This window comes from Ostrinia furnacalis, unplaced genomic scaffold (genome assembly GCF_004193835.3).
Source record: "Ostrinia furnacalis isolate ACB-3 unplaced genomic scaffold, ASM419383v2 OfSCF0465, whole genome shotgun sequence".
In the NCBI taxonomy this organism is placed as follows: Eukaryota; Metazoa; Arthropoda; class Insecta; order Lepidoptera; family Crambidae; genus Ostrinia; species Ostrinia furnacalis.
Genome location: NW_021130704.1, coordinates 599,956 through 744,134, shown reverse-complemented (window position 1 = coordinate 744,134; position 144,179 = coordinate 599,956). Strand labels below are relative to the sequence as shown.

At 37.1% G+C, this 144,179-nt stretch overlaps 1 protein-coding gene across 1 annotated transcript; it reads right to left on the bottom strand.

Moving 5' to 3' along the window:
* Window positions 1-49,842: 49,842 nt before the first annotated feature.
* Window positions 49,843-132,729, bottom strand: LOC114365985 (craniofacial development protein 2-like). Its single transcript, XM_028322746.1, has 2 exons — window positions 131,881-132,729; window positions 49,843-49,941 (listed from the first exon to the last, which is right to left on the bottom strand). The coding sequence occupies exons 1-2, from the start codon at window positions 132,727-132,729 to the stop codon at window positions 49,843-49,845; spliced, it is 948 nt and encodes a 315-aa protein (XP_028178547.1).
* Between the last annotated feature and the right edge of the window lie 11,450 nt (window positions 132,730-144,179).

Here is a 144,179-nt window from a genome sequence, read left to right as displayed (position 1 = left end):
TGAATAATAAGGTGGATTAATTACCTACAAAAATCACAACCGTTACACTGAGTGTGAAAATAATGATAATTTGGCTTAAACAAATACCTACTAGATAAATTATTCGGCACTTAATTGCGAACTTATTAACACATGTCTTCGAGACTACAAAAACTTAATACAATCACACATGCATATTAATCCAAAGGCTTTTTGGAGTTATGTTAAGAGCAAAAGGGGTGGCCTCTCAACAATACCTACAAATATGGAGTTAAATGGTGCAATTGCACAATCTGGTGCCGATGTAGCCAACTTTTTTGCTCAGCACTTCTGTTCTGTTTATTCAGAACCGGTGCCTTCACCAACTGTCGATCCCTCTGCCCTCGGTTATGAATTGCCCTTGAACGATAAACATATCGCTTCACTAAGCTTTACTGAGAGACAAGTACTCAATGCGATTAAAAGGTTGGACGCATTCAAAGGGGCTGGCCCAGACGCTATACCTCCCCTATTCATCAAGCGCTGTGGCCCTGCTCTAGCATTGCCACTGTCAATTATCTTTAACTGCTCGCTTCGAACAGGTGTTTTCCCCAGTACATGGAAGGAGGCCCGAGTCATACCAGTCTTCAAAAAAGGTCGGCAAATCTCAATACTCTCATGTTTCCCAAAGATATTCGAGACTGTGCTGTGTCCAATCGTGTCAGCCTTTGTCGATGACATGCTATCGGATCATCAGCATGGTTTCCGGGCTGGTCGTTCTACACTGACGAATCTCATGCCTTTTATATCCGATCTATGTGAGGAAGTAGATAGAGGCTCCCAAGTAGATGCAGTATACACTGATTTTAGCAGCGCATTTGATAAGGTCGATCATAGGCTTCTCTTGGAAAAACTGAGTGTACTTGGTGTGAGTGGTTCTCTGCTGAACTGGTTTAGGTCATACTTGACACACAGGCACCAACGTGTTGCAGTTAATGGCTATGATTCGGACACATATCTGTCTAAGTCTGGAGTTCCCCAGGGTTCACACCTGGGCCCGGTCCTCTTTTTAATTTTTATCAACGACCTAACAGCTCAAATCAAACATTGCAAAATATCCATGTTTGCCGATGATCTTAAGGTTTACAGAACTGTTGGGTCCCTTGCTGACTCCAACCTTATACAAATAGATCTAAACAAAATAAAAGATTGGTGTGACGCCAACAATATGACCCTGAATCCTACTAAATGCTTTCACATTAAGTATGCCAGAAAAAGAAAGGCGCTTGCTACCACCTATAGGATCGATAACGTAGTACTTGGTGAAGTTGGGGAAATTCGGGATCTGGGCGTTGTCATCGACAGCAAGTTAACTTTTATCTCTCATGTTGATAAGGCGGTCACTAAGGCTGCCCGTATGCTTGGCCTTCTAAAACGAAATAGTAAAGGTTTTAAGCAGAGCACTAAAATCATCCTCTATAATGCACTGGTGCGCAGTAACCTAGAGTATGCTTCCACATCGTGGNTATGACCCTGAATCCTACTAAATGCTTTCACATTAAGTATGCCAGAAAAAGAAAGGCGCTTGCTACCACCTATAGGATTGATAACGTTGTACTTGGTGAAATTAGGGAAATTCGAGATCTGGGCGTTGTCATCGACAGCAAGTTAACTTTTATCTCTCATGTTGATAAGGCGGTCACTAAAGCTGCCCGTATGCTTGGCTTTCTAAAACGAAATAGTAAAGGTTTTAAGCAGAGCACTAAAATCATCCTCTATAATGCACTGGTGCGCAGTAACTTAGAGTATGCTTCCACATCGTGGAATCCATACTACGCCATACACTCTCAGAGGGTGGAAAGTGTTCAGCGAGCTTTCACTAGACATCTCGCCTTCTGCTCCAGCGAATTTTCCCATAGAGCTCCCTATACACAGCGCCTCGACAAGCTCAAAATGTCTTCTCTCAGCGACCGTAGACTTCTTTTAGGCATGTGTTTTTTGCACAAGCTTTTGAATGGTCAGGTGAGGTGCAGCAGTCTCCTTCAGCGTATCTGCCTCTCCATACCATACAGATATCCTAGACAAATAATCACCAAGATTTTCAAGATACCGGCTACGAAAACCAATTTGGGTCGTCAATCTCCTATGTACAGACTCCTTAATGAGTACAACACACTGCAGAGCAAGGTTCGGGATTTAGATGTATTTTACGATAAGCACCCTAAATTTAAAGATAAATTGCATAAGCGTTTAAGTTCTGCGATGTAGGGCACACTTTTTTTTGTTATTATTGTTTTTTTAGTTTAGCGAGTCGCTTTTGTATTCGTTTTAAATCTCTTAAATAATATGTAATTTAAAAGAAAACCGTCTGAATGTTGTGCTTACCCCTAAGTGACATATATATCAGAAATGTTATCTTCATAAATGTTAATCATAAGAGTATAATATATATGTTGTTGGTATGCCATATAAATAAATAAAAAAAAAAAAAGTACACGAAAAATTACTTATGGAGGAAAATGTCCGGTATTTGTTTGTTTATTCAGCACTCCGACACCGCGTTACTTCGGATTGGGTTCGCCACTTTATCGGGCACCTTCGCCGTTTTCGAGGAGGTCGAAGGATGATCACAACCCTCTGTACCTACTCGCCAATCTAGGGAGTTGAAGATGGAAAGGCTCTTATAATGTTTGCGCCAATAGATTTAGTCAAACTCACCAACTAATAAACCAGACTAAACTTTGCAGTGATTTCAGATACAAATCTATGAAAGTTAGAAGAAGGTAAGTGATATTGAGAGTACAAAATTTTCTTTATTATTGTACTTGATTGATGATCATCTCTTACAAATAAAATTGTCACAGTCAATTGGCACGGACTGTTTTATAGCTGACTTCCCTCAATCTCCTTGCGTCCTTGACACACTACACGTGTTCGCGATGTGAACCTGTTTGGATGTTCGTAGATTAACAATCTCACATTATTGGTTAGGTACTTAATAGGTTTTCTAGACAGTGCAAGACGTAGGTACATAAATCAAGAGCTGAATTTGTAGAGGTATTAAGAAAATTATTTCATTTAATTAACTACATTTCTCTGTTTACTTTTACGGTAATGAACTGTATAGGAACGCTCGGTTTTCCATTTCATTAAAGCACTTCAGTGATTTTGCGAATATACCGTCGGCACATTTATACAAATAAATAATTTATCATAATAAAGAACATGATGATGGCGCCTCATGAATCATGCAATTAGCCTCCATCCGTAAGTTAAAGTTTATTATTCCATATGTTGAAATACCGAATATATTCGTACATTTGATTAACCGATGTGCTTCATATTCAGTGTTTGCGAGTTTCCCGAGAATTCTCTTGGTAGCNCGAATGACTCTACGTTTGTTACATTCGGAGTTGTTCCAAGTAGCGCGATTTAGTACTGTAAATAAAAATTTGCATATATACGAGTAAACGGCCGTGGGATTTTATTCGCTTGTTATTTTATATGTTTTTTATTGGCCCAAATGATCGTTTCAAGTTAAACGGCCGTTAAGACAAATAATAAAGCTAAGCAAGAGGAAAAATGCATGGATGGTATTAAGTTTCAATTTAAAAGCACCCTTCACTCGAGACAGTCTTTGTTCTGATTATGTACGAGATTATAAAGGCGGGTTGCATTGTTTTATGGTAGATGCTGTCATGTTTTAGGTTAAAATTAACAGATAAAAGGATTATAAGTAGGTACTAAACATTGGAGTAACAAAATTAAATTAGTGTGTTGGTTAAAAAGGATAACCTAATATGATGATTTCATTTTAGTAAAGTGTTGGTTGTAAACTACTTACTCGTACCATTACTACCTAAAATCATTTGTTGAAAATCAATTAATCATCAAACCTGATATAGATGGTAATTGGTGACCCCGACGACGAACCCGACGATGAAGACGATCCCGACGAAGTTGACACAAATTGCCGACCCCAACGAAGTCGAAGAAGCAGACGAAGCCGACGAACGACGACGAAGATAAACGTACCAAGCCAACGTGATGTGAGACGTAACCTCCATCACCCACCACCATCTTCAGCATCAGCCTCCGCCAGCTTTCATCTGACATGGAATCAAATTGGCTACCCCGATTGAGCAGAGCAAATCCGTGACGTCACTTCAACATCAATCATCGTCAACATGTCAACTCCGTGCAAGTCGTACATCACAACACCACCAGAAGTCGCTGCCAGTACCGCTGTCACATCCGTATTCCCGAATTCTGGAAGGACAAACCTCGTCTGTGCAGCTGGAATCAATTTTGGCACCTCAAAAGATTCAAATCGCTAATATTAGAGAATGCGAAAATAATGAAGTCTCAGCAGTCAACTACAACATCAGCAAAATTCAAGACCAAACAATGGAAAATGTGCTAACTCAGCTATAACATGTGCAATTGAAATAATAATTGTGCCATGACCGTGAAAATTTGCGACGCAGCAGTTACAGGCCAAGGTCGCCTAGTGAAGTAAGAAGATTTTGTTATAATAATTATGTATCAACGTATGCAGAAAAATGTGAAAAACCATGTGATTGGAAACAAACGAACCAAGAAAACTAAAAATCGCACAGCCAGCACGGCTTCTGTGCTATCTACCCGTCTAACCGCCTTATTGTTACCGACTGAAAAAGTGGTATGAGGTTTTTAATCGTTACGGGAGCAACATATCAGTAATAAGCAACAATGACATACGAAAACGCTGACTCTTAACTCGGGATTACAAACATTTAGAAAAATGTGAGTCCCTCCAGAGCGAATAATTTCTTAGGTTATCCGATAACGAGCCAAGGGATCGCCCAACAGAGCAGAAATCAAAACAATCGATGAAAAAATTACGCAGCCGCGTATCGAAGTTGAATACTTTGAATATTTCAAGAATGATAATTCGCCTATCCTTTGGTCTTCAGAAGCCGATAACGCTTATGAAATGTGCAAGGACTCAAGGCATGAACGCTGTGACTACAGCGCACCCATCGCGTAACGCCGAGCTTGCGCGAGGGCAACCCACGACTGTGAAAACGCCAGATAACGAAGAAGCCAGTGGTTATGTTTTGTTATAATCTCATCTTTATAAACATTTCACCATTTTTCATCACATGATTTGTATAACGTAGATAGTTATTGTAATTTGTATTATGTAATTAGCACATTATTTTTATTTCTTGTATGTAAGTATGTAGAGATTGAACATTGAACCTGTATTAACGTAGATCTATAATTTATGTATGTTATTGTAATTAGCGCATTATTTTATTTTTTTCTTATTTAAAGGGGGGGAGTACTGTGCCGGTATGCACAATACTTAATCTCTTCATATCTTATCTTGATCACGTTCACAGTGTCAGCACATTTATCACGTATAATGCTGATGCTGTGACGTCATTTACCTTTGATCTATATCGTATAAATAGTCGCGCAGTTCACATTAATAAACATACTTAAAGCAGAGACTAACAACAACTCTGGTATCATTCATACGGTCTCCCAACATGGCACAAATTGGAGAATGATTACCATTAACCGATCATACATGTGTGGGTCTGTGTTAGTTCCCGAATCCGCTCCAATATATTCGAGGTGCATTTAGGAACTTTCCTCGTTGGAAGCGATCTTAAGCCAAGTCGATCGAACTCGAATTGAACGCATATTGAATCACTTCTCTGTGCCTGTACCAATTAACAACCTTTAAGATATATTTTGAACTTGCGGCCTGCCCCGGCTTCGCACGATTGCAATAGAATTTCCCGGCTTTTCTCTTCTATAATAATGCATGTTTTGTACCTACAAACCTTCCTCTTCAGTCACTCTATCTATTAAAAAAACCGCATCAAAATCCGTTGCGTAGTTCTAAAGATCTAAGCATACATGACAGACAGCGGAAAGTGACTTTGTTTTATGCTATGTATGTAGGTAGTGATGAGAAGTTACGCGTTCATTTATAGAATAGTATTGAAAAGCAGTATAACATGGCAAGCGGAATAGTTTTACGCATTCATTCGATTTTTGATCGTTGTCAACCAATTAAAGTAGATTTAATTCCAGCGACTATAGATATTTTTATTTGAGGAAAGTTCAACTTTTCCCAGTTTGTGTAAAGTCGAATGCTACGACACGAATGCTATCACAATAATCGCCTTTAAATGTAGCATCTAGATTTATCAGGTTTCAAGTAAGTTGGAATTAACTATAATTAATTATAATACCTTTATCAGGTCGTCGGTCCACCTTGTGGGTGGACGTCCCACGCTGCGTTTTCCGGTACGTGGCCTCCATTCCAGAACCTTGCTGCCCCATCGGCCGTCAGTTCTGCGTACTATGTGCCCTGCCCACTGCCACTTCAGCTTGCTGATCCGTCGGGCTATGTCAGCGACTTTAGTTCGGGAAGGCGCTGGATGCAGGCCGCTACCAACCGTGCGATGTGGAAGTCATTGGGGGAGGCCTATGTTCAGCAGTGGACGTCCTGTGGCTGAAATGATGATGATGATGAATTATAATACGAGTAAACATTCAAAGCTTTCCCACTAATTAGTAATTAAAGGTCTGAGGATATTAAATGGCTTGTCAAATTCAATAGCTAAATAGTAAATTGCCTTTAATGCATGTACGAGCGTGCGCAACAATTATCACGTCATCACAAGATTACTACCCATTAATTTAGTTGTTAAAATGGTAAAAGTTGATTTAGTTTAATTGGGTTTCGTACCTACTACCCATTAATTTAGTTGTTAAGGTTAAAAGCANAAATAAATATAAGTACCAGCGGAAGATAATGTGAGGCATAAAATGATCTTAAGTATATTTTTGGATGCATGAAAACTCGATTACATTCATATGGTAGTCTACTAGCATAGCTACTAGTCCCGATTAATTTATTAAGTATGTAACGTGTAGTTGTGTACCAATGTGTCTTTTGTTGCCAAATAAAATTATATTCTGTCATATTTTCTTTTTAATTATAGCAAGCGTGAGGGTCAATTGAAGATTAAAATATTAAAGATGGGTAACTACGCTTTCAGTTACAAAATAAAAGAATCCAAATATCAATATCTCATAAAATACAACACTTAGCAACAAAAATCATTATCTCAGAAAAAAAATCCACTTTTAAAGCAACCAAATCAAATATTTAAGACTTACTCCATTTCGAGCCGTTCGCGTTCCCCGAACTGCAAAGACGTCGAATTTGTCTGTCATAAAAAAGACGTATTTATTTTAGTATCCAAAAGTTTCCTGGAAGTTCGCTCCCGGAAGATATTCCCTTTAAAAATAATGGACAAGGAATAGAATAAACAGACTGTGAATTATACGGGGACGGTTTGTTTTGCGACACGGGAAATGGGAAAGATAAGTACAACTTGTAAAGGATGAGGTTCGGAATAAATATTTGGAGAATAATGTACAATAATATTCCTTTATCCTATTCGAAGAGGAAATTTGTATCTATTTACTCGAGCTGTCTTATTTAAATTCAAAGAAAAGCTTGTAAATACTCGAATTTTATTAAATCCTGCCTCAAATGTTCACACAAACATTTTTTAATCATTTACCAGTTGAATGACTGAAAGTGTAGACTTTGCCATAAAAATTAGAGCTGTTATTGAAAATAGTAAATAAATGATAATTTATTTTGCCCCAAGGATAGTTTGTCCAATAGCAAACTGAATAACGGTAAACGAATACCTACATAAGTACAGTCCCTAGCACAGATTATAACGTCCGTATTCACAAACAATGCTTGCTTAAGTGGCGCAGCATATCGAACGCACAGCGTTGAATAGAGCTCTGTGATTGGTTCGCGTGTCACCCTATGCGTCCACGCGCACTGTGAGACCTCACAGTAATGTTTGTGAATACGGGCGTAAGTCAAAGATTCCTTGTCACACAATGGGACCCAAAAAAGTTGTACAGTTTTTTCCTTATTCAGGCCAGCATCAGCATTTCCCGATAGTACTTCCGTGTGATTTCACCTGGCCGTCCCGTTTATTGCCGTTCCGGCGGTAGCGGAGATTTATCCCGCAAGTTCGGAGCGAATGTATAGTATTACAGCCTTTGTAGCCTGATGTTGGATGAACGTTATTTATGCCTCTTTGTTACGCGCTTTTGTAGTTTTAGAAAAGAGTGGAGGAAACTTGACTCATTTAGGTTATTAGATGCTCCAGCCAGGGCTTTCGGAAAAAATAAAAAGTTTTGGATTTAGATCTGTTTTGCGCTTCCCGTGATAAATATACAAGTATTTTTGATAATAGTTTTTCCTTATAAACGAATCTATCTCTATCATACCAATTTCAACCCTTCAAGTTTTTGTAACTTTGCCTGCCTAGCTCTATCCAAATATCGAACACCTACTTTCCTTCAGTAATCCATCAATAGTAAATCAAAGAAATAATATCATAATTTATGATTGTCACTAATACAATGGCCAATACTATACTGTTACAACCAACAACATAAATTAATTGCAAGTTAACTACTGTGTTTGCTCTACTATTTTGAAAATCATAGTTAAAGCTCTTTTTCTGGCAACATCGCCGCCTATATTTGATTCACAAACATCTATTCTCGGCTAAGTACAAACGAGATAAAAGTGAGCTGTTACTTTTCCTTTACGATTTATTGAAGTGCGCGTGCGCTTGAGGCCTATTTATTTTGCTTCGAGCAGTTCAAAGAAACCCGTAGAACAATAGAGATCTATAAAATGGCGCTGTCCTTTATGGCCGCTAAAAGGTAAGATTCATATTGTGTTTAAAGGTTTCTTAACCCTTTTAAAATTATATACAGTAGTAAGATTAAGGGTTTGTTCCCACGGAGATCGGACATCCCACGTTATAGGAAGATCTCGTTTGTAGTGTCCCGAATAAAACCGATCTGTGTTTACCATGAGTTTACGTTAGATGTGCTCGCTAGCGAGTGCGTCAAAAAATATATGAAGAAAGTAGAGATGGGCCGACTAGTCGCCGACTAGTCGGGAAAGCCGACTATTCGGCATCATTTGTAGTCGGCCGACTAGTGACGACTATTCGGCAAAATATGCCGATTATAATCGGCGTATTTTGCCGAATGAAATAAACTGATAATCACCAAGATAATTATTATGAGGTAGAACAAGGGCGTTTATTTAAACCACTTTTAACTGCAAAAAAACATTAAAAAGTGGTTTCACCTGATTTAAAATTTTAGTAATTAGTCTAAATTCATACAAAGTTAAGATTAGTTAAAATAACCAGAAAATCATCAAAAACGTGTAAAGTTTATGTAATTTGTCCAATGTCCATATAAAATTATTATGACACTTTTATTTTGGGGAAAAAATGCATGGAATTGCATACCTATCCCGTGGGAAAGTAGTAGATTATGTGGGGCTCCTCTCATCGGAAGGATGAGGAATAGTGTGAAGAACTATGGGAATCCGGACAAAGCCATCAACTATCACAGTCCGTCCCGCCAATTGCCCACCTGTATGGCGAGTCCTGCCTATCCGACGGTGGTGGTAGTCCGTGCTATTCAGGTGGGGTACCCCCACGCCCCCAGCTCGCTGATCATCACCGTGGAGGGTGGAGAGAAATCAGTGGGCCATTTTTCCCATACATTTTGATACCGATAGGTAAGTAAGAATAATATCACGGCGCGCATCCTAGCCCAGCAGGAGGCGATCATATTGTCACCTCCGCCGTCGAAAATTATGACATCTACCTTAGGTAGGTACTGTTAGGTGATTGTAATGTTGCTTTTTATTTTTTCTCATATTAAAGAAATCTCATTTCTCAAGAAGTTATATTTATCTCTTTAGAAATCTGGATATTCATATTTCTTTGAGAAAATCAAGATATTATTCTTCGGACAAGTAGGTATTAGAATGATCGGCATTGCCGATTAGTCGGCCGACTAATCGGCAATTTGAAAACCGATTAGTCGGCTAGTCGGTTAGTCGGCAAAGACCATAGTCGGCCCATCACTAGAAGAAAGTACTAGTAAAGTACTACTTCTTGAAAGTAGCCGCTAGGGGCGTTGTACGTACCTACAATCTGCCATACATATAATGTCAATTTTTTACGCAGTCGCTAGCGAGTATACCTAACGTAAACTCATGGTAAGCCCACTGTTCGAATTTGTTATTTGAATTTCATAATAAAATGTGTGTTCACATTCACATGACAGTCCAGTTTTGGGGGATCCTGCATTACTGGATACCGTAAACTGGATTGCCGTTCCCTCCCACGAATCCATTTGTTGACCATTTCAGTACACCCAGTTTCATAAACTAATCAATAAACAAAACAATTACAAGCTCTAAACAACACTCGGATCAGATTCCGTCAATTGTGTCGCATCAACGGGTCTTAATTACAGCTATCGGGCACGTGTCCGCTAATTACCCGTCACAACACACTCTGTACAGTCGGAAATAAAATACTCACAACACGCTCTGTACAGTTGGAAACAAAATACTGTAGGAAGAAGCTACGACTACTTCCGCTTTTCCCAAATTGAGCTTTGGGAAAAGCGGGAGCTTTGAAAGGAAAATGCCAGAAGTTCACTGGCCTAAAAATAACAAAAAAATATTATCTTTGATTTTTTGTTTACTTATTTGAAAGGAAAGTTTTATTTAAATATTCTTGAGGGTCTACTAAAGAGTCCGTTCCGTCGCAAATAGCTTCTGGTCTAATACATCTAATCTTACATGTATTGTAGTTGTTATATTCTCGTTTTGTTTCAGTTTTTCCTAATTATTTCCTCAATTTTGTGAAGAAATATTCTTATACAAAACCCCAAGTTTTCTGACTGCCTGTCCGCAATAGTAATTGTGAGTTTGTGAATGATTAAATACAAGAAAAAAGATTTGGGTCATATAAATAGTGGAGAACCATCGTATGATTTTGAGATATTGTTGGCCGTGACTGTACTAGTACTTATGTTAAACAGTTGCAAGTTAGTCACATAAATAGAGATTAATGTCTAGCGGCCATAATGCGATTATTATAGCCCAACACGCGCCACGAGATAAAAGCTGCGGTTACGAACTCTCTCGGCGCTGCACTGGGCAAAGATAATAATTGTTGAGTTATAATTAATTGTATTCTACTATCAACTATTTGCGTTCCTATAATTTTCTGCCATTCTTTCTGAAATTAACTCTACAATTTGAGTTAACAACACGTAAATTTTTATAATTATGTTTTTCACGAGTGAAAGTTTCATGATCAATGTAAAAAAAAAATTAAATACTCGTAGACAAATAATACCATTACTACCTATTTTAGACATAGGTACATTTTGACCGCATGTAAATAAGTTAAAATCAACTCTGTTAAACATTGTTTTTCGGTTGTATTTGCTACTTAATTTTACATAGGTAGGTGGACAGACAACAACATTATAGTGGTGATAAATAATTCGGACTGAGACCAAAATTGAATAAAAATAACATCTTTTCATAATTTATCAAAAATTTGAATAGTTATTGCCATGTAATTGTTCTTGCCGGTTGCATCATCTCTCCCACTTAGTAAACATAGCCACATGTGCTGTGTACATAGTAGGTATACACACTAGCTACATGTATACAAACACTGCGTTGTGTGCTCCACGTGGCGCGTTTATCTGCGCGCCAAGGCCGCGCATTATGCAACGCACCACTTGTTATTATGTTTGATATTCATTTATATGTTAATCCCATTTATTACAATGCACTAAATTACAGATTGACGTGGACCGTGGACTTTAGCTAAGTAGGTACGAGCATGTATACTGAATTTTTAAATTAAAAAAAATATAAAAGTTATTTTAAATTGTAAAATTGTTCGTCTCTAACCCGTCAGGTCAGCGTGGGATATGTAGGCAAAATTCTCCATTTGCCTCTGGTAAATTAGAGGGTCTTGCTCTTACAGTGGAAAATGATTATGATTGTTATAATGTTTGTCTTTAACATTACTTTTAAATAGCATCCAAGGATAGATGAGAACAAATAGGGACAAATATTATTATACTATATTGAGTTCATCTCTCCGACTCTACACGATCGGGCTCTCAAAATGTATGAATTCTGGTAGGTATAATTGTAGCTAGTACACATTGGGATGTATGAATGCCCTGCTGGTAGGTATAAATATTATACATAGGTATGTCGGCGGCATGTGCTATCAGTGGATGGGCGAGCTGGTAATTGATTGGACTAACATCGGCGTAAATCAGGCGCGACGCCGGCGCATGCCGATGTGGGTGCGTACAGTCAGGCCCGAAAAATATTGTTTACAGCTTTGTGATAGCTACTGCATCTAAGAACTGAACAGAGTGAATGTTGGTGACAGTTTTATCAGTTTACCAACGCTCGGAGCTGTGAAAAAATTAACGTGGAAATTGTAAATTACATTCCCGAAAAAAAAAACATGAGTAGCTTATGCTCATATAATTTTCATAATTGGATCTAACAGTTCCAAATACATTTCTTAAACATGAAATGAAAAATCCATTCAATCTGATTTTTTCTATGATGTGTGTGCTATGAAATTGATAAGATGGTGGAAGATCCATAGCAACTGACGTCTGCCGTAACCTTAAAGCTAACGCTACTGGGTTACGGCAGACGTCAATTGCTCTACATTTGTATAGTTTATAGGTAAATAAATCTTTACATTGGTGTCGTGCATGTTTAAGCATACACATTTAACAGCGAAGTGTAAAGTTTGTCAAGTCAAAGAAGTATTTTTTAATTTGCGTTATTTTAATAATTATGCAAAATAATATTTATGCGGTAAACTATACCCGGCGGGCACACGAGCCGCGCGGGCGTCCTCAGCCGATTGCATGCATCGGATCGCGCGGTAATCTCAACTATTTCTATGGCATGCCTTTCAATTTTACGATATGTTTGGCTGTACCATGTTATTTTGTTTGTTTTCCTACGGTATTTTTAAGGAATACTTGTGATTGCTAGAATGTGCAATAACTAAATAGTTGCAATACTTACAATTCATCTTTTTGATAAAGTCAATGTATTCTAGGCATGTACCTATCAGTTTTATGCAAATCTCAAAACAAAAAAACAGTTTAGTGAGTTTGGCTTTATCAAGTCTTTCAAGGAAGCTTTTGTTAGGTAATTTGTAAAAAAATATCTACACAGGAATAAATACTGTGTCCAGTTAGAACTACTTAGTTCTTGTTTTTATATTACTAACTAAAGATGCATTGTCAGTAGACAGAAGTCTTCTAAGCTTGCATCACATGGAAACTCATTAAATACTCAACATGTATAATTATTTTTCCTGAAACTCCAAGTGGCGAGGTAGCACACTTATAAAAGCCATTTGCGAGTTTATTCGTCACTCGATAAACGCTATTTCTTATCGAAAAATAAATTGTTGGCACATGACCACATGTGGGGTTCGGGGCAGGGGGCAGAGGCTATCGCGCGTAACTTATCAGCAGACGAAAGATGTAGCCCAAATTGAAAAGCCAGTTCAGTTGTTGCTAAATCTACACCTGACATTACTTAATTACCTTGACCTTAATGCTGCCGCATAAAACTGAAGAATACAGTACGAATTCTTTCAGTGCTCGCTAGGTTTTCTACCCCAAACACTGTCGATCTGGCTTTTTTCAAAGCAAGATTGAAAAGACCACTAGACAGGTTTATGTAGGAGGTATTTGTCGAGGCCAGACTTTAGATCTGAGATTGACTGATCTAAGAAGACCTTAGCCCTTCATGGTTTGGACACTATAATCTAAATCACAGGCGACTGACTGAAAACTCAAAGGTGACTGACTGAAATAGTGATGTATCAACGCACAGCGCAAACCACTGGACGGATCGGGCTGAAATTTGGCATTCAGGTAAATGTTATGACGTAGGCATCCGCTAAGAAAAGATTTTACGAAACTCCACCCCTAAGGGGGTAAAACGGGATCCACGCGTACGAAGTCGCGGGCGGTCGCTAGTCATTCATAGATGTTTATACGCTTACCATTAAGTTAAATTAGAGACTCAAAACATGTCAGATTATTATTCTGATTTAGGATCTCACTTGCTGTTGTATTTCAACTATGTCTTTACAGGAGCTTATCACATTCAGACAAGAAGTGAATTATTTTAACGACGCGAGGTGCGGGGCTCATGTCGCTCGATTACGTCGATTTTGCTTGATGTACGATTTGTCAACACTATCTGGTATACCTATTTGTATTTCGGAAATACGCAGTTTAATATCACACATAAAGAAACGTCATCATACGATGATTGCGTTTTAAATATTATTTACTTTGTGATAAACAATTTTGACCTTTGCAATAAGAGGCTTGGGTTGCATTATGTGGGCTATAGCTGAATGGACCCTTAAATTTTTAAACGAGTTTATATTTTGTTTATACATACATATACCTATATTTGATAAATGTTGTACGGATTTAAACGCAAAAGGTCAAAAGAGCAAAATGTACTGTATAAATAAACAGTCTGATGTGAAAGTTTTCGATAAATAGTGAAGTTTTTACTTGTTGAGAGACCCAGAAAAAAATTTACAAAGATGAAAAATATAATGTGAATTATTTTCTTCCTTAAATATAGAATAAATATGATAACATGAAATATTTAACAGAATATTTTTTTAAGTTTCTCACAGTCGTTACACATGACAGGATATTATAAATCCTTCAATTTTGCTGCCTGTTTACCACAAAAGTGCATCTTAATAATAACAAAATAACAAATACAGATGCTTATATGTAGAGTCGACGTTCTCTCTTACAGCGGGCGTTGTAGCGGTACTTACCGCGGCATGTAGAGACAAATGTAATTAAAAATACCTGTACCTGACTATTCCCATCACTGCAATTCTTGTGGAGTCAGGTCTATAGCTTGGTCACCAAAAACTAATGAAGGTTAAGCGAGCTCCGGGGTCTAAGATAAACTGTGAAAAACTTATAACGAAATTAATCTTCGAAGCTCAGGAAAAAGTTGTGTTAAGTTACACGTTTGGGTGAAACGAAAAGGCACGAATTTACAATTTACTTTAATCTTGTATATCAAAAAACTCGATATTTTTCTTTTATGGGCTACTTATTTGATTCATAAAAATATTGTTAACGATCTGAGAGCATCACATTTGAAGATTAAAAACAGGCCTTTAGTTAACTTCACTGAATTGTTTGTGTTTCATTTTGCAAGCTTTAAGGCAAAAGTTTTTCAGCCAAACCAAGGCTCGTACAAAGAGCTCCCAGCGGTTGAAATATTTGTTATTTTATGAAAACATAATTTATCGGCCGCCATGCAGGGATGTTTACCTCGCGTTATTTATTGTTCTTGCGTAATGTAAACACATGGGCTTGTGCTCGGTTGTGTGATAAAGCTTTTGTACTACGTATGTTAGGTAAAAATATACTATTTTTACGAGTGCTTAAAAATCGTATTGTTGACTGAATGATCGAACAACAAAGCCAAAACTACTGAGTCTAGAACGCTGAATGCTACAACTTTAAGGTATATTATTGTGTACAGTACAGTAAAGCATTCTCTAATCAATAAAAATGTATGATAGTCGCGGTAATTCGGAAAAAGTTTTTTTTTATTTATTCTATAATAATATATTTTCAGTTTTACCTATCCAGCAAAAATATTAGTTGTTGCTACATGAACTTTCATTTCTCTCTACAGAAAAAGTTTACTTGACCTCTTCGTGCATATTCAAAACCAGCATTAGTTATTTGGCAGGCCCGTTAAGTGGTTCTCTTGTAAGCTGCTGCAAGTGTCAACGTGGCCCTTCAGAACTTATCTCATTACCATCTATCACGGAGGATTACTTTCAAAAACTTCTAAACTTTCGTGTTATTCTTCAACTCCCTAAGTACAAGAGGACGTTCCTCCGGTCCACTAGTCTGCAAATTCGTTAATTAATTCAAAAGATCATCTGGTGAGTGGGAAGTTTGATCAACAAACTTGGGAGGACATTGAAGGGTGAGGGCGGAGGTATAGAGGGAGCGAGGCGATAGGTGATGTAATGCGATAGAACCCAATTGCTTAGATGGACCCATATAATATTGTTATTAAAAGGGATAGACTAAGAGCTACTGAACGCCAGACCTACGTTATTTTATAAAGGCTGAAAGTTTGTCAGCGCATGCTCCCAACATAGCTAAGAACCATGGCCAAACATGAAGTTTGGGTCATGGTGGCTTTGGCAGACAGACGGTACTAAAGGTGTGTAAAATACCTACTTAATTACGTCAAAGTATAAAGGCTGATTTTTTGATATTTTCTTCAAAATGTTATTAGAAATGACGTCATTAATTGACAGACACCTACCATGGTGGCAGTCCTTAGCCAGACACCTTAAAGTTCATGAAAATGTAGTCATACTTACGTCATACTATAAAGGCTGATATTTACATAAAATATTTGAACTATCATTTGATGAAGTTTCCTTATCAGCCAGACACTTCTGATGGTTCCTTCGCCTTACCAGACAGCTTTTAGGGTGGCTGAAAATGCGAACGCGAAGCACTATAAATATTGTTTTTTGTACTTTTTCTAATAACATTTTGAAGGAAATATAAAAAAATCAGCCTTTATACTTTGACGTAATTAAGTAGGTATTTTACACACCTTTAGTACCGTCTGTCTGCCAAAGCCACCATGACCCAAACTTCATGTTTGGCCATGGTTCTTAGCTATGTTGGGAGCATGCGCTGACAAACTTTCAGCCTTTATAAAATAACGTAGGTCTGGCGTTCACTAGCTCTTAGTCTAGGAGATTATAATGAGAGAAAGAAATAGACTAGCTTTTGTCTAAAATCATTAGAAGGGGTGCAATAAGGGATCAAAGTTGTGGTATAATACCTACATTTAGTATAACTTAGATTTTAAGACCGCGTCTTCCAATAGTGACACGTAGTCACATCAAGTAGTCAGTTAAACAATTTAAATGCTTGATATTATACTTAGTAGAGACAAGTCATCAATTTTTTTATTTATGTCTACTTATTATTCTAACAACATTTAAATATCTCTCTCTGTGCGCAATCCGAATCTCATCTAAGAGTTGAGAGCAGGCCCTCGGCTCGGCGATTAGGCCCTCTCATGAATGTGAAATGCCTCCGGGAGGAGCTCGGCCGCGATGAGCTTGCAATTTCGTTTGACTTCTGGCAGGTGCAACATTTTTCATCTTAGCCAAATTTTGAGCGGCCAATTTGTGTAAGCTAATGAAGTGTACTTAGCGAGCGACAGGATCTGACGTAAGTGGTTTTGTTTATTTTGTTTGGTACTTTTGGAAGTTTCTTCTTTTCATAGTTTTTATACTGTACGTGCTTATGATTGTTTCAGCTTGGTTTTTTTACTATAAATATTCATAATGTGTTTCTGAGTTTTATGACTTTCATTAACATAAAACATAAGCCCACTAAAAATATGTATTTTAATTGTTATTAATTACCAACAATCTTTCGATTTTAAAATCTTAATTTAGCTGAATAGGTAATAGTTATAAATAAATCCACTCGCTCGATAGCATAATCAATTGACCCAATTAGAGCGAATGTGCCTACGGTAACTAATTTGAAAAGGTTACGTAAATTATAACAACAACAACTGTTGATAAGGAATATTATTTTAGAACTCATTTTAAATTATTAAAAGTGGCAGAAATTCAATCGCAATTAAGAATTAATAATGTTTAGTCTGCGATTAAATTAAATTCATGATGATGAAAATCTTGGAACTTTATGCATCATGCATTGTGAGCTTCGTGCGACACAAAAAATATGACCAGATCCGCCAGAGAAGACGGTAGGTACCTTGACTTGTTTCAGATTCAGACAGTGTTCTCAAAATAGAAAGAGAGATTTAGAGAGAGAGAGAGAGAGAGAGAGAGAGAGAGAGAGAGAGAGAGAGAAAGTTGACAGGATTCAGATAGTAAAAAATAATGTTTGTTAGTACCTATAAACCATATCCTATAATTCCCAAGCAAAATACAAAACAAAGAAGATTTACCACGTGTGTAGGTATTGTGTACCTACGAATACGCTTGTAAACAATGTGTGGTATGATGGTGTGTAATTATAAAAATTAATGGAACCATATCCCAACAGAACCTTTTTATCTAGTTAAAACACATGTTAAAGTAATTGGTGTACAAACCAGGAAGTGCGACCTTGTTATTTTCGCTAATGTTGTTTACATACATTCATCAATCGACATTAAGCTTTTTTTTACCCACTCCAAGAAGTAAAATTGAATAATTTGCTAAAAAGTTCTGAGAGGCACGTGTATTTGGACACAAATTTTACAGAGTGACTTGTCAAGCGATTTTTAATTCTACATCAGTTGATATAAGAAACACACTTATGCTAGAGAATTGTAGTTTCATTTGGTTTTATAACCTCGTCCAACTCTAGTCCTTAGGTAGAAGATATTAAGTGTTAAACTTGTGTGTGGAGAATCCTTTGTTTTTATATTTTTAACCGGGTGCCAAGGCCGTGGTTATTATCACTGGTTTATGACACGAGTTATCATTGTTTTGCCAGGGCATCCTATATCCGAATTAATTAGTGGATTTGAGGTAATCAAGTTAATTACGCATTTGCTAATATTTGCAACAAAAGGTAAATAAACATAACCTACATTTTAATCGGGAAACGGAAACATCATTGAAATGCTATTTTCATACTCGTATTTGTATACATAATTAGTAATTGTTGAGTGAAATAATTTCTATAAAATAAGTAAGTACCTATTGCTTACTTTTCATGTGAGTTAAATAAATTTCGAACTAGGTACACCTTTGCTGTTTGATATCGCCTCAACATCACAGGGAGGGAACCAATTGAATTAATTTACTATTGAATTAATTAACACTGTATTTCTTAACTCACCATGAGTTCCTTACACAAACTAAAGTTTGTTTAATTTTGGGACGTTTTTTCTCAAGGCTTATCCAAATTTATTGAAATTTACTCAGTGGTTTAGTCATTGTGACTAAAAACAAACTAACGTTTACGTATCTAGTTAGATATATCAAAGGTATATACATAGATAGTTATTTTTGAACTCATTTGGTGTACCACTGGGGAATAGAGCAGGACATAGGCATAAAGTCCTAACTGATGGACAACTTTAGAATACTTATTACTCCTTAGGCCACCCATCCATTTCATACGGAACCAAAAATTCAAGCAGCAGCGATCCGATAACAATTTACGAGCTATAAACTAAAAACGCACAGACAGAAGAGCGTAAAATATGTACAGACGACGACAGAGCAGCTGAATGGCACTTATGTTTTTGTAAAAGGTTCGGTTTCATAGTAAATTGTTCAGTTTGATATGCTGGCGACTGTACAAACGTACCGGAATACAGAACGAGGTGAAACTCTACTATTGTTCTACGATTTCGGGTCACGGTTATAAAGTTTGGATATGTACTTAAGATCCAATCAAAGGTATAAAAGTACAGTCAACTATAGGCAACAAACCTCAGATTGTGAATTGAATTAATAAGCTTCGAAACGAAACAACAAAAAAGGAACAGAAATGTTCAAGGAACCGTAAATTTTTACCCCAAAAATCACCGTTTTGCCAGCAGCGAACAAAAATCCAATTAATAAAAACCTTCACAATACAAACTCAATTTCGTTTACATGCAGACAAGGGTCGATGATTCACCGTAAACGTAATATTTTTGCTTTATTATGCAAAAAAGCAAACGCCATGAACGCACGCGCCGGCACGGGAGTATCGCATTACACAGTCCGGGGAGCATTTGGGAGAGCATAATGAAAAATAGCCGGAGGGAAAATTTACTTTTGGTTGTAGATTTCCGTTTTTTGTTTGGATTTAAGTATTACTGACGTCATTTTGTTTTTCGTTTGTTTGTTTAGTAAATTCTTACACACTGCAAATTATAGGTACATTGAAAATCCGCACAGTAACACAAGTTCTAGAAACTATTCATGTTTTTGATCTCTACTTCCTAAATCCTTGACACTTTTTAAACAACAGTACAAAACAAAACTATCTTTAAGCGTTTTAAATGTTTTCTTTGGCATTAGGTAAAGTATTGTCTCTAGATTTTTATCTAAAACTTATCTATTAATTAAATAGCAACTCGGAATTCGTCGAAAAAGCTGTTGTAAGACGTTATGATAAAGAAAAGAAGTTATCACAAGATAATTGCATATTTTCAAAAATAATCGATTTATTTATTTGACCGCCTCTATCAATGGCGGTTAAAAAAGCACCCAGTCACATCATCATTTTGCAAACTCCGGGACCATAGCCTAACTGTGTGTGTTTTCATCCCATTAAACTTTTCAGACCAAAAAATTCTGCCAACAGACCAACGCTTAAAGATAACGTGGCCTGCTGGCGGCGGTCGGAGGAGGAGATTGCGTCCGCCATTTTGTGAAATGCGTGGAAGCCAAGTTCTCGTATCACGCCCTGGTTAATGGACCGAGTGAACTTGCTGGGGCTGGCGCGAGTGATACGCGGGGGAGAAAGCAGTAGCGGTAAGAAAAAACACAAAAATATAAAGACATAGAATAGCAAAATAAAATATAGGTACATACGACTCCTAAGATAATAACTGAGGAAAGCTCAACGTAGTCGCGTAACAAACGAAAAAGCGAAGCACAATAACAGATTGTTTTAGAGATTGACCGAAAAATTTAAGACTGAAACTTAAGAATGAGATCAGAAACTTTATCAGGCCCTAGTGAAACTGTCCCTGAATTCCCTAGTAGAATTGTCCTTGAATGTTCCCGTTGAATATGCACCTAAACAGACAAATTATAATTTTCAATGGGACTTGAATTAGACAATACTATCGTCTGTATTAGACGGCAGCTTAAACTTATTCGTAACTGCTACCACTACCATAGCGCCGGTATCTCGTAATAACTACAATATACGGTTAAACTTCAACCTGTGGTTTTAACCTTAGACCACGCGTGTAACGGCGAAACTTTCCAAATCATCATAATTCGGAATAAATGTGCGGAAATTTTGAAACACACACTGCGCCCCTACTTGTTGTTTCGCAGTTCGGAATTAAATATTGCGTTATTAAATTCATGCCCTGGTAACTTTGAACGGGAACGTAGATATCCAAGTTCGGGACTTTCAGAAGCGATGTCTCATCTTAGGGACGTGCGATTCATTTGAAATGTTTATTCTGAGAGACGAAGGTGAGGTTATGGATGTATGGAGGCACAATTTATGTATGGTGCGCGAAAATAGGGAAGTGAATAAATGGTGTGTGTTTATGATTTATGTGATTTATGCATTTATTAGCCTATAGCTGCGTAGTTAAAGGAGAATTTACAAGTTGCCTAGGCGCAGACCACCGATTTTTGTCGGCCGATAGTTTAGTCGGGCAGTTAGTTAATCAGTATAGGCATTGGGCATGTGTGGAAGTGCGCACATTACACCGATTGATTCTTCATATAAATTGGAATCGGGCTCAACTAACGACCGACTAAAGTCGGTGGTCTGCGCCTAGGCTTATTTAAGACCTATGTGAAAGAAAGAAAGAAAGAAAGAAAAATTATTTATTTGACAACAAAACAACAAAGAAACAAAGGGCAATATAAAAATACAATTATAAAAAAAAAAAGTACAAAGACAATTAAGAGAAAAGAGAAAAAAGAAAAAAGAAATGTTGCCAAAAAGGTTACCCACTCAGTATCATCTTGACAGTTGACATTTTACTGCCAAGTGCCAAGACACTGGTTTTCAGTGGGTACCTTGTACGCAGGGGCAAAAAGAATGTAATAAATTAAAAAATATATATATAAACTCAAATCAATTAAAAATCAATTAAAAATTCACATTAAAATAAAATTACAATAACAATTACAATAAAATTAACGAAAAACAATGCAATTACTAATTTCAAATAAACATGTCAAGAAGAAGAAAAAAAAAATTAAAAAATTAAAATTCACAATAAAATAAAAATTATAATAAGAATAAAAATTAACGATAAAAAAAAACAATTAATTTCAAGTAAACATGTCAAAAATAATTTAAAAATTCACATTAAAAAAAAAAATAATTAAATATGAACGCGGCCAAAGAGTCAGGTGACGGACCGTGAAAGAAGAGAAAAAAAAAAGTAACAAGAAAAAGTCACCTGACCTGACGTTCACGTTTTGTAATTGTTCACGTTTGCCACGTAAATCAGCCACGCACGCACAGACAGAATATTATCACTTTCACAATGTACCTATAATAAATATGTGTTTATGTCTACTGTGTTAAAAAATAAATAAATACAGACAGACGTATGGATGAACTCCAACACCCAGAAGCCGTGAACTAATGGTAAGTGACTTGTTGGTTAAGTGTCGACAATCCCGCAAGCACAGTGGTAACAAATATTTTACCTATTTGCCTATTTGCAGGGCACTCATCAGGGAAAAAGACGAAAAATCTCAATGTCATGGCAGTTCCTCGCAGCCACAAAAATCGTTCGAGCATCCCAGAGCCGAATCCAAAAGGGGAACCACGATGAGCAGCGTTCTCAATGCCGGAACGGCACCTCAATACCCGCATATACGACGTGCATACTCTGATGGTACGTCTATCAATAAGTTTCATTTTGCCTAGACAGTAAGTATTTCTTTACATGTATTTTGAAAGAGTGTTTTACTTTCAGAGCACGCAGCGGCGGGGGCAGGTCGTTCCAACATCGAGACGCCGCAAATCTAAACGAGCCTCGAAATGCCGCCGTGCGATGCCTCGGCGTTAGGAAGACGTGAGTAATCACTCTTCTCTCATGCTCATTTCGGCTTGGGGCCTGGACTAGCTTGTCAAAGAGATACCTCGGCCGTCCTGTGTTAACAACGCCAAACAACAGTGTCGCTAAGTGCAACCTTCTACGGGCCTCCATCTTCAACAGATTGCCAGTAATTAGAAATGGTGTTACATGAGCTCGAGGTGGGATGTGGAAGCAGAAACGGGCACATGCATTCTGCACTCGTTGCAACAATTTTGCTGAACTTGCCAATAGACACGGCCCATAAACGGTGTCGCAATAGTTCAGCTTAGACAAGACAAGTGCCTCACAAAGGTTTATCCTTAGTTTTTCACACAAATATGGTCTTATTCTGTACAGGAGCTTCAACCTATAGAAACAATTCCTTGCACACTCAGTTATATGTTTTTCGAATTTGAGATGACTGTCAAGCACCATACCCAAGTTCCTAGCATTCTCAACCCTCTCTATTGACTCCCCGTTTAAGGTGACACATAAACCGTTGATCTTAGCTATGTTTTTAGGTGTCCCTATTAGCATGAGCTTAGACTTTTTTGGATTTAAGGTAAGGCAGTTGTCAGAGCACCAGGTAGATACGCTAAGTAAGTCCTTGTTTATCAAAGCCATAGCTCCGCCCTGATCACAAGGCATAAATGAAAGGTACAACTGTAAGTCATCAGCATACAAGTGATAACGACATTGTGCAATATGTCCTATGATATCAGCACTGTACAAAATGTAGAGGATCGGCCCCAAGATCGAGCCTTGTGGGACCCCACGATTCACTGGTAGAGATTGTGAACGAAGTTTTTTACCGTTGCTCAGCCTCAGCTCCACATACTGACTCCGTCCATGCAGATAACTGTGGAACCATTTGATAGCGCTTTGTTCAAGACCATAGAATCTGAGTTTCGACAGCAGCAGCGACGTGTTAATTGAGTCGAATGCTCGTGAGAAGTCAAGGAGAAGCAACGCAGACACCATTCCACGGTCCTGAGCTGCAAGAAGGTTGTCCACAACATCGGCCAGAGCAGCCGCAGTGCTATGCCCCCTACGAAAACCTGACTGTAACTCTGGAAGTATATTATGCCTCTCCAAGTAAGTGGTTAACTGCTTGCATACAATTTTTTCCAATACCTTGGAGAGGCATGGAAGGATACTGACAGGACGAAGGTCTTGGAGTGAAGCCGGCCGGTTGGTCTTGGGCAAAGGTGTCACCGCTGCTACCTTCCAGTCATCAGGAAACACTCCCTGCTGCAGTGAGCAATTGATAATAGTGGTCAAGGTCTCGAGCGACTGTGGCAGAGTGAGCAGTAAGACATCCAGTGCCAGGCCATCACATCCCTGCGCATTAGATTTCAATCCTCTAATAACCTCCAGTACCTCTTTGCTAGTTACCGCATGAAGTGCAAAAGTAGCTGAAGCATCGTGCCTGTTATGCTCATAAAAAGATAAGGCTGAAATTGACACTTTGTTTGAGCCTGGTATGTTCAGAAAATGCTGGTTTATAGCATTAGGGTCATTAAACTCAGGTGGCAGCTCACTAGTCTTCCCATTGTTAGGGAGTACAGTATTCTTAAGATTCCTCCATAATCTCTTAGAATTGCCTATATTACTATTTATATGCTTTTCAAAATAACATTTTTTCTCCTGTTCCAAGGCCTCCAGTACCATCCCTCTCATTTGTCTGTAACAGTCCTTTAGAGTAGATGTTTTGAGTTTTTTGTATTTATTGTGGTAGTTGTCCCTAATACGCATCATGGCTCTGACAGTGTCCGTTACCCACGGATGGGGAGGGTTTTTAAACTTTTTTGTCACTATTGGGGCATGTAAATCCATCAACCCTATAATACACGTTGTAAAAGCTCTTACTAGTTCGTTAACTTCGTTGATTTCATTAAAATTTCCCCACCGTATGGCACATAGATCTGCGTTCAGCCGGTCCATGAGAATGTTCTTGAGCGGTCTATATGTTACCCATCTAGGACTAGGTTTATCCACTTTAATTTTGACCTCTGCTAGTATCATAGCATGCCCTCCTCGATCCGGCGAATGCCTCACCGTCAGCTTGGGAACCCTAACATCAGTACACAACACATCTATTAAAGTGGCACTATGGTCAGTAAAGTGAGTGGGGTCCTCAACCATTTGAGTTAAATTTAAACTCTCGATGAATTGCATGAAGGCCCCATAGCCGCGACTGCTTTTATCAAGGAGATTGATATTAAAGTCTCCCATCACTATTATGCCGTCAGAGTGCGAGAAAGAGGTGACTGAGTCTGTGATAGCCTCTAGGAACATATTTATGTCTTGCCAGGGTGGTCTGTATGCAGTTCCAACGATTATATTTTGACCGTGTGCGTGAACTTTTAGCCACATCTGCTCGACAGGTGGGATAGATGTAGGAAATTCCAATTGTTTGGCATTTAAACCCTTACGTATGTAAAAACCTACCCCCCCTCCCCGACCCCCCCGAACTTGAATATGTCTCGGAATATGTCTCAAACGATAACCTGAAAGTTTAGGCGCCCTATCCTCCTCTCCCAATCGCAACCAGGTCTCATTTATGGCCATAATGTCAGGAGCGATTTCCACCATCGCAGCGGTAAATTCGTCATGTCCTGTACAGAGAGACCCTGCATTATATAGACCTAACAATAGATTTTTTAGCCTAAGGCCTGTGAATCGGGTAATGTAAATAAACGACAATAGCGGGATGTCAAAGTGTGATTCATAATTATTGATAATAATATCATGTAAATATTGTAATAAATAATATAGATAATTAGATTAGAACATAAATTAACGATTATATAATTAGAGATATTATTATAAATTAAATAAGTTACAGAAATAAAATTAGTTTGAAATAAGTAATACAATAGAATACAATTGTCAAATAGTTCAAACATTCCATGCAACATAGTGAGTTTAGGTAGCAAACGGCATACTATTTCATACCCTTGTACATAGTTAAAACCATCAGTGTAATCAATGTATTTCAATGGAAACATATAATAATATAATGAATTGCAATGATGTTTGTCAATAATTCGGACAGTTAACAAATACATTTGGCGTCTGTACATAATTTCAACAATAAATACTATATCTATTACACAGGAGATTGGATTTATAATTTTCAATACCAAGATATAAGATTCAAATACAGGTATAAAATTTAACATTAATAAATTATTTAACCTTATCATGCTGACACTGTTTTGACCTTTTTTGTTGTAATTGCAGGTCTCATATGTTTGTGCACTGAGTTGAATAAATATTATATTTATCAAAAATATAAATAATCGTAATCTTGATGAACTTCTGGTAACATGTTGGATTTTATGAAATAATCACATTGTGCTGTTTGCACGTTCAACTATTGCTTTTTAATTACTATATGTATAATCAAGCCGCTACTAAAGCATGAAATACACTCATTCACCCAATATCAATGGAAAGATGATTAAATTCGCAGCATGTGAGCAAACATGCAAGAAAACTCATTAATAATACATTTTCTAAGTATTTATCTCATAAACAACTTTGTGTTTCGTAGTGTTTGTACGAATGCTCGGGAGGTGCCAGTTAGTAAGCTGAAGCTTACTCAATTACAGATTTCAGTCAGTAGTGTTGTCTGTCATATTAAAAGGATACGTCGATGAAATTATTTTTAGCCAGAGCGAGGAACGACAATGAGCAAGTGGAGAAAAGCAGTCAAAGATTGGTTTATGGTTTAGGTTAGCATGAGTTATTTTTGTCAATGAAACATCATTTTCTGGCTAAGCACTACCTTGATGTTGATATGAACACGCCCCTGACGTTAACGTCCAGTTTATTACATACATTCACGTAGATGGTAAGAAAATTAAAAAAAAAGCCTAATATTTTGGTTGATAGCGTAAAATTTTATAAACTACGATTTTTTAATTTCGAAATTAACAACTCGATGAACATCCCTCGGAGGGCCGGGAGGGCAAACGATGTCGGGGCGAAAATAAAATAAATTGCTCTCCAATTAATATGGCTTTATTTGAGAAAGGCCGTGAAATAATTGATATCGCTCGAAGATTGTTTCGCCTGAGAAATCTTTGAACAAAATGAAATATGAGCAAGGTGTTCTCGGAAAGTTATTTTGAACATTCATCATTATAACATTATATTTTCACTTTAGCCCTCACATTATGAAGATTTAAGAGTATGAAATTTAAATACTGTGCTGGGAATTTTGCATTTTATATTCTTCAAAATAGAACTTTTGTTTTTTTTAATCTTGGATAACTAGTCGCCTTTGCTTATCAGACGACTGCTTTTACCACTGCAAATTTTTTACTCTATCTACAACATTTTTTCTGTTTTACTGTAAACAATAAGGTAGACCGTTGTATTCTACTACACTACCTACAACCCTTTTTAGTAGCAATTATACCAACCCCGTAACGTAACTATCAGTCCCTTACTTTATCTTAATGAGGTGTCACAACACAAGCGTCGTTTGTTACCCTGACCACCGCAACACGGACAAAGCCGCGTGTAAACTTTGCTATTAACGTATCTCTGAACTTACTCAGGCCAAATATATTTTTCCGGCTCTGCGACCACGCCACACACAGAATAGATCAACCAGCTAAGTTAGGTACCCACCGAGTCATTAATTTTCTCACTGTGAAGGAAATGGTTTGTCATATCATTCACATTTTATATCTCTAAGGTGCTATTGACATTAGCAGAAGATGCACATGCGTTTTCAGTGCGAATTCTAGAGTGACACAAATGATCAAACTTTGATAATTATATGAGTGGGATTATTTGTTTTGCACGTAAATAATATTCTCATTAATTCCTTGTGCTAAGCTAAATAATGCTTGCGTCTCGCGTTCCTCGGATCTTAAGTCGGCCAGTCCGACACCTTCACCGGGCTATTGTCGCTTTTAATTCCGAGTCTGACGTATTAGCTCTACGCAGGCTAGTGACGCAGCTCAAGACCGAACGCGATGGAGGACTGTTGTGGACGCCCTCTGCCCCATCTAGGGGACATAGGACCACAAGTCAAGTAAGTCAGGCTAGTGAAATCATCTGTGCTGGCTGATTTATCCGCGGCGTGGCAGGTGGTCCGGGCGAGCAAGTTAATTTCTACCCTCCCTAATGGAATCCGCCGTACTTCATAACTTCGCGGGATTAATTAAAAGTTCAGAGTAAAAACATCCCTGTGAAGAATTGGATTTTCTCTGAATTACAGCGAAGAGAGGGACTTTGAGTGTTGTTGGTTTAAAAGTAAAGGCTCCAGTTAGTTTAATTAGACCTTGATTAAAGTAGTGGGCTTTGAAAGGTTACTTTTTAGCATTTGTTTTTTTAGACTGGTCTACGGTACTTAACCGATTGAGTCCCAGACGGCATTAATTAATGTCATAACAATTGATTATCTATTGTGTCTAGATTCGCGGAGCTTGAAGGATTAATCCATATCTCGGAAGACCGGGAGACTTATTTTTGAAACATTCGAATTCTATATTGAACCATTGGAAGATGTGTTGCTATATTTTTTTTATAAACCGTACCATATTTTACGCAGAAAAATAAAAATCAAAGAAGCAAAAGTACTTATAGATTTTTCCCCCATTTCCTGTTGCTAGGTAAATGATGCCGGAAAGACGGAAATGTGACGAAACATGTATGAATACTTAATGATAATAACACTACATATTATGTGTGTCAAATTAATATACCTTTCCGTCACGAACTTAAAATACATTTGAAGCGTATTTAGGTACGCGAATTGTTCGAATGCTTCAAAAACACGTCTTTAGGAATAAAACAAGGTTTTAAACATCCGTTTAGATCAATTTAATGTTCAAAATTAGCTTATCGATTCGAATCTTGTTAAAAATTCGAAAAATATTTATCATTAAAATGCTTAAATAATTTTCCAACAATAAACAGTTAAATAATGAATACCGTTGGCGAAACCGATCGCCAAGGTTGTAGTTATTTAAATTTGCACATCATGTATTCAAACACATGGTTTTGTGGCACTTGGTCAAACAAGAACGTCCTTGTTATGAATTAAACCTATTGGAACCGAAAATATGTATAAATAATAATACGACAAAAGATATTTCTTGAACGTGCTTATCAAGTCTGCAAATAGGAGGAAAAGCAAAGAAGTACCCTGTTGTGTTATTCCAATTTATATTTCTTTGCCCAAATGGTGGGTGGACCTTAGGACAATCTTGAGAGATGAAGATACATGTGCTAGGATATACTTAATATGTCCTGAGTCCATGCAAATAATTTATGGTAACTGGCTTTGCGTTTGACATGTGTAATGTCAACTTAGATTAAGGGTCAGACGAATATCAATTGGTTATCGGTACTGAATTAAAATAAAAATTGACTCTAGATATCCTTCCTTAGTTGTTACTAAAACTGTAGATAAATGTCACACAATACCTTTTGCAGACATCACTAATTCCGCTTCTATGCAATTTCCGTTCCCTGCCAAGCTGACAAAAATATGTTTTCACGATTTTCATAACATTTCTTGTTGCTATGTTACGATCAGGGCGTGCTAATATAATGATTGTTATATTTAGAGCGACTGTTACTAATGAGCGCTTATTATTGGTTGTTATGACCGGAAACAACTAGCACTGTTTCCTCGATGATAAATAATATTATAATAATTATGGCTACTATCATTTTTGGAAAGCAACCTTGATAAAGTTATTTGTAAGTTCGCTATTTATGGACGTAGAAGTCCCCAGACCTAGCTTTTATGACAATGGAACATTTTGTTATCGAAAACGTAGAATATGAAGGTAGGTACTAGCCGACATTGTTTCGTTGTCTTATAAGTTTATTCTTGTAATTTGATAGCCATTTGTTATCGATTTGTTTTATTTGATTTGGTAAAGGTTATACCGATATCGACTAAGTAGGATTACAAAAAGGGATGAACACTCAATTTAGATTAGAGTTTAACCTTTTGTAATAAGGGAGGAAGAGCTTTTTTGAATCATGGAAGTGACTATTCCCAATTATTTCGTATAGTTAGCACTTAATTTTCAGTTTCATGTAAAGGGTCTACAAGCATTCTTAATCTACTATGATTGTGCGTTTGTAAGGTCTAGAGGCTGTCGCAATCCACACAGCATAAAAACGTGCGCGCTCCATTACCCAACCAGAACTCTCTTAATCTGCGATTAGACGGGAATTAATGCAAATCCAAACATTCCCTCGCAAATTAAGGGCGATCTTTATTCCGGGGGTGATCCAACGCGGAATTAACCCCACACGAACTCATCGGCAGGATTTCCTTCATAGAGACATAACCGTTCTCGTAAAATTCTATTCCGTAATTTGTATAATTCGAGAGCCTGTTCGGTTCCCGAGAATGCATGATGTAAGATATTTATGCCTTTGTTTTGAGGTGTTCATGCATGGGATATGTTTGGATATGGAGGTGTGTGAAAATAGACTGCTCTGTTTTATTAAAAAATACGGGGTGTGTACGAAATTGTGTGACTTGAGGTTTTAAGCTCCCGATTCGCAGATGCTACTGGGACAAACATTGGCATCGTGAAATGGTGTATTTACATTGGGTCTTATACGGCTCACCAACTCAATTTGTTCCCTAATAATTCAACATACTTCTTTGGGGACAGATTGATGACAGTATTGTCTTGATAACTTTTACTAACATAAAAACGTCAAATACCAAATGTGGTCACTATTACAATTCCTACGCTTTATAATAGGCATAATACATTAGATTACATTAAAATCCTCAAAAACCATGTAAACAAGGTCATTTAGAGCAACATGTAGGCAGCAAGGTATTGGTCAAATGAGAATAGGCATATACAGTGTGTCCGGGCATGTAGTGATCAAACTTTAAGGGCGTAATCTATGGACAATTTTATCGATGAAAATACTTCAAATTTGGGGCTTGACCCATTTCTCGAAAAATTATATCGATTTAAGTTTTTAATTTTTAGTTTACACCTCTTCTTTAAAAAACAAGTGAAAGCGTGGGTAGCTTAACATTAATAGGCAAATATTTTATATCATGCGATAGCCAATAAAATTATCTATTTGTATAAGAAGAAAGCAGACACAAGTTTCATACATTTTATGGGAGTAAGAATGGATTTAATTAGAAAAATACATTACTTTTTTCACTTCTTTTTCAGTTATTTTCCAACACAAGAAAAACCAGGTCGTTAAGGTATGTTTTATTTGCATTGTATTTTTAGTATTTGAGCTATTCTACAAAACGAATGTAAATTTATTAGTCTACGTCTATTAGTTTCGACGTAATTGTTGAACAAAGATACCCCTTCCCAGCGGTTTCCATAGTAATCGGAATAGGTTGTGTGATTCTTTCAGGCAGTGCATTTTCGCATGTCGCGTGCGCTATGGAAACCGCTGGGAAGGGGTATCTTTGTTCAACAATTACGTCGAAACTAATAGACGTAGACTAATAAATTTACATTCGTTTTGTAGAATAGCTCAAATACTAATAATACAATGCAAATAAAACACACCTTAACGACCTGGTTTTTCTTGTGTTGGAAAAGAACTGAAAAAGAATTGAAAAAAGTAATGTATTTTTCTAATTAAATCCATTCTTACTCCCATAAAATGTAAGAAACTTGTGTCTGCTTTCTTCTTCTACTAATAGATAATTTTATTGGCTATCGCATGATATAAAATATTTGCCTATTGATGTTAAGCTACCCACGCTTTCACTTGTTTTTTTAAAGAAGAGGTGTAAACTAAAAATTAAAAACTTAAATCGATGTAATTTTTCGAGAAATGGGTCAGGCCCCAAATTTGAAGTATTTTCATCGATAAAATTGTCCATAGATTACGCCCTTAAAGTTTGATCACTACATGCCCGGACACACTGTATAATTGTGGGCCACAAAAGGAACGATATGTCATAAAAAACTTGATGTAAACACAAAAAATAAATATTGAATATGTTTTTTAAGGAACGGCTTTTAGGTAAGGCTGGTTTATTACTTGCGATACCACGACCCATAACGTTTTTAGCTTCTCGAAAAAACCCCAGAAGTTGTCTTGTGTGTCTTGCTAATGTGGTTAAGCAAAATAAACTATTGAGTATTGAGTATTGTCTGCAACTGGACTAGGCTACTTTGTAAAGCGATTCAAGTTTAGTGACTCTACCCATCGCCAATTGCAACTTCTACAAAGGAAAAAAATACAGATTGAGCCTGAATTCTCCCTTAAAGTAGTTGTACTTCATTACAATAATGCATCACTGGTATATGGAATCGACGGTGTAGTGAAGGTCGCGAAAAGCACCTGGAATCGTAGGACCGGTCGTTGTAGAAATCCTTATGCTCGTTTTCACCATCAATCCCTAATTTTTAAGTGATCCCTTTGGAAACAAAATTCCTGTTATGTGTTACCACACGGGTCACTGAAAAATTAGGGATAGATGGTGAAAACGGGCATTAATCCAGCATTTGACGTCCTCTTGAAACATACGACGATGTGCGTATAATCGCATGTGTTCAGCCAGCCTAAAACAGCACTCGCTTGGCGCCAAACAGCTCTGCTCGATTACCATACAAATGAGTCATAAAAACATCGCGAAGGTCATAAGGGTATTTCTCATCGCCACGGTTCTCATCGTCACCTTCGTGGCAAATTTTATTTTTAACTTATTTCAACTTTTTGTAAACAAAAATTGTAGCGCTTGATGTGAAGAGTGTATTCTCAGTAAATCAGTCAAATAGTGAGTCTGGTTTGGAAGCTTTAACGTTTTGAATTTTTTGATGCCACGAAAGTGATTCTGTACTTCACAGCAATAATTATTTCAAACTTTACTACTGTAAATGACTCTTAAGTATTTATAAAACATATATTTTGTCTTATTTTCATAGATAAATGGCAATAACATAATATAAATAGGTAGGTAGTTAAATACAAGATAAAATTTTACCGATAACGTCACCTACTAAGTAACAAGATTCTACGCAATTGGTTTTAAGGGTGATACTGGTGGCATTCTGAAATCCTAAAGAAGCAAAAAAAAGGATTATCAGTACCTCAATAAAAAAGAACTCTTAACTTATCAGTCCCTCAACAAAAAATATGTTTATTTATTGAGGTCAGATGGCCTTGTATTTTTGTTGTACAACTTTTAACTCAAACTTCAGATTAAATTTATCTTACAAACAGATACACAGTCACATATACAGACATACATACAGTCATACAGACAGACAGACAAAAAAAAACGAGGCCCTTATTTTTTTATTGATGTACTGAACTCTACTTAACACGTATAATTAATTCGTTATTAAAATATTGTGAAAACTTAAACACCAGTCATTATATTTTAAAATAAACCAAAGCAAGAAATCACTTTCGTGGCCTAAAATCACATTCGTGTATAAAACACCACGAAGGTGATGCCACGAAGGTGACGAAAATTTTAGTTTTTTATTCATTATCCCTAAATTTGGGTTTAACGGTTCAAGTCAAATACTACACAAATAAGTCTAACATGTTAAGTTTTCAATGGCCTAAGTTTCAATTAAATTGTTTAAATTTTAGAGGTAGAAAATATTGATCAAGCAAGCGACGGAATGTCTATGGATAATCACAAAAAGTTACGTATTTTTTTCCCGGAGCGACGATCGACTTATCTCACCTCTGCAATGGCAGGAGCGCGACTGACGTTAACCGAATAGAACACAGTGATTGGTTGATGGTGTTCGGTTTAACGGCAATCTTGTATAATTACTCAAAATTCTAGGTACCTAAAATCGTGTGACCAACGTATTTTCCTTCCTCAATTCGAAATAATTATAAGAAGATATTTTTTTGACTATTGTGTGGAAAGTATATTTAATTACGATGATTTTAGTACATGTTACACACAAATTGAATGAAAATTGTAAATGCAGTAACCAAATGTTTCATTGCAACCGAAGGTGTGACACGATGAGAACGCGAAAAATGACCCCGTTTTGTATCGTTTCATGTGATGTTTTCGTATTATTTTTGCTTCTATTACGATAAAATTTGTTTTGTATGTAGCTAAATAGTTATGTTATCACCTGAATTCAAAGTTATTGTTCTAACTTATACCGTTTATGAACTATTATTGTGTGACCATCAAATTTGAGTGTAAATGAGAAGTACCCATAAGATCCCGCCTCCGGCCATATTTCGGACGTTATTAGAAAACTTTGGATGCTAAGTGTTATTTATTGACAGTGCAACATGAAACAATTACAAACTTCGCAAGAATGTGGACTTCGAAGATTGGGGAAGTAAATCTCTTTTGTTATTTTTGGGAACGATACACACTGATACCTATTGAAAAATTAAGGTCCATCATAACGTATTGCATTCTACATTAAAGAGTACATTTTATGCTACAAAGAGATAAAAAAGATCTCTTTGTAGTAGTACGTGCTGTTCTTTCTTTCATTTTATAATAGGACCATCTGAAGCTAAATGCATTATTTTTGTATTCATAATAGTAGCAACAAGTTTACGCAACACTCATAAGTCGAGCCTTGTTTAGAACAACTAAGTTAGAATTATTATTAATACGACGTATGACGTTAAGGGGCGTTTCCGTTGTAGCGAACTACGTAGTGAAAACCCATTTGAGTTGTTTGGACAGCTTAAGATTCCAAACAGGACACAGGTATTATTTTAGAAAATAATGTGGGCTTGGTCAAAACACGATGGCAAAAAATATTTATCTAGCCAAATGCCAAAGTGCAAAACAGATGACGAAACCTTAAAAATCAGATTGAAACAAACTTCCTTATGTAGGTATTAAAAAATATGTTTCCAATATTGAAATACCTATATGGTTGAAATTAGTTACCGAAAGAGCTAGCACTAAGTTCGTACTTTAGGTTTTTACTGCGTCTTCCGATTTGGTTACTACATTTAAAAGGGTCAACGAAGCTGCCTTCTCAAATTAAAGTAGGCACGATGCTCACCAATTAATGTCCTTAATGTGTATGTATTAAAAGAGCCTACATTTAAAGAATTTGAATTAAAATATTCGCCTCTACCGAACTGCCCTGTAAAGAGAAATCCTGCTCATTTGTATTCATCGCGGATCCGCACTCTGTTTCTATACATGTGCCTACATAAGTACACTATTTAATTTAGTATTCTGCCCGTGATCACTTTTGTTTATCTGTACTGTACGTACTATGGTGAGTACTCGTTCGATGGTGAACATACACACCGTAGCTTTATAATTTTACTATGTTGAGAATATTATAGGCAGAATTAGTATCATAAACTTTATGTATTATTGCTTTTAAATGTCATGGTCTTGGTTTATGTTAGGCGGAGAGTATTTGGACATAAATATGAAGCGGATTTCGTAAGTTATTACATTATTAATCTATCTATAATATAAAAATGAATCGCAAAATGTGTTGGTAAGCGCATAACTCAACAACGCTTGGACCAATTTTACCAATTCTTTTTTAAAATGTTCGTTGAAGTCCAAGGATGGTTTTTACGGCGAGAAAAAATCGAATAATCTCCGGGGAAACCCTAAAAACAGCCCTTTTTTCACGCGGGCACAGCCGCGAGCGGTAAGCATAAGTATTAAATAAAAAAGCGTGGACAGTTTGATTGCAAATTATTTGACACTGCATTAGAAGCAAATGTAAAAAACATAACCAACTTTTATTTCTAAAATAACTGGTAGGTATCTGATTTTTCTATCAATAAACTGATTTCTCAAGTCTTAAATAGAAAAATCTAATTATGGTTCAGTTTAATCTGACCTTCGCTAAATTTTAACATTCATGTTTGCGACAAAATAAGTGGCAATTTGTATGTGTCTATTTTAGACCAAACAACCTCAGTTCCACTCAGGGGCGAGCAGTACATAGGCAATCAAGGAAGTGCCTACTTAGCAGACTGTGTTTTCTTAATGAGAAACAGCGGTGCCTATCTGTCAATGTGGAATGGGTAGAGTTTTCGAACGTTTACAACTAAGTAACATGTTGTAAAGTACGAGTACGTGCCTACACTTTGGAGGTGTAATGATTAATGCCAAGATAAGTACGAGTATACCACTTCACTTCCTTGATGTAAAAGACACACTAAGGCCGGGTTGCACCATCTTACTTTAACTTTGACAAACGTCAAAAATGTGTCAAAATCCATACAAAAAGCATCGGTTATTGTCAAAGTTACGGCCAAAGTTGGGTGGTGCAACCCAGCCTAAGTGATTAACGCCCGTATTCACAAACAATGCTTGCTTAAGTGAAGCAGCAAATCTCAACGCACAGCGTTGAATAGAATCTATTCAACGCTGTGCGTTCGATTTGCTGCTGATTTAAGCCAGCCACGGATATCACCCTGTGCGTCCACGCGCACTGTGAGACCTCATAGTAATGTTTGTGAATTGGCGTAAGAAGTCAGATTTTGGTTCTAGTTTCGCAAATGATTGAAATTCGCTACCAAAATAGTTGTGCAGTCTTAAAGTGGGCTCGTGCATGGTTATGACCTTCGACGGCGGCCATGCATATGCATAATTATGAATTTACCTATTCCTCCGACTCGCCATTGGGACCATTTGTATTCAGCGCAAAGCACTATCTAGTGGTTGATGGTAGGCCAGGAGACACGGTGCTGTCAATAAGTAGTGGTTAAAAAACTAGTAATCTGCAATCAATAAGAATTGGTGAATTATTTAGTTTCATCTAAGAGTTTCGCTAAGTTTAGAGGAGCATCGATAGCCTAAGAGAAAATTGATAACTAAATACGAACAGGTAGAACAAATGAAAAGAAAACTGCCTACTTAAAAAAATGTTAAAATTTCCTGAAAAAAGGGCGTTATTTTCGAAGGTTCTTTCTAAAAGATAGTATGAAACTGTGCAAAATTTCTAAAAGCGCTTAGAGTAAAGCTAAAGAAGAACTCTCATACATTGGGTAGGCAGTTAAATACTGCTGTCGATAGTGGTATTAATTATATATCCCTCAGACTACTCGAGTAATATTCGCAAGCCGTCGCTTAACTGCGTTGACTGCGCACAGTGTAAACAATACGCTATTGGCATTCTGCGGCGTTGCGCCTAGACCAGCAGACTATTGTAGTCAAATTAGGCAAGCAGGCGGGTCTTATCGGCAATTTTCAGGAAGGAGCAAGTGCCGTAATAGTGGTAAATGACTAAGGCCTGTAAGCGCAAAGTGCATGCAAGTTACTGAAAATGTGGCTATGATGATTCATATAAAATGCGATTATCTTTTGTACTGCAGGTGGATAATTGAGTTTCGTTCAGAATATCCACGTTATCATTACCTATGAGCACTACGCGATTATTCGATTGTGGTTACAATGCTGGGACATAATCAATGTCAAGTATTCGACATACTCGTATTTGTTGGTAATAACTGTTATCAACCTACTGATTTGATTTGCTGTCAACTACAGATTTGTTTTCTTTACAGGACTATTGAAAATTAGGTTATCTCTTGCATCAGCCCAAATAAAATCATTATTTTGTTTTTAGACGAGGTCAACTAGCTTGTATTTTCAAACGATGACAAACATTCGCTGCGCGATGTAATGCACATGCTCGCACCTGGTAGCACCCCGATTAGCATGCAGGCCGCGTCACTGCGACTGCGCAAGCGCCGTCATAGGTCGCGTACACTGTTGCTATGCTTTGATATGTATCTAACATAGTGTGGCAACTACTAACTGAAACAGAAGATAGAGAGAGAAGTCTAGATAGAGCGACAAAGGAAATGAGCGTAACAACTTTTAAAAGTTAGAGATTTATAAGCTAAAAACATAATGAAATAGGCCTAGTTCAACAGTGGACGTTCTATGGTTGAAATGATGATGATGATGATGATGAAATGGTTAAAACCTAGAGAGTGTTTGTAAAGGACTATACTATGTAAATATAGTGCTAATTACCACCACTATTGATGGTGCTATATTTTGGGTTTGTAGAGAAAACTTTTATTTAAGTTTTTTTTTAAGTTTTATTGTGATATGGACCCCATAAAGACAATCGCTTGACATTGTTATTTCATATTAATGTTGAGGTTTATGTATAAGTAAACATTAAGCTAATGCTGAGAAAAATACGCAGCAACTAACTGAGCAAGACAATAGTACATAAGATATCCATTTAGCTAGTTAGACCATAATGAATGTCAAACAAAACATCGTTGTCTATTATGAACAATTTATTTATTTTCATAAGAAATAAAGAAAATATTATTTATTTCGAGTCACGTTACCCAATATGAATCACCCATGATCTATTCGTCAAGTAAATATTAATTCTGGCAATATATTTTCTTTGATGGTGGCATTTTTTATATGGACTCGTACAATCGACCTTAAAGTAACTGTATACCTAATACTGTATATTCCTTATGTGTAGGACAATAAGGGTTAAAAAATGCTTGCAGGTATGGTTGTTTTTGTGACCTAGTTTTCTGATTGCCAATGTTTGGTCAAACATTAGCAGTGGTCTGTCAATAACAAGCAAACGCTCAGAGTCAAGCAGACCTGTTTTGGGCGGTTATATCACGTAAGAGCCAATATTATCTATTCCAATACTATAATTCTGATTGAAGTGTGTCGATGTTTTTTTTTACCCGACTGCGCCAGAAGGAGGGTTATTAAATACATAGATTACGTTTTTTTATATTTTTTATTTTTGACTTTGAACACAATAATAAAACAAAAATCACTCTACCAGCAGCATTCAGATTTTTTCGGAGCCTACACATTAAATTATTAACTATCATAAAAATCGAAGCTCCAAAAGCTTAATATCTATGTATTTGTTTGTAGAGGCAGTAAAAGTTTTAGGATCTTTCATATAAGTCAAAGTTTTTCTTCTATGAATAAAATTCACGTCATCATCATCATCATTCCAGCCATAGGACGTCCACTGCTGATGTTCGGCCTCTCCCTATGACTTCCATATTGGCCGGTTGGTAGCGGCATGCACCCTTTTTTTTGTTTTTTTTTTTGAAGGGATGCGCGCTGGTAGCTTGAGGAGCTTTTCCAGCTTCACCGGGCAGAGTGGCGAGTACAGAAGGTACTCTAGCTCTAGGATCGTCGGTGCGCGTGCCGACGAGGCCGAGTGTGGGCTTCGCGTCGCAGGCCGACGTTCGCTATCGGGCCGTATCGAAAGCATAAGGCGCCCGATCAGTGGCGAACCCAACTAGAGGGTTGCCCACCGCGGTGTTGGACCAAAGTCCAGCCTACGGTGGGCTCACGGCCTGCATCCAGAGCGCCTTCCTGCTACTTATATGAATCGTCGTAAAATTCATGTAATCGGATCTTTTTCTGACATTAATAAATTATTGTGTTTAAAGGAAACTGATTTAAGTTACTTGTTTTTCCATATTACACTGCGGAACAAAAAAAATAAAAAAATCTGCGGCATCTATTTTGTTAATGGTTTTTGTAAACACGTGTATTAGACATAAATGGTGTGCATTTACTTTCTTTGGATTGACTCTGGTTCTTGAGATAAACAAGACGCAAGAAATCAATGAAAAAAATTAAACGACCCACCCTAAACTTATATTAATTTGATTATACCCCACTAAGTTTATTTTCTACTCATGTATTAGTGTAGTTGTAGTTACAACAATTTAGTAATCAGCTACTAGACCTTGAAATTATCAGTTTGTGTCTTTTAAATTAATTTTTAAAGAGCTTTTTGTCTCAAAAAATATGAGTTCATTATGAAAGCTTTGCGTTTACAACCCCAACAGTTTTTGTTAATATTTGGCTTGTAAACTTACAAAAGCAAAGAAATTAGATCACGGAGGTAGTGATAAAAGCTCCAAGCAAGCATACTTTGGTATAAAACTTCCTTAAAAGAATAAATATTGGGGGTCCAATATCGTCTGCAAGTCTTGTGTAGACTCTTTGCCATACTGGAGCCAAGCTGGACGTAAAGGACTTCAATTTGGAAGGCCAAACATATGAACTGAGCTTTCTAATCACTAAAATGATCAAAAGTCAGCCAAATTAAAGTCCTTTACCTCCTGAAACGTCCGTTTGAATACGGAAAAAATAAATTTGATTGACCGCAAATCCGTACTCTTATAAAAAACACTGTATTTGTAAACCACATAACACAAATTGAATCTGAAGCATGGCTAAGCTTTGTTTTAGTAGTCAAAGAATATTTGGGGAGTCATAGAGCACCAGAATTGGTTGCTAAATTGTTTTAAAAATTTTACACATAAGGAGCTAATTTGAGTATTAATTTTTTTTTTTACAATAACCATTTGGACAGGTTCTCCCATAATCTGGGTGATTACAGTGAGGAATAAGCAGAACGGTTCTACCAGAACATCAGGATAGTGTAAGAATGATATTCACGGTCAATGGGACCGCCAGATGATGGCTGATTACTATTGCCATAATTATTATTATGGAATTTTCCTGACCAAAACCATAACATAAAAGCTTACAGAAAAAGCTTTTTGTAGTTTTTTTTTCTATTATTTGATGAAAAGCAAATATATTTTTAATTTTTAAATCGTTCTTAAATAGGATCTTAGTGTAAATATTTTTTTTTATACAAATTGGTATTTTTATTGATGTTTTTTCATATAAATAGTCAATAGTATTTATCTCAAGATCTAGAGTCAATTTGACAAATCTAATATTTTTCTAGTATTCAGCACACTAGTCGCATACAGAATTGACTCTAAACTACCATGCCGCAAAATGACTGTTCCCCAGTGTTATCTATGGTGAGTCACCCTGTTGTCTTCGTGCTAAAATTACAATAACAAATAGATAATTTATTCTTATTGTTTTGTTTTCCAGCTGAACGCTTTACTATAAGGTATAGGCATTCCACCTAGGTGATTTCATTTTTATTATTAGACAGTATTATGCGATTATTTTGTTTACTACTGCTACACCGTTTATGTAAATAGTTGATGTATTATGAACGGAAAAACAACCATTCTGTTGATTGAAATGAATACTAATTAATTTTCCATGGAAAATATTTAAAGAAAAGTAAATTTTCTTGTTAAAATCGAAGTTATTGAAATATTATTACTGAGTCATATCGTTGTTTCCTATAATCCATTACGCTTTGAACTTTGAACTTCAGTTGAAATTGATGTGAAAATTTTAACACGAAATAAGTAAAATTTGATTTCGAAGATTTGTGTACATATTATTATAATTAGTTACAGGTGCAGCCAATAAAAGCGTGTCAAGAAATGCTTGCAAGATGGAGAGCTTCCTTGGCACGCGCGACCACTTTCCACAACAACCGCGCTTCGGTTATGTTTATTTCCGTGTTAACGAAACGGCTTCATTTACACCGTCATGTAACAATTTTGTTAAGCTGATGATACAAAAATCTTAGTAAAACGTGAACATGGGCATCTGCTCTTCGTATATGAACGGTTAAAAAGCTTTGATAACTGCAATGATACAATCAAAGCTCTAAATGTGTCTAATTTTGAAATTAGCATAATTTTGAAAGGGCAAGGTCTATTTGCTCTTGAAGTTACAAAATAATCCACGGACAAAGTAACTAATATTAATTGAACATGTCAAACAATAGAACAACGTTTAGGTGAGGCCCACGTCCAGCAGTTACTTTTAATTTTGTACAGATTCATGATTACGATAACAACAAACTCGTGCCGAATATGTCTCTGCATTTTATTCATATTATCTGAGAATATAGGACACAGGGCCACTGTTTGTTGCCTGTTTATTATTATGTGAACTAATCCTATGTTGAATTAAATTAGTTCCTAAGTTTATGCAACATGTGGATGCGGTGTGACTGCGCCCATCTATATTTCTGTTGCTAGATCGTTAATTATGTGATTTATGCTCGCTAGGGCTCCGCCGCTTTTACAGAACCCCGCGGCGATCTGCTCCCGTGTCGGCATAATTAGATATCCGACAACATTGTGTAATTAGTTGTTTCATCTAAAGCATAAAACGATGAGCATTCGCAAAGGCTAACGCTGCCTTTGATGAATATGTTGTTAAGTGACATCTAATGGTTACTTTGTCTGGTGGTTGGAGAATTAGAAACATTTGGTGAAATATTTTTCGGTTCCATTTTCACATAGTGGCGAAAATTTACCTGGGTTTGTAATTTAAAAGATTTCTGAACATCAGATTCGGTTCTTGAATAATTAGTCAAAACCAATCATCATTATTTTCCTTCCACTGTTTTTTTGACGTATCAAATCGTCTATTTATTTATTACTGCCTCAACATTGTAAAGAATATAAAACTGTCCAGCAAACGTCGGGACTCGAACCCGGAATCCCTGGTAATCAATGCGGGCTCTCCGCCAAGCGGCTACGAGTGTCGAATACAATGAATGGCCGCTGCGTTGTCTGGCTCGTAATGGGCGTGGATGAGTTATGTGGCGTTATGTAATTTGTATGAGATATTGCGCGTCCTTTATATTGATAATTTTGTAATTATGGACGCCCCAAGGGCCTTTGGCGACTGGTAGATTCGTTATCGACATGCTAGAGGCGTTCGTCTTCTAGACGAGTGACACTATGACCTTAGAGATTGAGTCTCAACTGTCAGAAGACCCGCCTACCTTTCTAAAATACATGTATGAGTTCGATTCCCATAGGAGACACACAGTTTGAAATTACTTTGGATAATTGTAACCAGTTTGGTTAGTTTAGGAGTTTCCATCGTGAATCAACCCTAAATTCGAAAAGATATGGAATAAGTGCTTCTGAGGGTTCGTTAAACCACAGGTGAGGTAAGCTATGTCAGATGCCTAAGTCTGACATTAAGGTGATTCTCGTTTTCTATAGAAGAAAAAGGCTGCAAAATAGTGTTTACTGCCATTAAACTAATAAGGCCCTCTTTACTAATTTTTATAGAGAGCAAAACATAACCGCACCAGCCAACTTCTAATTCATGTACTCAAGCTTATGAAAGTGTCACAAATAGCGCGTAATTGAGCTTGCATCAAAAACTAAGCGAACCTAGCCGGGCTGTCGTCAAAATAGTAATTGTAGTATTATGTAAATACTAGAGGCCGGCTGGAACCGGTGCTATCCAGTTGCGTCAAGGCTGCGCTCTAGTGATGCTGAGGTTTGCATCGATGGAAACAGATTTAGTCGATTTACATAATATCTGTATACTTTGTGGAAATTCTTGGGGGAGGCGATTGTTCAACAGTGGATGTCATTCGGCTGAAACGAATGAACATTATGATCTACAGAATGCAGACTTGATAGAAACGCACAAGTGTTGCTATTGGCTTAAGTTTGCTGGTTCCGATCCCGCTAAAGACAAAAGTTAGTGTGTAGAGGTCGCGCATCATTAACATTTGCTGTATCTAATTAGTCGTCGTAGTGCAAGCTCTGCTTAGTTTGGGAATAAAAAAATATGTCACGATTAGCGCATATCTGTAACTAATTGAGAACACCTTGTTAAAAAAGTAATGAACATGAATATTACAGATAATGATAGTAGCACTGTTGTGTACGACATGATAGTCGATAGAAGGCAATGGCATCACTAGCGATTACCATACACGGCACTCGACAATTAAACAGGAGCGGCCGGCACGCGACGCCTCCACAGCGCTGCGTACGGGCAGCAAGCGCAGATTTTACGTCACAGTAAACAAACAGACAAATCCACTGCCTCAGATGGGTTATGAACCCACGTCCTTACGCGTGCTGAGCGATTAGTACTCTAACTATGTATTAGCAATTTATACTGCTTAAGGTAATTTTATCGTGAATAGATGAAAAGACTCTGCCTTACCATTAGAAGAATAGATGAAAAGACTCTGCCTTACCATTAGAAAAATAGTAAAGTCACAATAAACAGGACATTATCAGAGCCTTATTTGCTTGTGGAGTTCATAAAATGTTAGTGGATTGTTATTTTTCCAGTAATGTAATGATGTTTTACTGAATTACTTAGTTACTGAAAAAATGTAAAGTCATTTCTGCTGTCCGTACAAAGAGTTAGATTTAATTGTAGTCAAATTACCCAGAACTGCCTTGACAATAAGGCAGTTCTTGCCTTGACAATAGGTAATAATTGTGAAAGCTTGATTAGCCCTCCTCCTGTTTTGGAAATATTATACACATAAAAGTCCTACTTGATATCTGCCTGTTAATTTTAAAACGTCCGATGCCTCTTATTTTATCTGTGGTTTAGTGATTGGAGAGTTTTACTCTCGATCAAGAAGTTCTGGATTCTATTCCCAGGGGGGCTACCTTTGAGTATTTTTGTAGGTAATTGCTAACAATTTGGTTTAGTACCTTGGAACGCCCGATATAAAATGTGATTCAGAAAAAAGTTGTGCGAGCATTTTGCTAACTTTTAGAGAAGCAACAACTCTCTAGTTCCAATCCCGTGTGGAGCGAATGCGAGTGTCATATGGACGAAAATCTCTTATGAACAAGCTCTAGTTAGGGGCTAGTTACAAGTAATTAGTACGGTAATTAACCCAAATGCATAATCTAGGGTAATGGTATGCATGTTGTCTATATCACTGTTACCCTAAAAAGCTTTAAGACATGTGTGATTAAAATAAAAATGGTATGATAACATTCGGTTGTCAATTTATATTACTTAATTGTTTCATCAAATTCAACGTAACCGCTAAAGTTTCAAAAGCAAACAGATAAGCGCTTCAATAAAGAGCGCTTCAGGCGATTGAAAAGTTCAAGCATTACACGAGCTGTAATTAAAGTGGGAATCAACAATAAGTGTGAACACGTATCGCTCGTTGCGCCACCTCTCCCACGCGGGCCGTCTACATTGAGCCTCGCACGTACGAGCCTTTTACTATGGGCTGCAGTACAGGTGAGAAAACAGAGTTGTGAACAAAAGTCTAAAGTGGTTCTTCCAGAAAGTTAAAATTTCGATTTGTTACAAAATTGGCACGTTATTATTGTCATCTTATGATCATTTTCTCCACTGTAAAAAATAAATATATGTCGGCTCGTCAGGGATTCGAACCTCAGATATTGTGGGCGAAATAGGGTATCGTGCAATGAGAATGAGACTTGTGTTCGAACACTTAATAATCGTCAAACAGAGTTCAAAATCAGCACTTACTTCTTAGTAAATGCTACAAACGAGACTTCGTGGAGCGATAAACTAGGCAATGGGTCAAACGAGGGACAGTTCCGTGACGATGTCTTCTCTTGTCGGCGCCCGGCGCGAAAGTGAGTTCGATCCGTCCCGCCGTGACCGTTACGACTCTGTCGAAGCGCGCCAAAGCGGTGTTGTGCCGATTCGCCGCTAGGTGGCGCACTTGCGTTTCACTTTAGTGTCCGTACTCATGACCGTCTGCGACACGGCCATCCTGCGTGTCACACGTCCTCGTGTGAACATCTGAAAAAACCAAAAGAACAGCACAGTATCCGCTCGGCCAATCCTATTTCAAGCAACTTATTTGCTTTCAGAAATAAGGAAACTAAACTTTCAGTTCTACTAGATACTCTTTCTACTACTATTTACTCTTTCCACTACTATTTACTCTTTCCACTACTATTTACTATTTCCACTACTATTTACTCTTTCCACTACTATTTACTCTTTCCACTACTATTTACTCTTTCCACTACTATTTACTCTTCCAAATAAAAGCCATCCAAGTAGAAGTCTAGTGTCACCAACTAGTAACCACAATAGCAAATTATTAGAAACTACCTAGCTTTTAGGAATTCAATCACTACTAATCACAATTCCTAATAATTGCTACATTGAAGTCGCCGAGACCATGTGGTACATTATCATTACCAAAAATTACTTAAAAATCAAATGAGCCCCAGGTATCACAATTAGCGGTCCCAGTTTTACTACCCTAGCTCGGGAGCCTAAGTCAATCAACCAATGACTTTATGATCTTAGTTACACAAGGCCAGATCCTACTGCACCACCCAGAAATATAGCACTACCGAATTCCCAGGGACTACTCAGAGCAGATACCGGTTTCTAATAGGCTACGGCTACGATATTCTGATACAGTCTCAGACCCATATGACCTTTGCTACACGGCAAGATCGGACTGTACCACCCAGGACTACCACATTACCGAATTCCCACGGACTACCCCACATAGCAGACACCGATTTCCAACGGGCTACGGCTACAGCATCATCCTGGTACAATCTCCGACCAAACAATTGAGAAACCTGTGCTTGTAATTAACTAGATGGAACTTAGTCATCCAACTCGTTTCCCTCACAATCTCAATAGGTACTGGGCCTTCAGGGGTCTTCCTAACACGATCATGTGAATACTCAATACACGTTTGTTAATTAGGGATCTTAAAACATAACGGTCACCATCATAGATTTCCACAATTTGAAACGAAGGTAGATGGGTTGACTCATTATAAAGTGGGTCAGACATGGCGGGAAAACTCGAAATATTAGTCTCTATTTGCAGTATAGACGTCTATTCCCACAGTCAATTAGAATTTAATACGAAATAATCAACGATCAGTTAGATTTTAACGGATGACTATTCGGAAACGCGGCAGGTGCGATACAGCGAGACACGTACCACACGTACGCTACTATCTACCTAGCGATCGCTTGATACATTATCAAAACACAATAGAGATTAAGGTCCATCAAAACTCAATAAACTACATCATCATAATAACTAAGGTCAGCAAAGCAGTAAACAATACTCTTCATCTCCATCCGATTGTTTCTTACACCATATCACAAACATGGGCTACCTCCATCCGGTACCCGAATACAACACATCATGGGCTACTTTTATCCAGTACCCAAATAAAACACAATCATGGGCTACCTCCCTCCGGTACCCGAATACAAACAATCCGGTGGACACACAGCGATCGTTTACACCTCCCCGCCAAACGCATGCCATTCACAGTCATGGCCGCACTGCTACGGGAAATCAAGCCCGATTTACGCTTACGACTACGAATGCACGGGAGATGCAAGCAATCTGAGTGACTTGCATACTACGATACTGAGAAAAAGAACTTTAAAATAATTGAGCTTTGATCGACTAATCCTTCAACTGGTTTAAGGTCCATCTCCATATGAATGTGGGATGGGGGAATGGGGATTCATTATCATCCATGAAAAAGCAATGTACCTCCATCAAGTACACTCATCTACCAAATACTTTATCTAGCATTTTTGTACTACATTAGACACGTCTACCTCAGGCGTTCTAATTTCATTGCAATCCAATGTTCATAATTACACTACCAATCGCTACCATAATCACTGCTATTAAAACATGAAAGTAAACTAACTCAATTCTAATTATTTTCTAAAATCGACACTTGATACATTATCAACTCTAATAACATAGAAGTAGCCAGGGCTATGTAACATGATCATTAACTTCAACACTTCAATAATCTTAGTCACTAATAAATTCGTAGGACACTCGAGTATCTCCATATGCCACAGTAATCACCATTACTGAAACTGTACCATTAAGTACCATCACAACACTGTGTGCATCACCCACGGACTACACACTACGGTCTACCAAGACCACGTCCTCTGCCACCGTGTGCATCACTCACCGACTACACACCACGATTTACGGCTCAAGAGCAAACTCGAGTTCCCATTACAGAAAAATAATCATCATCACCACAACTGTGATCAGCATGTACCTCGACTTCAACTTTAGACTGGTACATAACCCTATGGCATTCTTCTCAATTGATCATGAATAGTAGGTACGCAAGTGCAAAGTGGCAAGGCTGCTACTTTCCTAAGATGAAATCTTATTTTAAGCTCACCGCCCGTATTCTACTAAACGAGTACCTACAAGGTAAACCGACAAGGAATTCAGGAAGTCTATTTAAGCAATTCTAATAGTTTTAGTCTATTTACATCCGTCACGTACGTCCGTATCGATAATATTCACATCAGTGGTGAACCTACCACCTAGGAACCAAATAATTTACAATAACATCTTCATTCAATGTAAACTCAGCTGAGGTCACGCGTGATTGAGCACGTGACGTAATTTATTGCATGTTCTTAACGGCCCCCTTTTTTTGATACCATTTGTACCACTGAGCCAAACCAAAAATTATTTTGAATTAAGATTAAATTATCACTCGATTGGACGTAATACTAATTGGCAAACAACTACCTTCTACCAGATGGTAAAACATGAAAATTCATCAACTGAAAACTACCTTTGTCCTATAAAACGTACTTTAACGAAAATACTAGAGAAAAGCCAAAAAGTACAAGTGCCTTTTAGTCAAATTTAAAGAAATCATCATGAATAGTAGGTATGTAAGTGCCACAACTTTGAAAGCCATCCCTGTGACTCTCAAAATGAGTGAATGTTATCCCTGTAACAATCACTAGTAATCATCCCTGTGATTACAATTGCAATTATCCCTGTAACTGCACAATACCCAAGTCATCCCTGTGACTATAGGTTTCAAAATAAAGTAATCATCCCTGTGACTACTATTGCAATTATCCCTGTAACTGCACACTACACCCCAAGTCATCCCTGTGACTATAGGTTTCAAAATAATGTAATCATCCCTGTGACTACATTACTAATCGCAATCATCCCTGTGATCACGATATCGTCATAAGTCGAAAGTCTATGGTCCGTCATCAAGTCAAAATTATGTAATCATCCCTGTGATTACATCACACATCGCAATCATCCCTGTGATTACGAACATAGTGGTAGTCATCCCTGTGACTATCACTCAGTGGCCTCTACATCACTAATATCATTACTCAAATCATCGTTATTACTAATCAATCGGCACTCGACTGATGGGCATTCCTCCAATTCGATCGTTAATCATTACACAACATAAAATGTATTCTGTGCTGACTACTTGTGTTTGACCTATACCGGTCATTACAGTAACATTATTGAAACGTCTGCCACTCAATCTTGGCGACAATATTTAACCAACAACAACAAGTATTCAGCAAAAGAATCAAATGAAAAACAATATCGCTCACCCTTGTGATCCAAAGTACTCGCGGGCAACCTCGTTCCGCGCCGCGCCGGTCCAGTGTCCTCCACTTAACCGCCGCCGCCGTCCATTGCTGTGAGCTTGACCACCACCCCGCGCCAGTCCAATGCTGTGAGCTTGACCGCCGTCCTGCGCCGGTCCAACGCTGTGAGCTTGACCGCTGTCTCGCGCCGGTCCAACGCTGTGAACTTGACCGTCGCCCCGCGTCATCTATCCTGATTCTTCATTCTTCTGGCCAGTTATATTCCGGGCATACCCTCAGCTCGACTTTGACACCACTGTTCCGCCCTCAGCGCGGTACTAGCCCACCGGGTGAGACGACATTGGTCGAGGCCCAGTGAACGACCAGCGAGCGAGCGGTTCCTGGATGCCAAAGGAGCTTGCCGGTAGTAGGTATAGGTAGGTATGTTCTTATTTTGTTGGTCCAAAATAGCACGTCGCAAATGTTGGCCTCTTCATTAGCGTGTTGGTTCCAATATCGTTGAAAGTGATCTCAATTGCACGATTCGATCCCAATTCTGATGTCGGCTCGTCAGGGATTCGAACCTCAGATATTGTGGGCGAAATAGGGTATCGTGCAATGAGAATGAGACTTGTGTTCGAACACTTAATAATCGTCAAACAGAGTTCAAAATCAGCACTTAGTTCTTAGTAACTACTACAATCTAGACTTCGTCGAGCGATAAAATAGGCACTAGGTGAAACGTGGGACAGTTCCGTGACGATGTCTTCTCTTGTCGGCGTCCGGAGCGAAAGTGAGTTCGATCCGTCCCGCCGTGACCGTTACGACTCTGTCGAAGCGCGCCAAAGCGGTGTTGTGCCGATTCGCCGCTAGGTGGCGCACTTGCGTTTCACTTTAGTGTCCGTACTCATGACCGTCTGCGACATATATTTGATTTGATTTGTAGGATATCGTGGCATATGAGGGATTGGTCACTCAGATGCCAAACCAATGGCATTAAAAATATAGAAAGCTTTAGGATGCAGCTCAGTTCATATTGTCATGTGTCCTACACAACGATGATACTCGTAAACTGAACAAAAACAAATGCATCCAGCCGATTTCGACTTTGCCTAATTTCCTAATCTGCCTGCGTCACGTATAATCAGTTCTGTGTACGCATGTGCCAGTGCAACACTCAGCTGTTGTGCCGCGGCCTCGGGGTCGCTGACCTGCGCAAAGGTAATGAGCTAGAAAGGACTCATGGATGCTAGTTTTCTGCCTACTTGGTAAACCTTAAGACCTACTGGACAATCCACTATGGGAGAGCTAAAATATAAATTGTTCAGATATCACGTATTCTTTTAAATACTTTAGTTTCGGCATTTGAATAGGATGAACTGCATAACATTTTGTAGTACTTACCTATGAATAGCACAAAATATAATATGCAAACTGATTGATAACTTTAATAAAAAGTTTTTGCTTCACTTTTCAGTCTAAAATACTGAAACAATTTAAGTTTCAGGATCTACTTGTATCGGTAACCTACATCTTTCAATAAAAAACATTAGGGCTGGGTTGCACCATCTTACTTTACCTTTAACAAACGTTAAAAATCTGTCAAACTCCATACAAAAAGCACCGGTTAACGTTATTATTACCGTTAAAGTTAGGTGGTGACAGCATAGAAAAATGCATTCTGAAAAGTTCAACCAAGTGTCCCCTCTGTTTAGCATAATCTTCATGCCCTAGCAACAAACAAGGCGGGTAGCGCGGTAGTTGCGTTGCGCAAGCCGCCGGTTCGATTCCAGTCGGGGCATTAAAATAAACAACTTATTGTTGTTTACGGCCACAACAGCCTCACTGAAGATAACGCCAGTTACAATACTGCTATTGATTGGCCTGTGTTACGGTAACTTTATAATATTGAAATTAAATGTGAAGGAGAAGAAGGTGATTATGAATATATTGAATTTGGATGCTGTTGTTAAATAATTACAATAAAGGCATTTCATTATTTCAAGAATATTACAAGGCGAAATCTTTTTAAACGATATTTACAGTTTTATATTTCACGCACATTAATAAATATAATTAACTGAATGTATGTGTATTCATAACACAAGTTTAATGTTAATTAATATTTATATGTAACTTTTTATTTCATACACATTCATCTCATTTAATTTTATGAATCTTTTTATGTGTGTACAGTTTGTTTAATTGTATATTTTTATGTGATATCTCATCTTGAAGACTGAGAAGGTGCTACTCAAAAGGTTTCAATAAAACACACTAACAAATTAACTAGCGGCCGCCCGCGACTTCGTACGCGTGGATCCCGTTTAACCCCCTTCCCGCTGTTCTGTTGAAAATTTTCCCGAATTTTCTTTGCTATAAACCTCACGGAGCCCGAGACCTTTCCAAAGAATGCAAAACCGTGGAAATCGGTTAGTGCGTTCTGGAGTTATAGCGTCAGGGAGGAAAACCCGACTTATTTTTATATAGTAGATAAGAAGTTAGGGAATCTTGCAGGATTAAACAACATATTAAGCGATTCGCTATTATTTATCAAAGGCCGTAATAAGTAAATAAGCCTACCTACCTATTAAAAAAATATTCATTTATTAATTAAATATAAAGCCATCGATGATTTATTTTCGTCGAATTTTCCACTTCACTCGAATCGTAGTTTGTATTTTGAGAGAATGGAACTTATATTATCTTTGTTGGCTTTAGCCGTGCAACAAACCTGAGAATACTTCAAAAGTAGAGTCAATAAAAGAACTCTGAAACAAAACTTTGAAATTACCGTAACCCAAAAATAGAAGAACAATAAAAATGTGTAACGCGTAGCTTAACTCCATTTTAATCCAATAAAAAGCAGTTCATAAAAAACGTTATCCCTACTTTATTCGTAAAGGAAAACAATAAAAATTCATAAAGGATCCCTCGATTATCCCAGTTCTGAAGTTTTTAGAGATCAGTGGGTTTAAGGGATAACCCGAAGTCGTTAGAAAAACAGTATAATGTGAAAATAAATTAATCGTTGCACCAACACCACCACCATTGTGTAAATAAACCCATGTAGGTATCACATAATAAGATAATGTGGAACAGAAAGACATAGATACATACTTGGATGTTATTTTTGTCAAAAAAAAAGAAGATAATAAGTACATCTACTCAGATCAGAGTCAGAGAGTCAGATTAGTTTTTTAATGCATATTTTTCTTGTACACCCGGTATAATGTCTTAGGTACAAATCAGATTATGGATAAATTGGCTTGGTACTGTAATATAAAGTCATTAGAAAGGCTCGTTGAAAAGATATATTTATTTCCTTATTAGAGGCCGAGGCTTGATAGCTCGTAGGACGGAAACATAATTTACTATCAGATTGAGACAACCACTGCAATACAAATGTATTAGGAATGTTAAATAAATTACCACTAAATAAAATGGTTATAACATTTTAAAGGGGAAAGGGAAATTGTATAAGAGACCAAACCCATTGACTTATAATTCATTAAATATTCAATCGTCAGACGTTGTATAATATTCATTAATTAATGCCTGCAATAAAGGATTATGAATACTAAATTAAACATTTGTATGGAACATCAGTCGATAACAGCGATAACAAGCATTTTCTATAAAGATTATGTTTTTCCGGTTGTTGCATGATTTTTTTGTCTTCTCATTTGTTTTGTAGCAAATTAGCAAAAACAATTAGAATTAATATAGCATTAACCGTCTGTGATGTCTCAATAAATCTGTTTCAGACAATACACCCGTACCCAAAAGTCCTAATTCCTAACCAAACTTGTTTGTGTTACGGAACCCATATCGCCCCGATTGAACTCATCCCTGCCCGCCACACCGCCCCGTTATAGGGTCATTAAAACGATCCGATAAGCAATAATAACGATATTTATCGGATGCCAACGATAAAAACAACTAGCTGACACCCTTCATGGAATAACAATACCACAACATAGTTTCATACAGAAGGCATTGTGCAATTCGAAAAAACGCTAATAAATTCCACGCCTCCATGGTCATAGGACCATAAACTCAGAACATAGAGGGCAGTAAGGCACGTACCTACTGTTTAATCCTGTTCCTAGAAATATCTACCTACATGATCGTTCGTTCGTCCGTTTCAGCCGAATGACGTCCACTGCTGTACAAATGCCTCCCCAAAGGATTCCAACAAAGACTAGTCCTGCGCTGCCCGCATCCAAGCACCACCCGCGACCTTCACTAGATCGTCAATCCACCTAGTGGGAGGCCTGCCCACACTACGTCTTCCGGCTCGTGGTCGCCACTCGAGAACTTTTCTGCCCCAGCGGCCATCAGCTCTACGAGCTATGTGCCCCGCCCACTGCCACTTGATTTTAGCGATTCTGCGGGCTATGTCAGTCACTTTGGTTCTCCTCCTACATAACAGTAGTGTTACGATACCTATAGTTGTGTTATTTCTTTCAATCCGAGATCATGATCGCGATCTTATACACAGATTTAAGCGAATGCGATGCAATTTTATCGAATTGAATTCCTGGTTGATGCCATTTTCAGTTTAAGTGGGAGGTATTTACCTACAAATGTAATAGTTCACTCACTATCTAAAATTTTCGAAGTAAACCTGCTGTTGTCAGCTACACTGTGGTGACAATCGAAGCTTCGTTACCGCCTCCATGCGCCGATCGTTATTTACAATTTAAGCCTGTCTACTGTCTATGGACTCGTTAAAATTGTTTTTCGGTGTTTAACGATGTTTGCTAGATATGGGTCTCTGATTACGTTATTTTAGTTAGATTGATGCGCAATACAAATTAAAGCATAAATCATCAATGGTATTTAAACCAGGTAATCATGCTCGTATAACTTACCATTATTCTGTATAAGTTTCTGAATCATTACGACAGATCAGTTGGATCTCGCTCAATTCAAAGATCTTGGGTTCTATTCTTTGATGAAACCTTTCTAAATGGATTTTGAGGACTGGTTGAACTATGTTAGACTAAAGAAAACTTGTTTTATAACACATAATGGTAAGTTGTAGTTGGTAGAACTCATACTTCTACTCAAGAGTCTATATTGCTCTTTGCGAGAATCAAAGCTACATTATCATAGGCGTTGTTGATTGGAGCGCGAATAACGAGGCTTGATTGACCCATTTAATTGTTAGTGATATCACTTTTATTATACTATACTAACTTCGTAGTTACCTCCCGACCTTTTTAGATACCAGCTTTACGATCCATTTTATTGCTAAAAGAAATCCAGCTTACTTGACTTCATTACCCAAAAGCGCGCAATAAATGAAATCCGACAGTAATGTGTCAATCGGGTCGGCGTCGTCACGGAACCGGCGCGCACGCCACCGCGCACGTAAGCTGACGACTCGGTCACTTTACGACATAGCAAACTTTAGTTGATTGATAATACTGGGGAGGTAAACAGAAAAAGCATAGAGTGATGTATGAGACAGTTGATTGACAAAGAAAAAGCGAAAATAGTGCATGGAAGCCTATGTGAACGTCTTGAAATTACTTTACACTACTGTACTACAGCTTCAGGGCGACACGCGACATAGTAGGCCCCAGTACAGTTATGTAGTGAAAAACTTATGTGCCATTTTGCAGAACAGAATTACTAAGCTTACAGAAAGTGTTTTATACGAGTAAACATTATTTTAGTCACGTATTGCTCTAGCTCTCGGGGTGATTATTTTTTTCATCATTATCAGGTCATTAAGTCTTTACTGCACGATAACCTCTCCAGTAACCAGATGTAAATGGACGATTTGACATTCACTCCCCAAGCTGGCCTTTGCTGCAAACTAGTTAGGCTTGAGTGCTTGACAGAATTGCTCTATCTGTGCTTTTTCATTTCCTAATCATCCCCAAATGCACTCTCTCATTCAAAAAACTAAATGACAGACAACTTCGACCTCTATTAACAGGCAATAAGAACCCATGAAGATTTCTGATGGTCTTAAAATAAATTTGTGGGGGTAAACGCTGCCCCCACTAGGGAAATGAGGATAGTTTGGATGAGGCATAAAAAGGAGGTAAGGACCCCATAAAAAGGTGAAAGTTAAGGGCGGGGTGATAAGTGCGATTTGGTTAGCTAGGCGTTCTAAAGTGGAGATCGGTTAGATAAGATTGTTTACTACGTTTTGGTTAACAATAGGATAAAAATAACTAAATGCATTTGTGTAGATAATTAATGATTGCTTGGTTGATGCTGATGCTTTTTAATCGACACCATAATGCATTGTTCAATTTTTTAACGATGCAATACACAATTTATTAGATTTTGGGCAATTAGATATTTACGCTTTCTTGTCTTTTGGAAGCGATATTTCAAGGCAGCCCAGGGGAAAACAGTTGCTAAAAAAAACTAAATACGTTGCTATATACTATTCTTTGGATTAAAAACCTATGCAATAACAACTTATTTTACCTAATCTGAGGTGGAGTTGGACCAGTCCCGTGACTCTACCTAATCTAGAGACATTAATTCGTATTCCAATCTAGGCTAAGATAATTGTAATGGACTTTTAACGAGCCAATCTGGTTCTATTTTAACAATGTTTTCATATTAACGCAGATAATGAAATAATAACGCGTTGTTTATGAGGCCAATATAATGTTGATAAAATAATGCACAAACGGAAAATGATACGTGTAATTAGTAATGTAGATCTGCTTTTGTTATTGTTAATCTATACTTAATACTTAATAATAATATAATAATATATAATAATAATATTATAAAGCTGAAGAGTTTGTTTGTTTGTTTGTTTGGTTGAACGCGCTAATCTCAGGAACTACTGGACCGATTTGAAAAATTCTTTTTGTGTTGGATAGCCCGTTAGTTCCTGAAGGCTTTAGGCTATATATCATCACGCTAAGACCAATAGGAGCGGAGCACCAATGAAGAATGTTTCAAATCAGTGATTTTTTTCCTTTTGAGAGCTGACGCTGCGTAAACGGTTAAAGTTTCGCAAAAATCATGTATGACAGAATTGTTCCCCTTTAAAAGTTCTAAAAAAAAGTCCGCGATAGCATATGTCTATCTTTTAAGGTTGGCTCATAGTAACCCTTTTTATGCAAAAAGAAATCTGTTTTAAATTAATGCATTATTTGCGCAGGTTTTTTCATAAACATGATATTAATCCTTATCCAAATAAATAAGTTATTCATCACAAGTATTTAATTTTAAACATACTTGGCCTTTACACCATTCGATTTCAATAAATATCTTAGAAGATATCGCAGTTTTAAAATATCATCGCAGCAAAATAATGATCAAGTACTGCGCGCGCCACTGATGGATCAATGCACAGCCTAAACCGCTGATCGTAGAGACCTGAAACTTGGACGGTGTATTCTTTGTAAGACGTAAGCATCTGATAAGAAAGGATTTTCCAAAATTCTACCCCTAAGGAGGTAAAAAGGGGGGGCAAAGTTTGTATGGGATAACGAGATTCCTTCGTTCAATCTACTTCAAATTTCGCATAAGCATTCTATAACAGAATTAATGGAAGATGTGTTTCGTATTTTAGTGAAATGCACCCCCTAACTATGTTAAAAAGGGGTAGAAAGTTATTTTAGTGGTGATTTGCTTCAAAGTTGATATTAATTACTCATTAGTGCATTTTTTTTACAATCATGTCATGTTAAAGACTATCATACTCTAGGGGCCTCCACTTAACCTCGGAGTTGGTGCCCGCTGCGTGCGGCTCGCCTAACAATGCATAGTAATGCATGACGGTCAAGCCGCGGGCACCTGCTTGCGCTGTATACATAAACTCATTTTCGCGCGAGAGTTTTGGCGGAGGCCCTTGAGGTAGTGGGAGTAGTCTTGAGGAAAAGCTCCTTCTCCCACGGCCAGTGGCATGCTAGAAGCTTGGTGATTCTAGCACCTGTAGGAAAATAAAAAAAAAGTTTACCAATAATACTGCGGTAGGTGTAGTTTTCGATTTCGTTGTAAAAAGATAATACCACCGATCAAAGGCCGAGCTGCATATTCATAAAATATAAGAAAATTTTATTTTTATGTTTATTAATTTAACCTTTAAGATTTTTATATTTTATAAGTATTCAAACATTTAGATAATAACGTTAAAAACATTTAAAAATCGAATGAGAACGTTTTCGACTTCTCCGCGGACGAAGTCGCGGGCAAAAGCTATTTGTAAAATAATTAGACTAAATTATTAAAAGTGCCTACCCAAAGTCATTATTCCACGCGGACGAAGTCGCGGGCACAGCTAGTAACTGAATAAAATATATTTACGAGTATGTGCGATTAAAAGAAAAGTACCTAATTAAAGACAAATACTTATGTAGGTACCTATTTTCCGAAATGGATCTGAGTTGAGTGGTAGCTACTTAAGTTTAAATTAATTATCTACACGGATAAAATCATTTTTTTTATCCACAACGAGGAAGCTCTTGGCCTGTATCTCACCTGATGGTAAGTGATGATCAGGCCGAAGGTGGAACGAGCTTCACCCGGAATCCTCAACCATGGAGGAACTAGCTATCTTACCTCAAACTGCCGGAACACAACGATGCTGTTGCGGAACATTGTTGTTATGGCGACAGACTTAGGTAAGATGGTGGTAGTAGAAGTACATCTGAGCAGCATTTACCTATGATATATTATCTTAATATGATGGTAACATCTCTGTTGTCAGATTTTCTTTACAAGATGGTGTCTATTTAGTTAAGGAATAAAACAGTCGCTCTACCTGGATCTAGATTTAACTATGATAGAGTAAGGTCCAGTTGTTTCCGCGTATATTTATACGACTCTCACCCGCGGTTTGACTCGTTGCCAGATATTGCAGTTCAGTATCATTGCAATGGAAGTGTGTACAGTGGGCTCTCTGTGCCTCTAAAATAGTAGAATTTGTAGTTCTGGAGTGGAGGCCACAAGGTGGACCGACGACCTGATAAAGGTAGCAGGAAGGCGCTGGATGCAGGCCGCTATCAACCGTGCGATGTGGAAGTAATTGGGGGAGGCCCATGTTCAGCAGTGGACGTCCTGTGGCTGAAATGATGATGTAGTTCTGGCAGGGTAGAATGCGACCACCTCGTTGTCGTAACTGGCGACTAATACGCGAATAACAGGAAGGGAGAAATACTCGTACATCAGGCGTACAACATCCCTCTGGCCAACGTTGGGAGTTTAGGCCAAATCATTTGCCTGTGGTAAATGAGAGGGTCGTGCTTCTCCTACAGTGAAGAAGAACCTGATGATGACGATGATTTTTCTTTTTCTTTGTCCTTGATTTTTTGGCTAAAGCTCATTTAAATAAGGAGTTCGTTGGACGTTCTAGCACATTCTTTTTTCCCTAAGGGTTCGGCCAAACCAACGCGATCACACCGCGATCAGCGCGCGTGCAGCGATGGCGACCAGACCTAAATGCATTGATCGCCATCGCTGCACGCCGGTTGATCGCGTTGGTTTGGCCGAACCTTAAGCAGTGATGTAATTTTGATGTTAGTAATAGAGTCGGGCTACTACATCTATCTGTGTTATAGCTTCAATCCGAATGTGTGTTAACTGCCGAATCTACATAAAACATCCATGCCTATTTCGGGGTTTTGGGTTAAATTTTAAATTGTTTCTGTTATTTATGATTATTGTGCGATTGGCACACGGCTGTTAGTCGAGCGAAATATAATATTTAAATATATTCACGAGTTTGTGTTAGCCCTCTCAGGGCTGCATTATTCTCAAATAAGATGTATTCTTTAATATATATTATTACTTAGCACATTCGTGTATTCAAATGATTTAGGGCAAGTACACACGGCCATGACAAAAGAATCTTAGTCAAAGAGCCAATATTGGCGTTACTCAAGAGATTACAGCGGCTTGCGCACGAATCGTGAGCTCAAATAAGGGTCATTATGTACTTAAAGGTAAGGTTTATTTTAACTTTTCAAGGATTTAAGGTTGGCTAATATTTATTTGATACCAAAATCTTGGTTTAAGGTACCTCTTATGTGTTCATCTTTGAGTAATAAGCACTACTTGTATTTATCCATTCCGTTGCAACACTCGTACCTATAAAACTTTGATATCTTTAAGGTGGGCGTACACTCATAGAGCTAGCAAACAAAGCCTTTATTGGGCTCTTAATCCCCTCTTTTGTATGGTGGCAAATCAAATTAAACACTGTCTAAATGTAATAGATGCGATTTTGCAACCAAACTTATATGCTGACGACTATACTATTCGCTCATTTCATTATGAGTGTTGATACCTATTGGTACGAGTAGGTACTTACAGACTGTGGGTACTAATATTTCAAGCTATACTTATTTGGCCAAGTTTAAGTGGCAGAAAAAGGACTCGCATACTAATAAAATGAATTAGGATTGAAATTAAACCTACTAATTACTTAATTAACACCTACTGTAAAGAGATTACCAATAAGTAAATAAAAAGTGTAAATTTAGAAGGAATCCCAAACTTTTTACCATGTGCTTTATCATGATAATGATTAACTCATACTATATGTTCCAGTGTAGGTGTTAATTTACATTTATTAATGACTTAAAGAAATTAACTATCTAGTAAACATCAATGAATATTAATTTCACATTCTGGCGCCTAAAACAAATTAAAAATACAATCAAAGCTTGAATCAATTAGCATTTTAAACGACTACATAAATTGAAACATGTTAATACATCGCGAGTAAAGTGAACCCACAGCATTGACACCGCAGCGTCGCTTGCGCAACCAAATCATGGTCTAAAACACCATGGAGTTTAGTAAAAGCCATAAAATTGATGAAATCCGTCGATCTATGGGCATTAAATGACAGCCTGTAGAGCATTATTCCTTCTGCCCACACTTGAGTTCATACTTTATGGTTCAAAAAATAAATTTTAAATCTATGGCGCCTTGATTCTATTTTAGATTTTTGACCTTGTTTATTTATTAATAGGGTTCGGTTTGAAATGTGGAGATATTTATTTTATTTTGTGATCACTTTTGCATCTATAAAAGTTTATGGCTTAATAACGTTTGTTTTGATCTGTTATTATTTAACTTTAGAAATGTATTGTGTAAAATGATTAATGACTCTTGCAATTAGGCACTATTCTTATGGATTTTATTTAGGTAATGACTGAAGTATTTAGCTTACTTAACATTTAGCTTGTGCCATCGCCCCCATCTAGGTAAGACCCTCAAATTCGATCTAGGTACACAAATGTGTGTATTTGGGTCGAAGCCGCAAACTCTGGCATAATAATCCGGTACGTGATCCACTAGGCGCAGAGGGCATTTAAACATCCATAGCATTATGAAAATTAACAAGTCCCTATGAAAGTATGTTCCTGAGTTTTGGCATTCGAGTAAACAAGTGACGTAATGGATATTAAAATTGCTCAAGGTCGCGGAGCAGCGGGTTCGGTTCCAGCCAGAACGCCCTTTGCTGCGTCGTTATTTATTATATTATCTATCAGTGAACTCTGGTATGCAGAATGTAACAAATATTCAAATATTGGTAGCAAATATCATTATTTACTGTCACTTATTGCCATAAGTATTAAATTAAAAACATTACATGGGTTAAGAAAGAAAAGATATTAAGAAAATTGTTCTTTAAATAAATGCTTCAGAAACCAATTTAACTATAATTTGAAGAGTAAGTCAAAATGTGAATTTTATTAGACCAATTTATTTTTTTATTCAATTGATATACCAAAAAAGGTTTCGACATGAAAATTGTTGAAACAATCAAAAAAATTGCTCAGTTCAAAAGCCGAAGAAACTCCCCACTAACAAAAGAAAAAATAATAACCCTCTTTCTGGCGCATTGGGTAAAAACTTTTGCAGCTTTTTCTACGTAGTAAAAAAATTATAAAATACTACATAGTTAGCAAAATGATCCAGGGATTAATGAGTATGGGACCTGTGGCATAGAGCCGTCCCCATCAAAGTCTTATTTCTGTATCGAGTGGCGCGTGTAGCAACACTCGATGTTTACTGAGCCGTTACATCGCGCGCACAGCCCTAGCGATTTACGACTAGTGCTGTCACACTGTTGTGGGACAGAGATTAATTATTATTAACTGGAATTTTAGAGGAATTATAGAAAGAAAATATTTAATTTACAATAAACAGCATACCAGATCACTCATTTTTGTTGCTTGCATTTTTACACATACCTAATACTAAAAACTTCGAATGTAGAGTCTCCAACTTTCAGAGGAGTGGATATTTGACATATATTTTTGTCTTGTCCATGTTCATTTTGAGACCCATTTGTTGAGAGGCTCTTCTAAGGAAATCGAGCATCGACACCAGAAGATTATAGGTCTCAACACTCAATATTCAATATTTTATTGCATCCATTATGTACTTAAAATAAGAACATTATGGGCCCTGTAGGGCACGGCAATTAGGAGAGAGGAGGACCACCCTAGATCAACCGAAAAATGTGTCGGAAGTTAGAGCCTAATAATTTATCATTGAGATACTCACTTAAAGCATAATAGTGTTTGGAAATTAAAAGTTCTCTCTTACCTAAGCACTTGATCCACTTAATGGATAGGATTTTTGAAGATGAGAGGGAATAAAGGTAAAGGGAAGCATAAAAGATCCCTATGGGTTGACGTGCGCTGGCCGCTGCGCTCGCGTGTGGCCCCTACACAAGATAAGATAGTCGCGGGAGGTGCCTGGATGCGGGCGGCGCAGGACCGGCCGTTGTGTTGTGGAAATCCTTGGGGGAGGCCTTTGTCCAGCAGCCAGTGGACGTCATTTTGCTGAAACGAGACGGGATACTAAAACTTTATAAGTTAAAAATGACACTCAGAGTTGTTCCCATGTAGATCGTCCCGTTTTAAAGCAAACTACATCCCTATTCGCGGCCAATACCAAACACTTGTGAGCGCTATCAGCTCGTCATAATGGTAAGAGTAATGGACGCAGATTGTTTTTGCGTCCGCTGCCAGATGCTCATCTGTTCGATTGGTTACGAAATGGCAACCATAACCATTTTGCAGTGATTTGCTATTAAAATACAATTGCGGTTTTTGTTGTGTTTGATTTTATGTCGATCGATACCAGTAATTGTATAGAGTAGGTAGGTAGGTATTGGTTATTTCAGGCGTGGTCTGGGTAATGTGTGAAATACAGTTTGTCTGCCATTAACAATTCGTAGACTAGGCTGTTCCTACATATTTAGGATTAAAATGCTTCATTATCCTCAAATGTGCATTATGGCTGATATTATTATTTTCATTGTTTAAAGGTGTTACAGACATGGGTACTAATGGATGGATAAGATAAAACTCACGCCCTGCTTTTCTCTGAATTTCCCACATCATATTTTCCAAGCCTTACTTTTTCCAGTCAATACTCGTATGATCTATAAATAATATCTATTATATTATTATAACATCTATTTTAAGTGTTCTATTATAAATAACTATTACCTTGAGAAAAAACTTGGAATATTACTCGTACATTGTTCTGGAACTATTTGCTTTGTGTGGTGTTCCATAGAGAGAAGCTCTTTACATACAGCTAAGTTAGAAACATAATAGACGTGAATGTAGTAAGTTCAGTGTGCAAATGAATCCTACTAAAGTGTGTTGGATTATTATCGATTCACAATCATTGTAATAAAATTGAAACATTTTTACTTTTACAGGTCAGACACATCTCGATTGATTTGATTACATTTTTACAGGAGTTGCAGTGGTGGTAACAAGGAATGGGAATTATGCAGTTAGTACAGAAATATGTCACAACAACTCCGTGGTGCAATGGTTATAGATATCGATCTCCTGAGGTACTCAGATCAAAAACTAGATGCAAGTCTTTGTGTCGGTCTGAATGGGATCCGCATGATCAAATCTGAAACTAGGATTCATCATCATCATCATCATCTCAGCCATAGGACGTCCACTGCTGAACATAGGCCTCCCCCAATACTTTCCATGTTGCCCGGTTGCTACCTTTATAATGTCGTCGATCCACCTTGTGGGTGGACGTCCCACGCTGCGTTTTCCGGTATGCGGCCTCCACTCCAGAACCTTGCTGCCCCTTGCTGACACCAGCTTATATAGATATTTCTTGGCAAATGGGCTCGCTCTATGATGAGCGAATATGAATGAATAATGAATTATATGGTCTCCTCGTATTATACCGAGTCTACTGTATGAATGTTCATTATGGCCTGGAGCACGCAGCGAACGTTCGCGTGGGAGTTAATTGCTTTGTTTATCAAAATATCCACCGAATACTTTCACGAAGTTATAGATTTATCGGTATTCTGTGACGTCAGTGCTTGGGAGCCACGAGGAGCGGGGGTGAATGAAAAGTTAAGTAGGTAGATTCAATTAAAAAATGAAAACTTAATTCAAGGTGATGGATTCGAATTTGCTACAGGCAAAGCACAAACATTACTCGTATTTGTTCGGGCATTTTTACGTTGCTGAGATATCGTGGATTGTCTTCAAGTTACGAGCTTTTAAGCTACCGCTACATTCGACTCCGTGACGATAAACTGGAAAACATAATTAGCTTAATTATACATATAATTATTTTTAAAATAAATAACTGATACGAAAATTGGTAAGAAATCAGCAAATCGAATAATATTGAGCTTATAAAATAACCTGCTAGATGAATCTTTTACTGGCTTTGTTATAAGTAGGTAACTAATGTCCACTTAGGCTGAGTTGCACCACCTAACTTTGACCGTAACTTTAACGATAACCGCTGTTTTTTGTATGGAGTTTGACAGGTTTTTGACGTTTGTTAAAGTCAAAATAAGATGGTGCAACCCAGCCTTAAGCATTATGAAATCTTTGTTTTCTTCCAACACCACTTAAAGCACATTATTTGATTAACAATTCATTAGTCCACTCCTCTAAAGAAGGCTGCATTGGCTAATGTTTGATGACACGTGACCTCGCCGGCCCTTATTTCGAACAAGGGCGGCTCGAAAGCTTCCGTTTCCGGTGCCGTACTCCAAAGATAATAATAATATTTGCCCCTTAATTATCATACAAAAGATCGGAGTTTTTTATTTCAAACATTACGAAGAGACGTGTGAAGGCATTTATTTTTTTGTGTGACCTTAAAATTAGATTGTAAATACGAGTATCATGGTGATTGTTGTTATTGAATTTTGAATATGGAAAATAATAATACCTATGACCATGTTAACGTGTACTACAACAACATCTTGCATTTAAGAGTGTAGTAATTGTTTACTTAAAAGCTTATTTAGTGACATTATCTTCTCCTGCCTGAAACTGAAAATAATTTCAGCCGCGGCTACAGCCAGAAATAATTTACGGCCGAATTTTTCAAACCTTTTACGGTAAGTCCACATTCAAGAGAACAAAGAAAGAAGTTATTTGGAGAATCTTTTAGGGTACTCCTGTCTGTAGGTATTTAACTCTCAAGTAATTAATTTTACGCTCCTTTTACAATATAAATAGGTACAAAGTGTATCAAAAATACCCGACTGAAAGGATTGCAGTTGCCTTCTCATGAATCTGAACAGCTTTTTCTAAGAAACATATACATATAAGGAAATTAAGAAATGACTAAAGAAACGTTTATATTATCGATATTATACCTATCATGTAAATACATAGGCCTACTAATGTACAGGCCGATACATATAAATTCGTGAAACGTACATGCTCGTAGGTAGGTACTTACGATGCGATACATACTTACGTAAGGGCTTTTCTTTACTTATCCTTATTTTTGTTTTTAGCAAACATTTTAATATTGAACACGGTTAAAAGAGCGTGTCGTCACGCGGTTAAGGGTTCCGTATAGTTGTTTGATTAAATAGCTAAAGTGTATTGGTACCGACTCTGCTTTTATAATTACGCTAACTCTGACGTCCGAGTTTAATATTTACATACTGTTACTTAAGTTTTGTGTAAAATATTGTACTTTTATTAGCCTGTCTTCAGAATAAGCTACGAGTATGAATGAGTCTATTTTTGTGTACTAAGTAAAAAACAATATGTTTGATTCTTTTGTTCGTTTTCGAATTATCTAAGAAAAATCAGATCCGGATTAAAATATTTTTTTTGTTTTCATTTACGGATCACTAAGGGTTTCAAGGAATTTTTTTCGTAAAACATTGTGTTCTCGACTTCTCCGTTAAGCATTTTCCGTGAGTATACAAACACATAACAAACTCGCGCAACATCAAGCAAAGTGCGTATCGTGTGCCAGGGCCTTAATTTTCTCGGCCGTCGTAAAGATCCTTAAAAATACCCTCGAAGGCTTTATGCAAATTTGATACGCGCCTTAAATAGTATTAAAACGTCAACACTCGAGTGAAGTGTTATGATTGTGCTCTATGAAAGCTGTAAGCAGATTGTAAGCTCGTAGAGGCGCACAAAGCTCTACTCACACTCGAACACATATTCAAATCATTGCTAAAGTTCAAATTGAGTTTTGAGTGTCATTTCATAATGCAAAACTTATAAAAGCTTTGCTAATATCATTTATTACTAGAGCTGTAAGTGGTGGTCAAAGTTGTTGACATAGTTTAGATTTAAGAATGCCCGTTGGATTTGATTCATTTGAAACCATAAGCAATGGTAATTCAAAACAGCAGATAGTTGTCAATTTCAAATTCAAGAAAATCAAATAGTCAAACAACGGTAAACAAACATCAGATAATCCCCAGTGATTTATGAACAACATACTAAGCGAGTATCTACTAATCTTCTCTCTAAAGTAGGTAATACTATAAGCATAGCAATTCACACAGTCAGTAAGACCAAGTTCAATAATGAAAATTTTATTTTCTTGCATACACCTAACCAACCATAAATAAGTTTTGTAGTACTTAGCAATACAAAACCGTTGTGTTAATAGAAAACAATTAAAAATAGCTTTCACTGTACCACAAGCCCAACTTGTACAGCGAGTCCCCCAAGTCTCAAAGGAAAGTATTTTCCGTATCTTTAATTAGTGAAATATGCTAAACAGAGGCACTTGGCCTCTTAGATTTAATCTGGCGGACGGAACAAACAGACGCCGGCACGAACCTCCCGGAGGACTCCACGGACGTATCTATAGCCCGGGCCAGGGTTTAAAGCCTAGCTCCGGCTCGAAGGTCCAAAAAAATAAAACAAAGTTTGCAGAAATCATTGAGGGAGGCCTATGTTCAGGTGTGGGCGTCCTTTGGCTGAAATGATGATGATAATTATGAATTCGAGCCTATTCTTTTTAGTAATTACTGTTTCTATGAAGGTATAAATAAATATTCCTACATTTATTCCTTAAAATTGTCTTGCCAGTCATATCAATTAGGGCATGAATATCGGAATCTCGGAATCTCGTAATATCGGAATCTCGGAGCACGAGATCCGATATTACAATTCCGATATTGAGCGACCCAATATCGTAATATCGGAATCAGATAAAGGTTTTAATTGAGATTTTAAACATAGCGTTTAAACGCGCCACAACCTGCCACAAAGCCCAAAGTACATGATTGACAAAGACCAATGATTTTATCATGTCTCTCACCATCACTTTTTGTCCCACTGCAAATATTTTCTGCTAATGATAGTTAAATAAAGTATCGTTAAGCCTTTATTTCGCCTGAGATACAGGAAAAAAACTTCCTAGTTCAGGCACACGTATAATTTTACCTTTTGTAGCATAAGATTAGCCTAGAGTTTAAACTGTCAAATAAGTTATTCATTAAAGATTTTGTTTATTTATTTATTTTTATTTATTATTTATTTATGGTTAATTTTACTTGTTCTAAAACAATTTTAACACTTGCCGTACTTGGTCTTAGCAATGAAAAACGACATCTCAACTCCCTTCCAAACATTAATTGGACTATGGCCCGTTAGTTCTGCGTACCTACCTACATGTGCCCTGCCCATTGCCACTTCAGCTTGCTAGTCCGTCAGACTATGTCAGCGACTTTAGTTCGTTAACGAAGCTTCTCATTTCTGATTAGATCTCGTAAAGAAACACCAAGCACAGCCCTCTTCATAGCACGCTGTGCAACTTTGAGAGCCCACGTTTCCGAGCAGTATATCATGACTGGTTACACACACTGATTGAAGACTTTCGTCTTTCAGCACTGAGGTATTTTGGACAAAAATATGTTGTGTAGTTTCCCGCGGCCCAGCCGAGTAGGATTCGACGATTTACCTCTTTCTCGAAATTGCATCTATGATCATCTATGAAATTGAACAGCTGAATCGTTTGTCCGAGGTAGACATACTTGTCAACAATCTCGAGAATCGAGCTCCCAACCGAAAATAGGTAGGGCGCAACATGGTCATAAGCTTTGTTTTGTCCATGTTCATCCGAAGGCCTACCTGTTGGGAGATTCAATTAAGGTCTTCGAGCATTGTGCTGAGGTCTTCCAGCGATTCCGCACTAGTACGCAAAACTGACGGCCGCTGAGGCAGCAAGGTTCTGGAGTGGAGACCACGTACCGGAAATCGCAGAGTAGGACTGCCATCCACAAGGTGGACCGACGACCTCAGGCCGCTACCAACCAACCATTGTGAAAATTATTGGGGGAGGCCTATGTTCAGCAGTGGACGTCCTATGGCTGAAATGATGATGATGATGATGATGGCCCGTGGTTTTGTGAGTTGTACATCGATAATAAAAAAGGAATAAATTACAAGCATAATATTCAAGTTTTTTTACCACTACCTAAAATTTTTGTAACATTTAGGTTTAAAGAACATTTATTTCTCATTAAAAACATTACAGTCACTTACATGAGAAATTAACAAATTTTATGTAGGTAGATAATTTACAAGTTGTCCAATAGCCAGAACAAGCAGATGTACTTCTGCGGGAACCGTCCTAACAAACCTGTACTTACGTGACATTTGACTTGAATGACTCTACAAATCGTTCCGCCAGTATTGGTTGATAAAGTAAGTTTGTTTGATACCTGTTTTACAAAAACACTTAAATTCCTTGCTAGTCCATATTGGCCTATTATCAGTAACCAAATGCAATGGAATTGGATACCCATAACATACAAAAATGGTTTTAAATACTTCAATTTTATAATTTTAAGAAGTGCTGTTTTGTACCAAATAAAAGATATTGATTAAAATCATTATTTTACTTGTATACAATCAAGAAATGTTACGAAAATAATCAAGTATTCAATTTATTATAACACAAACTCAATTCCGATATTAATATCGGAATTCCGATATTGAGATCTAATATCGGAAATCAATATCGGAATTGAAAACCTTCCGATATTACATGCCCTAATATCAATATTTCTTAAAGAGAATAGAGAAAAAGATTAACTAGTTTCTGCGATCACAAATCAGTTATTTGTCACAATAATCTAATTACTTTATGAACAAGCTATCTGTAATCCTTGCTTAACAATATCAAACACTAGCTGACCCGGCGAACTTTGTTCCGCCTTAATGGCAATAAATAACGGGACAAAAAGTATCCTATGTCCTTCTCCTGGCTCTAAACTACCTCCCTGACAATTTTCAGCTAAATCAGTTCAGCCGTTCTTGACTTATAAGTGGAGTAACTAACACGACTTTCTTTTATATAATAGATATAGATACTAGCTTTCCGCCCGCGGCTTCGCCCGCGTGGATTTTTGTCTGTCACAGAAAAACTTTATCGCGCGCGTCCCTGTTTCAAAAACCGGGATAAAAACTATCCTATGTTCGTTCCCGGGACTCAAACTATCTCTATGCCAAATTTCATCAAAATCGGTTGCGAGGTTTAAGCGGGAAAGCGTAACAGACAGACAGACAGACAGACAGAGTTACTTTCGCATTTATAATATTAGTTGGGATTTTCAATATAAGTAGCTCTAGCTTTTCCACTGCAATATTCTACTCGATTGTTATATGTCAAATGTCAAGTCGCTAAGATAGAATAAACGTAATTGATTTACCTAACTAAACCAACAAAGTGTGTTTAATCAATCCTTCCTTCTGTCCCTACTCCACTGCATACAAATTTATTAAAACAATAATTTCTTTTTACTTTCAGATCCTGCCAGAACCGGGGCTCGTGGCATAAATACGGGGCAAAGGGCACTTTCTCTCTTTTCCTTGGAATTAAGCAAGTTGTGTATTTTGATGCGCCGCTTTGTTTTTTATAGGGCCTAAACTGGAGACGACGCGCGTAATTGGTAATTATTTAGGTTTTATTGCCATACTTCTTGAGAATTATTTGACAGAAAGTTTAGCTGTATCTTCAAAAAGTAATTAATGTAATTTCATTAAGTTGAAACTCCCGATAAAGTATACTTATTTAGTTTTGATAGGCATCATTTGCTTTTTGTCGTTTGATTTGCAACTCCTGGTCATTAAATTCCTAATAAAATTATATTTTTTCTTCTTCATAAACATTTAATAGCAAATACGCAAATCTATATAAAAAACTAAAAACCTGTTTAAACCAATACCATTAATTATTGCTGACACTTCCTGAGACGTGGCCCAAGTGGGGCACAGATTATTTGTACAGGCTATACCCGAACAGCTGATTTATTATCACCTTTAAGTATATCAGTTTAGAGTCCAAACTCTACATTAATAAGTTTGGAAGAAGATTAGCGTACAGTCCTCACAATGAGTGTGATAAGTTATATTCAGCTTTGTAGCGGTGCTAATAAGAATCATTCTAGATGTTCTAAATAGGTTATGTGCGATACTTTGCGTGGGCGCGTCGATAGGAACGACCTATTTGCGCCTCTGGACTGCATAGAATAGTTGTACAGATGTATTTTTCCTTTTGAGATCGTGAATTCTATTTGAATAGCTATTGAGTTAATTGTTTTCAACGTTAACAACGTTGTTTCAAATATTCGCCGTTTTAAAGTATGACAGCTATTTGATCAAAAATACATTTCAATTCATTATCAAATAAAGAAGTCGAGGTCTGGTCAATACCAGGTCATCAACATCAACCAAGATAGTGATGCCCGTTTTCACCATCAATCCCTAATTTTTAAGTGACCCCATGGTAAAACATAACAGGAATTTTGTTTACATAGTGGTCCCTTAAAAATTATGGATAGATGGTATAAACGGGCATGAGACTTTTCATCATTGCTTTATACTGATTTTGGACTTAAATTAATCTTAGGTAGGAAACTGAGATGTAATGTCACATCTGCGCTATCTACTCTCTAACGCCGATCAGTACGCAACAATAAACACTAATATCGTTGCTATCGTCTAAGAATTCGTGCCCTAGAATTTTAATATTAGCAACGTGAAGTATTTACGTTCCGTGGCACTTAATAGATAAGAACAGCTGAATTCAGGCTTGCCATTTAGAATATGCACTGTAAAAATTGGGACACTGATAAATGGGCTTAGAATGAAAATTAAAGAGAAGAATGCGCGGGCTGTTAGTTTATGCAAGGTTTAATTAAGGAAGGGAAATAAAAAAGCCTTCTTTCTTTTGTGACATTACCCTTCATACTTTTCAGTGCCCGAAAGTTCAATTGGGTTTGAAAGTAACTCTTTACTAAATGACAAGAAAATGTAGTATTGGATTGGGTTTAGATAGTAGAAGGTGTAACAAACTTACGATGTTGTTTATCATTAATTAAGGTTAATACTCTACATAAGAGCTTGTCATTCTTGTAAAAGCATTTTCTGAAGCCATCTGTAATCATCTTTGCTGAAAACGATATACCTAAATTCACTCAACATATTAATCTCCATTTTATTTTATCAGACTAGGGTGTTCATTTTAAATACCTTTGCAAAAACGATGAATGCTGACGCCGCTGTGACGATCGAAATGCTAAATGGAAAATACTGATCTGGAAGTCATTGGGGAAGGCCTATCTTCAACAGTAGCTGACATGATGTTGATAGTTTATGCTAAAAAACCGAGTCCGAGTGTCAAAAAGGGGATTACTAAGGCTGAGTTGCACCACCTATCTTTGACCGTAACTTTAACGATAACCGATGTTTTTTGTATGGAGTTTGACAGATTTTTGACGTTTATCAAAGTTAAATTAAGATGGTGCAACCCAGCCTTAAATTAATTATTTTATCTCCTCATTGAAATTGAATCTAACAAATTCCAACGAGAGTCCAACTCTCTAACACGGAGTTATCAAGCCCATACAACCGAGGGGTAAAAAATGGTTAAATTAAAACCTCCGCCCTCGCCCTTTGCCGCGGACAGGTGGGACGATTTATCATCAGGGAAATGCAATGATAAGGACTGTAGGCCCAGTATTTCGGGTTCTCAAATATTCAGATTAATGGTAATAGCTTTTACCACAGGTTTTTACGAATGTTCCCGAAACCACATGAGTCAGATTTGATTTTGGGTTTTTAGGATCTTATTTTTTTTGCAGACACTTCAGAAATTGCGACTTGTAGTCGTGGGGACATGTAGTAATTTTCGATTAAAATAAATAGGACCTCATAAAGGTAGCAGGAAGGCGCTGCATGCAGGCCGCTACCAACCGGACGATGTTGAAATCATTGGGGGAGGCCTATGTTCAGCAGTGGACGTCCTGTTGCTGAAATGATGATGAATTAATATGTTTTTGCTCGATTTGATAAAGAATTAATGATGTTATGTTCTGAGTCCTATTCAATTTGAAGTAACATGAATTTGCAAACCAAACAGCGCGGTTTTCGTAATAAATACCACTTTCCTACGAACAACGTTTTGTAGAAATGCAAAGACCTCTGATATTTGAATATGTAAGATGTCGACAGCTGTTATTCTACAACCGCCGTTACTGTCAGATCGGATTAAAACGTCTCGCCGCCTACATAATGTTGATTGTTTTGGATTACTCCTGACATCCATGATGGCATAATTCACTTACTACAAGAGTAAGCTCCACATCATTCGTCTTTGTCAAAACGTGTGAAGAACAAGGGAACAAGTTCCCCGCGAAAACAAGAGATGGCGCCGCTTACATATTGGAACGTGGTGGCATGTTCTGTTTAAAGGTATGTGTTGCACAAGTCTTCGCAATAGAAGAATTAAGAAAACTTTAACCTGTCTTAAAAGAAATGAATCGCAGTCGTTAGATAAATATATTCTTACGATCATAGTAGTTTTAAAAATAATATACGAGTAATAACGCATTCTAACATCTATTTTCATGTTTAGTATTTGTAGATAAAAAAGAAAAAACGTTGCATTTTTCAAGGAGACCCATTTCTTTAAAGTTTTAGTAAATATGTAATAAACTGTTTTATCAATGAAGCAGTCGCGCCAATGTGACATAATGTATTTTATTTTATTGGAACAACAACATTTACTTCCTCAACGTTCAGAATCATTGTGTAAAACGACGCAAATACGCAATTGAAAAAAATAGCGCAATCGCCTACAAAAATGTTGGCAAGCTAGGTTAATACGCATATCCTAAGTCACATTAGAATACTACTTTTATAGTTCTAGTCACTCTGTCGAGTGATGATATAATCAAGGGACCTCAAAAAAACGTTTTCGCCGGTTTTCCAAAGTCATGTCTCAAGTCCACTGGCTCTAAATGGAAATACATCGTTATAAAGTTGCTGTAAGTCGAAAAGACTAAAAGCATTTAGCTAGGCGAAACGAAATATGTTTTAGATTATTCTTAGAAGAAGAAATAAATTGTACTTAGGTATAGTTACAGGAACAGTAGCGTAAAATTTCACCCTGTATTATTCTGTACCTATTTAGGTCCCATAGCACCTGCAACCACCATCTGTGCGATAAAAATAACCTTTACCATTTTGATTCCCTGACAAAGACACATTATCAATTCGGCTGACTCGATTGATCGATTATTTCTCCAAAATTGAGTTCTAAAATTAAGTTCAGCAAACAATTTCGATTAGCCTTTTCTCTCGCTTCACAGTTACGTCTGTAATCACTCGTAATTGGCGGTCAAATCGCTACACGAATGGTTTCTATTAACATTTAGCTACGGACTCCCATTTTATGTTGCTTCGACACGCACTGGGCTAACTTCCGTGTTCAGAGAACGGTTTCCATGGATTTGAAATTGATGTCATGGTTTTTTACCTAGGCCCTTTATGTTCGAGAAGATATCACTGGACCACTGAAGGTACCACGCGGCAGAAGGAAAAGGTGCTATCTGAACTTTCAAGAGCCATTTACATCATTACGAACCATGAACTTTGGTCTAACCTTACATAAAGAGCTTTGTAAGACCTTTTATGACTGTAAGATTATTTGAGTATTCTACAGAAAGGTACTTTTAAGGAATTGAAGTAAGTGGCAGTTTTAACATAAGACGAAGACTTCTGCCATCTGCTAACATAACTTCTTAGAAACTGATTAGTATTTTGATCTACTTAGATTAGATATTAAAGTAAACTATTAGAAATAACTTCCTTTCCCACGTTGACGGTAGCGACCGAATGGTTTTGTCGTGTGTACAGAATTAGGGCTTATATACGGAACCTTTGGTTATACCGTCCTACTCTCTTAGATCTTATCCAGATTTCATGAAACACGTGTACAATAGAGTACAGTGACCCAATCTGATGACACAAATAGTGGTAGTGTTGTGCGCGTGACTAACGCATGTTGTGATCGATGACCTCGAAAAAGTAGCCAAATTGTTCGCAATTTTCATCACTGGTAGTGTTAAAAGCAGGCGTGCATCAATTATTTTAGGGATGCACAGTGTTTTTGTAAAAACTAGTGATTTTTCAAAAAACACTACCTAGTTTTTACAAAAAAATATCCATCGCCAAAATATGTGTGTGGCCTTTTAAGCGTTTGACCGTTTGCTGGCTGAGCGCTCTACATTCACTGAAGCACAGAATCATAGTTAAAACAAAAATATTGGATATTTTTATTACAAAATGCTTATCTGTCTCTTACTTTTCAATTACTGAATTTCAATACTATTAAAAGAGAAAATAAATTCAAAACAAAGGCTTTAAACACCTGGTCTATCAACTCATCAATGTCTGTGTGACAATGGCAAGAGATTACTGGCTGTCAATGTTGTATCTGGAAGAAAACAAGTGACAACCAACATTGAAATCGCTTGAAAGACACGGGTCGTAGGTTAAAAATGACAAGTTTTGGAATCACTGTGAAAAGCGTAGTTTATGAAATAAAAGCTTATCTTGGGGTCTAAATATAGATAGGTAGGTAGGTACAATTTTGTAACAAATGACTGACGAAAATAATCACCTGACATTGTAATACGTATGACATTACATACAAATACATAAATATTATAATATGTTATAAATAATGGTCTGTGTATTTTATTATTCGTTCGGTACTTTTTTCCTGACAGAGACTGTCAAAACTAACACCACTATCGACCAAACATCGACAAGCGTTCCCGTCACTAGTGAACTTGAATAATATCTTCGTAATCCACCTAATATACTCGCAGTATCTCTTAAATCTCTCCTCGCAAAATGGGCCAAGTGACATTTTTGCCGGAATCCGTGCCTACGCCTAATCGAAAAGGTCGTAAGTCGCATTTACTATCTTTTATGGGACTTGGCTGCTTATGCCGATTTAAAAATAACCTATAAAAGTACTGCGTCTAATCGAAGAGGTCGATGACCCACATAGTGGGATAGTCGCGAGATTCTGTGACAAGCATGCATATTAATACCACCCCCAGAAACGCTAATATTGGAAGATGTGCTATTTGTTAATGGAGTGTAGGTGATTTTTATGACTCCTTTTTTTACCTATATTGACTCCTACGCTGGAGTGGAGTCTGAATTAGTAATATAAACATAATTTAGCTACCGGAGTCTAGGTAACTATTATCACCTAACACGTTGGCCGGTGTAATATTTTAACTACAATTTAATACTATTGACCTTTATGCACGCTTGCATGCAAGGATTAACACCTTTGCTGCGGCAGTAACTTTCTAATACTTTCCATTCCTTCGGTACAAGGTCAGTAAACCTGGTATTAAAACTTACATTGTGGCGGCACAAGGCTTAAAGACCTTGTAATATTTAAGATATATTAATTTTATTTTTGGCTTCATGTTAATAGATATTGTGTTTTTTTTCTTTGAATATTAATAATAATGCATTTATTGACATACACCTGAAGGCGTTCGTGAATAACTTGTTTAGTATAAAAATTATAGCTATATTCAAAATTACAAGGCTTATGCACCCTGTGCCGCACTGAAGTAGGGAAGTCTGGTGGGTATTCTAGGGATGTGAAATACAAATATCGATAGTTTAAATTAAGTTTTAATAAACATTAAAAAAAGTAACAAACAAAGATGTTTTAATAATTTAGTCTAAATATTTTACAAATAAGACATACGTGCATAAGTACTTAAATAAGCTATATTTAAAGAAAACATATTATTTAATAACATTTAGTTACAACTTCAAATGTTTGTCACGAAAAACATTATTTAAATTAGCAATAAATCGTGTAGCAAATTAAATTATAATCAATTTGCAGTTTTGATTTTGTTTGTTTCTCTTGACGCCATGTCGACATGTGCGTTTCTTACGAATGCGAGGCAACACTGGCTGCACGAAGCTAGCGTGGGGTGCGGTACCAGGTGCGCAGGGTACAAGGTGCTTCGACCTGGTTTCGCATTGTGAAGACATTTTATTACTTCCGTGCGGTACCAGGTCTAAAAACCTGGTATTAAGGTAGGTACATCATTGGATTCTATTTTAAGAATACATCATAGATATATATTCATCACTTTCCTACACCGGACCCAATTGAAGTTATGCCTTTCGCACGACAAGGAAGACTATAATTTTCTTAGCCGCACGGTAAGCGAGACGTACACAAGGTCTATAGACCTGGTTTCGCACTCAACGTGTTAAAGCTCACTCCAGATTAAGTTAAGATTACTTTTAGAATTATTTTTAGTAAAAGATTAACTACTAGACTGCGCTTAAAAAATAGATAATTTAAAACTTAAGTATTTTGAGTATGGAAGAGCTCTACAATGTGCGGTTTTCTTGCATAAAGTCAAATTAACCAATGATAGGAAAGAGAAAACAGCGTTTAAATATTCGATTACTAATAACATTCATTAGTTAGTACCTGTAATAGTTCAGAGGGCGCCATTTACACGATTACATAAATAAATATTCATATAATCTTACAAGTTATTGCAACTCAAGAAATCCAATAACTTTGCATTTACTAAACATATTGGTAAATGTTATGACACCCTGACAATATACGTTTGACAGTGCACGATATAAAAATAATTTCTCCGCCTCCTCGTTAACGAAACCTTTAAAAAGACGAAAACATCGTAAATAAGCGTCTAAAAGAGTTAACACACTCTTTACGATCTCTATAAATTGTTATTAAAACGTACAAATACACATTTAACCTTATTCATTGATGAATAAAGTTGATATTTAGCTGGAGAAATCTTGTTTGTAAGTTCGTGTAAACCGGTTTAGGCCGGTTCGTTGCAGTTCGACTTGCGCCGAGAATATTGAAGTAAATAACGGATTTTAAACTATTAGTTTCGGTCGTGCCCAAAAGTTTGGTGATTAATCGGACGATTTAGTAAACTGCGGAACTAAAGCATGTCACATGGTTATGAATTCGTGGCATATTTCTTGAATATTGGCAAGCATTCATGGCATATTACCACTATTCACCAGTTGGTAGTACATATACTTAGAAAAATAATTGTTGTTAAAGTATAGATCAACATTTCACCCGGCAAGCTTTAGTGAAATAGAGTGATTAGTTAGGGTGTGGTATAAGATATGTATAGTCGAACAAATTTATCATTTTCCTCCCACATTTTTACATTAATTCCACCAAATGACATATTACAGGAACACGCGAACCAGGATATGTAATTAAAAGAGTATTTGGCTTGATGACTCTCGTTATCATAATGGCCAGATTCATTTAAAATACATTGCTTTATTTTGGTAGTTATCTGTAGAGAAAACAAATTTATTGAAATAGGATAATAATATGTGCAATTAAGAGTGTGGATAATTGACAATTTTACAAATTTAAAATTTAAATAATATCTATTACATAAGCGTACCTAAGCAGTGAGTATTTTGAATTTCTATGAATAAAATAACTTTTTCTAAGTAAGGTATTGGTTTTTCCCTTTTTCTTCAGGATAATGTAAACGAGTCATTTTATATCCATATTGGAAATAGATACCTTATTTGTTTCAAAATTCTCTCCAATTCTGTCCGAATTTATTCAATTTATGATATTACACATTCGTTTCAACAAAATCCTAACCCCAGTTAGTCCCTTCTATTTTATCCGTATTAAACAATATTATTCGCATTGAAGAAATGATTTATTTACCGGCAACAAAAGATACGGAAGAGGACATCCAGCAGATAAACGGCAAACTGGCAGTATGTCAGCCATCAAGAGGCATGAATAAGGATACAGTATAGTAAAAACAGTGTGTTGGAAACTGTTTCTCAATGAAGTCATGGAAGCATGCTCTACTAATATTCTACTTACCAGCATAACTCGTACTCGACCTGAAACAAAAAAAACCATTAAAATTAAAGACTTTTTAATTAAAAATGTCTACTTATATTACTTCTTTTTAAAGTAAAATAAAGTCAATACTAGTAAGAAATTTGGCATAAGGAAGACTTGTGGAATTGATTCGCGGATGAGTATTTAGTAGCACTATTTTCCCCATAAAAGGAGAAATTTAACTTAGCAATGTGTGCTTTAGTTTGCACATTTTTTTTAAATCCTTAGCTTTCCTTCAGGCTGAATTACAGTTACTTAGCCCACATGTACTGTGGCTGCATTTAATATTTAACCGACGGTCAGTCCGTTTGTCCGTCGCAGATGGAATATTAAATGACTCCATCAGCTGGCGCGAAATTTTTAAAATATTAACCCTGTTTTAATATTAAAGCAGCCGAGGGGCTGAAATGATTTATCATGCTTAACTAAAAAGAAAAATGGTTTTGTGTTGAGATTTACAGGAAAATCTTTGTGTGAAATGATAAAGAACATCTTGCAATATGAGTTTTGAAAGCTGCTCTGATTTCAATCATTTACAAGCTGATCTCACGATATCGTACGTTATTTAAGAAGAACGTTTTGTCGCCATAGAAGGGTGAATTGAGTTTGTATGGAAAGCTAATAATTTCCCCAGGATTATGAAAATTATATTTAGGATTTGGGAAAAATGAAAAGATGTTTCAGAATAAGCACTACCTAGTGTGTGTACTCGTGCCTCAATTGTTTTCTCTTCCCTAAAACAAATGATTACGTTTTTTGTAACAGTAAGGCTGGGTTGCATCATCTTAATTTGACTTTAACAAACGTCAAAGATCTGTCAAACACTATACAAAAAGCACCGGTTATCGTTATAGTTACGGTCGAAGTTAGGGGGTGCAACTCAGCCTTAAAAATGTCCGACAAAAATCAATTTCGATTGAAGGGGACGTCACGTCACTGCAGCTAAAAGGTGGGGCGGATTGTGACGTCACAGCCACAAGAAATATTAAATCCGTCTTTGAAATCTCTTATAATACCCTTGGGGTGTGATTGGAAAAATACTTTATTGTAGATTTGGAGGAAAATGTGATTTAAGTGATTGGAAGTGTAGGAGGCTTCAATATTTTTCTTTGTTCATTTCACCTGACTCGCAACCTTGTTTTTTTATTCATCAGAGAGTGGAGAAAAGATGAAACGAAAATTGAAATCCCAAAGTTTCTTATAGATGTGATATGAAAATAAAATCATAACTATTAGGTATGCTTTAAATAAAAAACCTGGTGTTTTTGATCGAAAAACTCGCGGTTGACTTGGCGTGATTACTGAAATTCATACAGACAGATCCGTGGCCAAAATATACATTCAATAGCAGTCAATAAAGACACTCCATTTCTGAACTTCTGGTTCCGATTATGAACTTTTGCTGTTCACTATAAGTCCCTTTAAGTCAGTGAGTAAAACTCCTTTAACTCCACAAGTTTTCCGTGAAAAACTCCACTATGACAAAGAGAGTTAAAAGTTTGCGCGGGTCACGTCAAAAGCTTTTTATCATTTTCTCGTTCATTCGTGTCAATTTCAGCCAACCATGTGAGTTTCATATTCTCCCCTTTTACACAGCTTTTACAGCACAATAAAGCCATCCATAATTCCACAAACAATAACAATTCCAAACTAATTTCCACCGTTCACGAGTTATTTAACGATAGCAATCGCAGGAAAGCCGATTAACGAACAAACCCGAAATATTAGTAAAATTAAACGACGTAAGGGGTGGGGTGACAATAAATTACTTTTGTGAAAATAGGATTGTCCTATTCCCATTTGCTCGTTGTAATTCTCTTCCTATACCTTGATATTTATAGGGCGAAGTTTACAGCTTCATGTGAATAAGACAAATTTTAATTGCATCACAGTTCCACTATTTTTTTTCCGTTTTGCTATACATGCCTTACCACGATTTTGCCATCTCTAGATTGTCAAGGACCAAATCACCAACTGTGTACCACTGTCCGTGACATTTGGCCAAGCGTGGCCCCACAGGGGGTGCAACAAGCCACTAATAGCACTTCTGTGTACCGCGGAATGTTGCGAGCCAAAGGGTCGCGTCACTCCTGTCAAGGCCTCCACTCAGCTGCCACTCCACTGGACATTTGTTGCCAGTTGTGGCCTACTTCTACGATACAATGTTGACTCAAGTAAACTTGTGAATAGTTGCTGAAATTATGAATTTGTAATTTATTTCAAGCTACACTAAAGTAACAACTTGCTTGTGAGGTGAGTAAGGTACTTATTATTCACAAACTAACAAATATTATCGTCTTTAAAACAGATTATACGTAGGGTAGGTACCTAATATCTATTTATACCATCATAACATGTCAATTTGCCAAAAGGTTTTGTAAGCCTTGTTTCACACGACGTTCCACAAACACGCACTTACAGACGCCCAAAAAATGTGTGAATATTTCACACCAAGCTCATCTGCGTGCCAGATGCTTAAACTCTTCAACAATAAGTCAGTAGTCGAAGAAATGAAGCCATAACATCATCGCAAGACCCTTCATATCCCTCCATACCGAATACGAACCACGTTTCGCGCGGGTCATCGGACCGACCCAGTTTCTGCGGTTGCCATGCGCCTGCGGTGTATGGATAGATTTCTATTTATAATTATGGTGCGCGACGGCTTTATTTTTTTACTTCTATGGTTAGTTAGACTGATTTTAGCAAGTACAGAAGATTGTCAATACTGACGAGTACATAAGTGTAGTATTTGCCATTGTAGAGCCTGAAAAACGCCAATTTTGCTAAATGATTTGTCAATTTCTGACTAATTTTGAACAAACAACAGGCTGTTCAATTTTTTGGCTAAGTGTGTAAAACGCGATGATGGTGATGAGCAATCATCAGGAAGTAATGTGGCCACAAACCGATTGCTTTTTGAATTAAATTACTGCAAAAGTCGAAGCGCGGGTCAATTTTTCCCTCAAGAACCATAAGTAGCCTTTTTAAATTGCATTGCAGTTGTTTTTTCATGCCTTTCAAATTGATTTGGCATGATTGAGCAAGAACATCATTTTTGCATCCACCAGTGCCATTAATTACTAAAGAAGTATAATTAAGTGTGTCGACACAAGCCCTGCAAGCAGAATAGATCGTTTGAAGGCCGCTGCGCAAACGCACGGGTCGACGACCGCAGCGCCACAATGTACTGAGACACGGTAACTTCTAATTTTACTCCTAAAAAACCAATGGCTTACATTGGAGCCTGACGACATAGAGTCACCAATAAAACAGTAGTCTTATAGTTTCAGTTCATTTTAACACCAAAGGTGTTATGAATTCATTATCTAGGTGCTGCTTGCTGCCTTGTATCAGCTAACTAGGAGTAAGAGTTTTACTTTACTCTGAGACAAGGGATTATAAGGGATAAGGGAAATTAAAGGGTATAGTTGCATAATTCGGTACCGCGATACACGACGAATACTGTGTGCTTAGTGCGAGTTGGCATTGAACGTAGTCGCTAGCGAGTGCGTCAAAAAATCTATGAAGATTTTAGTTCTTGAAAATATCCACTAGGGACGTATACATACATATCCGTCATACATTTAATGTCTTTTTTTATGCAGTTGATATCGAATACGTTTTATATAAACTCACACTACGTCCCCTGTTAATATTCTGCATTAACACGTACTTCTCGCAAAGGCTTTAAAAGTCTCTAAGAAGAATAATAATGCAGTGAGTAGAGCTTTTCCCCCCGCTTCAGTTGTGGCGTGCACTATGAATCCTGTCCATGTGCTGGGCCCAAGAATAACCTCATTTAGCAAGTGTTTCGCTGCTCGTTATTAGCTCTCGGATTATTTAGTTGTGCTTCGATGCAAGGCACGGAGTAATGGTGACAATAATTATTGAGCCATACTTAAAAAAAGCCGCTACATCTGGCATTGACATTTGACATTTTCTATGTGAGTAAGATATTAATTGTAATATTCGTTTGATTGTATGTAAGGAGAATGGGGGCAATATATGGAAAAATATGAAAAAGAATTTCGTTGATTTGAAATCTGTAGGTAGGTACTTTACCAAAGGATTAATGCCCCGGATAATCCCATGAATGAAATATACATCTTAAGACAGAAAAACTGAACTTGAAACCATGAGTTTTCTAAATTACAAAAAATACAGGCATAAATAATTTTGCTATGTTGGTTTCACCGATGATTAGCTAGATGGCGCCAGCAGCTTAAACCGCAAAGGTCGCGTGCACCTGCGCAAGAGTTTATGGGCGCGACTATCGATAAATCCGAGGCACGACGGCACTGATGCAGGAGTTATTGCTCGCAGCCACGACGGTCTTAAACTTAAAGTTGAGGCTTTAACTAGAATCTTAAAACAAGCAGTGTTAAAATAATACTAGAAACAGTATCAAATACTTTTGACAGTTTCAATTTCGTGATCGTTTCATACTTGTAGAGCAAAGCAGTTACCTAAGTACAAAAATCGATGCGAAATGATTTCGAAAATCTGTCATGAATTAATTACCTTCGTCATAAATATGTATACCTTTTCCATCAGACCATATTTTTCGGGCATACTTATTTATTCTCCTGGGTGTATAGAACCAGAGGGCTAATCTTAAGCCAGTTTGCATCCTTTTTAGTGGGAGGCACGGATTTTTTACTCAAATCGAGAAGCTCGAAGCGATGGCAGTACGCCTAACACGAAAAAGGTTCGAGTTCGAATCGTTTGCGTATTCGAATCGCCATCAAAAGATTTAGCACGAAAACTACAACAGCGCCCTTGTTAACCAGTCGTAAAGTGAACTTAGTATGATAAATGGTTGCACGAAACTTATTTTGAAAATCAAAATTGTCACATTATCGTTTAATTCGAAGGTTGAGTATCGAATTTTGTCGAATACTAAATATTGCAAAATTTAATAAGCGGCTCTAGCAAGTTTAGAACCACCGGTTGTTCTGACCCTATCCGTTACAGGAGTTGCCACCTGCGCATTCAAAAACCATGTCCACCACCGTATAATCAAATTAGGGTGACGTGAGCCACCCCTCTCATTAATCAGCTGGCAACACATGTTTGTCCACGTTCGGCTTACCTACGAGGCATTATGCAGACAACTTTCATATTATATTGTTGTCGCTGATTGGTATAATTAAAGTTTGAGCGCCCGGAGTGGCGCCAGCCCGCTTTCTAATATCGACGGTACAGCCGCGATAAAAGCCTTCTTTGGGTTGCGAATGTTTATTGTTGTTTGTTAAGTAGGCACTTAGTAATTTACTAATTGACAAGGCTGTTTTTAGTATGTTTGGGTGCAATTTTAAAGCTGACCAAACCATAATTTCTATGGCACATTTATTACTGTTTAATACGTTGTTAGTGTCCGCTGTACCTCTGCAAGAGTCGCTTAAAGTACAAATTAAATAAACTCCCGCCACCTTACCTAAACCAAACCAAAATCATCTTTAAAACTAACTGAGCTTAAATCTACAATTTAACGTGAAACGAACCATTACGCTAGAGAAAAGGTGTCAAATAGAAGTACAAAGGTCTCTTTAGCCTTGTGTCACCGAGTGTACACGACATTCGGGGCACCGCGGAGCGCGTAGCAACACATCTGCATACCCTTTGCAGCTCCAGCTGAAACCAAGCCTAGAGCAAGCAGCAGAAAAAGGTCTAGTCGCAGCAATATGCCCAAAAAAAGAACACATTGCTCGTGACAGCAATGATGACAGCAGCGACTCATAATGTAAACATTGCTTGCGTTTGCGTAGTACTTTTTTTTTTTATGTGACAAGAGGCAAACGAGCAGACGAATCACCTGATGGTAAGTGATTACCGTCGCCCATAGACACCCGCAGACCCAGGGGCGTCACACTAAAGATTATTCGAACTTTGAGTACTGAGCAGTGGATAATGAGCACATATTTTGATTACTTTGTGTGTGTGAATTTGTAATGCGACACTTAATTTTGAACTCAGCGCATTAGTTGGCATCTCTCTATAATCTCTATGGTCTAGGCCCACTTTGGACTTTACTATTGCAATCGAGTGATCCGTGTTTTTAAAAGATAGCCCATGAAGGTAATACTTTACTGCACGCGATCAAAATCGGAAAGATATGCAATTACTATTATTAGAAATTATTCTTGTGAAAATGCATTTTTATTATTTATTTGATATCACCAGAAAGGAGATTATGATCTCAAACAAATGTTTGTTTGTAATTAGATTAGGTAATTCAACTTTTTTATTGCTTACACAAAAAGTTACTTGCGGACTGGGTGTAACAACCTGTAGTTAAATAATAATAAAAAAAAAAGAGTTACAGGGATTCACTTTCATATTGAGCCATTTCCATTAATTGTTTTACAGAAAATCTATATCCTCTCATTTAAAATAGAATATTTAATTGAAAAAAAAAATTGATCAGCTTTTTTCAGTTTAAGATCATTGCCTGGATCATGTAGAGCAAAAAAAGAGATCGTGTAGTATTAAGAATTTGAACTCCACTAATAGGGTCAAATGCCTTAACTATACGAACATTTAACCGAAAAGTGTGTTATTTAAGTATAAAATAGGTTGTATTGGAGTTTCTCATAGTCGCTCTATCTACAGTAAAAAAAATCAGTTGCATATTTATTTATATTATAATAAGCTTATTTATACAGCTTTTAATGCCAACACGACAGGCCGTGTTTACAACACACGCACGTCAGTCTGTCACTCGCCATGTTTATGAAAGTTGATTCGTTAGAACAACATGACCGGTGGATGTTGCCGTGTATTTTTAACCGTGGTTTTCACGAAAGCCGACGGGTTTGGTGTCCGGTGCATTTTATGGGCTTACTCTCGCCGCGGTTAGAGGGATTTTGATTATAGAAAAACTATCACACAGATAAAGAGAAAACATGGACGAAACGAGAGTTATGGAAATTCAGCCGGCTTAGCCATCAGGTCATTTAATTTTCTTTAATGCTTAAATAACGACTTTTGCATTAATTTATTAAATGACTTAGTTTAAAAAAAATACTAAGGCGAATAAACAACAGTGAAATAATGTGTCATTTCTTTGAAAATCTTTAAAGAGCTATTTATTCACGATCCTGGAAGTGTGCAACACAGTGTGTAGTCATTAGCACCTACGTAACTATACAATGCGATTCGTATCAGTAGGAACGCTCCTCCATATGTGATCGCATCTCATATGCACTTAAAAATGCAGTAAATTGCACTCCACTGCAGGGCCCGTGTGAGCTATAAAGTTAGATGAGAGACGATTTCATAAAAATAATTAGTATAAACCAGAACCTTCGATAAAACCTTGTTCATTATGCAGTCTGAAATAAATACAACAATTTCTTTATAACCAACAGAAACAAACCCATTTTGCGATCTTCTTTAAAGTCAGCAGGTGATGTAGCAGCAACAAGTGATGTATATTAAAATGGAATCTAGCGTCTCCTGAGCCTGCTGCAACCACCTCTATTGCAGGAACTGCTGCTAATGAAGACCTGGCCAAATGAGACTTTAAGTGGATGAAAAACGATATGACGTCACATTCCCAAAAGAGCGTGAAACAAAACAAAATGGCTGCTAAAATTGTTCACTATGTACCACTTGGAAATGCTTATATTTTTAACATTGGGGTAGGTTCCAGATACGGGTCGATGACTTTACTCACAGTCGCACACAAACTGAAATAGCCCACAAACATAACAGAAGTTCAACTGAAAATCCTATTTAAAAGGCTTAAAGTTCATATTCGAACGATAACACTGTTAGAGAGCAGTAAAAGGTAAGTTGGTAGATGCAATAACTAAACGCGTTTTGTGCATGTGTGCGTAATACTCAACAGATATTAGTTAGTGTTGTGAAACGATTTCGAAATCGAAACGTTCTCTCGAAAATTCTAATAAGACGTTAGGTATCGATTCAATCAATGATTTGTTTTGTGATTGCACGATTATTTACTAAAGGTCAGTTACCGGTATTAAATAAATTGTTTTATGTGTTGTGCGTTTTCATTGATTGTTTAATTTAGATATCTTACTGTTACGACCAATGGAAGTTTATGAGCTCCTTAAATTACTATTGTAATGCGTTCTGCCAATGCATATTTTATTGCTTTGTGTGCAATAAGGCTGCGTTAATTGGCGTTAGTTATTGTCCTGGCAACAGAAAATGTTTTTTTGAATCCAGAGTGCTGCATGTTATTCAAATAAATATTCAAAATTATTTTCTAACGAATTATCAATACAAAGATGAATAGGAGCTAATAGAAAGCTATTTTCGTATTGTAATCCATATTTTTGGGTTGTGATAACAAAACTAAATGAATTATTATAATTAGGTAACTAATTTTATTAACTAAATTTTATAGTTACAGTGATGTTAATTCAATGGTAAGTGGTCAGATAAATACTAAGGCTGGGTTGCACCATCTTACTTTCACTTTGACAAACGTCAAAAATCTGTCAAATCCCATACAAATAACACCGGTTATCGTCAAAGTTACGGTCAAAGTTAGGTGGTGCAACTCAGCCTTACTATTATTTTTCGGAAATATGACACACGGTATGTGAACTTTTCCTTTTTAGTAAGAGTCCACATTTATTTTCTAGACTGAATAGAGACTGAACTTACAGACATCGATGTCGATAAACTATCATAGTTACATTAAACGCATCACTACATGGCCAGTGCACTCACCCACACACTCGCAGCCTCCGCTTAGCAACCGAAGTGAAGGCAAAAAGATCGACTGTGAGCTCTCTGCTCTACATCCTATGTTCTACGATGGCTTTACTTCACATTTCTAGTTTTGTTTGTAACTATTTTTCAAATGGGGTATAAAGTCAGAGATGTATAGTGTCTCATGAAGTAGGTTCGAGTAAATACAGAGAGTGGAAACCCACAGTAAGGGTTCATAGAATCGCTTCTATTTTCTAGGTTGGATAGCAGGACCTGGGTGTAGGTTTGTAAAAACTGGTCGACACACGGTCCTACGTCTAAACGGCGGATGCATTCGCCATGTAGGACAAGAGTAGGATTTCTAAAAGGCTAGAAATGGCCTGATGGTAGATCTAGTCGTTTAAGTATGTTGTAATAGTGATTTTACACAGCGCCTCTTTCGAACGTCTGGAAATAGTGTGTCAATCTTTATCGATGACGATTTTTTGATTGGAACATGCTTGATGATTTACAGTCCTTATTTCATGACATTTAAAATTCAATGATACTGTTTTTTCAGTAGTAAATAAATTATTTCAAAACTAAAAACACACTTAAAAAAACAACCTCAAATTCTTCACAACAAGTGAAGGTATACATATGGGCAAATCGTAGCAAACAATTTTTGACCTTTGTTGTCACGGGTTTTTAAATTCATTGTGCCAAGAAACGTCTACTTTTTCGGTTATTAATTTACAGAATAAAATAAGTTGTTAACTTGTTATCCAATACATACAACATTTTAGTTTATTGAGCGTAAGGTGTATAAGGCGACATAACCTTCATGTAACGGAATCCGTAAGAGTTCAATGCTTCTATGTTTCTCTACCCATTAACATACAGTTCTATTATAATATATTATGCATAGTAAGTACAAATTAACCTTCTTCCACACCATTATTGTATGTAGGTCACACGGCAAGCATTATCAGAAATGAATCTCGGTTTTCAATTTGCAACAATAGGTATTCTATAAAAAGTAATGTATATTTGCCATTGTGCGAAAATGGAAACGATATTGAGGATGGTCATGGTTCTTGCTCAGGTTTCATAAACTATTTTATGGCTTTCGTTGTTTTATGCAATATGCACTTTAAAATGAGGGATGTAGGAAACAAATGCATTGTAGGTTTTATGGTAAACAAAGCATTAAAAACGTGTCGTCAAGACCGATAACGAAGTAGTCAAAGCGTGGAAATGAGTTGTATAATTGATTACCTAGGTTTTATGGCTATAGGCTGTTTCAAGTGTACGATAGCGAAACAGGCAAAAGATTAGGTATTGCTGCTGTCTAGTAACTTCCATTATTATTCCTAGGCTGTGCCTGACCTGCCTCAATGTTGGAGGCTGTGTGCTGGGTCACTTGAAGTGAAAGACACGCACCAGTCACTCGCAATGGAATAGATTGGTTATGTCTCCCCAGTTGAACAGCCAACTGGTTTGTAGCTTTCACGAGTTGTTGATTTGGCGGTCGTTGGGCGTGATAGATCGCAAATAGATTAAAAAATGAACACTGCTTGCTAATTCGAATACCGCTAGGAGTCAAGACGTTTACAACATAGGTACCTACTTAGAGTAGGCGCACACCGTTGATTTTTAGTTGGCCGATAGTTGTGCCCGATTTTAATTTGTAAGAAGAATCGGCCAAATTGAATCGGCGTAGTGTGCGCAGTCCCATACATGCCCATATTGATCAACTGCCCGACTAAACTATCGGCCGACGAAAAATCAACGGTGTGCGTACTTACTTCTTACTTTCTTACTTCTAGCTATGTAATGCCTGCTTGATATTAAAACGCGTTGACGTTTTGTACTACTTGCTATCATAGTTCGTGGTATAATAATATAATAATACGTTTATTTAAGACCATTATGATCCATACAGAATTGTGTTAGTAACAATATTATACTTAAAAACTAGGTTAGTAGTAACATAAATCAGTCAAAAAACCGGTTTCTGGATCCATACAAGTATAAAATAAACAGCCAAATATTGAAGCAATCGGTAAGTAGGTTATTTGACTACATTTGTCAACTTCCCATGGATTAGAAATAGCAAAACAATCAGCTTGAAGGCAATCAAAGCAGCCGAAGACAATAATGCTCACTAGCGGATATTGCTCTCTATCATAGTTCTGTTGGCTAATAACACCATAATGGAAGAACACACAGTTCTCTCTCTTTTCACATTTTAAGGTTAAACTGAATTCAAAGCACGTATTTCCACCCCTGTCAAAGCTGAAATGAAAGACAGTGAGAAGTTTACTATCTTAAAAACATTTGCTTGAATGCAAAAAACGGTGATATGCAAATTGAAGAGCACGACATGGTTTTGTTATTCGGGACGTAATCAACTAGACAAAATAGCAAACTGCTGGTTTTCCGCAAGTTTTTCATTCTACATTAACTAAACAATAAATATGTTTATTCACTTAAAGTTGTAGGTATTTTATTTTTCAGTACAAAATAAAATAGGTAACCTACTTAATATTTATTTTTGATGCCAGTCATCGGAAGAATGTATACTACTACTCGTCAAAATCTGTCTGTATGAGTTTTCTGTGTCTATTTATCTTTGTAAGCGAGTGCAAAGGTGCGCGGGCGCTGTCGAAACGATCATTTCGGTTACAATCGACGTTGCGGAGTGTGTGCTCGGCAAACACTATGACATAAAGGCCCATTGTCGACCTTTTGTTGCGAAATACAAATAAATAGGTACCGTAAAGAACAACTTCATCTTAAGAAACTTTTGGGAACCCTCAATCTTGTGTCTTCAGCATTGATATAGTATAAAAAATTACATTATTCTTTTAGATATTGTCTGAAACGTTTCGCTGTTACTATTATTTATTTATTTACTGTTGTCCAAAGAACCTGAAAACCAACCATAAAACTATTCAACCCAAAAAAGGTCGCATCTGAACGGACATTTTGTAATTTCCCCTGAAGTTACGACAGCCCAAATAAAACCAAACACGAACTATTTCCATGCGGGAAAGCTTAAAAAAGCGCTTGACGCCGCTTTTTGCAGCCGTTCTCGAACTACCACTGCACTAAAGCGCTGCTGAAGCGGCTGCGTTTTACGATGTACTGGGTTTTATTGGCGCCACGCCTTTTTGTTGTTGTTGTCTGTACAACAAGGCTCGGTGACACTTAAAGCGAATATGCGCTATATGCGTATAAAAATATGTGAAGCTTTACAAAACATTGTAACTATCATTGATTTGTTACTTGCACATATAAAATTTACTTCCCTATCAGACCTTAATCTGTTATTCAATAACGCTGTAATTGAACCAAAGAAAATCTTCCTTGCCTTGGTGGTGAACTAAACGGAGTGCGCTGATTCAAATACGGGGAATAAATTAATGTCAGTGCGATGAGCACGTACTTATCTGATCCAGGCATTCATGGACGTATTAATGATTAAATGAGCAACACAATTCAGTCACAGTTAGTACAATGATGTATTGCCGTCCCCCAGTTGATCCGTCTAAGGATATCTGCTACTGGACGTGCAGCTTTACTAGTACTTTCGCCACAATCGCCCTCTGTGTTTATCACCCGATCCCGCTTGGAGAATCGGTTATTGCAGTTTGGCAACGTCATACGTACGCACTTTCACTTACTTGGAACTAGTTGAGACTAGCTCCTAAATACTGCAAGATGGCTATGCCTCGATGTCTAGGTCGACGTCTGCCAGCAAAAATAATTCGCAACACCCAGAATAGTCAAAAAGTGCGCAACACGTCTATATTTCAATTGAAATAAGGTTGTGTTGTCAACTTTTTGGCCACTTGCGTCAAGATTGTTTCATTCACGAAGACGCGTCCCACCATTCTTCCGCTAATGTTTGAGTATTATCGGACACGCTAAATCAGTGTTTTTCAACCTGTGGGTCGCGACCCCCTGGGGGGTCGCCAAGCCTCTGTAGGGGGGTCGCGAGAGGTCGTAAAAACTACCTCAGTAAAAGAATCAGTAAAGTTATAATGATAGATTTATCCGAAATCTAATTATCCAAATGCATAATTGTTGTATAGATTGAAATATTCGGTCCCTACAACATCTTTGTAACATTATAAAATGCATGAAAATAAAAAGCGAGCGGTCGGGGGGTCGCGTAATATTTTTTCATACCACCCCTGGTATGAAAGTGTGTATGCGACCCCCCGGTCGCGTCATGAAAAAGGTTGAAAAACACTGCGCTAAATCATCTATGCACTCGCTCACTACAATAATGACGCTCGGGTTGCTCGGATCAAACTCCCCGCACCCGCGCTTACCTCAACCAAAAATTGGTGGGGCGCGTCTTCGTGGATGAAACGATCTATACGAGTATTTGACGCTGACTGTACAAAACAACTCCCAAAACTCGATTATAGCTCGATTGTGGATTAAAAAAAATCTTAAGTATTTGAAATTCAATCAATCCAAGGCATTGAATGGCCTTCAATCTATGATTGAAATTTAATTTAGTTGTGGGCCTCGTTTTATGACACGGGCTTTAGTGTGTTTCTTTTCTTATTCCACCATCTGTTTTATGAACCACCATGTCAATATGAATATTTGCACCATGACAATATGATGCACTTAGTAACATACTTACGCAACAAAAATAAAATGTTGCATTAAAGTTTACCTATAACCATGCCATATTTATTTACACACTATTAATACACCCGTGTAAATTACAAATATTTTACACTGTGTTAAAAATAAACAACTTATGGACAAAATTTCACATAACAATGGCTATTAATTTCCTAAACATTGAATTTTCTTTAACTTTCAAGTAAATTTTGACCGACTTCCAAGTTTTTTTGCTTCCATCAATTGATCATGTGTTTCCTAATCAAAATAGTGGTGTTTAGTACCGCCGAGGCATAAAGCACCAAACCTACAGGTACGCACGCGCTGGCGAGCGTCCAGCGCGTGCTGTGCGCGAGCGCCGATGCTAATTAATTCGCGTATACGGCATGTGGCTTAGGCATGAACAGGGGTTAATCCTGGAATCAGATTTTAATGCTTTTAGAAGTACGGAATCAACCCGACTGGTTGACATGGAAATCTTTTCAGCCATGAAAAATGAAGAACTATGGAAAGTTGCGTGAATTCCGAAACGAGGAGATTCTGGATAAAATAAAGTGATGTGAGAGAAGTTTCAACGAACCGGTCATTTATCTTAGCTTCTGACTATAGTTTAGGCCGCCTGTCCACTTGATAAACAGACGATAGGTGGCAGTAGGTACCTGAATAAAAAATCGGAAAATCGTTGCGTGTTTCCTGTGGTTGAATTGATAAAAAGTACTAAAGTTAAATGCTACTTAGACTGGGTTGCACACCATCTTACTTTACCTTTGACAAACGTCAAAAATCTGTCAAACTCCATACAAAAAGCACCAGTTATCGTCATAGTTACCGTCAAAGTTAGGTGGTGCAACTCAGCCTTAAAGAATTAAAGGAAAAAATTAATATGAACCTTCTGTACGTAACCATATTTAATCTTTGCGTGGTAACACGCGTCAAATGAGCATGTTTTAACAAGAAGCCGCGGGAGCTGTTAGCTGTCGGCGAAGGTAATAGTGCGCGCGCGCCGATTGACGCTACAAAAACAACAGTTTCACACTATGCCAATAAAACTTACGGTGAAGTTACAGTTACAAAAAAAATATTCTTCTTGTTTACTTATTAATTATACAGAAATAAATGTAATAAAATAAATCTCAATTGGATTGGATTATCAAATATGTAAATCGCTAAATACTGATTGCGCTAAGCGCTTGGTTAACCTAGAGCTAACTAACCCAGTGTTTTGTGTCATCCAACCAAACATGAGTGAAATAATCAATTATTTTATTTAGTTAGATAGGTAGGTATTTACTGTTGTTTCTGTTCGTAGCTTTTGGTACTTCTGCAGAAGTTTGTTACTGAGTTTGGCAAAACAACTGCCGTTTTGACTAGTTCGGGAATCTGAGAGTCAGTGGATAAACTTGGCATTGTTGTTGTTTGTCAATACCATTTAACGCTAAGTTAAAGTTATTGCAAAGTTAAAAAATAAATAGGTATTTAACAAAATGACAAGTCGATAGCAGCTTTGGAACAAAAAATAATACATTTTACAAAGCAAACACTGATGAAAACATCGAAAAGGTGATGAGTATATCAAAGTATTTTTGATGATTAGTGATGAACGGGAAAAACCATTGCACTATTAAAAAGTAAACTAGGTAGGTATGCACATAAAGATGTTTAATAAAACTATTTGGTGTAATAAATACAACAACGAAGTGTGAAGGACTCTCTTCCGACCGGCGGTACGCGGAAAATCGATGGAAAATCGCATCATGGTCACTTTAAGTTTGATATTCTGCTCTCGTTCCAACGCCCGCAGTAATCTGCTAACTAGCTTCACACGTCACAATACTCGTGTGGAAATAGATTTATTGAATCTCAAACAAATAGACATTAGCAGAACCACTCCAATTGGCAAGAGATTTTTACCGATGAAATCTCCCAGATAGAAATAGTAAATGAGTTCAAGGTGAAGTTCAAAAACATAACCCTCCTTCTGGCGCAGTCAGGTAAAAAGCTAGGAAAACCTAAAATTCTATCTCCTGAAATAAATGTACATTCAAGTCCTAAGAATATGTTGAATAATACTATTAATGCTCGTACTGCAAAACTTTAACTTTCAAAGTACACCTCACAAGTGTCAGGAGGGCAGCAGAAATAACTATTACCTATTTATAATACCTACCACACGCCCCTATGGACTGTCCTTCTTTCAAGAGAAGAAGAATAAACTGAAATAAAGATAAACAATCATACAATACATTATTAATGGGATGTCTCGAAACGTTAGACGTCTATCGTAAAGTACAAAATGTGATGTTTGTTCCGGAATAAAATTTTGTCTGTTTTTCTTTGTAGCCGTTACACAAATATTTTGATCGCTCGTAACGTTATCGTGTGGTGGAGAATAATTTGGTACGGGAAATGTTTTAGTTGAGTACTAGCGGCCGCCCGCGACTTCGCACGCGTGGATCCCGTTTTACCCCCTTCATCTATCTTACGCGGTTTAGATTTTTTCATACAAATGTTTTTTTCCGCTAACTCCCGTTCCCGTGGGAATTTTGCAATATCCTGTTGTAACTAAGCTTCAAGTTTACTAAGGTACCTGCATGCCAAATTTCAAGCGTCTAACTTAAGCGGTTTAGATTTTTCATACAAATGTTTTTTCCCGCTAACTCCCGTTCCCGTGGGAATTCCTAAGTATACTATAACCTGCCCAGGAGTATGAAGAATAATTGTGCCAAGTTTCGTTAAAATCCGTCGAGTAGTTTTTGTTTCTATAAGGAACATACAGACAGACAGACAGACAGACAGACAAAAATTTTACTGATTGCATTTTTGGCATCAGTATCGATCACTAATCACCCCCTGATAGTTATTTTGAAAATATATTTAATGTACAGAATTGACCTCTCTACAGATTTATTATAAGTATAGATTTCAGTTTTACATAAAACTGAAAAATGTTTAAGTAATTTTATTGATACTTATCGCCAAACTGATTTTCATAATATCTCTATAGGTAATATGAAGAATAAAAGTACCGTGAGATGCTCTGCTCTGCTTTGTTAAATGAAACTTTGTAAAACTTTTAATATTCACTATAAATGCTTAATTTTCTTCTATTTGATACTCTATTACTACTCTCTACCTATATTTGCGTACATCTACCTAAACACAAGGAAAATATACTTCTAGTACTAAATAAAAATACACCGCTTGTCAAGTCAAGACAGCGAACAAATTATGATAGTATACAAAACAGTGACTGCATTAACGATATGCATTAAACACGTGTTTACATTAGAGTGTTTTATCTCAATTCCTAGCACTAATGGCCCAGTGTGTTCAGTGTGTTCAGTGCTGCCAGCACTCGACACGGGAAATATGTATTTTTATCGCCCACTGAAATAGAGTACTAAATTAAACTCCACGGGTTCGGAATTGTTTGCGCGCCGCGTGGTGCGTTGGCGGCCATCTTGGACCGTTTGACAGGAGTGTGGACGATTAATAAGATAATTATCGATCGATGTAAGAAGCCAGAATAAGATTATACCTATAAATTCAGATTTTTATTTATTCCATCTTTCTATTTTCAGTGCGATATTTATGAGACTGTTTGTTGTACCTAAATGAAGTATTGAAACTGTAGTACTGTTCCAAATGAAGGTAAGAGCACCAAATTAGGCACAAAAGCGTTTCGACATAGGTCCTAGATCAAAGTTCAAAGATTAAGCCCAAAAAGGCAATCGAAACTATTGAATAGGTAAGTTTGCGGAATTCCGTATTATTTCGAATTCTCTGATAGCCATAATCGCAAATTTCTAGCGATTGCGAAAAGAAGGTATGTAAAATGTTTATTTAGATGCAACAATGTTTGTTCATTTAAAATTAAATAAACACAACGGATAAACAAAAGTTTTCACAGTTTCTTATTCTAAAACTTGCCTTTGAAAGACGGCAAATTCAAGAGATACCGACTTCTGTACAACAAATCACACATACCTCAGATGTCAGAATTCATCAAGATTAAGACATAATATATCTACAATATACCTATTTACCAAAGTATGTAAGGACTTATACATAAAAATAACTCTCCTTTCCGCATCCAGGCTGTGCACGGGCAACTTTTTCTCCCCAATCCTACGGCAAGTATGAAATTTGTATAACGAAACTTCCTTATTGTTCCTAAAGTAATATTGACAGGATGTTTATGGCTTTTATTTTTGTTTTTCTCGAAATAACCAACTTTCCTGTTTACGTCCTGAGAAGTCCTTATTTCAGTGAAACTCGTTGAAATGCTTATGGAATTAAAAGTTATTGAAATCGATTCCGCGGCGCAAACCAAAACGTCTAGGGTACTCGGAATCCTTTAATCAGGTGTTTTCATCAAAATAATATAAGACTTCGGGTTCCTTTGTTCCTTGGAGTGAATAAATAGGAATGTTTAGTTTGGCACAAAATTTCAATACAATGTAGGTACAGACTACAGCACATAAGTACAAGATGCCACAGGTTATGTGCCATTATTTGTACCAGAGTGACATATAGATTTCAGAGCTTGATTAGCAATGTGTTTAAATCATTTGAGAATATTTTCATATGCCTTTCATCATTATGTATGGATTTACAAAATAGAGTAGGTACTAATGAAAATTAAAAATGTAAAACAGTGAGTTTCCCAAGAAAGTAGACGAGTTTCAATCCAAAATGGCTAATGGTAGAATACCTACTTACAGCCACAGACTACAACCTTTTGGCCGCCAATTTTTTGGCTGGCCTATTAACATTACACCAAGTTGTTATCGGCCGATTCCGTATACATACCTACAACAGATTAGAAGTACACCTAACTATTGGCTGACAAAAGTCTGTAGTCTTCAGGGTGTCTTAGTATTATGCACCTGCAATTGGAATTGAACAAAACATCAACTACGCCTGATTCAAATCACTCACCGTCATGAATTATTGAGTCGCAAGCGCATAGATACTTGAATATCAAATCAGCGCATTACATACTATGCACGCGAGTGCAAGGACCTATGCACGTGACTTGAAAACTAGATTAAACTAGATAGAACCGGTTTAAGCCGGTTTGTTTGGGCTGTCGGTAAACTCAAAGGATTTTTGGTGATATTGTTTAACAAGGTGATGAATGTTTGATATGCTCACTAAAATATTAAAACCATGTGAATGCATTCACACAAAATGTCTAGTGACTGAGATTTTGCCAATCTACATGTCCTGGGTTCGATTCACAGATGGGATATGAAAATTAAAAGTGACATTTAGAATCCAAGCAGAAATAAAAATCCCTGCTTAAGCTATCATTAAGGAACAAAATATAAACAAACGAACGACCTTAAGGTGTAGCCTTATCACGTACTAATACCTAAACGATTAATAAACAACTCAATACAAAAACACATTTCCACTCTCTTGAAATTTCGATCAAAAATTGGTTCCGGAGGAAAAACAAACACGGCTTCCTCAACCTTCGAATTTGCGAGCCCTGCAAGGGTCTACTCTGCGTAACAGACTCTTCTTGTCCTACTTTATTTTGAGATCAATTTAGAGAGAGTGAAAGAGATGCATATAGCCGAAAATATTGTTTGTTTGACAGAGTAGGGTCCGATAGCAATCGAATCGTACTCTCGGATATTGTGTTCACGATTCAATTTCATAAGTGTTTTGTGTACGAATGGGCTGGATCTAGGTCAGGTAGGCTTGTTTATCCAATCTGCCTGAGAGTAAACAAAGAGGGGAACGAACTGGTAATGCCTATGAGCACTTAGTTCGTAGATCAAGGAATTTCATTTGTTTATCGGCAAGCTGTTTATTATATCGCAAAGATAAAGCCTGACTGACTACTTACTTAGTATGCCATTTGGAATTAGTTGTTTGTTAAGAATTGTCATTATTTTGTAAGGTTCTTCATGATACATTTGGTTTAGGATGTAGTTTAAAATTGTCGTGATAGGTACATTGCTAAAATTGAGACTATTGAGTGCAATAGTTCGAATCCAAGATGCAAGCCTGTCAATATCATACCAAGTTACTAATAATAATATCATTGCTCAATTGCATGATAGTTTAAACCGCCTTAAAAGCCCAGGTTCGACTCCTGGTAGGATAATGGTGAAAAAGGATCGTTTCTAACTTCGCTCACTATTTCAGACCTTATCGTTGAAAGTACATACCTAATAATGGTAAACCTATATGTAGATAAAAACATAAAAGAGCTCAAGGTCACGAGGTCGCAACCCGCGATGTAGCCCGAGGCCGGCGCGCGCGCATACTGAGCATCGGCGCTATGCGTTAGTTGTGCCGCCTTGAACCTAGCTCTATCAAGATCAGTTACAGTAGGTGGAATAGTAATACTGTTCATATGCGCCCCATTGCACTTGTAGCTGCATAATTTATAAATCCATTTGATGCAGATGCATTAGTTAGATACCTACATTGTTTTTGAGGCCGCTACCAATCGATCAACATGGAAAGCATTGGGGGAGGCCTATGTTCAGCAGTGGTCGTCCTATGGCTGAAATAATGATGATTGTTTTTGAACTCAGTAGCGAAACGGCCGTGCCACATATTTTGACTAAGGTTATTATTAAGTTATATCCTGAAGAGTTAGACTTGACTCTACATGAGATCTGATAACTTTTTCACATATCTCTTGTCTGGGCGACATTTTAGATGACATGTTTTTGGTGGGATCCAATTTAACATGTATGAAATACTCGTACATATTCCTATTGCTTGAAACAGACCCAAATCTATTCATGCTAGACATCGGCAAAAGACTTGTAATCGTAAAAACTTTCTAGAAGGTACAGTCAGAAGCACATCGGAATATAGAGGTACAATTTTGTTGCAAAATCGCACCTATCACAACGAATTAAGATACCATAGCTCGCTTGACATGCTGTCGCCTGTACTATCGCTATGGAGCCTATTCCTTCACACTAGATGTAGATTCGCCCAACTCTGCAGGCCGGTCACGCGGCGGGCGATGGAGGCACGTGCGCTGCGATTGTATCGATATAATCGCTCGCATCGGTTACAATCAAATGCATATTTAATACGAGTACCTACTAGTATGTAAGCACTATTCTGCACAGCTGTAGCCTTACTGAGACATCTGTTAGGGCACTCCAGCAAAATGGAGACACGCAAAAGGTAAAATGACCACCAACGCTCTGCCAAGCGCGAAATAAATAAGAACAAGAAAAAGTATTGTAAAATATAACTGACTGACTGACATTGTGATCTATCAACGCACAGCCCAAACCACTGGATGGATCGGGCTGAAATTTGGCATGCAGGTAGATGTTATGACGTAGGCATCCGCTAAGAAAGGACTTTACGAAACTCCACCCCTAAAAGGTAAAATGGGATTCACGAGTACGAAGTCGCGGGCGGCCGCTAGTGACCCATATATCTAGTGGGAGTGGTTATTATGTAAAATGCATCATATAAACTGACCTTCCTGTGATATTATCATCATCATCATCATGAGAAAGACAGGCACGATGCAAATAAATAACTCAAAATCAGACAGACAGACGTCTTCTTTTCAGTGATAAATCAGAGCTCGATATACTTTGCTCTACATGTTCTATGTAAACCTAACTATAAGACAGTAGCATTATGTTGAATACTTATAGACAGTATATGAGTAAAACGACTCTAAAACTATTACTTGCTTTTTTATAAGACAGCAACAACACGGCTAATATTTAAAATCGTTATCAATAACTCGCTTGATAACCACGTCATTGTACAGTATCAATAGAAAAACAACCACACATCTCATTCCACGCTCACTTATTATTATTATTGGTTTTTGGGCCTTTACTTGCGCCAACTCGACCAGGTTTGATCTATTGTGGGCGAAACAACACACATCTCATTCCACGCTCACTTAACATTTTACTCAAAAATATGCATCGAAAAAGTTAATTGTAAATTCAATAACGTCTCAAAGAAGTTGATAAAGCACGGCACCCTCAGGACCCTCGAGATCCCAATTTGGGGCGAGGGTCGCTTATTAGTCTGCTATGCATTTTTGGAAAACTTTGGAAAATGGGTGCTTAAATATTTATGGGGGTTTTGATGGAACCAACAACGGAGTATTTTTAGCTGCTTGGAAGCATATTTATGAATTAAAAACTTTGGCAGCTTGCAATCAAACACCAAAAGAAACTTAAGTAGGTAACTGTTCTTACAACAAAGTCATATTTTTAAATGGTGAACTAAAATTGTATTGGTGTTTAAGTATTATTCCGTGCAGAACTACCTATCTAGAAAAAAACTGCAGTTTTTCACTAACTAATGGTTTAGTCACTTTTAGATTTCAGCGATAGATTACGTCGTAAGTGTGAACGAAGCTTACCTAACTAAAATTTTGCCAGAGGATTTTTTTAGTACGAGGAAAATGTTTTCCGGAGTTTCTTTAAACATGTAAGCGTGATATTAGCACTACGCTGTGCGTACAGTCGTATTCATAAATATTTAATTCAATTTATGCCGTGAATACTGACACCAAAATAGGTATCTTGGTTCCTTAAAAGCGATGTAAGGAAAAGTAGGATAGAAGGTTTGATTCGTATTACATTCGTTAACTAAAATCACTACCATATACTCTTCCCTACTAACATTATTCAAATATGTAACCCGTTTCGTAGCAGGTACAGTATTTTTTTTTTTACAGTTTACGAAACCTACCAAGTAATATCCACTTCATTAAACAAATAATGTTAGATTAATTTCTAAATCCAACTGTACAACTCACACGCACAGTTTAACCTATAAATAACGAAACGTCCAGTGATACGATCGTACGATAAATGTTTTTGCAGCACCCTCGTGGCGATGAGAAAAACATGTTTATGTGAAACAAGCCAAGAGAGAGTGACACGCGCGTCATAGCTTGTCATTATGACATTTGGCAGCGGGCTGCGCTCGGGCAGACGGGCTGGGGACACGGGCTTTAGGGCCAACTTACATGATTTATTTCAATATGCAACTAGTGTGCATTGTAACGTTAAAAATATGACCAACCGTATTTTTTTTTATTAATACTACAACACAGCCATTATTTCTTAATAAAAAATTGGAGTGATAATGTTGCTACAATCCGTGAAAAATAAAAGGATAAAAATTGGAACAGGACACATGACTGTCTTCTCTATAGAAACATTACGAGACAAACTTGATCTTCATTGGTTGGGTTTTTATGGCGGTCAACCTGTAGATCCTGGCTACACAGGAGTTGCAGCGGTGGGAACGAGAGGTGAGAATAGTCCCGTACCTCTCCATTACAAAACTTGTTAATTTATTAATATGTATTAATTATTCTTTGGAAAGATTCTCCTATGATTGCTATCTGATAATACATACGTTTGTTTTCTGTTATTTTTTATAGACCAAGTAAGTACTAAACTTGCAAAATTCTAGTTTTTAAAATGACAAATGTAAATTGCGACCTAGAGACAGTTGCCAGAGGACTAGAGCATTTTTATCGGGCACAGCAGAATAAATCAGTGTTATACGAACATGTCGTAAATACTCACGATTACCCGCCATGATGGATCTCATAATACAATGTCAATGTCAAGAGCGCGGTCAACAAATAGATCTATATGAAGATTCGTTTTGGCGGGCGCAGGCAAAGTTTATTCGATTTTAGAATATCCCAATGAAATCAAGATAAGATTCAGGAATTACCCCGGAAATTCAGTCACATACTTAGTGATTCTATAATTTGTACAGAAAGAAATATTAATGATCAGTAGAACGAACTATGTAGGACTAAATTCTCGCTAGTAGGTTCAGGGAAGCAGTCAAGCAGCTGATGAACTGTACTACGCCTCTTTGTTTTAATAAAAAATGTTCGCACTATCACACCATTATATCTTATCAATGTAGTTTTATATGTATAGTTGGGCTATAAAGTAAAACTCCCTTTTTTCAGTGCAAGTTGTAGGCGAGCTCATTTATAACGCGCGCTATCGGCCATCGCGGCGGCGTGACCGCGGGCGATTTTTCATCTTCTTTCATCCCGTAGAATGTAAATTTCACCGCTGATAGGGAAGGTCCGGTCTTTTGGCCGAAAGTGATGCTTTTAGTACAGGCGAGCTTAAAATGCGATCTTGTTTTAGAAAAAAACTGTTTGGGAAATATCATCATCTATTTTTCGCTAAATAGGTAACATGTGTAAATAATTCTATTATCTAATCATTAATGTAATAATAATAATTACTGAAAAAAATGTTTCAAGTTCTTAGGTGTAAAAACTCGGATATTGCAGAATATAAAAGCTAAAAAAGTTTTAGTGAATAAGTCAACCTAAAGTAAAGACACTTAGCACATTGTGTAAGACGCTCACTGTTCGCTCACACGTCAACGGAGTGACGTTCAAATTACTGGATGCAAAAAGCATGAATATGTATAGGAGCTAGGGAGGCCTACCCAGTTATATGCCCAGCTGTAACTTACATAGGGCGAAACGACCTACCTAATTTTAGCCACAAACTTAAGTAGAACTTATCTCCCCGAGCGTCTGCTCCTTTGACCCCGGTATCTGATGTTCCGCGCGGGCGCGTAATCGCTGAGTAGTGGCCGCTTTATCAATATTCATCGCTGCGGCCCGCGTTAGGCAGGGCAATTCGATTCTCGGACGGGTCAGCTTAGAAATAGAACATTTAATCCCAGCAAAATTTCATAAAACATGTTTGCAAGCTATGGCTCTCACTATGAAAAAGGTATCAGATCTCATGTACAGTCAAGCTTCTAACTCTACACCGTCAAAACAATATTTGGAACAGGCGTTTCGTTGCTATTATGGCCTAAGGTGAAAAATTAATTCACTGTTTATTTCCTTAGTTCTTGTAGTAACGAAAAGGCTAAGCCACATACGATTATTTTGACTGATGTGTAGAGTAAATAAAGTCAATCCGTAATTGATAAAAGAAACTTTTACAAACGACGCAAAAACGACGATTTTTTTAAATAAACAAGGATTGCTCTGTCCCATCAAACTGAATAGCCGGCACTAAAAATAAGACGAAGACCACTTTAAAATTCTTCTACACCCACTTAGATAATGAGACAATTCGAAGACATCATTAGACCTTGAGACTTCTATTTGCTCCAATGTTCAATTTTATTATTGTTAGTGTAGGTCGGAAGAACTAAGCGCAGTTATAGCCGATAAATAATACCGTACGTGTTTTATTTCTATTCTCATAATATTATGCGTTGTTCTTCCTTGGGCTGGCGCCACATCACAATACTACACTAAGCCGCATAATACAATGGCTACACGATCATCAAATTTATTGCCCTGAGAGGATTTGTATCCGCAACTACGGCCAGCTAGCGGTAGCTGGCGTGGTCTGGTAGTTCTCATACCACATTATTATCACAAAAATAATAACATATGTTACTGTAAAAGCTCGAATTGCAGTAAATCCTAAGATATTCCAGTAAAACCTAAGATTTACCAATTCCTAATGGTAAATGTCCCAAAAGGTTATGTGATTCGAACTCTTACCACCATTTCGTTGGTAAATCTTAGGATTTACATTAATGGCACGGTAAATGTTGAAAAACAAAACATGTCAGCCGTTTAGAAGATGTAAAAACTGCAAATAACATTAAAAAGAAGGAAGCTGTTCATACAGGCGTATAAAATGCTATGATATTTTGACTATAGGCGGCGAAGAAAAGCTAATTGATATGATAGAGATTGAGATATTCAGAGATACCTATACGTTATGTATTTTTAGGGTTCCGTAGCCAAATGGCAAAAAACGGAACCTTTATAGATTCGTCATGTCATTGTCTGTCTGTCCGTCTGTCCGTCAGTATGTCACAGCCATTTTATTCCGAAACTATAAGAGCTATACTGTTGAAACTTGGTAGGTAGATGTATTCTGTGAACCGCATTAAGATTTTGATGCAAAAATAAAAAAATATTGGGGGCTCCCCATACTTAGAACTGAAACTCAAAAATTATTTTTCATCAAACACATACGTGGGGCGTATCTATGGATAGGTCTTCAAAAATGATATCGAGGTTTCTAAGATATTTTTTTTCTAAACCGAACAGTTTGCGTGACAGACGCTTCCAAAGTGGAAAAAAATTGGTCCCCCCCTCCACATCCAAAATAAGAAAATGAAAAATCAATAATTTCATAAATCAATGGTACGGAACCGTTTGTGCGTGAGTCCGACACGCACTTGGCCGGTTTTTCAAAATAATTTAAAGAAGTTAGAAAGAAAGGAAGAAATATAATTCATTGAACACAGTAAGCACAAATTATAAACAATAACAACACAAAACGAATATAAGAAGTTGGTATTAGTTTGTAATTATTACTATCAAATCAAATCAAATCATATGATACCTTCATAATACTATGTACCTGTTTTGTCTAATAATTGATTAAAGTAAGTAATTAATAATTACTCATTCTTTTATTCCTAAAACCAACATCTACCAGCTGACGGAGGTAAAACCTAGCATATACTGAATTCGAATGGTAAAAGCTCGAAAAAATCGTCGTATTTTCAGAAATTCTTACATTTACCAATTGATGTCGGTAAATCCTAAGACTTCCACTTAAATCTTAAGATTAACCATAGTTCGAGCTTTTACAGTAACACATACATGATAATCCTTACAATCAGAATTAATACAGGGTGTGGTTTTGTAAAACAACGCCCATCTTAGGGGTGGTAGTATACACGACACTGATGCCAAAAAAAAATATATTTTTCTTATAATTACTTTCGTGTGTACTACCACCCCTAAGATGGGCGTTGTTTTACAAAACAACACCCTGTATAAATTGTTTAGGAATTCATATCCGAATTATGACTTCGATATGTCAAAAATACGACTCCAAGAAGTATCACGCGAAGATGTACAGACAAAATTACACATCAGTTAAGAAGAGTCTCTAATTTATAAATAAGTGATTGGAAACCAAATGTAATCCGTTTTAAAATTGAACGCATACTAGGCCGACTGTACGCACAAATGTGTAAATCATTAGCAAAATTTACCTTCCTCTCCCAAAACAGAAGCTAACCCAAACATCGCGAAGTGGGTCAGCACAACAAACGGTCTATTTTAAACCCAAAATACAGTGTTTGCTCTATGTGCGTTCAAACAATAACTTTACTAACTGTGATTTATTCTGAAATTTTCCACAACGGAACATGGTAGGTACTATTTAAATCGCACAGGTGAAAAAAAGGTCTTAGAAACCCGCATGAAAACGTAGAGTCGTTATTAATAGAGTTTAAAAGGAAATAGAGCCTTTTGATAGACAGACGACAAGACAGCATGAGACTGATAGTCCTGCCCAGTCAATTTGGGAACGAAATGTTGAAAAATAGTATTAAGTAGATGTTGTATAATAAAAGGCACAACATGTATGATCACAACCTGCTAAAAAGCTTTTAACGTATTGATTTCCTAACCGTAACAAACTAAACGCAAAGGTATTCGTTTCACTTTCCTCGTTGCAAAACGAACATTTTTCTTCGATCCAATTACCATAACAAAACAAATCAGTGTGTCATTAGCTTATTAAACCTTCATTGTCTAGCGTCAGGTAATTATCGGTCAACAAATAAATCATTTGAATGCCCCACAACTGCTTTATGATGGCCATAGCGCGGAGGTTGCGTCAGACGCCCGCGCCGTATCAAGGCTGGGCCGCAGGGGTGGGCCCAGGTGTGTTGTGGGGCCCCGAATAGGATAATTACGAAAAAATAAGCCCCTTAACAAAAAGGTGATAAAAAATAATTTAGCCACTCTTCAAAACTGCTGACTCACAGCTACATTGTAAGTAGAATCTAGAATATCCTAGTACAAGTACATATTTACTAATCCCCATTTGGGGGTGCAGAGAATTGCTACTTAGGATCTATGTAAGTAGTTTATTGAATATTCAAGTATAACATGAGCCATTATAGCAATTTGTGGAAAAGATATGATTATTATGTTCCCTTATTTCCGAAGCTGTCAGCAGCTGTTAAAGTATTACTTCCAACTAAAGGCCCTTTCGCTCGACCTGAGTACGTCCCTCCCGCTTGCATTGATTTGTTGCGTGAAAAATAACCAACCATAATAGGGGCTAATGCACTTTTTAATTACAGTGATCGTTTCAAGGTGTTCCTAAGCGCTGTTCGGTCAAATCCTTGGCTGCAACGGCCTGATCTGGGAACTGATAAATTTAGATACCATTGTTGTGTTAATGTTTATTATTACGTCGTTTTTACGTAATTGTGTCTATTGTACAATTGCTATTAAAAATAACTATTCTGAAAACGATTCTCAGACGAAGGTCTTAGGAAATAAAAATACATAATAACTATTTTGGAAAAAATATTAAAATTCAATAAGCCAACTCAATAAATAGCACAATTTATTTCGATGAGTGTTTAGACTCGGTCCAGTGAGCAATGTCAGACATTCAATCAGTATAATGTGGTAGGAAACAAAAATATAACTTTAGTAACTACATACATTCACAGTTTTATTGTAGACGTTTTCGCCTTACATCCTTCCAGATTTGAGCCCACCGAAAATCGAAAGTCAACTCTTAAATTGGTGTGCGCCTACTCTTAAATTTAAAAAAAAAATTAAGAGTAGGCGCACACCGTTGATTTTTAGTTGGCCGATAGTTGTGCCCGATTTTAAATTGTATCGGCCAAATCGAATCGGCGTAGTGTGCGCACTCCCATACATTGCCCATACTGATCAACTGCCCGACTAAACTATCGGCCGACGAAAAATCAACGGTGTGCGCCTACTCTAACATACAACTAAGCTATCGCCCCGAATATACATATATTTCCAGTTACGGACCCGTCCGTTATCGGAGGTGTCATTCTGGCGATTTGGGACCTGAACAGACCCAGGTCGCTGACTGCACAAGAATCATAGAAATGGGGGTGGGACGGACCCCTCACCTCAATAAGGTTTGATGGAGGTAGGTTTTGTACCTGGAGTTAGGAATTCGTGGAGGATTCAAACACGTTATGTGTGGTAAGACAACAACAATCTAAGCATTGCAAACATGTAGCTGCATTGGTTTGTTCAGTGCCTTTTTCTCACTTTTTATATTATTTCTGTGCTATTGTTTTTGCCGCCTATACCTATATAACTGATGTCTAAAATAGTTATATATTTGTTCTTACAATTATTTGACGATCTCGTTTTTCTCTACTATGAGACTTGGCACATGTAGCGCTTTTCAATAGATAGAGAGATGAAAAACGAAAAATTGCTGGCACCCGTTTGAAAAAATACTTGAAAATGAAAAAGGTGATGATAGTAGACACAATACTACTTCACTTCTATAAATAAACTTGTGCCCCACCACGATAACACTAATATAATATGAACTGATTAATTGTTATTTTAACCAAAATTATAATTTTTCATCAAAATGCCATATCCATGTCATCATGGCTTCGAGTGACCTTAACCTGTCCCGTGCGGCGCCCGCAGCCCGCCAGATCGCTGACTGGCAGCGAATGTTTTACAGGATATCTCCGTGGTTGTAAACTTCAGCAACATTTGCTTAGGTACTTTGTAAGCCCACAGGATGTTATACATATCGCCCCGAAAGATACTGAATTACCTAAAAGATCCAGGACTCGAAAGCAAATTTTAATATGTATAATGGCGATCACAATAGATCGTCACCAGAGTGTGCTTACCATGAGTTTACGTTAGGTGTGCTCGCTAGCTAGTGCGTCAAAAAATTATATGAAGATTTTAGTTCATGAAAGTAGTCGCTAGGGGCGCTGTACAATTTGTCATACATTTAAAGTCATTTTTACGCAGTCGCTAGCGAGCGCATCTAACGTAAACTCATGGTAACTATGGTAAGCACACAGATCACTGCGGTTACTACGACTCCAATAAATTAGAATATGGGTACAACAAAAAAATTGCTACTTGTTCCACCACAGCTCCGATGAGTAATCGACTAACCATCAACTGTTTTCTCGTTCAAGAAACTTACAAAAGATGTAGATCCCGTGTCAGTAAAAGAGAACTCTCTGCGAGGATATATCTCTGTATGACAGTGACAAGAGCTATCAAATATTTCTACAACACTCGCCACGAAACCAAACATAAATAAATCATCTGGAAGGTTTTGTTGACTGTCAATGGAAACCCAACTCACATTCTCGACTTTTTCTAAGCACTGCATACTCTATTATGGAGCTTTCAAGGTGACCCTTGAATCTGAACAACTACAAAGTGAGTTACTTGTTGGGCACGTAAACGCGTATGGTAGGGTGTCCAAGCGTGTTATTTTGCAGTATTTTTTTCGTATTTATGGTTGACGATAATGGTAATTATAGTATCTCCTTATGAATCAATGTCATCTTTACTCCGTGTTTTGCTTTACCACAGGAAGTTATAGAAAAACGACTATATGCCTAGATAGATGTAAATACACGCAATAAAATTAAGATCAACATTAGACAGGAGAACCGGTTGAGCTGTAAAATAACGTTTACAAACTTAAATCAGAAAAAAAAACAAGTAGTTAGATAAATAATCATTACGATTTGAAAGTCGCGAGACTTTTAAAAACCTAGCTAGTCTTAGACTAAATAATGTCCTAAAATATTGACCTGAACTTGGCCCTCCTTCTCGTACACCCTACAAGTCTGCCACGAGCCGATGAGCTAAACTCAATAACACCAACATGTTTACCCACTTTTACTTACGAACTATTTACAAACTGTAATGACATTTGTGTGACCGCTGGAAAAACACCCAATGAGAGGGTTGGAATCGAGTTTTAGTTTCGCAATCAGATTAAGGTAATTTGATATTTTCGGAGTAATATGAGTGGACAAAGTAATGGCACTTTGGTTTTTCGTACTGTCAAATCAAATAATTTTACCGTGAAATAGGGCTCTATATTTCTAGTTATAAAAGGTTTTTCAAGGCATTCTTAATTTTAAACTTTCGGTATGGGTAATAAATACATGAAAATTAGCAAATATTTCACAGGCATCCAAATCCTCAGGCTCTGACTGAGTTAAACCTATAGCAGTAAACATTACATTCATGAATAATTTATTTTACCATACTATGTAGATCACGACGTTCGTTGGACATAGCCCTCAGTTTCATATCAATTTCAAATTGAAATAAATGATGCTTCCAAAAGTAACATCAGAATGTCTAAATGAAAATGCAGCCCAACTTGGCCTACTCTGCCGTGCACCCGGCTTTAATTACAAAGTCATAATGTAAAAATCATTTTCCTATGCGTGATTACACTGATATCGTGACTACGCATCGTTTTGTACAAATTACGTCCTATTGTTTCGGAACCGACGAAATGTGCCTTATAATTTGCCGGCTAAAGTTTGATTTCGTTAAAATTTAATCAACGTAAAGGATGCCTGTGGCCCGTATCACTAAACTTTTACTTTCATCTTAGAAATTATTTAAATATCCAGGCAAGTAAAACATGCTCTAGGCGGACGCTTGACTGATTAAAAATACTTAATGCTAATTTTATTCAGTCATGCTTATAATTGAAAAATATGGTATACGATAATACAATAACCATCTACCATTTTTGAAGTTTATTATTGTTACTGTAACTCACATTGAATAGTCTATTGGTGTGGTAGAAGCGTACTAAATAGATTCATTCTACCTACTCATTTTCCTCTAATATGTGACTTCTAAACTGTCACCAATAGAAAAAACCAACTCTGGAAATAAATAACGTATCATTTTTTCAGTAAGTAGTTTGTAAATAATGTATGTGTATGTCTGTACATCGTTTCGGAGTTAATATTATGAATACGGGCCATAGAATCTCCGTTTATTAATCAAGGCTTATTTTAAGGTTAATTTGGAAAATGGCTAGGTTTCGGATTATGGGGTTTTAAGGGCTCGTGAAAGCCGCCTAGGGGCTCCGCACAATTTCATGGCGGCTAATTTCCATTGCTTCGAGTAATCACGGTGGAACATAATACACTAATTAAATTGTGGAGAATTCGGCTCATTAGAGATGCTGTAAACAAACATGACGGGGTAGATTGTAATGAAAACAAATTTTATTAATTGGCGTTAATTAGAAATTAAGGAGCCACATGAAATTAATTTGTGTTTTCGTAAATAACGTGTTGTTTAAAGCCAGCTTTTCTTTAGTGTTAAACAGTTTTCAAACACCGTATACTATTCAGATTGAACCTATTATCTCCAATTATACATATTTTTAAATGTCAGAGAGATTAAATAAAGCATACCTACCTAGTGAGATGAAACTTAAGAAAAACATGCATAAGTAGGTAGGTACTTCTACTAACGTTTGGTAAAATAAACTTCGTTTCAATTTTGAAAATAAGGACATTTTATAACATTTATTTCAAGTTACAACTAAATCTTTGTGTCTTATTATGACCCATTTAATTATTCAGCCAACCACCCGCTGAAAAAGAACTCACGAACAACCACAAAAGGCAAGTGCGTCCAAAATATTGTTCAGGCTTTGTTTTCCACAAAGAATTACGGCTGTTATTAACTGCAGCCGGAAGTGGCTCGACGTTACACCGCTTCCGGTCTCGCGTGCTTTGGGACGTTACCGTAAACTTTACTCAGTACAATGGCGGCCGAGGAAAAATATAAAGATTAAAAAATATATTTATCTAATATATTTTTATTGAACTGGTGATGACGAGAGAATCAGTTTTGTTATCTTCATCATACGTCATTATGTCATTCACTGTAATCGATCCGAAATTGTTTTTATTTAAACAAATTCCATTTATGTAAACACATAATCAATAACTTGCAATAATGGAGGTGGTGCCATGTGTGCTTTCTCCAATCAGTTAATCTGACTAAAAAGCAAATGTACTTTTACCCAATTTGTAAAACTTTACGTGAAATTAATTCTTGAGGTAAAAATATCAGTAACAACCGTAAATAAGATATGCCCATTCGGAAGTATTTAAATTACAATTATTGTATAGGAACATGTTTCTTCCGGAATAATTCCATATCTTCAATGCTCATTACATTTTATGGTTTAATGGCGCCTGGCAATAAGAGGCGAGTTTATTTCCGTGTGGAAGTTTAAACTTGATCCGTGGTAACTTGTAGGTTATTCCCGTATCAGCATGTTTCATTTGGGTACAAAACGATTTTAACTCACTATTCAAATTCAACTTACTTTTTTACCATACTGATGGAAATAGGGAAGTAGGAAGTGAAAGCATGAGCTTGCTTCTAATTCCATATTCTCAATTGCTTTTTGCAAGTTATGAATTGAAACAGTACCTATTCATAACTTATCTAGATCTCTACATAATTTAAACTTTATGTTGGACAAAGTAATAGGTCCCAAATGAAAGTGTGCATAAGTGGCAATTCGATTCCAAATCGCGAATTTGTTTACAACTTGACTCCAACCGGTTTAAGGTCGTAATACTCATTGGCTTTTATTTCGGGCGTTTTCAAAAATAGCCGCCAGGTTTAAAAATAAACTTCATTTTTGTATCATTTTATTTTGGTTATACGCTTGTCTTTTAGGCTTATGTGGGATTCTGCGGGTCGGCCCGAAACATGACAAATGTGAGTTCTCGTCCAAAAATGTTGGGATGAAAAGATAGGAATGCCTAAATGTTTTTGGAAGTAAATATTACTAGTGGCCGCCCCGGCATTACGTGAGTCTATTTGTGAATATGGGGCTCCCCATGCTACTGCAGAAAATTCCACTGAATTTCAAATAAGGGTTGAATCCATTGTTTGCATTCATAGAATATGTTATTTGCGTTTGAACCTAATCCGCGATATAAACACACACATAATGCTCTTGCTCTTGGAAAACAGACAATATTAAGATAATCTACTTATTATTACTAAACTTATTGGTTTTATTCAAATTAATATAAAACATTACACAAACACGGCAATATTTTTGTTTAGATTAGTACCCACATCGTTGTCCTGCATTGTAAAAAGTTCAGTAGTAAACATGGCCAGCATTCCGCGGACATACGAACAAATAAAGAAACTACGGCCCCCGCGGCCACAGTTCTACTTTTGTTTTAAATTTTCATGTTGCGGCACGAGTTGAGAACTTTTTAAGTATGCCTCTATAGTAGGTACCTCTATATTAACTGTTCGGAGAAAGTATAATAAGGCAATGAAAAACTTTCAGCTTGTGATTTGTTAAAAGCTAGCCTACTTACATTATTTTTGTGTATTTTTAATAACGAAAGACAACATTATAAGACCTAGTTACCTGCTTACTCACAAAAACAAAAATCGGTCAAAAAATCCAAATGAGCCATAGCAAGACTTTTTACCAAGCTTTCATTAAAGTAATTCTAATCTAATTCTAATACTCGTAAACCATATTATGTCAACAAATAATCCATGTCCATAACTCTTATTAATTCTGACCCTTCAGAATAACATTTCAATAATATAATAATTAACTCTATTACCACTTTCTGGTTCGTTTCATGTCGTAAACACCGGGACAACCTGCGCTTTGCCGTATCACGCATATCAGCTGTAACGCGACAATCAGCTGTCCAACACCCGCGTTTCCTCACTCTAATTGTATTGCATATCCACCGCATGTCAACCTGCCCATTATCTGGGGGAGCCTCTAACTGGACTTCATCACGCAAATGATTAAATCTATCCGCACCAATTAAGTGTTAAGACAGAACAGGTCAGAATGACGTAGAAGGCGTCCTGCTCGGCCTTACTAACCTCTACATTACGTTCGCAGAGCGTGGTCGAGCTGACAAATCGTCAAATATTTAATAAAAATAACAGACAGATAAAAAACCTTAGGGAGGTTTATTGCTCTTAGGTAGCCTCTACATCTTTTTGCCCTACCAGCGCTTCGAAACCAACATTTGATAAGTACTGAGAAGGAGCACCGTATTTAACAAACTCAGAACCTACAGAACCACTTTTTATCGTTTAGACTACGAAATATTAGTATCGGCCCAGACTGCTTCATATTATAAGGAAATTGATAAACAAGTTAAACACTGTGGTAATGAAACATGGAAAACGATTTACTGTATTCATTTTTCATCTCAAAACAAGAAGCTATTTAAATCCCAACTAATATTATAAATGCGAAAGTAACTCTGTCTGTCTGTCTGTCTGTCTGTCTGTCTGTCTGTCTGTCTGTTACGCTTTCCCGCTTAAACCTCGCAACCGATTTTGATGAAATTTGGCATAGAGATAGTTTGAGTCCCGGGAAAGAACATAGGATAGTTTTTATCCCGGTTTATGAAACAGGGACGCGCGCGATAAAGTTTTTCTGTGACAGACAAAATTCCACGCGGGCAAAGCCGCGGGCGGAAAGCTAGTATAGGATAAATCGTCTCTCCATCTCGATCCTTCCAATCGTGTCCCGAGCAATTACTATAGAGGTAATACTTTAATGATCGCATAAATTTATCGATTTGAATACGATCCATAAATAATGGTTTCGCAAGCGATTTGCGAGCTAATCGCCGCAGATGGCGATTGTTTTGCAAAACCCCGTCAATTGCAACGTAAACACAAGTGATTTAAAATCACTTTTAATGGCGGCTGTTAATTACGGATATTAACATGCTTATTTGATTAGTATACGGCATGGAATATGAAGACACGAGCATTTGACTTTGGTTTGGAGTATTTAAATCTAAGATTTTTACTTGTATGTATATTTTATGTTAATCAAAAAACCGAGAAAGTAAAATTTAGACTGTCATTTTATGCTTACCCTTATTTATCAAAAAATCAAAGAATTCAAACCAGTGCAGTGGGATAAGCCAGCTTCAGCTGCGTAAAATATGACGTAAATGATATGCAAAACACTTAATTACTGTAGTATCACAATATCCTGTTGAATATAATATTATTGAAAAATTCGTCGCACATTACGAAATTTTCGAGCACTAGTAACTAAAGTGAAAGCTACTAGATTTAAATTTCAATAATTAAAAAAGTACATTCATCTCGGCTACACTCAAATTATATGAAGAGAACTAAAGTCGCTTATGATGCTACGATCATATTTCGTAGCAGTTACGACGTAGCAAAGCAAACGACCTGCGTACACCGCACGAAATGTCCATCAAAAGAAGTTTTAAGATACCCATTTTAAAACTGACTACATTTTACTTAATTAATTGAAACTTGATATATTCCTCGTATTTTTTTTGCTTATCTTAACATTATTATTTTGTTTTGTGGTAGTACATAACATGAATGCAAATTAATATTTTATCCATATGATTATCTGATGTGTTTGTCGTGTGTGACAATTTAAGTATTCTAGAAAAGATGTCTAAGTACTTAGTTTTAGATTATTTTTCCTCATAACTATAGACATTTTTACTGAAATACGTCTAATCTAAACATCTAAACGTTAGATTACTATGATCTAGGATACTTGACTACTCGTAATAAATAATGTCAATTGTCATGCAAGGTGTTGACACGAGCTGTTTGCTTGCTGTAATGCCACAAATACCTATAACGCTTCCTTGTTTTTTATGTAAATTCGTAGTAAGTAATTTACCGACATTTCCTAACAAAAATATTTGTATTATTGCACCAGACCAAACCGCCTCTGTGGTCTAGTGGTAAGACCACCTGCTTCAGACGCAGAGGTCCCGGGTTCGATTCCCAGTGGGGGCAGATTTTTCTGTTCGGTTTGGTTGGTGGTAGGGCTTGTTCTAAGTCCGCCTGGCTAGCTACCACCATCTTACCTAAATCTGTCGCCATAACAACAATGTTAACAGCATTATTGTGTTCCGGCAGTTAGAGGTAAGATAGCCAGTTCCTCCGTGGTTGAGGATTCCGGGTGAAGCTCGCTTCCACCTTCGGCCTGATCGTCACTTACCATCAGGTGAGATACAGGCCAAGAGCTTCCTCGTTGTGGATAAAAAAAAAAAAAAAAAAAAAAAGAATATTTTGATAGAACACTTCGTATAAATCACTTTCTTAACATTCCCTGGAGAGTTAATGAATGTCGTGCCCTCCCTTTCTTCTCTTTAATTCGGCACCGTGGCGCCATCTGTGTCCCTCGGCACGGCCTTAATGAAGACATTTTTAATGTCCGAAACTCAGGACGTTTCTATTGGAGGGGCTAGCGCAAAAGTTGATAAGTCGCGAAATCACGGTTTAATAACCAAAGTTCTGCTGAAATATTTTTATTTTGTTTAATTATCTTAAATAAAATTTCAGGCTTTTACTATTGGTTTGACGCATTATAATAATACTTATTTACTTAAGAATTACCAGTGTGCCTACCATGAGTTTACGTTAGGTGAGCTCGCTAGCGAATACGTCAAAAAATTATATGAAGATTTAATTTCTTGAAAGTAGCCGCTAGGGGCGCTGCACAATATGTCATACATTTAAATGTCATATTTTTACGCAGTCGCTAGCGAGCACACTTAACGTAAACTCATGGTAGGCACACAGNTTTACCAGATCGTCGGTCCACCTAGTAGGAGGCCTGCCCACGCTACGTCTTCCAGCCCGTGGTCGCCACTCGAGAACTTTCCTGCCCCAACGGCCATCGTCTCTACGAGCTATGTGCCCCGCCCACTGCCACTTGATTTTAGCAATTCTGCGAGCTATGTCGGTTACTTTGGTTCTCCTGCGGATCTCCTCATTTCTGATTCGATCACGCAGGGAAACTCCGAGCATAGCCCGCTCCATCGCGGGAAGAGCCTGGATGCGGGCAGCGCAGGACCGTTCATTGTGAAAAACCTTGGGGGAGGCCTTTTTCCAGCAGTGGACGTCATTTGGCTGAAACGAACGAACTTAAGAATTATAATACATACACTACCTCAGTTACTTTTTGTTTAGTTTTGTTTAGTCTAAGTTAAAAATATTCTAATTATCTTAAGAGTTTAATAACTGTTAATTGCCATGTACCGTGTGTCCTCACTATATTTTTATCAACAATTATATTGTTAACCTGTGTTACTTAAGGCTGCCGCGACACAAGCACAGCTTAGTGCAGCAGCCGCTAGATAAACAGACTGTAAATTTTTTTGCTGGCAAATAAAATACTTTTTACTTTTTACTTTTTACTTTACTTTACATACTAGCTTTCCGCCCGCGGCTTCGACCGCGTGGAATTTTTTATGTCACAGAAAAACTTTATCCCACGCGTTCCTGTTTCAAAAACCGGGATAAAAATTATGCCAAATTTCATTAAAATCGGTTCAGTGGTTTAGGCGTGAAAGAGAGACAGACAGAGTTACTTTCGTATTTATAATATTAGTATAGAAGTATAGATAGTATAGATTGCTTTAAAGCATTATAATACCGTGCTGTAATTTGTAACATGCTACGAAAACTTTTTAATGAATGTGGTTTTTACTTTTCGGGTCCAAAAATCTAATTTAGTTTGAAGAACGTACTGAAAAAGCTGACATAATTCGACATGAGCGCTGGTCTAATTTAACAGAGGTGTTCCTTATTTTCAGGAAAAAGGGACTTACGTCATTCCACTTAAAGGACGCTCCAGTTTAGTAAATTGAATTCTACAAATGTCCGTAAGAGCTTTGTTGAAGAGTTCACGGCTGAATTGAATAAACTTCATTAACCAAACTTTTAATTGATAATTGAGTAAAAGTTATACAAGTTTAAGAAACAGATACAAATACCTGCGGTTCGAGTCGGAATTTTAATGATTTTGGTTAGTTATACAAAAAACTAAGGGAAGGGTAAAAACATTTTGTTTCTACTTGATTTTTTATGGCGACTAACTAGTCAATTACACAGTTCACCAAATTCGCCAATATCTAGGTTCAGAGAGTCAAGCCGAAATTCAAAATTTCTCTCTTTGTTTTAAAAGCTTTTAAAAAAAGGGCAGTTATATCAGTACATTTTATGGTGGATTATATGAGCAACGCTGCCGTATTCATACACAAGAGTTAAATTGGCACACAATGACGTAATAGAAACATAAAAGCTCTATTAAAATAATATATTCTATCAAAGCACCATTCAATATGCATATAGGCCTTTACTTCCATAGTTTAAATGTAAAATTAACATAAATAGATGAATTGAGCCAGATAGCTGTAATTTATTTCATTTTTTGTCACCGCTTTACGTTGGACTTCCGTTTACAATAAAAATGACCATTAGAATCGTGTCCAGTAGGCTCATTACTCAGTAATGAACATAAAGTTCGTTTAAACTATGCGTTGATGTACCTATTCTTACTCCAGGTGAGGTCAAGGGTTACAAGAGGTCATAGGACATTTTTAAAGGTATGGAAACTTACGAAAAAATCCAGTTGTCAAAGATTTTCTACAATTTTGTTGATGATATGAGCTTTATTTGGTGGTCAACAATCGACGATTGAAGTACTACAAAAGATATGTAGGTACTTTAAAGTAAAGGTATCTTGGTACCATAATGGTATTATTTGTAACATGACCAATAATTGTGTAAGAGAGCCTACTGAACCTTAGATTTTTGGGTCCGAAATGCAAAACACTTGGTAAGCGGTAAATTATATGGCATTAACACAGTTTTTTAATCTGCGGTAATATAGTGATGTTTGACACAAGGGGCGCTGCGTTGCGTTCAAAATATAATTAAAGTGGTAATAAACAAGTTTGAAAAAACTCAAATAAGTGTATTATTAAAGACCTTACATAAAGTTCTCTCAAAAAAATAATATAATCGGTGTGATATTTTTTGTTTTGTGAAGCACTAGTCTAGAACCTAAGATAAAAACAATATTCTCATCGATGATCTGTCTATTCTAGACCTGTACTTCATGGTCTAGAATCTAGCTGGATGATAGAAAGAATTTAAAAGTTGGAATGACTATCGCAATAATTCGGGGTCTATTCGCGTTGTGTTTGACTCTCATACTCTCTGAATTACAACTTCTATCTGAAGACAGATTGGTAAGGATTTGTTCACTTTGTCCTTATTTAAAAGTTTTCAAACAGTACCTACTTGGTTAATTTCCGAATACTGTAGCCGAGCAGTAAATAAACTTGTCAGGTTGTTACCGCAGGACGGAGCCACGCGAGCGCCTTCTGGAGTCGGAAATGAGAGATGGCGCGATAACTGAGTGTCCGACAGGTGATACGTTTTTTGGCTGGAGTGATTTTAATTAGTTTGCTAGATTTATTTCGATAAAAAAGGTATGTTAGATAAGTATTGTGCTTGTAATGTAACGGAACACAGTGTTTTGCTGCTATGGTGTACTCATGTATGTAGTACCTATGAATCCGTGTGGTATAAATAAAGTTACAAAATTTAGATTTTTTTATCTCGCACGCCCTAGTTTGGATTTCAAGATGGGACAGACAGAATGGAAAGCTCTCTTGTTTTCCTTTTAGACCTCAAAATACATCGGTACTGAACTATATTCCCACAGTCAGAACAACTTATTGAACTACCAAGACGAACAAACTTTCAGATCTTAGTAACAATACAGAATCTCATTGTCCTAATGACCGGGACAATGACGCAAACTTGTACAACATAAATCTACCGATCCTTTGTGAACAAAACAAAGGCTTTCCATCCCTCTCACACACCCCACGAACCCTAGCTGCGTCTCTTTCCCACGTTAATTAGAATAATAAATTATAGTTTAGCAGTAAGTTATGAGTTTCTTGGGTTATAAATTAATTGTTTTAAGAAAAAGCGAATAAAAGACGCATAAATCAGTTAGGATTAAGGGTTCAAATTAAACTGTAATTATGGAATTTTCTCTGCTGAAAATAAAGGATTTTTTCTAAGCCTACTCTGGCGTGGTGCCAAATTGTAAACGTGAGTTAAACTTAATAAATTATATTAGAAGAAATACGGTTAATAACGGCACAAAGAGTCAGCAATTCGTGCTACTCTGAGATCTTTTAAGTGTTAATGAAATCAACATTTAGTTACCTTTACAAAAAATATTTTCGACTGAAAATGATCATCCAATGTGATAGATCTGATCAAAATTGTAGTCTTGGTACGGATTTTCTCTATCTCTCACATGAATGAGTCTCTATTTAACAACTTTCGTGCCCCACGAGTCTCATGTCAAAATGATAACTTTATCTCATTAAGGGTTGATGGAAAATGACCCCGTGCTTATAAACACGCCACTTACCCGCGACCTTATCGGGCCTACGTAACGGCAGCCTCCTGCAGATCGCTCAGATAACCAACTAATAAACAGTTTAGCACTAATAATCTTCGCGCGTAAACGAAGGGCTAGGGAGGGAAAGGGCTTAAATATTCAGTGACATTTGATATTTCAGAGGTCACGTTATGTAGGAACCATAGGAATCAAATTTGGGTGAGTTTTTTCGGCTTTCTTTTTATTAAGTACTAGCTTTTCGCCCGCGGCTTCGCCCGCGTGCCGCGGTTTTTCGGTTTTTTATATAACCTATGACACTCAGCAATAATGTGGCTTTCTATTGGTGAAAGAATTTTTAACATCGGTTCAGTAGATCCCGAGATTACCCCTTACAATTTAACAAATTACAAACACACAAACTTTACCTCTTTATAATATTAGTATAGATGTAGTTCGCTACTTTTATTGCAAACTTAGGTAAGTACTTAATATTATAAAAAAAAAAACCGACTCCAAAAAACATACCTACACTAAAAAGTAGAAAAATAATTATTAATTAATCATCTTATTTATTAGGACGAATTAATATTTATGTATACCATGATTGATACTTTTGGAGTCGGTGCAGGCAAACTTCACACGTTTCATAATCTTGGCACCGACTCCAAAAGTATCAATCATGGTATACATAAATATTAATTCGTCCTAATAAATAAGATGATTAATTAATAATTATTTTTCTACTTTTTAGTGTAGGTATGTTTTTTGGAGTCGGTTTTATTTTTTTTTATAAAAATTACCTTATTTCTTGCTTTTTAGTTTAGAAGGTAGGCAGTACATTGAGACTATATTCATCATGTCAAGTGTAAAATAATAATCCCTACAAAATACAGGTTACAATATCGGCAACCTAAAAAGACCTTAAACCGTCAGCCCACCTTAAAAACATGAAAGAATACAACTGTTGGTCTATTTGTACCTATAATATTTAAAGAATTATCCTCCAACTCCTAAGCGTTAAGGAATTGTACGTACCATGACCAGTTCATCATGATGAGATGATGACTATCTGATGCAAACACTTGAATAACTTTAGAAACTATACTTATCTATAAAATTAAAAGAATTATCATCCAACTCCTAAGCATTAAGGAGTTTTACCTTCTATCATCAGCTCATCAATATGAGATGATGATTTCCAGGAGCAAATACTTGAATCACTTAAGAAAAAGTTTGAAAAACGATATACGTGCCTATAAAATTTGAGGGTTGCCCTCGATTTCCCTAGGATCCCATCATCAGATCCTGACTTGGTGACAATGGGACCACCTCAGAAGTGTACCCTATCTAACAAAAAAAGAATTTTGAAAATCGGTCCACAATTGACGGAGTAATCGGTGAACATACATAGAAAAAAAAAAAACATACATACAGTCGAACATATAACCTCCTCCTTTTTTGAGTCGGTTAAAAATACTCCTATAATAAGAAGTCTTTATGGAACATATGATTGCCCTTTAAAAGTATTATTCATAACATAATAAACGTTGAAAACGACATTTGAATACTATACCTATATTTTTTTTTGAGGAAGTTTTCCATGGAATGTTATTATTTATAAGCCAGCAATTTTATATGGCAATCAATTTATTCAATCGCCTCAAATTCTTTTTGATGACACTATCACATGACAGCTCCTCGTTCCGGCACATCACTATCTGTCGTTGAGTTTAACGATTACCGCATCGAATCGTTATAAGCGATAGCAAAACGGTCCCCATAAAATGTTATGGGCCCCGCGAATTGGTTCCTGAACGACTAAGTTCCTCCGATATTAAGTTGACTGCGAAATTAATTAACTGTTTTGCAAAGATTCAGGTCTAAATAATGCTAAAGTCATTAGTAGGTTATACCTCTAGGTAGGTACACGATGGCATAATATTTTGAAATTGCTGAGCAAAATTATTTTGTCAATAAGGCAACCATAATGCAAGCTTTGCAAGTTTGTGGTTAGTAGTTGCTGATATTATCATAATATTTTGTTGATAGAACATTTTGTTATGCACATTAAAACTAAATTATACCTAATAAATTCTTAAACTCTACATCACGTTACGGCGATAAAACCTAACGCAATATTATCAACAATAATTATTGTTTTTACTGTCACAAGGGGTACCTAACTAAACCCAAACTATTCGTCTTTAAAAATAAGGATAATGGGGCGATTCGTCCGTGCTTATATCCATAGAGATAGACACAAACACAAACACTCTACACATTATATTTTATAAATCGAAGCAACATCAAGCACCTACTCTTATGAAAAAGTAATTCCATAAGAAAAGTAGAATGGGTTTATAAGTACGAATTCACTGAACTCAACTCAGCAACGGACTATTTTTACTTCAAACGGATCTCCGAACAACTTATTGGGTCGTGAAGAAGTCCCATTGAGTGTATATCGGGCTGAAGATATTAGCATTGTTGCTATGAATCCGTCGCATGGACGGTCCAGTTGGCGGACTTATAGTTAATATTGTACCTTTGTAAGGACATAGGCACGTCAAGCTAACAATGTCGCGTCTTATGTAGTTGGAACAAGTATGATTTTGCAACAAAACATAATAGCTTGATGTGCTGTCTACTAATGTAAACTTGTGGAAATAGATTTGATGTATGTAGTGCCATTATTGAAACCCAACTCCGCCTAATTTCCGATCTAAATTTTGAAGTTACGTACAAAACAGTTTAATCGAAACCAATATGTCCAAAGTTCACTGTGAAAATGAGTTGTTGATGCAGAGTTTATGTAATAGTAGTTTAAATATACTACTTAGGCTGGGTTGCGCCATCTTACTTTACTTTAACAAACGTCAAGAGTATATCAAACTCCATACAAAAAACACCGGTTAAGGTTATAGTCTCGGTTAAAATATGGTAGTGCAACTCAGCTTTAATGTTTCTTTGCCTAGTAAAATAAAGTAGGCAGTTATTTCGATAGTTGAATTAACCCAATTTCTTTATTTGCTATTTCTTTTTGAAATACCCACTACCCTGTAATTTTTCACGAATCCGACCGGTGTAGCGATGCGTCGGGCGACAAATCGCGTTTGCCAGTCCAGTGGCCGGCCACAAAGGTGCTCGAAAGTGGCCAGCGGACTGTATCTCCGTGTGGACACGTGTTCACGGACCACACGACACGGGTTAAAGTCGTCAACGAGAAATATATCGTAGAAACGATTTTCAATAGTTGTCCTGAAGAGTTAGATAGACCTGGTACTCTATCTAAGAACCAGAATGTCAGATATACGAGTATAACTTAGATCAAAAAATAATTTGAGCTTACCCGTGGTTCACCTCTCTCGCTAGTCTGTAACAAACAAAGTAAAGAATTAAGTAGCCTGTAGCTTAGTAGAAGGAAGAGTACTTCGGCACTTGAATGGGATTTCATGCAATCATAATAATATTAAATTTTGTGTTGCTAAAATCGCTTATAGTTGAAACGGTCAAGGTCTAAATTAAAAACTTGTAATAAATCAACGCACAGCCCAAACCACTGGACGGCCGGGCTGAAAGGATTTTACGAAACTCCACCCCTAAGAGGGTAAAACGGGATCCACGCGTACGAAGACGCGAGCGGCCGCTAGTATTTCATATTTTTAATTCAAAAACGTTACTTTTTCTGCCCACTGACCACACAATGGAAACGCGCGTATTTCCTCGATAACTATCGCATAACAAATGAGAGTTTCTGCGCTCGATAAGCGCCGAGCGATAATTCAGGCTTTTTCGCTCCCGGCGCGATTCGGCTGGAGCGTAATGGATGGGCTGTATGAAATATTTACGATGGAAGTAGGATAGCTCGTCGGGGTTTATTTTGATAAGCTTTCGAAAAAATGCTAGAGTGAAATATTACTGAAATATCGTGAACAAACGCGTAGAGCTTTAAAAGTCAACTACCGATGAATACGAACTAAGCGACTCGGTTCTATCGCCCGTATTCTCAAACATTACTATTAGGTCTCCAGTGCGCGTGGACGCACAGGGTGACACACGACCCAATCACAGAGCTCTATTCAACGCTGTGCGTTCGTTTTGCTGTTTCACATAAGCAAGCATCGTTTGTGAATACGGGCGTATGTTGCTTATGTGGCGGTCAACGTAGATTTCTAAACTAAATATAACTTGCGTTGATCTTCCGATACTCCTACACTCTAAAATTAGGTAAATAGGTAAATGAGTGAACACTAAGCGTGTTCTATCTTTAAGCTCGTAGTATGAATTCTTATTTGTACAACAAGACGAATTTTGACTCTAATTAAAAACAACTACATGGTTCCGACAATAATTCCCTATTAAATCAAATTAACTAAACAGTTCCAATGATGTCCCTAGTAATAAATAATTCCAGCAAATTGCCTCTAACTGTGGCGACACAAACGACCGCGAAGACAAAGCATCGGACGGAACTCAAATGCGTTTTTAACTGGCTAATTGAACCCGAGTTAGTGGACGGTTTAACTATTTAGAGGTTGGTTAACTTTGTCTTGAACGAATAGATTTGTAAGTCAACAGTACAACCGACATGAATAATTTAGTTAGGTACAATCACCCCGTAAAATGTGATACCCATTTTTCGTGGGTAGGTCATTTAAATTACACTGATTACGTCAGCATTCGGTTCTTAGCTTATTAGAGTCCAACAATAGTTTTATTTCTAATTATGTTTAATTAAAGTAGGCATAAAGCTAGATAAGGTAAACTTTTGAACTTATTGAAGACTAGCTTTCCGCCCGCGGCTTCGCCCGCGTGGAATTTTGTCTGTCACAGAAAAACTTTATCGCGCGCGTCCCTGTTTCAAAAACCGGGATAAAAACTATCCTATGTCCTTTCCCGGGACTCAATGCCAAATTTCATCAAAATCGGTTCAGTGGTACAGGCGTGAAAGCGTTACTTTCGCATTTATAATATTAGTATAGATTTTCTAGCCGATTTTTTTTCTTTGCGGTCAAGTGTACAATTATGTTACTTGTCCTATGAACTCGTAAACTGTAATAGTATTAACTGAACCTTCTATTTTGTTTAATTATGGCTTGATTGCATATCTGTGTACAACACATTTTCAATTCATGACCCCAACAGTTAAAATACTGTATTTTTGTTGGCGTTCGTGTTTTCACTGTCCACTGCTAAATGAGTAGGCACGTCCAACATCTAAATTACAGCTTTAACAGGCAAAGCCGCAGATAGAAGGTAGTCTTAAAACAATTAACCCAATTCTCTAAGTGGGAATTAAACGAGGGACGTACGGACAGTCATTAGGTGGTTTTATGTGTATACTCTGTGTACACAGTATACTTTGGACAGATAATTGATTTTCGCTTTTGAAAGCTTTTAGAACACTTTAACCAGTTAATTTCAGAGGTTAATTTTGAATTTTTACCTAGTTTTTATATTGCGTGGTGGGTTGTAAATGACAGCGTCACAATCAGAATTCTCTCCGAAGGATGAAATCGTATTCTTTTACAATCTCCCGTATCTCGTTTCACATTTAATCACTTAACAACCGTTAACTTTTGTTATTTAATTGTATTTATGCAAATAAATAACATTAACTGGAATTTTATTTAGCGAACTAGTTAAACCGGTGACCTATGATGTCACGTGCACTTGCAATCGCAGCACATTGAGATTTATACAAACACCGAGAATTTCAATTTATGACAAGTTGCTCACGACTGCAGAATAACGCCGGTTCAGTGAGATAAACAATAATAATGTAGTATCTCGGCCAGTGACGACATTTTGTTGTTGTTTACTAAAATACACTGTATTATAAACTAGGTAATTTATAATAATATTAATAGATATTTTCACAAACTGAAACCACAAACCATGTCATATGATTACATAATGTAGAGCTTAAATAATGCAATATTTAGGCAGCCCTTTTGTAATCTTAAAGTAACTGTATTAATCGTAAATTGAGATAAGTACTAGACTTTTTTATGTTTATCTTACGCCTGTTTTCACCATCAATCCCTAATTTTTAAGTGACCCCTATGAAAACAAAATTCCTGTTATGTGTTACCATAGGGGTCACTTAAACATTTGGGATTAATGAAAACGGGCATTAAACTCAGAAGTTTGTGAACCTCATTATCACTGTGCTAACCAACCTACTTGTAGAATTAGTTTGTTTCCTGAAACACCCATCCACTATCTAGTACTAACTTAAACCATAACTATTTTTTATAGAAAAGAGGAGGAAAACGGGTTCTAGGGTCAGTAAGCGAACCAGCGCCATAGAAATTTAACGCAACATAAATGTAGCGTCGGTGCTTGTTTTTTAAATATTTTCGACTCCGAATAAACCCGACGAAGATTCAAACCCAACCCAACCTTATCAATGACAATTTCTCGCTCCAATGTTTAATTTGATCCAGTTTATCAAAACCCAATAAATTTAATCTCATTTGGAGTATCCGCTCATCCGCCAATTCCGCCGCAAACTCAAACATAACGCTTCCAAATCTCACCTCTATCTTATTTACCTCCACATTAGAGGTCCGTGGGGGGTGATCCGATACGGTAATGTGTTCATCCCCCCATTAAGGGTTTATGAGCGGCATTTGAATAATCGGGCCGATCTCCATTACGGCGGTAACTATGGCGCTTAATTGATACTATTAGGAGCAGATTAGAATAAAGTGTGGGCTTGTTTGGCAATAAACAAAAGGATTCGGCTTTAGCCACATGTTAAACTACCCACTCATTAGTGAGATGTGAGGTAACTGTAAACTCGCTTTTACCAAAAACATAAAGCTAAAAAGCCAGATTAATAAAGTTACAGTAAAGCTGTGTTTTACATTTTGGCATAATTTTCGAGTTCATGTTTTAAAACTCGTTAGTAGTTTTTCGGTACTAAACAAGGAATACTTTGAAATAAACAAAATGAAACAAAATGACAAGTGGAAAAAGCAACTACCTAACGTATTAATAGTAGGCTTGAATTACACAAGTTTCATCAATTGCAAAGCTCTTATATCCAGATAACCTAAATTACGTTTTTATTATTCATTGGAATTTAATTCAGACGTGAATCTGGAAATCTGGATCAATCGTTTACGTTGCGAGTTGGAATCATGAAACAAACAGGTAACGAAATACCTACATAATAATCTTAATTAATTTGCGAATATATTTTTCCCTATTTTGCAGTAATCAGCGTTTTACCTCTAGATAGTTATTTATGTTATTAAATTGCCATCCTGTACAGCCATAGTCACGTATTTTCGGCATCGTGTAATCCATGTAAGGCCTTACCGTTTCCATTAAAGCTGTACTACAGCGTTTGTAAATTCACGTCGGCAATTTAGACCATAGTCGTGTATCACCAGTTCGCAGTAAAGGTGGCGGCTGATTTATTGTCGCTCGGAAGCGGCTTGCGTAAGCGCAAAGTTCAGCGCGACCTTTGCAAATGTCGGGCCGCGGATAGCGCGATCTGAAGGGTTAAGTAGGGCTGTATTTGTTTATATCGACAGACAACTCGCGGCTCTTTCATCGCATCAGGTTAAAGTGGGTAGGGCCGCCCTTCTGGCGAGGAGAGTTCCATATAACTCACTGGCCGTCCCCATCGGTTAAGTATCAGACAACGCGGTTCCTGAGCACACCATCGGTTAAAAGTGGGTAGACCCCGCCTTTCTGGCGAGGAAAGTTCCATAACACACTCACTGCTGGCTGGCACCGCTGGCTATCCCCATTGGCCAAGTCTTTGTCAAGATTTTGTCGCATAAGTGCTTCCTTGGGTCCCTTTATCGCTAACATTCGTGGCGCATATCTGCACAGTACGCCTAAAAGAATAAAAAGAATAGAAGAAAAACTAAGACAAAATAGTAACAATGATTACTCATAAGAGTGCTTTTGGTTCCACTTTACAATATACATTAAAATTGTCATAACTATCGATAAAGTCTATATTTTCGTCGATAACTCCCTCAACTTAACTAGTTTCTGATCCCCAGCAGTTAAACGCCCCTTGTTTTAATGGCGATCGCATTGTTACGCCATTTGATGACACCGTAAATGTCGATATTAATTGTCGACACTGCCTTATCGTCATTTTTTGCCTTAACGGTAACACTGTAATGCTATCTGTGCCTATTCTTGAAGTAATCCCATATGGTTAGGACCAGTTGCATAGTTGTCATGTGACTGATACCAAGTCTTTATCAATGATAGAGACTAATGAGATTATATGGTTGCCATTAATGGGATGGTATTAGAATTATCCTGATGATATGCATATTGTTATACATAATTGGAGAATATTGACGATTGAATATGCATGAAACCTACAGGAGTAAATTGTAACGCTTAGATGTCACTCTAATAAGATGAGGCTAAACTATACGTTTTGATCTTTGTTTCATAAAAAGTATTTAACTTTTTTTTTTAAATAAATTCGGTTGGAATCTAAGTTTTAGGACTTTCAAAGAAAGCAATGTTGTGGATTGTGATGAATTATAAACTTGAATTAGATAGCACACAAGTTTCCAGTAATATGTACTCATGTTCTCCTTAAAATTTAAAAAGATTTTTCAGATTCTTTTGAAAAAAAGTGTGTGAACTCAATTTTCTTATTTGAAAAACTAGGAATCTACACACTTTACTTAAATATCTTAAAATACTCAGCACAAGCTAAACTGAAACAAATACAATTAAATAACACCAATTACTCAGGTCAAGCCAGGCTCGCGGTGAGGCGCGAACGTAACGCGGCAATTAACATTCGCAATTAGCGAACTAAAGTTACGCGTTTGCTGCCATGGCAGCAATAACCCATGGGTTATTGCTGGAGAGCAATTGGCCGGCTTCTTACACGGTAGTTTGTATCGTTGACTCGTTTGAAAATACGTAACCTTACATCTTAACATTCTTACTTTGAGTTCGAGGCAATGATTTTTATTTCATTTGTAGCTTGTGAGAATTTCCGCAGATAAATTATGTTAAGTTAGGAGATTTAGGCTGAGTTGCACCACCTAACTTTGACCGTAACTATAACGACTACCGGTGTATTTTGTATGGAGTTTGACAGATTTTTGACGTTTGTCAAAGTTAAAGTAAGATGGTGCAACCCAGCCTTAGACAACATGCGAGCTGCAAGTGAGATTTAACTAAAACACCAAGCTCTAGTTCTAGGGTGTATTTTGTGTTCTATTTAGTACAATTGAAGTATTTAGAGTAGGAACAGTCACTCGTAAGTTACTTACACGAATGTTTTGGTAAAGACTAGCACAATCTTTAGGCACATAGACGCCATATCACGTTTGGACTTAAACCCCATTCATGACCAATAAGACTGCAAACCGACGCATTATTTGTTATGTTATGTAATGCCCGGTTACCCAATGCAAAGCAAGCATAAAACTCGTTAAATAAGTAAGTGATATAGTGCACAATTACTCATTCACCTTGAATTTGACACCGTTGAATGATTGTGTCGTGATCTGGTAGTTCTGTTACATAATAGGAAATTAAGTTAGTTTGCACTTTTTTGGGTTCAATAACTATTAATTGGACTTGTACTTCCTATTCAATAATTGCAGTTTATTTCATATTACGCAATGCGTTATGACACTGCGTGGATCCCATTCGGGAATTGAACCCTGAAGTCCTCCGTGGCAAGACATCCCGATTCCCGACCGTCTTACACCTATTGTTTTCATGTAAAAAGAACTAAAATTATTCTGTTTCAAAATGTTATTACTGTCCTATAGTGAAGGGGCACGCAGAAAATGTAGATTACCGGTGAATCAATTATGAAACGATTTTTCTTACATTGGCTAAGATCTTTCATCAACTAGTTAGTAAAATAGCTCAATCATATCTCATTAAGCACAAAATGCATGATAATTGCTGTAAATTATTTGTAATGACTGTTAAAACAGCAAGGAACCAATTTGATATGGAAATTGCTGTTGTATCACGAGATAATATTCCTTATGCAATCCTTTGTGCTCAACTCATTTCAATAAACAAACAAAAGGCTCGATTGCATAAGCAGGATGTCAGAAATCTCTTTGTGGAATATGAAAGTAATAAATATATTTTTAAAGCTCCGTAGATGCCTGCAGGCGAATCCTTGGCTGTATAAAATGAAATTGAATATGGATTTTAAAAATGTGTGTGCATTTCAGACGCTAGCTGAGCTTTCGTGTATTTTAGTGGGGTCTCTATTAACCCCTGATTGAATTACAGCCTAGGGTATGCGTAAATTTTAGAAGTAAAAAAATGTTTCATCATCCTCATCATTTCAGCCATAGGCCACTGCTGAAGATACGCCTCCCCAATGATTTCCATGATGATCGATTGGTAGCGGCCTGTAAAAAATGTTTGCAGTGTAACTTTTATAGAGCCTAACAGTACCTATTGGATCATGGTGTTTTTTGTATCGAATTCCTCGGGCGCAGACGACAATACAATACATTATACTGCACTTTTTAAAATCACCCCTATTCCCTATTACAACTACAAGAGACGCCGTACACAAAATGATTAAAACATGGCGGAGTTAATTTTCTCCTTATAGTTTGGTTTGTCCTTATGCAAATAGAGTACAGATCAAGTTGCTCTCCTCAGACTGCGTCATCCAAATCTGCCCTTTATTAATTCAAGTGGCCGTAACTCATGGCATACAGCGGCCATACATTACGCGCGGACAGCGGGGGCGATTTATGGTGCCATGCATCGGTGGGCCGCGCTAGGGCGCTACCACAGTGGGGCAGGCTGCCTAGACGTAGGCCTAAATAAGACATCAAGAGGCTAAGAGCAGTTTTAGATTGCCCTACTAAACTAACTAAGACATAAAGAGTCATTTGTTTTAGCAAATAGGCTTTAAAAGCTCTTTTAAACGTCCCAGTTCCCAGTGCTGAGAAGCATCGCAATAATTTCTGTCGTTATGAGGACGTGCTATGAACGTAATGTTTCGAATAACTATCTGAAACTTTACCTATCGAGGACTAGTGAAATTGGCTCTTATTAAATGCTAAACTAAAACTTTAATAAGTCAAGTAATTTATACTTATGAGTTGGGTTTTTTTTAATTCTTACAAAACATAGGTAAATAAATAACTTTACGATATAAATTAATGTTAAGTTTAAATAGACAAATAGAAGAGAGATAATGGCACATTATTGGTAGTTAATTCAATGATTTCTTGTTCATTTAATCATTGAAAGGAGATACACTGCACAGCTTTTAAAATTAAATATATAACATGCTACTTTTTTACCAAAATTCTTGCTGTCGTAGTGTGTTCTGCCCCTAACCCACTATAACATCACAAAGCGTGCCGATTAAATTCGAAAACAATAGCCACAATTTTATTGTGGTGCCAGGCTTTATGATCCCGCAGTTCGCTCGTTGTTGTTACCGTGATATATATTCTGATGTCTCTTTCAAATAATAATTGTTTCGCAGCATTATCTTAATTTAATGTTCCGTGTCGATGACGCCGTGGCTATGGAATATTCATAGGGTTTTTTGGTATTGTCATTCATAATTAAACAAGTATTTAAGTTTTTGAATTGGTTTAATGGTTCGTAATAACAAACTAAAATTTAATTAATAAATGATATAATTAATTTTATCTGCATCTCGTAATTACTAATCAGTGTGGTAATCGCGTTTTTGAACTCGGAAAATGAATTGATTGATTCTTCCTAATTAAATAATATTTGTTTGAAAAAGCCTAAATAAATTCGTTGGTTTCCGTTTGATGACGTCAGACCCTTCGTGGATGTTACGATATTATGTTGCGTTGTTTTGCCGCAGCGGCATCGATCAGATAATCCACCGCATTATCTGTTATCGTGCTCAGCGACCACTTGTAGTGTCCAAAGTCCTCCCGGCATAAACATAATGTTGCGATGCTTAAAAGGAAGGTCCACCACTGTTTGTTCTTTCTATAGGTGCCTACCTACTACAAGTACATCAAGACGTCATCATCATTTCAGCCATAGGACGTCCACTGCTGAACATAGGCCTCCCCCAATGCTTTCTATGTTGATCGATTGGTAGCGGCCTGCGTCCAGCGCTTCCCTGCTACCTTTATGATGTCGTCGGTCCACCTTGTGGGTGGACGTCTCACGCTGCGTTTCCCGGTACGTGGCCCCCATTCCAGAATCTGCCACATCGGCCGTCAGTTCTGCGTACTATGTGCACTGCTCATTGCCACTTCAGCTTGCTACATCAAGACGTAAAATTTTAATTTTTAAAATCAAAAGTTCTCAATGGTTTGCAAAGTCAACTGTTAAAATGCATGTTGAAAATTACCCAGCTCATTTCCCGTTTTCATACAAATAACTCTACCTTCCCGAGAACACATTAATGCGGGCAAAAGTTATCTTATAAGGCTTCTGTTATTCTGTTGTTTGTCTTACCTATGACGTAAATGGCGGTATAAAATCGCCAAAAAGCAAATATAATAACATCACAAGCGTAATTATTGTAACATAATACCTGTTTCGGCTTTCGCTGACGGGGCAACCAATTTCCTTCTATCAAAAACAATGCATTACGTAAAGCGACCCAAAAAGGTTTGTTTACATAAACGGTATCACGCCACCATCCGAAAATAAATATTATAAACTAAGCTTAATCCAAAACTTAATCTGCGGTTATTACATAAGTTGTAGACACATTCAATTATGTATTAGGTTAAAATTTGGCCCCAATTTTGAATATCCAATGATATTGTGCACCACACATTAGCTCCAACTAACTCCAATATCCCCTTCCCCCCTTTTGCATCAGTAATTATTATCCCACCCTTACAGAGGAAGGGTGAATTTATGGTGAATGCAAACCTCTCATATTACTAGTTAGATCGTGTAACAAAGTTAGTAGTGTCGACCAAAACTGGCATTGACGACTGAACATAAGTATCATTGTGTAAATTGTTAGCTACTACTCTATCTTGCAGTTAAGTTATAATTTTATGATGTTATTCATATAACCTACTTTTAGAAGGACTTTAACCCTGAAGCATTCATTCCAGACTCTAGTAACCGCCCCACTTCTGGCGAGAACATGAGGATGACAGAGGGCTATACTTACGAATAACATGAATAACATGACGGTTAAAACATGTTTAGTTCGTCGTTTCAGCCAAATGACGTCAACTGCTGGACAAAGGCCTCCCCCAAGGTTTTCCATAATGAACGGTCCTGCGCTGCCCGCATCCAGGCTCTTCCCGCGACCTTTACCAGATCGTCGGTCCACCTAGTAGGAGGCCTGCCCACGCTACGTCTTCCAGCCCGTGGTCGCCACTCGAGAACTTTCCTGCTCTAACGGCCATGTTTAGTTCACAAATAAATAATTTCTATTTTAGTTAAATAATCTCTGTCACTACGAAGCAAACACTATTTATTACTTTCTGATACCAGTTTACAACTTAGATAAAGAAAAACAGTAAGTAGTTTAAACCAGTTTATACTCGGCAGCTGACGAAAACCCTGTTTATATTTCACAGTTGACGATCAATCATAATATAGTATCTTCTCCATTAATGTCTGTCTAACCTATAACCTACATTAACGTCTAGCGTCTCATACGATTTATGCATCCTACAAAACAGATGATAAGCCATGACACTATCAGACTGTTGCCGTCCATTTATCTGCCAGATACAATGTTGCGTATCTTCGCCCTTCTGTTGCTGTCGCCGTTGTTGGCTAATTTGCACGTAAATCGTGCCTAAACACGGTGGAGATAGCTACAATGTCCATATTTATACGTTGACTAAACTTGCCTTTCCATGAAACGGCGGGCTCTTGGAGAGATGATACAACGTAGAGCGTAACATGGCAGGAAGAAATTGGATGATAGCTCAAGTCCCATGTTTGACATCACATCAAGTTACATTCTTGCAACTCACGAAGACGAGTGAACTATACTTGTGTGTGTACGTGTACATGCACATCATCATCATCATCATCATTTCAGCCACAGGACGTCCACTGCTGAACATAGGCCTCCCCCAATGACTTCCACATCGTANGATTCGACAACTCGAGCTGAAAGCTCTCGGGGCAGTGAATATGAGCATTAGAGGGGCGGAGCGTAGACTTCATCAAACGGGACCTCTCCAGCTTGACGTTAATGTTTAGTATGCCTCTGACTATCCGGTGATCACTACCGGTTTTCACCCTGTTGATCACGGAGACATCGCTAAACATTCGTCGCTTTGTGGTCATAATGAAGTCGATCTCATTTCTCGTGGAACCATCGGGACTCATCCAGGTCCACTTCCTGTGAGGCGGCTTCTGAAAGAAGGAGTTCATCGCATAGAGATTCTCCTTTTCCAGGAACTCGGCCAGCCTCTGTCCCCTGGGGTTCCGTCGCCCATATCCATATTGCCCCACTCTCAGCTCATCATCACCTCGCATGCCCAGTTTAGCGTTGAAGTCCCCCATAACGACATTGAAGTGGGTTTTAGTTGCATGTATGGCCCTACTTATGTCCTCATACATAGCTTCCACTTCTTCATCTGGGTGTGTAGAGGTCGGTGCGTATACCTGGATTACCTTCAACGAGTACCTTTTGGATACTCTGAGTATCAGGTATGCAACCCTGCTCGACACACTTCCGATGGTGATGATGTTGTTAATGAGGGACTTGTGGACGAGAAACCCGACACCACCTTGGGACAGTTGTTCGCCCTCCCGGTAGTAAAGCAGGTTGCCGGATTTCAGGGTTATCGTGTCCTCGCCCTCTCGCCGGACTTCCGATAGCCCTATAATACTCCATCGCAACCTACTTAATTCATCTTCCAGCTCTATAATCTTTTCGTCGGACCTCAGGGTGCGGATGTTGTGTGTTACGAGGGCCAGTTGTCGTTTGTGGTGGTAGCTATTCCTCCTCCGGGGATTCTTAGCACCCCCCGCCCCGTCGTCACCCCAACCGCTACCGTAGTCAGGAACAACGGGGCTGCCGGAGACTGGGGGCCTGGTTTTAGCTCTGCCGTTCATCAGGGGGGGGGAGTTGCCAATACTCGCCACGCTTGGCAGGCGGGTTGGCGAGCGCAGTTTTTTATAAGGTTTCGCACGTAGACGCTGCTGCCCATCTCGTGCTACAGGATTTAGTCGCCTCTTACGACACGCCTCCTGTTGGCGGTGGGGAATGGTATTCTTTACGGCCGTCCCCACACGGCACCTCCGGCTCCGACCTTAGTCAGAGTCCACATCCATTAATAATTAACGCGATAAACATAATTTAATTCCGCCGCTTCCTGCTCTAACTGGGTCACACATTGTGCGGCGAATAAATAACCATTGTTTGTAATTGCACTTTTTGTTTGTTCACGGATCTCGCTTTGAATACTCGGCACACGCTTGCCGTGACACGGCGGACGTCGACGATGGGCCTGATACGTGACTAATTGGGGTAAAACAATCGGGACATATGCGCTAGTTGGTTTTTTGCAGCATTTTTATAAAGTTGACAAGCAAAATGTCAATGTTATTAAAAACTGCAAGTTTTCAGAACAGCATAGCAGCAGCCTAATGATCCGAAACAAGAGAAATGGCCGTACGAAGTGGGGCAAGACACCAATATTATATGTTTAAGAGTATTCAGTCGAATGTGATGCAGGCGTAGTCACTGTAACAAATTAATGTTACAAATATGAATAGAAGAACGGACATATTTTTTAAATTACGGTACGGTACAAATTAAGGTATTGTATTCAGGCCGCAATTGTGCCGCAATGGAGTGGCACGTGTTAAATAGTGGAGATAGAGGCTGGTTTATAGTGATCCGTCACTTTAACTGATAGTGTAAAAAAGTATGTGTCAAAATTTAACGCAACTCAAGTAACTACCCGTTACATAACAAACTAAAACGTATAACAAATTATACTTCCAAGCTGTTTTTCAATGCATGCTATCATCGGCAGGGCTGCGAAAAGCGCGCCAACCGCCATGTTTGTGCGCGCGCGCTGTTTGTGCGTTTATTAATACTACTTGTGGTTAGGGCTGCCACTTCGTAACTAGGCACTTCCTTTGTATGACCTCAAATGACGGCTAACATCACGTCGTTAACCCTGGTTGCACCATCTTACTTTAACTATAGCAAACGTCAAAAATCTGTCAAACTTCATACAAAAACATAAGCAATTATAAGCCTACGAAACTACTTTGACTGGCGTTATGCGTTATTCTCGCCTAGTAAGTATTTATGTAGTGAAATAGCGGGCGAGATTCAAATTCAAGTTTCCTTGATAGAGCACTTAAATTGTGTTTATGAAAAAGGTTCACACGGGTGTTTGAGTTTTTCTGTGATAGACATAAATTCATGCGGTCGAAACACATTGCAAAGTCTAATGATTTTGTATTTATTCATAATTATTACTGTCGTAGTGTACGATTTAGCAATAAAAAGTATACTCTGTAATAAAATACATAGTTTCCTTGTGGCAGCCCTAGCGCTTAGAGTTATTGACCTGCCTCAACGCGTGCGCGCGCGCACGTATCACACCAGCGGTAATGCGATTGATAAATTGGACCTATTATACCGGGCTTATCACTGCTTTGTGGGCCGATGCCCTGGGTTCAGACCTGGAGGAAGCTGGTAATTTATTTATTTATTATAATTCCATTTTTATTTAAATTTAAAAATTATACATAGCATTAATAATACATACATAGTTATTTGTGTAATTGGTACAGGCAGTTTGCCGCTTGCCTATTTTGGCGCAAGAATCAGGACCAAAGTAACCAATGTAATAAATGTACCTTTTGATACTCGTTTAATAGAATATCAAAAAAAATAAAACCGACTCCAAAAAACCTACACTAAAACGTAGAAAAATAATTACTAATTACCTACTTATTTATTAGGACGAATTATTAATATTTATGTAGGTATACCATGATTGATACTTTTGGAGTCGGTGCAGGCAAACTTTACATGTTTCATAATCTTGGCACCGACTCCAGAAGTATCAATCATGGTATACCTACATAAATATTAATAATTCGTCCTAATAAATAAGTAGGTAATTAGTAATTATTTTTCTACGTTTTAGTGTAGGTTTTTTGGAGTCGGTTTTATTTTTTTTTATAAAATTTTACTTATTTCTTGCTTTTTAGTTAACTAATTATTACCTTGATGTTACCACTGAAGGTAGGCAGTACACTGAGACCAAAAAAAATTGGTTCATAATCGGCGGAGATATTGCGTATAAAAAAGTTCATCCCCAATTTTCCACCCTTGGGGGTGAAATATTTTCTTCAAATTCGCATGAAACCACCCTTTTGATAATACCTATTCAACAAAAAAATAATCGTTCAAATTGGTTTATAATCGGCGGAGATATTGCGTATAAAAAAGTTCATCCCCAATTTTCCACCCTTGGGGGTTGTTTTTTTTATTATTAAATTTAAATGGGACCACCCTTGAGGTATTACCTATACGCCGAAAAAAGATTTGTTCAAATCGGTTCATAATTGGCGGAGTTATCGCGTAAAAAACAAAGAAAAAAAAAAAAAAAAAAAAACATACGGGTCGAATTTCCTCCTTTTTTGAAGTCGGTTGAAAAACACTGGAAGAGGATGCAAAAGATTAAACAGATATTAAAATAAATATTAACGTTTCTGCTTTTGATAAGAAATTAAGTGCTTAAATCACCGTGACACGTGATAGCACATTCCGTGGCAGACTGACACAGGCGAAGCCGCGGGATAAAGATAATAAAATGTAAAAGCCAGTTTAATTGGATAATATGATAAACTGATACACCAAATTGACACTATTCTCCCTCGAAAAGCATCAAACATTTTTTCAATTATAGTTTATTTAATAAAACATAACTTAAAACTATTATCTGACACGACCAACAAGTGTCCGAAACAGTTGAATTACAAATATAATACAAGTTATTTATTGTAGCTATCACAACAAAAACTGGGTACTCCCAGAGGAGATGTTTTTATCAAAACTTTCGTGTTTGGATAAAATACCTATTCTGATTAGTGTTCCGTAAGTGTTTAGAAAATATAATAATCACTCACTCATATTATAAAGTCAGATTTTTCCAAAATATAGAAATTAGAATTCAAAATCCAGCTGAAAATTACACATAATAAATAGTTTTCTACATGTTTATTTGTCACATGTTCGAATAAAGTCTTTGCAAATCGCCGTCAAGCCACTGAATGATTAAAATGCAGTAAAAATATGCGTATGATAATGTACGGAACCCAAAAGTATAGATCGCACTTGACAATTTTTTTAGTACTTCGATCGAAGAAAGCGTGCGTGCGTGAGATCAACGCAATTAATTCGTAAAATTAAATTTACACGATGTTGGATTTGTGTGCATTGCCTAAACAAAAACATTACTCAATGCTACAAAGTTTAATAATATACAATGTAAGCACATAAGAATACGCAGTTTTTTTGTGGTTTTATTGCAAAAAAGAGCTCTCTAAAACTAAATACGTGAAGATAAAGTCAGCTGCCTAGTCATTATTTTAAAAAATATTCTTTATGACGCTTACAGCTAAGAGTGGAATGCTCTGTGCAAGTTAGTGTTTCCGAATGTTTACAATCCCAAGGTCTGCTAGTGAATACCCAGATACTTTTTGGACAGGCTTGCCTGTGCCTCATCATAGATCGCATCATTCAGGTGATTATACCTAGCGAGGGCCAACCTACTCAAAGGATACATAATTGAATTGGTAATTTGGTACCAATACCAAATATTGGAGCAAATATAGCCAACATGTGGTTATTCGATTGTCCACGGTTGGCTCTCGTCCAGCGCCCGCATCTGCGAGGAGGTGTCATTGAACTATAATTATTATCTGTTTGTGTGCAAAACCAATACAATAGTTAGGTACAGCTGGCACATCAAGCTGGACACGGTGGATTCTTATGCGGTTGGAATAGGTGATATTTTGCACCAAAAATGTATGCTGACGACTATAATATCTCGATAAACTTCATATCACTGTCATCTGCTGATAATCTCGGCCTACGTTCTTTGAATACATAAATGTAAGGGTTTATTATTTTCAGGTGACTAGCATGCAAAGTTATGGTACTTATAAAATTCACTAATTTTCATCAATAAAATATCATTTATCAAATTTCGCTCCTTTGGTAGTATGTACCTACTATACGTATTTTTAGGGTTCCGTAGCCAAAATGGCAAAAACGGAACCCTTATAGTTTCGTCATGTCCGTCTGTCCGTCTGTCCGTCTGTCCGTCTGTCCGTCTGTCCGTCTGTCCGTCTGTCACAGCCGATTTACTCGGAAACTATAAGTACTACAGTGATGAAATTTGATGGGAATATGTGTTGTATGAACCGCTACAAAATTATGACACTAAATAGTAAAAAAAAGAATTGGGGGTGGGGCCCCCCATACATGTAACTGAGGGATGAAAATTTTTTTTCGATGTACATACCCGTGTGGGGTATCAATGGAAAGGTCTTTTAAAATGATATAAAGTTTTCTAAAAAACATTTTTCTTAAAGTGAACGGTTTTTGAGATATCAGCTCTCAAAGTCGTAAAAAGTATGTCCCCCCCCCTCTATTTTTATAACTACGGGGTATAAAATTCTAAAAAAAATAGAGGTGATGCATGCTAATTAACTCTTTCAACGATTTTTGGTTTGATCAAAGTATCTCTTATAGTTTTTGAGATAGGTTGATTAAATTGACATAATAAGTTTATTATATTTGCTGCTACGGAACCCTTTGTGCGCGAGCCCGACTCGCACTTGTTTTTATTTATTTTTTTTATAATTACTATAACTTTATATAACGTATAATTAATAGCTGTAAACATTGCATTGCATTACCAGAGAATTAAAAAGATAAAATAATATAATTGCTCTTGATAAGCGAGCTCTATCATAGGTAATAAATACCCTCATATCAGTCAGAGAACAATGACCAAGGGGCACCTCTACAAGCCCATAAATACTTATTTAAAAAAGTCTACAATTTACGAGTAAGTAGGTAGATGGAACTAGCGGCCGCCCGCAACTTCGTACGCGTGGATCCCGTTTTACCTCCTTAGGGGTGGAGTTTCGTAAAATCCTTTCTTAGCGGATGTCTACGTCATAACATCTACCTACATGCCAAAGGACATTGTCAGAAACCGCCTTAGATTCCTGGGCACAGCAGTAAAGTATCAAAATTAATCTCTTACTTTTTGAATACTTAAATATTAATTAGATTGTAACGGACACTTGAGGATTAAAAAATGAAATAATAAAAGTATTTTATATGTATTCCATAATACTATGACGACATCCGGACATTTTAGGGCGTGGCCTGCTCCATATCCTATGAAGTTCCATAATTTGTGTCGATAAAATCTATGTAAAATCGGCACAAGGCAATGCCGTACTTCATTGTTAGGAATCCATGTAATAGTGATGTTGACTGCGGTCATCATAGACAATAAGATACCGATCTTGTAAATAAAATAAATCGTCCAAATTGCTACAGTATGACTAGATTTTAATTAAAAGTTAAAAATATATTGCACGATACTACAAGAAGCTATCTAATGTGTCCAACTGGTCGAAGGTCATGAATAAAATAAAAAGAATTGTGATCATAACACTGATATAGACAATGACAACAATATGGGATCATCTTTAATATATCTGTTACAGTTTCAAAATTCGATGAAAAATCCAATGCCGCTTAAAGTGAGAGAAATGTCTAAAGTTCTAATAGAATTGAAAGTTTTATTCGCTCAAAATGCTTATAACAATAATTGGTAATACATTTCAAATATTAAGTACCTTTATAATGTATCGATAGAACCAAAATGATATCCTCTCAGCTTGGAAAGGGAAAACCCAGGATTGGGGGAGCGCTCCAGGCAATTTTTAGAACATTTCATAGGTGGTAGTAAATAATATTTATTTTATTATTAAAATTGAATATTTTGATATTGATAAAATTGAATATATCTTTCGATTCAAATACCGAATATTTTTCAATCGATAATAATTATCGAGAATTGTTAATAATATTCAATTAAAAGTTGTTCAATCCCTAGTCATGCATAGACTAAGACGGTAACCATGGAGATAGTTAGTTTGGTAAGTCACGTGTTAAATGTCAAGAGTGGAAAGTAAACATAGGATTCATGTTATTTATTTACGTGCAAAATGTAAGTAAGTAAATCATAAAAGTGGAACGCCGAGCTATTTCCAAAACCCGTCCAATATTATAATACAATTTGGCTGCGACAACTACAATACAGAACATCTCCCAAATCGATGTGCATCTATATATATAAAAATGAAACCCGTTTCGCGTTGTCACGGCATCACGTGTGAACGGCTGAACCGATTTCGATAATTCTTTTTTTTAAATGTTTGTGGAAGTCCAAGGATGGTTCTTACGGAAAAAAATATTAAGAAAATCTCTACGCTAAGGCGGTACGAAGTTCGCCGGGTCAGCTAGTAAAATAATATAATACAATACTAGTAAGTAAGAGGTTATGATAACAATATTGCTATCATTAAGTTTATAGAATTGGTCCGCCAGGAATAATTGTTCTTACATAAAGATTTGTGTCATTTAGAACCTAGAAAGTATTATTTCGGCACTGTTGATCTAACGGCGAACAATGTATGGAGAACGAACATTGTCCTTTCAGCCCGATCCGTCCAGTGTTTTGGGCTGTGCATTGATAGATCACTATGTCAGTCAGTCAGTTAGTCAATCAGTCACCTTTGAGTTATTTAGATTTTAGATTAATAAAAATTAATCATTATCATCATCATTCAGCTATAGGACGTCCACTGTTGAACATAGGCCTCCCCCAATGATTTTCATGTTGACCGGTTGGTAGCGGCCTGCATCCAGCGCCTTCCTGCTACCTTTATGAGGTCGTCGGTCCACCTTGTGGCTACGTTTTCCGATACATTAATTCAACGTCATTGTTATGATGAATGATTAAATTATTTAAGGCGACGATTTTATAAAAATCTTAAAGGGGACGTGCAGATAATACTTACCTAAAACCCTAAAAAAAAGTTTCTGTATGTGGAGGTCTATTAGGGTACCTATTGGAACCCTAAAAAATATTTTCTAAACATTATCACATCGCTTTTCCAGAATATACATATTATTATACTCTGCTGCAGATTGCATGGCACTGATAGCGCCTGCGCAGTCACTGACCTACTCCAAGGATGCATTTGTTTGTACCTACTCCATACTCCAAACAATTTGTAACTCTATAACAACAGATGAAGATACGTTTTACATTAGCAATCACTGACTGCACTTTATATTATTATGGTAAAGGAATTTGAACTCAGTCATGTTAGAAATAAGGTATCAATGTAGAGTCATGTTAGGATTCTAGGTTTCTGTTTAGAATCCGTTGCAATAGGCAATTTTGTTCGTAACTAAAAACTGTGACGAATTTAATTCTGTTCGGTTAATTTGTTGATTTTATGTATGTTCCGTGATACTTCATTATACAATTGTTCTAGAATACTGTAAATAAAATTTACGATCAACGTGAAACTTCTCACTCATAGTAAGTCAATAAATAACGATAACATACTATTGAGCAAATATTCTTAATAAATGTAAGTACCTACCTACATACTTAATAGACTTCTCAAAGTGGAGTATAGAGAGTTCTTAAATAAAGAAAAAAATCTCAATATCAGCTGTTCTGCTTCCGAATTGGAATCGATTCTATAGGCAAATATTTTTTTGTTTTGGTCTCAGTTAAAGTAAAAAGCTTCTGTCAGATTTATTAGTTTCTCTATTACAGATTATGTAAATATTTAACCCGCTTAAGGGCCGATTTGTGAATTAAGAGTTTTGTATTGAGAGTGCTCATCTTCTAACGAAGTATGAATTTTTCATAAATTTATCCTTGCGTAGATGAGCACGCTTAAGCTGGAAATCTTAATTCAGAAACTGGGCTAGGTGCTGTAATTGTTACTATACAATTATTTTAGCTTCTCGTACCAAAACAAACCAGTGCACAATAAACAACTTGTCTTACTAATCGACGCAATCGAAGTTAGACTGGACTTCGGCTGGGTTGCACCATTGTTAGGGTCCTAACGAATATTAGTAGAAATAAAATAGTGGACTGTATTAAAATAGGTTACTGTAATTCTCGCCAGCCTAATTACAATCAATTATGAGAGTACGCGGTATTCGTGCGACGACGGTGGTGTCCCAAAGGCGAGTGTGTGACCCGAGCGCAGCCGATGATGACGCTGTCGGCCCGAGGTGACGTTAGTCATCGTACGCCGCCCGCACGTCTCCTCCCGCGCGTTGTTGGGTTCCCAACAACCATCTTACTTTAACTTTAACAAACATCAAAAATCTGTCAAACTCTATACAAAATACACTGGTTATCGTTATAGTAACGGTTTAAGCTTGGTGGTGTAACTCAGCCTTAGTATTCTAGGTCTAATGTAAACAGGCCCAACCTGCCGCGGTCGCGGCCTTCGAGACTATTACAATACGCTAAGAGATAAATAATACTATGGGGTTAGGTTTTATAGCCACTGCAAGATAAGACACAATCAGAATTACTTGTTTATTTTATTGTTTAGAGACCTCATCATGCAACAGAGATTACAGAGATTTTCTTTAAAAATCTTCGGTCTACTCGTATTAAGAGACTATTCCCAATTTACGTTCCCACCGCTGCAGCAGCTGTGTAGCCAGGATCTACAGCTTGACCGCCAATAAAATCCCAAGCAGTGAAGGTATTTTTTTTCCCGAAAGAACCCTTTACGAAATTAATCAGAAGAATATAGTAGAAGTTCGATCTTCGGTCTATTACTGTACGAGTTAACTGTGGGTTCTCATGAAGGGTTTCCATCATCTATTGACGCGCTGGCTCTTCGGGGACATGAATGACCAACAGCCCCCTCTTTGGTAAGCATAATTTAAACCGGTTTCTTTAAAAGTTCTGCATAGTAGAGATTTGAATCATGAACTCAAGATATCCTGAGATGGAGAGATCAAGATCCAAGAATGTAAGAATAAGAATAAGAAATTTATTCATAATGTTCATTACATGTCAAATTTTCAATATATTTTCTTATTAATAATAAAGAATTGCAGTATTAATAAGAAAGAAATACACATCATGTCCAAATAAATTAATAATACAAATAGAATTAATGTCAATTAAATGTCAAAATAAAAAATAGTGGGTAAACAGTGTCAATAATAATTAAATTCCAAACAGTTCGTCAATTTTATAGAACGCCTGCTCGATCAACCACTTTTTTAATTGAAATTTGAAAGAATGGATTGATACCGCTTCTTTCACTATTTTAGGCAATCGGTTGTATACTTTATGTACAATAAGGTACGTTTAGAGACAAGATGAAGTCTTGATGAACAGTTATCTTGTTTAATTTACAGAATTTAGCTCACTTTTTAGTGTGCTACCAGCCTGCTACAGACAGCTGAATATTTTATCTTCAAAATGTATTTATTAGGCAAATACTAAACTAGCAAATATCAATGCGGTTCACCTTCGACTGATTTCAGCCATAAATCAGGTGCAGCAAGTTATTGTTTTGTGGAAGCTGGCATTTGTTATTGTCTGTGCCGATCAACTGCATTCGTCTTGGACGACCGATGTTATTATATTTTGCCCGTGTTTTGACTAAAATGATGAGCTCTCCGGTAAGTTTAATATTACCAGTGATAAATATGACATGTTTGCATACCATTATACAATTTATTATTGAAAGAGTTGAAATTCGTTTTTGACACTTTTTGTGGCCATGTAGAGTTGCATCTTTGCAGCCACTGGAGCACTTAAGTGATACAAATAACGAAGCAAATAGTCCATTTTTTAGGGTTCCGTAGCCAAAATGGCAAAAACGGAACCCTTATAGTTTCGTCATGTCCGTCTGTCCGTCTGTCCGTCTGTCCGTCTGTCCGTCTGTCCGTCTGTCCGTCTGTCACAGCCGATTTACTCGGAAACTATAAGTACTACAGTGATGAAATTTGATGGGAATATGTGTTGTATGAACCGCTACAAAATTATGACACTAAATAGTAAAAAAAAGAATTGGGGGTGGGGCCCCCCATACATGTAACTGAGGGATGAAAATTTTTTTTCGATGTACATACCCGTGTGGGGTATCAATGGAAAGGTCTTTTAAAATGATATAAAGTTTTCTAAAAAACATTTTTCTTAAAGTGAACGGTTTTTGAGATATCAGCTCTCAAAGTCGTAAAAAGTATGTCCCCCCCCCTCTATTTTTATAACTACGGGGTATAAAATTCTAAAAAAAATAGAGGTGATGCATGCTAATTAACTCTTTCAACGATTTTTGGTTTGATCAAAGTATCTCTTATAGTTTTTGAGATAGGTTGATTTAACCGGTTTGTTTAAACTAATTTAATTACTTGAAACATTGCTTGTGATAAAATACTTGAACTAATATTAACTACTTGAATGAAACATTGCTTGGGCCGCTCACGTTCAAGGTAGCGTTATTTTTGTCAGTCAGTAGTTTTCTCCCTACATCTTTGTATGCAGATCCTCTGGATGCAGACATCCAGGGCACAGCATAAAATTCGGGTGTTGCCAGCGTGCGCGCCTCACGTGCTGCGAACACGTGCGCGCGTCACGTTCCGCTGAAACGGCGTGCTGTTTTACTTCGCGGACCATTTTATTCAGATTCCGCTGTTGCTAAGTAAAGGTATTTTACATGAGATTCGAGTTAGGCAAAGATTTTGTATACGCTTGGTAGCTGTGTTGTAACGCTACCACGCGTGGTTAATTTTTAAATTTGCACATCGAAAGGTGAAAGATAGAGTCTTCCAGTGACTAGAATGATTTTTTTCACTAGAATGAATTTTTAAATATTTTTTCTTCCAGTAAGTAGTTTTTATTAATAAATTAAACACCAAATCAGCAAAAATCTACTCTAGAATTTTAGTGGGCCTAGTTGCTGGAAGACTCGAAGATGGAGATGCTTAAAAAGCTGTAACAACTACTGTATGTATGTACTTAGGAAACCCATTTTCGCAAAAAAATAAAATTTGATTTGATAAAGACTAATGCAATTCTTATTCGTCTTATCGTGTGAGCTGCTGTTTTGGTCAAGTACAAAAGTAAGTAGGTATAACGTCATATTACCAGTATTATGTTTTGATAAAAATATTTATCGCGGCGCAGGCCGCTACCAACCGGGCAACATGTAAAGCATGGGGAGGCCTATGTTCAGCAGTGGACGTCCTATGGCTGAGATGATGAAAAATATTTTCAAAGTTGTTTGATAATAAGTACGAATACTTCGTAAAATGCATGGCGTTGTACTCGTATCTATATTTTCGCTTTAAATTGTTTTTGTTTTTCATATCAACATCGTAACTTTTCACGCGATTAAGATAATTTTACGCTATTTTGACAGTCGCTTAGAGCAGTTCATGAAGA

Bases quoted from the DNA above. Each gene is read 5' to 3' on its own strand.
- LOC114365985 (XM_028322746.1), bottom strand. From the start codon at position 132,729: ATGAACGGCAGAGCTAAAACCAGGCCCCCAGTCTCCGGCAGCCCCGTT. The intron at 49,942-131,880 runs GTCAGAGGCATA...ACCTTTGCGCAG, and splicing joins CCGGTAGTGATCACCGGATA to GTCAGCGACCCCGAGGCCGC.